The sequence below is a fragment of the Falco biarmicus genome, chromosome Z, assembly GCF_023638135.1.
Source record: "Falco biarmicus isolate bFalBia1 chromosome Z, bFalBia1.pri, whole genome shotgun sequence".
In the NCBI taxonomy this organism is placed as follows: Eukaryota; Metazoa; Chordata; class Aves; order Falconiformes; family Falconidae; genus Falco; species Falco biarmicus.
This window is the reverse complement of record NC_079311.1, coordinates 51,011,043-51,154,676: the sequence shown is the minus strand read 5'-3', so window position 1 is coordinate 51,154,676 and position 143,634 is coordinate 51,011,043. Positions and strand designations below refer to the sequence as shown.

The following is a 143,634-nucleotide window of genomic DNA, read 5'->3' as shown; positions in this document are numbered from 1 at the left end:
CTTGTAAGTAATGGCAAAACAGGTTCGATCTTATTTCAGGGTGGCTGATGAAATTAAAACTAAGTATATTATCAATTTAATAGAAACGCATATTGCCTACTTATAAGTGTGATACTTTTTAAAAGCTGAAATTCTCAGTTAACCGCTGTTCAAAATCTTGTTGCATGTTAAAGTGTCCAAATTAACATATATTCATTTTACTGACCAATTGCAGTTGCAACCAAGGAAAATCCAGTATTCAAACATTATTTTTTTTCCTCCATTCAGAAGAGCAGGAAAGCAGAAGCGCACAGGCCAAATCTCACCAATTATTTAATACCTCATAGAATTCAAGATAGGTCTCCAGCTTTCTGTCACAAGATTCACATAGATTTGCAGGTTTGACTAAGTGATGGAAGTCTAAGGAAAATTTGCTACACACAGTGTCTCGTTGGTGCATCCAGAGGAGTAAAATTGACAGCCCACATTTTCAGAGCACAGAGGCTGTATTGCAAAGTCACCATGCAGGGACAGAATTACCTGGGACACACCACCTTACGCCTGTCTTGGTACGGTGACTAAAAGCACTTCCAAGCATAGAGGGCAAACAGATTTTCAGCCCAGCCACAGGGCATTGTTACAAATGGAATAGGGACTGCATGGGGAAAAGCTACTGAGTTCCCAGTGTAAGCAGGGGCCAAATCCAGCATGACTGTAACTCTGTAGCATGTTGCCTCCCTTTGCCCCTTTTTGAACAAGCAAGCTGACTTTGACCCTCATATGGGAACAAAACTGCACCACGAAAATGCAAAACTGAAGTCAATAGTATGGAAGAAAAGAACGAGCAGATGTTCCTGTGGCATGACTAAAAGGCAGATGAAGAAAACAGATGACTGTTAAAAATTAAAATTAACTCAAAGCTGCACCATGTGTAATGTGATACAATCTGGGCTATATTTCCTTATGGAAAAACACAAGGCAAAAAAAAAATATCCTCGAGGTACAACACTAGTATCAGAGTTGTATTTTGTTTTGGGTTTCAGATCTCTACTAATAGTCAGATTTTGTCAAGTTTCAGAAAAAATATGGAGTGAGAGTTTATCTCCTCTGAGTCATGTAGATGGCTGTGAGATAGCTTGTGTGCTTGTGTTTGTGCTTGCTGGAATGTAGCTTCTAATTCATCATGATTAATGGCCTGTTTGTATTGTACAGTGGTCTGGTTAGGATCAACAACACAACTGTATTTACAGGCTGATTTAAAAAGTGGTGGTTTATTTTAAAGTATAATGTCTCTGATCCATTGATCCATAACATAATTGCAGAAGCTCTTTTCAATTCAGTTTGATTGCCCCAGCAATGAACTTAGCATCTCATTTCTTACTGTACTCCTTAACTAAAATTAATTTTTTTGGTCTATCAAGGTCACATGATCTAAAGAATAGACTAAAATTACCAAAGACTTATTGAGAAATGCCAGAGAACTGAGTAGACATGTCTTTTGTACACATACTCTTTATTTCAACATTTGTCTGCACAGGGAAGAGAATAGTTCAGTTTCCTGTGAATGAAACAAGCATGGTATATATTCCTTCTAAATTACTAGCTAAAATCATGCAGTCCAGACTGTTGGTATGAAGGTAATCAGGCAACTGTTTTCTGTAAGCTTTCTTTAACAAGGTATAGTCATAATCAGTCCCTTTCTTTCTAGGATTTTATTTGGAAAAGAAAAAAGTGTACCTGAGGCACAAAACAGGCAAGAACACACACACACATGCACCCCATCTCTTCTATTTAATTTCAACTTGGATTCATAAGCAATGACTTAAAGCACATGGGATTTGCAGATTCAGTCAAGACTCCTGTAAGGAGGATGTTGTTCTCAGAGTAATGAAAGACTAGCGTTCATCCCAAATCTGAAGGCTGTACACCAGAAGGACCTGTTGAACTGAGGAGGAGGGGGGAAAGATACAATTATTTCCCAGGTATTTAATACATGGCAGGGATCTTATTCTGTGCGCAACTGTACCTGGCTTCAGCAGTCCACTCTTCAGTCTCTAATGCAGGTTAAGGAGAACAGGGTGAAAGGGCATGCCTAAAAGGGGAAGTATCATATCTACCGTCTTTTCCTTCCCCAGCCTATATACACTCTGTCCATAAAGATTCACTGTCCTCCTGGCTAGTGCAAATGTGGGAAGGCGCCTGAGTACACTAAGTTTTATTCTTCCTCAACATAAGCAAGCAAGACCAACAACACAAGGTCAAAGAATGAACAGGAAAATATGGGCAGATACCTTGACAGAGAGCTGATCCTGCACAGGCTCTTAATCCTCTAGGCTTGCATGGAGACTTGCCTAGTGGTTTCTCCAAAAAAGTTTATAAGAACATGATAATCACGTTCATGTCATCAGAAAACCAGCACACTTCCTGAAGAAGAAACAAGGATGATCTGGGACTACTGCATGCTTGTGGCTAGAGTCACTGGCTGGGGCTTCTTTGCAGCACTGTGCACTGCTGACACAACTAGGAGGGTAATGCTGCTGCTCCAGCCTGTCATCTTCAATCCACAATAACTCAGACTTTACAAGGAAGAAGTTACAGATTACTTTCATAATGAAACGGTCTGCTAGTTTCCTCCCTTTATCCAGAAGTACTTGAGCATTATCAAGCAAATACTATACAAGATATTCCTTTGAGTTCTGCCATAGGAGACTCAGGATCTGTTGGTTATCAGGTACGGTCAAGAAACATGCTCAATTTTCACAGTGCAGAGCCATTAGTGTATATAACACAATAGAGAAGGTCCTTGCTGCAGGGAGTACATCCATTTCCCCCTCCACTTCTGAGGCACTGAAAAGCCTCATCTGAGACCAAGACACCAGACAAAGCTCCTCTGCTTGGTTAAACCCTCACTCAGTCACTGAGCAGCAGTGTTGTTTTGGAAAGGTTGCTGCAGCAGCAAACTGAATAGAGGAAGATGCCTACGCAGAGACATTACAGCCTGCAGACTCCTTGTAACATGTCCTACATATCCTTATAGTTTGGAACACGGTCATGGCCAGTTTTGGTGACTTTCACAAAGAACTCTGTGGTTTGTGCTCTGGCAGTCAGGAGATCTGGGTTCAGATGGCACCAACCTCCTTTCAAGCACAGACATGTGATGATGCAGCCCTTTAGATATGGTAGCACAGCTGCATGAGTGAAGAGTGTTGGTTTTGGCTGTATTCCACAAAACCATTCTTGTCCTTGGGAAAGAAGACGACTGGAAATTACATTTTATCAGTGCTATTGAGTTTTATGTGACATAGGTTTAAGTCTCCCTGTAATCAACAATAGGAACCTCAAGTGACACTCCAAACAGCAAAGGTTTCTACACTAATGAGTCCAAAATGATAAAGCATCACACTGTTGACATTTCTTTCCTGATAAGTATCAGAAAACATTCTTTTCAAAGGACCAGTGTCAGAAACTTGCCAGCATATTAAAGAATCTCTCAGAGGCCTAACCTTTAGGGAGATATTTTCAGCTCCAGTGACAAACAATTGACCTCTTAATTTATGAACCATGACATTGCTGTGTTGTCTGAAAAAAAGAAGCTGTGACCTAGAGGGAGTTTTAACCTGCATACGTTTCCACTAAAGTGTTAGAAAGGCAAGCTGTTAATCTTCAGGGAATAAGGGACATTACCCAGATCCAGCCCACTGACAACAGCCAGTTACTGAATACAAGGAAGCCTGTATTTACCTTACCACAAAGCCTTAAACTAGCAGAAAAATCACTGTTATTTACTCCAGATTGCGTTTAGAGGTTTAGTTTGGGTTAAGTAGCAGGGAGAACCTCTCCACAAGCACAGCTGCCCTTCAAATTATTTCTAACAGGTAATGAGCATGACAGAGATGTGCCAGTGTGTCAAAATGCTTGGCAGATTGAGCATAACAACTGAAGCTAGAAATTCTGAATACTGGTTTCAGCTCAAAAGCTTTAGTCAGACTTCCTGGAAAGCTATTTGTTTCTCATTTTTCATATCAAGTGAAAACTCCACTCACTTCAGTCATGTTAAATGACCTGATCCATTGATGACCAAGTTGTATCAAAGCTATTTCAAGGCATGGTTGCTCTTAAGGAGTCGAGGTGTATGCTTATAAACCACACAGATTCTCAACTGGGACATATTACAGAGAGTAACAATGTTGTTTATTTCACATATCATGGAAAATGCTTTATTTACGTTTACTAAGATTGCACTTTAAAATAGTGTAGCCTTTTGATTAAAACAGTGTAGTCTTTTGGCAAAGAACAGAGGAGAGAAAAAGAGCCAAGGTGATATTTTTGTGTATGCCACAGAAAATAAAAGTAGGGGGGTTTATAAGGCTGGAAATTTAGATGAATCATTATTTGGGTAAAGTCAGCATTTATACAAAATCTGTCATACCTGCAAAGCCTTTTTACCCACACAGTCTATAGCTGTGTCCTTAATATCTGAGATTATTGCAGGAACCCTGGTACAGCATGTAATTCATCTTTACAGTAAGCCCTGCGTGATCAAATGGGGACACATCAGTTGCTTTTGTGGAGTTTCTTCCAAAATTATATGCCATATATCATGGCACAACTAACATTTCTCCTCATTTGGTGCAGATAGGCTCATTAGGAGCTCTTTCTGTGTTTGTTTAAAGTCACAGAATGGTTGTCATTGGAAGGGACCTTCAAAGATCATCTAGTCCAACCCAATATTCACTGCAATAATGTAAATGCTCATCAAGAGTGCTAAGTCTCATGGACAGTCACTGTAATAGCGTATACTACAGGTCACATCTCTTTTTTCAAATTCTGAACAATGCAGATCTGAAAACATTGCTGTGTGGTTCCCTTTCCTTCTCCAAAAGAAAAATGGAGCACAGCTCTATAACAGTGTCCTGCAGGCAAGAGGGCTGGGAATTGTGACCACTCATTAGGTATTCAGATACAATAGGAAAGGGCATGAGGAATAAAAACCAAGTGCATGCTGAACCCGTAGTCAGTAACTGACATAATTTTTTGAAATATTCTCTATTTTCAGTAATTGCAACTCAATATATACACTACATGTTTGTGAAAAAAAGTTGTCTGATATTTCAATTAAAAGCAAATAAAGCACTGTGTCACATATAATAAATAAAGGAAATAATTATTAACTGAGCCTCATGTAATGTCAAGCAACGTGTCTGAAAACAATCCACTTCAGGTTTGGATACAGCTTCAGGGAGTAAAGCCATATATTGCAATGCAACAAGTGTTAGCATTATAGTCTTTATTGATCTTACACAAACCTTTTGAAGAAATTACTGTAATGTATTACCGTCTTACGTGGAGCACAGCTGTCATGAGATCAAATGCACTGTGTCACTACCAGCTGCTTCATTGGAAAATACATGCAGAGTATGCATAATAGCAATGCCCTTGATCACAAAGACAAAATATTGAAGTTTTTGACAGCAGAAGAGGCACTAAACAAAGTTAAGAATGGCATTCTGCAAAATTAAACAAATACAAAGTCCTACAACTAGGCAGGCTCAAAAGAACTTCCTTCATCTCGAGCAGATCCAGAAATCAGAACATTGTCTGAAATGGAAGTTTGAGACAAAGGTGAGTAGCATTTTTATTAAAATGAGTAGCTTAATGGAAAAATCTATATTTAACACTATTCTATCTTTAAACAGCTTGGTTTTTCTCAGAATTCTTTGTATCTTTGGATAGACTCTCAGTTGTTGCAGAGGAACTGTGAATGGACATCTTTATGGATTTCAGCATGTTGACAGCCCCTGCAGTCCTTGTCCTGAATACATCTAGAACATATCACCACGTCTAGGGTTTCCTTCAAATTCTACAGCCATACGACAGGCATACATGCTGCAAACCATAAAAATACCTCTTCATAGTCATGGCTTTCTTTTCAGAGATGTGAGAGGGAATAAGCAGAGCTGGCCCCACAGCAGCAGAGCCCTCTCTCTGTGCCTTCCAGGGCAGCCTCACTACAGGGTGCATGGCCAGCAGGGTTGTGGGACCATGTGACCATCAGAGCTGGCCTGTCCCTCATAGGATCAGGATGGTAGAGATACATAACAGTGCAGCAGGAAGAGAAATTATGGCTAACACTATTCTTGCAGAACACTTTCTGCAACGTTAGAAGGCATGCTTGCATGTTTAAGATTCATCACAGAATTTCAATTCTAGAAATTGTAGTTATGAATATTTATACTTGTGCTTCCAGCATCTATAAAGGTATCAGTTCTTCCCATTTGCCTTCCAGGCTGCCGCCATACGCTGTTTATTTAGGGTAAAAAGATAGGGTGTTTCAAATCTTCAGGTAGCATAGTATGAAGTGGTTGGCAGCAGCTAAGATGACCATCAGCATTTTTGATTTTGAGAGCGGGGACAGTCTGGTCTGTCACACAGGTGTCACATGTGAAGCACAGGATGAACCATTTTCCATCCCTTCCTGAGGCAACCAGCATGTTCACAGAGGGCAGAGACAGGTCTTGAGCACCACAAAAGTAATGAATTTGGCACAGTTGGAGACAGGAACTCAATGAAGGCACTGGAAGAGCATCAATGTCCCCGTAATGGAGGAATTAATTAGATTCCAGCTTGTGAAGAGCTGGCCTAATCTTTAATACACCTAACAAGGGATAGAAAAAGCAATTTTTTTCATGTTAAGAAGTACAGGAGAGGAAGGGCAAAGACTACATCGGACACCACAGGTTAAAAAAAGAACAAACTACATGAAGGACTGTTGCATGCTGGCAGTCTACCAACTCCTTGTAACAATGCTCACAACTAGGCTTCAAAATGCATGTTCAAGATGCCCATGGTTTCCTTCCCTTTTTTTGAAGTCTGTTGCTCCTGCTCCAGTCATTCCACTAAAACCCCCAGACCACATGGCCCTGTCTGGCAGATAGGGAATTGTTCTCACAGTGAAGCTACTGCCCAATTTAATGCAAACCAAATGGCTTTTAAGAATATTACTTCCACTAAAATAATATCAGTGCACTCAGGTTCCTTAGTTGTTTTACTTGAGATCAATCAAAGCAAACTTAACAAAGCTCTGAAGATTTCTACCCAGAGTTTTTGAAAACTGGGCCTTTTGGGGGTGGGGCCTTTTTTTTTTTTTTTTTTTGGCTTACATGGATTTAGGCCACAGCTGGCACAACTGGATTTTCATCTCAGTTAACGCTTCTAAAGTTTCACTGACTCTCCTTGTTTAGTTCTCACTGCCACTGGCTATGAAAGATCTGCAAAAACAAGTTTCCAAACACTATCACCCATATCATTTCATTTTCTTCAGAAAGCTGCAAGTTCTGCAAAGGCAGAATGCTTCTTGGAAGCATAATAAGGTAGGACTAACACATAACTGACACCACTCCTGACCAAGTAGCTCTGGTAAACCCATACATTTTAGAATATTGAAATCATCCTGTGCTTATCCTCGCATGTGCTACACACAGCACCCAGACTGAAAACCTTTGATCTTCATAAAGAATTTCACTTCCCTCTGAAGTCTATGTTTTTACTTACAGCAATGCTTTAATAAATTTGACAGCATATTCTGAAACCATTGCAATCCCTAACTGTTCAGAAGGTATGCTGAAGTCTTTAAGCACAGGATGGTGCTTTAATCTGCTATAATCCTCTAAAAAGATTATTTTTTCAAGAATTTTCATACCTTGGCACTCAGCCAAGGTATTATTAAGGTGAGAGTTTAATTAGAGAAAATGGAAGGAGCCTTCTGAGATACAGAAAGAAAAGAAATCCTACTTGGATGCACCTGGAGAGGTCTTGAAAAAATCTATGAAGGTATGTTATTTTTATTATAACAGTACCAGATCTGATCCTTGCTGGCTATGAATGAAATTATCAGCTGGAAAAGCGAAGTTCAGACTTCTCCAGGAAATCCCCACTGTACATGTGGGTATTCCTGCGATCTTTCTGACTTAACACCAAAGCCCAGCTGTGGCCCAAGCAGTATCCACTGATGTCTGGGCAGATAAAGACCTGTGGGTGGAAAGTACACAGGAAAGTAGGAAAAAATGGGCAACCTGGAAGGTTTGTAAGATAAAGCCAAAAAGAAAAGAAGTGCAGAACAAAGACTGCATTAGAAAAGGAGAATCTGAAACCCAGGCAGTAGGTATGGCCTACAGCTCCATCTCATGCAGCCCAAGGCATGCTGTTGTTTTCTGCTTTTCCATTTTTCTGCTGTTCTTACAGAATAACATGCTAGCATTAACCCATCATCTGTTGAGGCCAAAGAAACAATTCCTCAGCCTGACATAGATGTATAGGCAGATAAAACCCTGCTAGAATTTAGTAAGAAATTAGGCAAGTAATGCAGTCAAGTCAGGTCAGTGGAAGCAAGGAATGGTTTTTTCCCTCTTTTTTTATTTTTAGAATAGTTCTTAGCAAGACAGTAGATAATACAAGGAGAAGGAAAAAGTTCTCAAGAAAGAACTTCTGTATGACTGAGAAAGGGTCTGGAATAGCATTTTGAGTTGTCTAGATCTTCCATGTCTAGAAAGGGAAGTTGTAAATCACACATCGCAAAAGACCTGAATAAGTTACCAAGAGCAAAGACTTTTCTAAAAATTCAGCATGTAGTCACATCTGCAGCTGGTAGCTTCTTTTTTTTTTTTTTTTAATAAAGCAAATTCTTCCTTCTCTTCCTCTTTCATTGCTTTTTTCAAGTCTTTAAATGACCAGATGTAGCTCCATTTCCATTTCTCCTGGAAGTGCCTAGGTTTTTATTCTCAGTGTCTCTTTCTTACTTGAGCATTCCTGGATTTTTACTTTGTAAACTGGTTAGATAATATCTTGGTTTCCTAAACCTCTGCACTAAAATATGGATGCTCAGATGTTTTCTCCTTGAATTGGATCAACATTTACTGCTAGTTCTGATTTCTTTTTTAGTTTCTCTTTTTCAAAATTTCAGCTAGACAAGGAAGCAAAGGTCATTCAGCCTCCTCCCTGCATTGGTCAGAGGGTGAACCCAGTAATAAAAAATGAAAGGAAATAAATCTCTTTCCATCTAAGGTTCTTTACAGAGTACTGGTGAATGATAGTGTGAGGTGTCTTTTCACTTGGAAATTTGTCCAAACAGAAACTGAAATTAGCCAGACTACGTCTGAGTAAAAAAGCACAGAGGAAGTACCTTGAGGGATGTGGTGTGCTGGCCAGAAACACTAGTGTTTCCAGACAGAGGTGACTGTTGTGGAAAAACAGAAATATGAATGAGTGAAAAAGAAAATTCTCCCATTTTCTGACCTTTCACAAGCCAAGGTTAGATTCAAACAAGAGCACGAGAGCATAGAAATTGAGCCAGCTGTGAAATTTCGAGGCCACCAACAAATGTCATGGAATCATAGAACCACAGAATGGTTTGGGTTGGAAGGGACCTTTAAAGATAACCTAGCCCACCCCCCCACACCATAGGCAGGGACATCTTTTACCAGATCAGGTTGCTCAGGGTCTCATCCAACCTCATCTTGGTATGGATTTCATAGGATAAGCTGGGCACATCTCAAGTGTCAGTCTTAGACTGAAATATCCTATTACTCTGTTCACCTATCCATCCAACCAGAGAGAAGAGGAAGCATCTCCCCCAAAGACTGGGCAGAGTGACTAGAGACCTATTCAGCCTTAACAGAAGTACAGCATGCAGGAACACAGCTATGAACATAAAGGATGCAGGCACCTAAGTTTTAATTGCCATGAGGGACTGAGACAAAAAGACTGAGAGCTTTTGCAAATGTTACTTTCCAGACTGAGTTTAGATTCAGACTGAATGATCTCAAGAAAATAACCTACCTAAAAAACCCAAGGCTAATCAGTTATTTGGGACCATCTGTGTCCACAAGCCCAAAGAAATCTTCACCTGCAGGGCACCACCATGCTGAGCAAATACTCCGTGGCTAGTGCTGAGTGAGATCACTTAGCACCTGCTGATGTGCAGCCATGTCAACATGGAGCTTTGCCCTGAAGGATATACCCTGCTTTAGGCAAAAATGACAAGCTGAGGCAGTACGCTAACACTCACTGAAAGCTGCAGTGGCATCTGTTTGTTCCCACCACTCAGCGGCTTGTGACCATCTTTGTCCAGAGGTCACGGGCTCTGAAGCAGGGTCAGAAGAGGAGGTGGCCTCAGCACTCCTCAGCAACTTCAGCACAAAAAAAGAGATAGTCACCAGCCTACTTTCAGGATGCAGCCGAAACAGCTAGAGGTTTAGAACTGAAAACTAGCAAGAATTGAGTTTTTATTCAAAGCAGGCAGCTCTACTTTAATCCACAAAAACAAGACACTGCTCTGACATTACTAAAATCTTCTCCCTATCCCCTCCAAAAAAACTTATCTTGTGAGCATATATAGAGTTTTCCAATGTCTGATTGTTGGTTCATTTGCAGAAAGATTTGTTCTTTAGGCATCCAGACCGAAGACAGTGCCTAGTGAGACAGAAGTTCTGCAAAACTGGACTCTTTCTTCATAGGTTTTGAGGAAAGAGCATCCTTTCCTCTGTGAATGTCAGAATTGACAACTCTTACTTCCTAACAGTTTAGCCTGTCATCACCTGTAGCAACATCACTGGATATCTGAGGAAGTTTCAAAAACTGGAAAAGACATTTTGTTAAATACCCTTTTAATTAAAGAAAGTAAGAAATAAAAAAAGGGGGGTTAATATCACAAATGTGTAGGCTGCACTTGAAATTACTTGGGAAGAGCAGAAATTTAAATATGCATCATAGGATCACTATTATAAAGTACACCAAACTCCTCCTCACCAACGTTCAGAGTTTGAACTAAGACAAGCCAAAAGCCTCACCAGTGGAATTTACTGAACTATTCAGTCTTGCAGCCAGTAGCTTTATTAAAACCAACCAATGCAGACAACAACAAAAACCCTATTAAGAGCCTAGCCAAAAACTGTAGTTTGATCCTTTTAAATCACAGGCTCAGGTCACATATGTAATTACACGGAAGGGAATTACACAGGCAGTATCAAAGGCCTCTTACCTGTGGTGATGGATATGATCTTGGCTCATGGTCTTTGTAACATACTGAATTTCACTACTTCGAGGCTCTTGTATTCTGCTAATTGCTCTTTCATCCTAAGAAAAGGTAGAAAGATTGGTTTCTAAAACAGTAATTGAGGTAAATGAGATTGAAAATATAACCCAAGAGAAGTCTGCCCTTTTTTCCTTTTTTTTACTTTTTTTCTTAAAAAACTGTTCTGTATTTCCACGCATGCAGTATAAGAGATTTGAACCTGGCTACTGTGTTGCAGAGGTGGGGAGATACGTTTGCGAGAGAGGAGACTCCCACATTGGAGCCATTTAAGTGGGAGCCAAGTTTCCAGGAAAGGCCATCCAAACATTGCTCAAGTATCCTTCTTTTACTGACTGTTTAGACCAAATGCATGCATCCATAGTGTATGTACCCCTAAAATCAAATTCAGAATGAAGTAGCACTGTTGGAAAACACTTTGTGTATTGCATATATCCTGGGAAAGGCTGAATTATGGCGCTATGGCAGCACTCCACTCACGTAAACAGCTTTGGACAGACCTACTCTCCCTACATGTACTGTGTTGGCCCCCGACCGTGTGGCTATACAACACCACAGTGGGAGGTCCTGGACCTTGACTTGGGTGCATAAGGAGCTAAAGGCCAATGGTAAATATGAACATGGTGGGAGCTGAGTGGGACGTTGCGGGGCTCAAGGCTGAGGAGCAGGCTGCCAACAGGAATCCCAGCCCTAGCAGACGAGGCCCCTGTGAACGTCTGTGAGCAGCACACCTTTCTCAGGCATGACCTGGTCTGGTCCAGCTTCCCAGTAAGAGAGGAAAGCAGTGTCCTGTAAACTGATAGGTCTGACTAGGGCAAGAATGGAGAATAAGGAAACAGCTGACAGTGCGTATTTCTTGCCTTTTATCAAGCCGGCTCCCTTCATTCACAATCCTGCCATAGCACTTTCACAGAGAATTAAGGTGTCAGCTAAACCTCATCCTTCAAACACTTAGCTCAGATGTACAAGTAAGCATGTGATGTTTTGCTGGTGGCTGAGGAAGACAATGACTTAGATATGCTGTTAGCTTGCTTGTGCATCTGGTCTGAAAAAAATAAGGTAAAAGTGTGTGGCATTTAGAACAAAAAAAAAAGAATCCCAAAACTATTGGAAGGAGATGAGGGCATTGGTATACATGAGGGAAACAATAATAGCCTTATATTTACTGTACTTTGGCAAATTTTGGAAGGTTTCAGTATTTTTAACAAAAACACATCCTTTACACCCTTGATGTCTCTCTATTGTATCTCCCCAACATAGCTGAGTTCACCCCCAAAAGGAAGTTTCCAGAAGCAGAGAGCTGCTTAGTCAAACTTTTCTAGCCTTCATGGAAGTACAGCCAATGACATTTATAAGCCTTATCTAAAGTTTAAGGGCAAGTTCTTAACCAGACCTTTGTGTTCAGTGGAAAGTAAATTTCAACTTCAGCATCCGTTATAAGCTAGAGTTGGCAATAAAATCACCCTCACTTACCCCACGTGCCTTTCCCTTTTTTCTCCAGCAGTATGTGGGATACTGACCAACAAGATACCAGACAAAAGAAATTGTCTGTCTGAGTGAAAACACTGATTTCTTTGTCTCTAATACTGTGCCTTTGTTCCCAAAGCTGGCCTGGATTGTGTGCAAGACAGCTGAGACAATTAACAGGAATGTTATTAACAGGCATGCAGGCAAGTTACAAAACCATAAAATTCTGGTGGAAGACCATCTCCACTAAAGCCAGCGAGAGCTGTGATAACAATATCAGTGATTTTACCCTTTAGGACCAGCCTTTATCTCTTAGGATTCACAGATTTCAACTGAATACAGAGGAAATAATCACAGCAAATAGATGAAAGACCCTTTAGCTTAACCCCTGTTTTTTTAAAATCTACGTATAAGCCAACAGTGTCAGCCAAAACACATTTCATACTTCTGTTTCCAGGGTTTATATGTTGAGTCGCCCAAACAGGTTATACTAAGAGCAGCATGTTATGGTGTTTCAAGCAAAAAAGAGAGGTGGAAGGTCTCACTGAAGTTGTAATAAAATATTCCTAACCCAAACTGATATCCTGTCCCTTCTGTGTTACCATGTTCGGCCCACGCTTTCTCATTCCCTGTCTTCACACACGTCACAGATAGAATCCTCTGGAGTGCCATTTTTGTCAGTACTGAACCCACCTCCTGACATTTTTAGCACCTTTCTCTTCACAGGAGTCTCACGCAGTGAGCCCCCCTCAGCCTTCCCGGTGCCGAACAAGGCCCTGAAACTCCCATGTACATGGCAGCTCATGGTCCTGAATTTGGATGTCAACATGAGATACTCTGATCTGCAGAGGTGCTGAGTGTCTAGCACCTCCAGACTGCTGGCACCAGGTGTTAAGGGTTTCAGGTGACAATGTCACACCAACAGAGACTTGACAACAAGGTCAGTCAGTATTTTAACAGACTGTATATTTCAAACTGTTTACTGGCAACGTGCAATAAAACAAAAATATTCTGTTTAGAAAACTCAGGTTACCTTCATTTTGAATGCTAGTCAAACAGCTGCCTATCCTGTGGGCCAAGCATCCAACCTGTAGTCCTGCAATAAATTATTATTGTCCAGTGGATCTTTGCACTTGAATGGAACCGCACCGAAATAAATGTAGTCCTGCCCATTCAGAGTTTATCATGGGATCCAAGCCTCATCATTTTTTGATAATTCAATAGAAATATTAGGAGCACCTTGTTCTGCAAGCAAAGCAGAAATCCTGCCAGTGCCACAACCCCTGCCAAATGGATTGTTAATTGCATTTAAAAATTAGGTGCAAGGGCACAGACTGTCAAACAGAAATGCCTACTTTCATTTTGCACTGCATGTTCAGGGATCCCCCCTACACTATCTTGCATTCAGACAGGACCCAGCAACAGAACAGAGTTTCTAATGCACTCTCATTTTGATAGGCTGAGCTCAGGCAGGCAAGAATTAGAAATCCAGAGGTCATCCCATTCTGAGTCTGTTTTACGACAGATGGTTACAATCAGCTTTTACCGGTAAGCATAAATGAACAGTGATGTTTAAATTCTTAGCATCCTCTGGATAACATCTCATGTAAACACAAGTAAATTGCCTATACTAAATGTCTTTACATGTATTTAAAGGGACCACCTCTATTTCAGCACTCCTCTCTCTAATGGAGAGCATGACTTCTTGAATATCCATAGCTCAAGGGGCCCCAAGTTTGCATCCTGCTGGATTAACCAGATCAGTTCTTGCTAAGAGCACTGCCAAATGCTGGAGATGGCTGGATATGAGCATGTATAATACCCTCCATAAACAAAGTAATTGCCAGAATAAGTATACTTGCTGGCTTTGCACAATGTATTTTCATTCTGTAATGGGAACAATCTCTCTTGACTCCCTGTAGTAAATATGTTCATAAGATCAGGAGGCCTGGGTTACCATTCATATGACTAATTAGCATGTCATTCTCAGCCTTGGTAAGAGTATACTTAAAAGCATATTTCTGAAAGATGGGGGGCGGGATTTAGAGAAGTTCTCTACAAAACCAAAATGCTAATAACTGCAAGTGTCAACAGACTTGGCACCTGTTGTATCATTGACAGTTTAACAGCAAAAGATATTGTTTAGGAAATTAAGAACTTAACACTATTTAGTGCAAAGAAACACTTCTTTTGCTAATGCTGCTCCATAACCATTAGCTGGTTACACTGCTGAAGCATTTGCTTACTTTGGAAGAAATTTACCCCTTCCCCATGAGGAAAGTGTTCCCGTAATTTTTGCCATGAGCAAAGGAAACTTTGGGGTCAGGGGCTAGCCCAGAATATTTTTTTTAGGAATGCCAAAGTATGTTTGTTAGCTTGCAGTCTTTATTTTCCCTGCAATTCGTTCCCATCCTTCCACACCCATTTCCTTTAGGGGGATGTGGAGAAAAGAAAAAAAAAAAAAAAAGAATAGGAAATTCACATTTTTTTATTTCCTTTAAAGAATTCTGAAAAGATGCAAGCGTGCAAGTGAGAGACAAACTGGGAATGAAAGAGGTCTTACTGCAGCAGAAACTTTTCTAGTCAAGAAACAAGAGTGTCAGGTCTTGGCTGCTACAAATTGTTTTAAGGTTTATCAGGAACTAGAAAAATAATTATCCCACTAGCCTCAAGAAACTGAAAACTGAGGCAAAAGAGATGTTAAAAACAGACTTTTGGGGACTTTTCAGCTTATTTTTAAGCTTTTGTGAACAGCTTTTTATCCTGATTTGTAATAATGATTTAGCTAACACTTTGAAATGTCTTCTTGTCAATCAAAGAATTCATGCTGACAACACAGGTGAGTTTTTTTGTGGGCCAGGAAATCCTTCACTAAAACAAGCACAGAGCAGAGCAACTGCTTCTGATGCTTCTTGGGAAAGAAAACAACCAGAGAGACTCTTCTTAAAAACACAGAGGTAGGCTGAGGAGATGAGGTCAGCTCTTTTTAAAAGCCAGGCATGAAAAATAGATTAAAAAGCTGATTTGAAAGCTCTTTTATGGGTTATATTTCAGTCCACCACAAAATAATGGAATAAAGATAGTATCAAAGCTTTTGTTTCCTATGCAAAATAATTAAATGTTTACTACTCATATTTCACTTCATAAACTCCTTTAGTGCATGGCTGCTCATGAACACACAAAACCTCACTTGACTGGAAGATGTTTGTTTTGGAGCAAGAAGAATGTAGGTTGATAAAGTGACATGTTGATAACATGACATGATAAATTAAACATGTTTATAGCCTTCCTTTGTGCTCCTGAACAGTGGATGGATCTTTTCTCCCACGGAATAGGAAAGACAGTTCTGTTAATTCAACACAGATGCATAGTATCCTCTTGCAGAAAAAGAACTTGTTAACAGGATATCCAGTTTAAGGTTTGCATGGACTAATCATCCCAACTATATTCTGCCTTTAAAAAACATTCAGCAAAGTACCTTCATGGGTTTGTCTCTTTTTTCCAAAATCACAAGTAGATTTATTTTTTTTTTCCCCCAATGTTGAAGGAGTCATCAGATTCAGATCATTATTTCTATAGCAGCCCTGGAAGTTAGAGCAAAATAAGCAGGGAGACAAACCTAAACGTGGGCCAAAAAGCACATACATTTCACTTGCAGCAATGCTATTAATCTAATTGTGTTGTATGACTTACCTTGCCAGAAGATCAAACTGTGAAAAGTCACATTATCTAGCCTGAGCTAACGAAACTACTCTGTGATTAGCACAGCGAGACAGCTAGATTTACACAAACTGCACTGAGACCTCCTCTCACCACAGACAGCTAATGAAGTATAATTATAGTGTGTCCCAGACCATTCTGAATTCACAGATAACCATGAAATACCAGACATGTCTTCCTCAGATCATATCTTAATGTACTTTAATTGTTTTACGGAAAACTAGCAGTTTTCTCAGGGTGACCAACCATGCAAGTTCAGAAAGCATCCAGTGTATGATCTTCCTCCACCATTTTCATCACACTGCTCATTCACTATTTTCTTGAGAAGTAGATGCAAAGGCGTGTGTTTGGTAACAGTGACAAAGAAACAGTGTTAAGACCTGTGGTGTAACTCTCAGCATACAATGGCTTAGGAGAGTTCTGATAGATGCTTAAGTCCCCAAAATAGCCAGAAAACGTATCAAGTGAAGGTTCCATTAATCATTTCTGGTGCATTGCACTTTACTAACAAAAGCTTTGCCCTGGACAAGCATTTAAGTGCTGCAAAAAATTTCACTTTCTGTAAGGCTTAACAATGTTTATTCTGAGCTTTGTGTACAGAATAAAATTAAAGTAAGATCCAACAGGTACTACAGTAAACCACATTCTGTGCTCTCAGCTAGTCATTAAGCAGGCAGCGTTAGCTTGATCTTTAATCCTACATTAATGAAATACTGAAAGGAAGAACAAGCCAACAGTGATTGAAATAACTAGAAGTAAATATTTGGCAGACGTACAGAATGCAATTAGGGACACATGTGTGTTAATACAGAACACATACCTATGTAAACTGTTATTTATTAAAAGTAAGCCATGGCTAACAGAGAGACAAAACTACACCCTTAGAGTTGCCAGAAGCTGCTGTTAAATAGGTACTAAATGCCAATGCACGTGCTATTCAATACACAGTGCGATCATATCGGTGCTTAGACAGTCTCAGCAAGAAGATCCTTAGAGTCCATCAGCTTACATGGACAATTGCATCTCTTGCCAAACCTCTCTCACAGTTAAACAGGACTCTGGTATAATGGCTAGTGGGTTTTGTGCTAAATCCACTCCCATTTCACTTCTGAAACTTTAGCATTTTTAGCAGGCAAGCATGAGGACTATTTTTGTAGTCTTAGGACATTGCTTCCAAGGAAATAGCAGTGGCTTCTAGCAATCACAGGTCCAAGCCACTGGATCTAAGTCTGGGCTTGGAGAAATGCAGAGCTCCTTGAGAAATGCAAAGTTCCTGGGGTTCTCTCCCAAGCAGTCTGTGATTTATAGGGCACAGCTTTACAAAGGTGGCAGAACAGGGAATTAATTGTCTGCTCATCTCTCCTTGGGAGCTTCATATCAATTCCAGAAGCAACAGCTGCTTTCCTTGCCCATGGTTAAATCCATTCACATGCAAAGATTTGCTTTTCACCTTCATGCATCTGTCATGATGCATTTTTAGACCACTAAAGCTTACAAGGGGGAGAAAAGAAAGGCAGCAGAAGGTTCTCACTAGTCGCTGGGAAACGTATTAAAGATACTTCAAAATCTGTAAAATCAGAGAATATCAATACCAGAGATGTGTTTTTGAGTAGCTGATATGTTCCTGCCCTGAGAAGGCTACCATTCTGGAGCAAGCACAAAGGCCATGTTCTGCCATCAAAAGCTGCTGAGCTGCTTTGCTCATGTGGGGTTCATTGTTTTCAGTGGGTCTCCTGTCCAAGGGGTTTATGTAGTACCACATATATTTTTTGTCAAAACGGTTAAAGAAAGTTTCTGCTTGCACAGAAATACATTTTTTTCTTGAAACAAAATAGTTGGGATGTTGCCAGAGAGTTTTAGTAGTCCAGTTCATTCTGACCCAGAATTACCTTGTTCTAAAATGGACGATAACAAATACGATCCATTCTAATACTAAAATCCATCACCACTAAAAGAATTTGACACAGACTTCTCATTAATAAAAAAAATCCTGAGTAAGCACCCTACTACATTCTACATTTAATGATTCTGAAGGTCATTAAATAAATCCTGTGAACTGATGCATCTCATTCCTCTTTTTCCCAAACTCAGAATAAACAAAACATTAAGAACACCACAAAGCGAACTCAAACTAGTAACAGTAAATTGTCTTCAAGGGTTGTCTTTTCTTCCCTATTCAGATGAATCCATATACATACTCCAGAGATTTCAAGCATGGGCTGTGCAAGGGCGTATCAGTTTCACATCACTGCCCACAGCTTGCCTGGTGCAGTGGTAAAACAATTTGTTCTGTGTCAGTAACAGTATTCGTGGTGTTGTGCTGATAAGGGGGCCTAGGATGTGATTTATTCCTAGAGCAGCTGAAGATGAAATTCCAGCTGTGTTACACTCTCTTCATTAAACTAGCTGTACATTACAGCCACATGCCTGCAAAACACAGGGAGATACTGAAAAAATGAAAAAGGAAAACATCCACAGAGACACAGCACCTCACAGGCTCCAGGGCACTTGGCAGTCAGCTTGGCTTGGCTAATTGTCTTCTGTGTGACATGGAACATATGGCTTTTACAGGTAAAAAAGTTCTCGAAAAAGCACGTCAGAGAAGGGAACGTTAAACCTCAGACAGCTTCATTTGTTGAAGGGCAAAAGGAGGCAAAGGCAGTATCTTACCTGGGAAGAGCTAAACCAATCTGAAAAGTTCTTATTGGGTCTGGGAACTGAAAATTGCAGCTAATGGAAAAAAATGTTATGGTAGTGGGCCATACATTCCCATCTGTGGCAAAATTCTTCCAGAGTCATACAATTGATAGAAAGAAGAAAAAAACCCCAACAACAACACACACACCCCACCACCCCAGATACCCTTTGGTGGGTTTCCACACTTCTCCAGTTTGTTGAACCTGCCAAAAAAAGACTCCAGGACATACATTGGTGGTCTGTTTAGCAGCAGTCCATGGCCACATTGCCTTTGGGAGCTGCTAGGTATAAGCTTGAATTTGCAGTTGTCAGTTGCCCCTGTACAGCCCGCAGAGTCCAGCAGTGACTCTGTACGTGACCAGTCCCCATCTTCTATCTGATGTTAAAGAGAGAAGCAGCATTAGCAATAAGACAGTTCTAGTTCAAATGCAAATGTCAACCCTAAGAAAACATACACTGAGACATTACTCCATAAGCAGTGTTTGAGCACACTGACAGTTGCCCTGTTTAGCATTTTTTTGCCAAAGAGACTGAGAAACCAGAGCTTCTGAAAGCAAGAGGCATTGCTAAAACAATGTACTTGACCTAAACTCATAACCAGAAATGTCTAAGACATGGTGGATGGAGCTCACCAACCTAATAAAACTTCATTCCAACTTAAGTGACACTTATCGAAAATCTGAAACTCAGCAGCTAAAATCTGTCAAAGTTTTCAGCAAAAGGTAACGGGGGCCTCTTTTGGGCTTTCTCTTCAGTATATATTGCCATCTGTTGTGTCTATCATATATACGCATGTGTCTTCACACAAACACAAAATTCAGTTTGACCAACATTTTACACAGTGAAATGACAATTCACACACCAACACAGATCCTAATAAAACCAGTTTGTTCTAGACATACATCTGAGAACAAAGGTGTCACCTTCAGAAAGAACCAGGCATCAGCAAACAAAGCTGGCAGGTGGGGGTGTTGCAGCAAGCCCAGGTAGTTACACTGTGAAACTGCTTGCCACGGGGTGGAACGGACCACAACTTTTTATATACATTGAAGGGGAGTTGGTGCAGGTTAATGGCGGAGAAATCCACAGAGCTACAAAGTACACAGAAACCACTTCTGGCTCAGCAAGATGTGAATGGGAATGACCAAAGGCTTGTAGAGCACAGAGGGCAGGAAGGGGAACAAAAAGGCTGAAGTGTTGTGTAGCCATGTCCCTGTTTCTAGCCTATTTCCTCAGCACCCACTGTTGGTGCTGTGGGAAGCAGAGCCTGGGATGAAGACCCTGCACATATCCAATATAGTTTCATTACGTTTTTGCAGACCTTTGAAAAATATGATTTTAAGATGAAAATGAGAAGAAAAAGTAGCTCCCAGCTTTAGCCATTAATAACAGGGGTTTAGTTCTATTTTTTATTAGTACTAGTGTTTAGCCTTTTGTAGAAAAAGCAGCTTTAATCAGTGCATTTTCTGAATAAATCTTTTCATTTTTTTGTGGACATTTTACATCTGGAGATAGTTTTTTTTAAAAAAAGGCAAAGTCACATAAACACATCATTGTCAAGTTGCAGTAAATTTCCATCACAGCACTTAGGGACCTTTTCTACTCTCTGAAATCAAAGAATAAAAAAAAAAAAACCAAAACCACCAAAAACAAACAAACAAACAAACAAATAAACAAGAAACCAACAACTTAAATAAATTGCAGCTGGATCACTTAAAACAGGAAATCTAGCTGCTTTTGGCAGTGTTTATCTGATCATCCCCATTTTCAAGTTGCTTTTAAAAAGGAACAACAGTTTCTTTCTCCATTTCTTGTTAATCTGCTTGCCTTCATTCTCCAGGTCGTATTTAGTTTCAAAGGATATCTATTAAAGGTAATCACAGGTAAAACCAAACTGGTAGACAAAAATCACAGGTAAAAAATAACTACATAAATTTATGGTTTTGCATACCAGCCAGAGTACCTTGTCTTTTCTGTGCCCATCATGTGACCTCTCTGAGGACCTGTACATCTGCCAGAGCTATGGACATTGGACCAACGCTTCTCTGAAACATGAAGGATACAGAAAACAACTGTGAGAGAAGATCCCTGGAATGTCAGCCCCACTCCACTCTTGTTCTGTGTTTTGTGGGCAGATCCAGACTTGGCTGTAAATAGAGCTCAGTACTAGTTAAGGGTGATATTTTTCCTATAATAGATTCAAACAACCCTGATTTTTGTAATAAGAAGAGATGTTATTGCCTTAAATATTTCTGAACTTTTCCAGATGGGTATAACAGGCCAAGCTGTGAATAACACATAGTGGGGAAATACCTCCAAAGTCCAATCTCAGGCTTGCTCAGAGACAATCAAGAAACTACCACCGGAAGTCTTGTTCTCCTGAAAATTTCTGGATGAAAACTCCAGTTGTCACATTATCTTCCTGAGTCATCACTGCACAGTGAAAGTGTCTGCCATGTAAAGGGTACCCATTTGTGACAGACCTTGAAACTGACACATTTTACTTGCCTTAAAGGTACTATGAATTTTGACAGGCTCAATAATGATTTTTGCACAAGTATCTCTGCACAAGTCTAAGCTGCACTATACAGCATGGGCTTCATCAGCTGACGAACAAACCCAAACAAAGTTACAGTACAATTGCAGCACTTGCTAGAGGCATGCAATGAACAAAGCGAGGACTCCCACAGAGAGGTTCCCACAGCAGCTCCCACCTAACACTGGAATTGGGGAAATGCGTGAAAGAATAATATTTATATATTCTCATGAAAGTCTCATGAAAGAACAATACCAACAAGAACTCCTCCAGTGTGCAGACCAAAAGGTACCTTACTGCCTAACCAGGAAGAACTTCAGACAGTGGGAGCTGAGAGAGTGAAAGCTGCAACATGATGTTGCCAGTCTTCCTGGATGACTGGGCTGTGACTGCTTAATAGAAAATGCAACTCTGACAAGAAGAAACCAAAGAATGGTAGATGAACAGGACAAACTCTGGCTAAATACAGGGCTTGTAGGCTGTAAATTCTTTCGTACCAGATCCCCAGGAGGCATTAAGGCAACACAACGGCAGGAGGTCAGAAAACAACGAGCAGTCAAACCTTACAAAGTCATTATCCTGCATATTAACCGTGGCAACCGGGTGCATGTTTTCTCTGCATGGCAAATTTAGAGTAGAATATACTGGCCAAAGTCAGGAAGATGAGTAACACTAAAACATTACCTCTCACCAAGGTGTGCGGTTCAAAAGCTGCAACAAAGACCTCATATATCAAATGTTAATTTGTGAAACTGTAATTGTGAAGTTGTTTCTTGCAATAATTTTCCAGAATTGGAAGTGAAGCAAGGTCGATCAAACAAATACCATAATGCACCAACACAAGTTTTGCAATTTCACCTGCAAAAGTATCTGTACAAGTCTGCCTTTAAAGTAGTGAACCCTAATATACCTCTTGTTTTAAATGTTACATTGACTTTGTTCCTTAGGTGTTTCCATTAATAGCTGTATGTATTTTGAAAAGTTACTAATTATAAAATACTTAGATAATCAGCAAATGGTCTAAATAATCCTAAGAAAGGACACAAGAACTGATGAATAGAAGTCCCACAAAGGTGAACACCAAAGAATGTAACTCAGCAGAGAAAAACTGAGGGATTCTTATAGAATGTGTTTGAACAAAGCCATTCCAGAGAAATTAAAAACAGTTGTTCAAACACCTCTTTCTGATGGAGAAATTACTAGCGTTCATGGGAATATAAAACTATTTAATGACATTCCTTCTAAACCTGTATAGGATTCCTGATTCCTCTACAGATTTTCTGCAAAATGACTTTTTCTGTTCTTTGGAAGACAGAATTCAATAATTAAATCCCTCAGGCAGCTAAAAATGCTGTTTGCCAGCCTTACAGCTTATAAATGGCTGGCCAGGTGCCTTGTGAATAGTTTCATTACCTGAAAGATGCATCTCCATTACTAATGGATGAAGAGCAGCCAACTGAGTCATGAATAATAACTACAAAGCACAAGAGAAATTATAACCAGACTAGCAATAAGTTGCCTGCAGTTGTGTTTTACATTCCAACTACATAGCCAGATCAGATATCCAAGGGAGAGAGGAAACAGGATTGTGAAATCCCAGGAATGCCACAGCAGAGGAAAGGAGGCATATGAAATTTTGACAAGGAAATTTGGCAATCAGTTGCTACTCCAAATTTGCAGAGATTGCACAGCTAACAGATAAACTGAGGATGAGGATTATCCATTTAAAGAAATCAAAAAAAAAAAAGCACAGTAAACCAAACAAAATGTATCAGTGCTTCTGAAAGACATCTAAAATAAGAACGTTACTTTAACATATATTCAAACCAACAGCACAGCTGATGAAAGGCAGTCACAGGTGAAAGCTCATGAGAGTATTAATCTCAATTAATTCTCTCAGGCAGTAACACATATTGTAGAAAAGGAGACTCAAATAAGTGGAATATCACTAAGACATACATGAAAATACTCAGTATATGCATCACAGTCTACACTCAGGTAACAGATGCGGTGACACCAGAGCAACTGACCACTGTGCACCCCGTCCACCCTGACTGGGTTTCTGATACTGCTGCTACCCCAGGCCTGTCCTTGATGCTGAAACACACTTGGTGCCACACTTGGGTTGTGCTGGTGCAAAACGATCACAGCACAGTAGTGAGATGAGCTCACCTAGTTTTAAATTTTCCATCTGCAAGCCAAAGGGGAATTAAGCCCAAGTCGAGGTCTCTACCGATTAGAGGCTATCAAGACCTTTTTCCAGCCAACTTTCATTTCTGAGGTCTCACTGGCTTCTACGGTCCCTCAGTCACTAAGAGCTTGCCCTTTAAATTGTACTGCTTAGCTCCCTGTGTGGTCTTCTGCAACATGACTGATTAAAAAAACATGGCCAGAATTAACTGTTAAACAACATGCCTTTGTAAAGCATTTTTTGGTCCAGAAAGCTGTGGAACATACAGGGGGACAAAAAGCATAAGATTTTGCAATGTTTTCTGTAAGATTTACAGTGACAAAGACCACATCTTTAAATATTTTTTAATGAATTTGCACTTACATTGTGCTGGACCAAAACAACTTGCAGGCAGTGGAGAAGTTTTGCTAAGGGTTTTAGCTAAATATGTGGACTGGTGCTCTGCAGTAGGTACTCCATTCTCTCTCACTGCAGCTCTGAGAGATTACAGCAGTGGCTGAGCTCTGGCTGAAGCGGGAAAGCTGTGTTGTTTCTTGGGCATGAATCTGAAAGTTTGCAGAGCGTGTAAATACTACATCGGATGAAGAAGCTAAAAACCCAAGGGCAGCCTAGCTTTGCTACGCTGGTTATGTTTGGTCTGGGCTCCTGAGCCATCTTTCTTTTCACTGTGACTGCCCTGTACTCTGCTGTGTGGTGCAGGCATGACTGGAAAGAAATCCTGTCAAGCTGGCTGGTTAGTCCTAACCAGCTCACCTCATTCCTTCTTGTACCTCAGTTTCTCCACCTGTGAAATGGGAAAACTAATGTTCGCTGCAACAAGCCATGAAAACTAGGACAGGACCTTGCTGTCAGCACAGGTTCTTGTAAAGCTCAGTGGTTATCTTTGTCACTAGTTTTGTATTTTCATTCAAAACTAATTGGAAAACATTTAGTGAAACTGAGGACATGGAAGAAAAGATACTAGATGACTCAGCAACTCATTCTTACTTTGTAAGCAAGTACGCTTGCTTACAAAGCTAAAGCAGTGTTTCGCCACACAGCTTACAAATGATTGGCCAGGTGCCTTGCAAATGGTTTCTGCAAGTTGGTGAGACACAGCAACTGTTAAGGAGGTCACTTTTTAGAAACTGAGATCGTAGCTCATTGCACATATGCTTTCATACGGCCCATTCTTGTCCCTATTGTCTTCCTTTTCAGTCTGAAATATTTATTGGGGAAATAAAAAGGTGAAGTTCGACTCCTATGTCAAGCTTTGAACAGCTGTGTTATCACACCTCAGGACACCAAAGACAATGTTTCCAGGTTTTTACCACTCAGGATTGACAGCAGGTCTTTTTTCTATTGCACTAACATCAAGAATTTAAGACACATTAAAAGTCAGGAAATAAGCTATTGCATATAAATTCGCATATTACAAAAATGAAGGAACATAATCTGGTTTTATAAAAAAAAATTACATTCATTACACACACATACCAAAGGAGAATGATTTAAAGAGGAATGCAGTGATGTAGGTCATTAGTAGTGAAAAGAAAAAGCCATATGCAAGCAGCAAAAAAATATATTTTGAAGAGGAGTCAGAATAATCAGTACCTTGTGGGACTGCAGCTCAAGGAATTAGACAAAGTTAAAATCACATGATGACCCAAAGAATACAGCAAAAGATTTACAAACGTCTGGAGATGGGGAGTGCTGCTCAGACATTCCAGACAAAATGCTCCACAAAATGCTCGCAGACAGTTTTTTATGAGCTCTGCAAAGAGGATATTTGAGCTTTTTTCTGTTCCTGAGACTAGGATTCTCTTACAGAACAGACAGATCACTTCTGTTATCAAATATTTTACAGTCCCCAAAAGCTGAATACAGAATATTCAGGGGGCAAGGATTAGAAGAGGGCCAAACAAAATCTGGAAAAACACGTAGCAATTCAGTAGTTAAAGCAGTGAAAGACAGTGGGGGTTCTCTTAATGTTTTTTACCACATTCCAATTTATTCATTAACTAAGGCAGGCAACGATATCTGATGGTATTCATCAATGAGCTTTTGGAGAATGAAGGGATAACTAAAAATTAAAGCAGGGAGGTGTTCTGTGCATAAGATTGGCATTATTAAGCATGCAGGCAGAATTGCACAACAAAAATGTACAAAAAAGGCACTCAGGCAAGCCTGTAGGCTCTGCTTATGAGCTGATGGCATTGAAAGAAAGCAAATAGCACTGCTGGAGAGCCTTAAAATTGAGGGACATGGTTAAATTCAACGCAGCAAAAAAACAATGAAGATGAGAGATAAAAAGTAAAGCAATGTGGTTTGGGTGAGAGGGGATAAGAAGGCAACATTTGCAGATGCCAGCAGATGGCCAAAGGCAAAGCTAGAGTGATCATGGTGGTGGTGAAGGAGCCAGGAACGATGTTTGAGGTCCAGTCAGTACTTTGATATGCTGTGGAGCAAAAAGGAATGCAAAGGACAAAAAAGTGGGTGAAGTCAGCAACTCTCCCTAGTCTAGCAAGACAAAAGATGGTAAATGTTACATTTCTGAGAGCAAAACTGGTCTGACAGAGTAACAACATATTTACATGTCTCACTTCACTGGCAAGCCCCAGGTATGCTGAGGAGCATCAGAAGGGGCAGAACCGGCGGCTGCTCTTCCTACCTTTGAGCCACTGGCTGGTTTACATGGCCACCAGCTTAGGGGGAGCAAGACAGAGCTATGATTTGTACATACTAGTTCAATTTTAGGGTCAGAAATAAATACCAGAAGATCAAACAGAGCAGAAACTGGCTGCAAGGTAAGCTGTCAAAGGGAGCACTTGGATGGGACGTGGCAGCAGTTTTTCTGGAGTGTGATTCAGCAGTTTAAAGGGGACCTCTTGGCCAAGCAGCGTGAGCTTGCGCTTTCTGCCTCACTGGTGCGGAGAGTCAGAGATGTGATCAGAAGGGATAAAACACCCAGTTATTGTTACCACAAGGATGGATAATTTATGTGGAGGAAAGATGACAGAATCAAGAATAATTTCAGGAACCTGAGGAGGCATCTAAGTACATAAACAATCCAGGTCATTTTTGACAGATTCCCCTTCTCGTGCATTGAAGCACGAAAGAAATTATTAGAAAAAAATATTAATTCTTGAGGTACAACAGGGGAAAATGTGATGAGTTAAAGGGTGGGAGCCCAGAGTCCTAGAAGGATCTTATTAAGGAGATCATTCTTATTGCTCTATTACCATAGAGCAAACTGGAAACTGTTCTGTCCTTGGGCAATTACTTCACAGCACAAGGGCTTTTCTGCATTCCGTATTGGGCAACTTAAAAAGGAATTTTACCGTGAAAACAAGGAGCAGGTTAAGTTTCTCTGAAACAAATCAGTGGCTCTGAATAATGCAGTCGTTCACTCTGATTTGAGTTATGAAAGTATAGACAGTAGATCTCTAGATGTGGGTATGGTTGACCTAACTCAAGAAAATATCTCTTCAGCTCATGTAAAATGTTTCAATGAGTAACACCACAGATGGATTACACTTATCCCCATCTATAGACAATCATGAGTAGGAAGGTGAGCTCTGACTTGCCCAAGTTCAAACAGTGCATATAGAAAGGTGGAAGACTTCTGTCTCTAATCACCTGTTTTCTGACCTCCAGCTTCTTTTATATCTAGAATTCCAGTCCCTAGATTCCCTGCACTTTACTGAACACTAATCTTTGCACTTGTAAAGCAGCAAGATGGAAAAAATCAGCAGGCAAGACCTATGGGTTGGATGGACAGTATCTAAAAATATCAGCACAACGCTTTTGATGCCGCAAAAAAAGCTTCTGTGGCTCTTGCCAGAAGCTGGTTTTCACTGTAGAAACGAGACTGTATGTTCTAGCATCCTCTCTGCCTCACTTCCTGAGGACAGATGTAAAACTATGCAGATTACCCAGGGAAAGAGCTACCACAACTGCTGTTCTACTGATGCACCAGAACAACTAAGAAAAATAATCCAAAAATAGTAAAGATGGGCTGAATACACTGTAACTCTATGAGGAGACAGAGAAGGTGCAGTTACGAAAACAGTTGTCATGGGAATGCCTTAGTGATGGAGTAAGACAAACTGGGATGTGTACCTTCTCATTTTAACCTTTCCTGCATTTCAGGCAAATCAGAACAAAGCTCTTTTTCTGCCTTTTCCCTTGTTTTCACGCAGGATTTGCTGTTTCTGCCATGCTTGCATGTACTGACTGGTGGAACTAATGAGCTAAACACCACAAGAAATTCTTGACAGTTTGCCTTCATCTCATAGACAGGCATTCACTGGCAGTAAAATTCCCTCCATGTCACTGGGATTTCAGAGACTTTCAGGACAAAACTTTATGCAACCTCCATTGCATTTTTCACAGCATGTGTGAGAGGTGCCTTCTCATGGCCACTACAAACTCAAAATTTGCCCACAGTTTTCACATGTATTCCTTGAATGCAGCTCCTGGAAAATTCATTATTCTACACAGGAAAACAACAAAATGTCTCAGCTTCAGCCAAGTTTCAATCTCAGCTGTGCTGTGCAGAAGAACTGCAGGGACCTGACCCATCTACCTAGCAGGGCAGGCTGCTTTTGAGAAAATAAGTCTTAGCAAAAGTGACCTTAGCAAGCTGAGTTTTCTAGGTCCGCAGGAGAAACTAATGTTTTGCCTTCTGTTTTCTTCTTTTCCATTTCATTCCCCTCATGCAACACACCAGGAAGAAGGTGAGAAGATAGCTGGCCTACTACCAGTGCCTCCAAAACAATGCTTTTAAAAAGCCAACAATCAAGTGTTCTTGACAGAAAACTAGAAATGTGAAATGCACTCTCCTTGGCACCTTCATTATTTCTGTTGGTAGCTTGACTCTGTTCTTACTTGATCTAGTTCACTGCTGTTGTGACATATTAATTGCTCCAAAATCACAGTTGATAATTAGACCTTAATATTTGTTTTTTACATTGCCGCAATTAACAATGAATAATCCTTATATGCTAACTGCTACATTTCCCTCTGCCAGGACTGTATATCAACTCACAGGTAATGTCCCCCACAGCAGAGCAACCAGTACTGCAGGCCATCCCAAGAAAAGGCATTAGCTGAAAGTGGGGGCTAGAGGCCAGGGGGATTTTGCACATACTATCAAAAGAGATTCTTGTCAACCCTGCTGAACTGTTGTATCATGCAAAGATCCCAGTCAACAGGGAATTTGTGTGGCCTCTCTAGCAGCAAAGTAGGGTCTTGCTCCAGTTCTTTCAGTTCACACAGATCACTAACCCCTAGGAGGAATTGCAAATCCTGGACATTTTTGAACAATTTGACACCCAACTGGCTGGATAAGTTAAAGAATTTGTCTAAACAATTAGAGAAAATGACAGTTAAAAGAAAAGACAAAGCCTGATTTTGTACTGTATCTGTTTAAGGTCCTTTTTCCTTCTGCAGAGCTATACTGATAAAACCATGTAGCAGACACAAGCATGAGGCCAAGTAGATACTGAAAGGGGGGAAGAAGTGTTACAGGTTTTACAAACACTTTCCCTTTTTGTGCCAAAACACAAATTTGTGAACAATTTTATTCTTCCTGATTCCGCTGAAAAGGTCATCACCTGTAACAGCTTTTGTTTCTAACGTTTCCAAGTATGTAGGCCAGAAAAGGTGGTCGCAGTAAGACTGTAGAGTTGCAGGTGATGAAAATCACAAATGACAGTTTGATATGCAACTTCAGGAAAAGCATGCAGCAGAGTGGGTTTTGGTGGACTTTGCATTCTCCACACAGAGGCTGAGCCACACGTGCCAAACCCAACATACTTTTAACCTGACCAGCCGTTCTGAAAAAACACGTGTGTGCCAAAATCCAGAAAGATCACACAGCCTCCAGTATGGATTAGAGTATTTTACAACTGTGTGTGATTACATACTGCAAACCACATGGCCACAGAGAGGTAGAGAATGTCTCCACTGCATTGCTACTTGCAGTTTTTGTCTTCAGACCCTGTGGAGCCCAGGCTAAGCTTTTCCTTTCTCCAGCAGGGAGCCCATCAGGTTGCACAGGACATGAGTAAACACCCATCTGTTTCTCTCGAACTTTCTTGCATTGGGTAAACAAGCTGGCTTAGACAGGGCGGGATGCAAAGAAAGGAGATCCTGGCCTCTGAGGGCAGTGCAGATTGCTTCAATTTGTTCCACCGACAGGCACAGGCTGGGGAGGTGGCAGAACCAGGCTATTGATGTGATCTGTAAAGGTCAATCCAACGCATGCACAACAGGGGATGGGAGGCCCAGATGAGTCAGCCCCTTGTGAGGTACTGGTTGTTCTGGCCAGCAGAGCAGATCATGGTCTTTCTTCTTTTCCTTTTCATTGGTACCATATATCCCCATGGAAGGTCCCTCAGTGGGACTTTGCACTTTTCTTAAGTATTTACTCATGTTGGTTTTTGAAAAGTTTTTGTTGTATAGTTAAAATGAAACAGGAGGGGAAAGCGATTCTTTTTTTCCTGAGATGTTTTTGGTACCTTGTTGACGCATTAGGAATATTTAGAAGCCTTTTTTCTGAAGCAGCACTCATCAATCAGCTACTTCTTAAAAGCACAGGGTACATGTACTGCTGGGGATCACAGGTGCCCAGCCTGTGTAACCACACAAGGACAACAGAGTTGGATTCAGACAAGCCGTTTGCCTGTTTTGGGGTAACAGATGGAGAAAAATTCATCTTTCTATAGCAAAGGCAAGAAGAAGCTACAACACTTTTAACAAAAGTCATCTTCCAAAAGGATTTTTCCTTTCTCTCCCCTTTTCTAGACTTCTAAGGTTGCTCAAGCAGCTTTAACATGAGAAGAGGCAGACCTAAATGCTTGCAGCCTGCTACTCCCTTACAGCAGGGGATCTGAGACTCGGCACTGGTGCAGCCTGGGTGGGCTGGCGCTAAGGCTGCAGACCCTGCACTGTGAGCCTCCCCAGAAACAAGGACATGCACAGCCCAGTGTAGGCGCACAGGGTGATGGTGGCTGAGCTTGAGTAGCCCTCTGTGCTGCTGGTCAGCATGGTCCTTGGCTCAGCAGTCTCAGAGGGACCCTGGGGCAGGCCTTGGGTTGTGCTAGCAAGGAGTAGAGAGGGAAAGAAACCAAGAACTTTTGCTTGGATATCAATGGCCAGCTATGTCTATTACAGCTAAACCCTGAGGAAAATATTTTAAGCTCTGTTCAGTCTCTCTGCCTCCCACCATCCCCATCATTTCCTTCCACGCTATAAATCATACTCTATTTCCCAAGACACTCACCACAAAGGGACATGGTTCTCTTCAGCATGAGCTCCACAATGGACTTGTCTCCTTACCAGCCTCTTTCCCTGCACTCAGCTCAGCACATGCACTTCAATCTGCTTCCACCTTTCCCTGAATTTCATCCCCAAAGTTTTTGCAACAAGCTTTGATGTCCATTTCCTCATGCTTTTAAGGATCTGCTTCATCTTGCCTGACAACCTGACTAGAGATAGCTCCCCTTCTTTCTTCTTCCACAGTTGACTGCAAGGGATCACCCTGAAATGACAGTCTCTCTGCAGATGCTTACAGACATGACAAACCATGATATCCAGGCACCATCTTTGCTCTCCACTTTCCCCCTAGCTGGTGAATTACAAAATTAAAGCTTTTTCTTTCTTCTTAAAAGGACATTCAGAGGCAGACCTTGAGGACTGCTGTTTCAAAACCTTTCTCCATTGCTGTGCTTTGAGTCCCTCTTATTGATAAGAACAGGCACATTTTCCTCCTAATGCTACACCAGACTTGTCTCCCCACATACAATAATGTTTTTCCTTACTGAAATGAGTCTTCATATCCCATTTAGCCCCAAAGGGGCTAAGATAAAAATGTCTATGCCTACTCAGGAAGGCTACAATCTCCTAATGTTTTGCTTTGCTTTGTTAGGAGCCAGTTTTCCCCCAGGAAAGATGGCTGCCATATCACCAACTGCAGACATAGATGAAAATATGAGGAGGTGTGTGCATGCAGAGAGCACATGGAAAAAAAAGAGGAGGAAACAACAGGGCCAGACTGTGGAGAGGAAATCTCACTTTAAACCTTTTGGGATAACAAGATTAAGAGTAACACAAGTTCAGACAGGTTCAACAGATTATATGAGGAGTATGCAGAGCAAGAGTAGAGGGATAGCAGAAATGAGGAGAATGAAAACAGGGTACTGTATTGGGGATCACACAAGGTGATTATGTTAGCAGATTTGCTGAGGCTGCAGGTGGGAGGATGAAAAATACATGGAGGGTAGGAGTTACAAAGGAGAGTAAAGACCTGATCCAAGGATGAGGCAAGGATTAACAGAGCACTCCCACAGAAAGCCAGTATGCTTTCCTCAGTTTCTATGAACACCACAGGATTGGGCCCTCCAGCTCAAAAAGCAGATGTCAGATTTTGAAACAACTTTTATTATTATTTCAGGATCTCATGGTTGGCAGTGCAAATACACAGAGGCACAGAGGAAAGAAGCAACCTGCCCCTTTATGCACAGCTTGTCATCGTGACCACTCAGAAGAGCAAATTCCAGGTCAGACCGCAGTACCTCACCAGTCCAACTGGTTTCGGTCTTCCCCCTCAGCACACTTCATCCTTGCTAATGAGCAAGAAATCTCTCCTTCACAGACCCAGAAACATTCCCACAGAGGACTTGCTGTGGAATAGAGGGACTTTGTTTCTGTCTAAATTCAGTGTCGTTAAAAGTAAGCCTAACAGCTGCAACAACAGTTTCAACTGAACTGTCCTCCCAACTACTGAAGCTCTCAACTCCTTTTCAAATCTTATGTTAAAATCTCTCTGTTGCTACTTATGTTTATTTCTCCAGTTTTCTTCACTCTCCCTGGTGCGAGAAACATTACAGAACAAGCAACTACACAAAATAATATGCAAATTAAGTGCACAATGTCTTACACTGTAAATGTGATAACAAATACTTCTAAAGAGTCTGACAAGAGCCAGACCAACCTAACACAGCCTTTTTATGTTTAAAATTCTTTACTTAATGCCTTTGTGCATCAGCCATCCATTTGGTTTACTTCTAAATGCCTCCTGAGATACCAGTTCCTCTGTAAAGCCCACCGATACTTAGTAGAAATGCCACTGGTCCATGAAAAGAAAACCCTGCTGGGATCCCAAAGCAGTTCCTGCTCACTGTACCACTCAGCTACGTACTCTGTATCAGTACTTGAAAACAGATTATATGGTTACTGAAACACGAGAGTCATTTTAGTTATGTGTTGGAGGGACCTCTTAAGTTCCTTGAAGGTCACCCTTCCTTCTGTGATATGAAGGATGTCAAGTGCTCTCCCCACAGTTAGTAGTGATACTGAGCAGTAGGACCAGAGGGTATTTATTATACAGAAAGAAACGGCGGTGCTTTTTCTTATTTTAACTAATGATTGTTCTATGGTATCAACATGTAAGGCCTGTGTTGCATGGATAGAGTTTATATGAGGTGTTTCCTTTCTAAAATAGCAAAAAAAAGGGGCATTTTCCCATTGTTTGCTCAACAATCTCAGAGCACTACACAGGGAAAGAAAACACTCCATTGCAGCAGCTATAGGCTTTTCCTAGATCAGCTCAGAAAAGAAAATGATTGAATTAGGAGCGATAAAGGCTCTTTTTTTGCAAGTGAAGGAAAGCAAATATTATTTGGATGAGGTCCAAGCAAAGCTTTCCCAGCACACACTCTTTCATTTGAGGTAGGCAAAGAAAAACCAGCCAGCTACCGCTTGTGGAGTTTGCCACCTACTGAGGAAGGCACAGCACAGCAATGCCAGAAAAAGGTGGGGGTGGGGGGGTGGGAGGGGGGGAGAGGGGTAAAAACCTGTGCTGAAGCTGTTATATATGATACAGCCATACTTACTCTTGGAGCATATGGCCATAAAGGCTTCTGGACACCTCTGGACAGCTGACAATGGATCGATTAAACAACAGAAATACCTCTACTCCTCCTTTATATGCCAAGCCTTAGAGACAGTGTTTTTGTCTCAGATTTTGTCTTAGAGACCTAAAAATGACTGCAAAAAAAGACTCCCAGCTACTGCAGGGAACATATAATTTCCTAGACACCCAGCGTGTTGAAATATCCCAAGTCACAATTTGCTAGGTGGTGAAAAGTCACTCTGTCACCATTTCTAAAATTATATTAGTAAATTTTATTCACCTCCTATAGGGCCTGTAAGAAGTACTATTAAGAAACCAAGAGTATCTTTACAAGAAAAGGCATATGAGAAATACTGCCTGTTAAAGTTTAGAAATGTCTGTTACAATATAGAAAACCTCTCAGTATGTTTTTGTGTGAAATGCATTGCATATATATAGCCCCAGAGCAAAGCATAGTGTCCTTACACAGGTCATGGAGAGAGACATCACTGACCTTGAGAGTTTTACTCTCATTTCAAATTCACATAGGTAAAATATGTATAAAACTGAAAATGCTAGTGAAACCAATGAAGCCACAAAAAACCAAACAAACAAAAAATAAATCAGAATGTAAAAGCTTCAGAAGACTTAGAGCCCAGCCTGGTGTTCCTTTACATCTGGTCATCTGGCTATAAATAAAACCTCATCAAAATAATGCTCCCCATCTGCAGATGAGTCTGCTGCCCAGCACAACAGAGAGTAACAGCTCCACAGCGGAGCTCATCTCCCTCCCTTTGGAGCAGAAATCATCAGCCTTCGCTGCTCCCAGCTAGGCTCCCATTTCAATTTGGAAAGCCTAAGGACCATCAGAGCTACCAGGGACATTTTGTACCAAAAGCAATCGCACTACATCTGTAGCAAATGAGTACCTCTGCCCAAGCATATGGCAGTGACCCTGTGGCCATCTGAGGGGAGGGATGCTCAGACTCGAGAGTCAGCAACAAACCTCTCCGTGTTACTGCCTGTGCTGCAACTACAGAGCAAGCACTAACAGGGGTGAAGTCATGTAGTCTCCATGCGGCTAGAAATTCATAATTCTAAGGCTGACATTTTTATGTCAAATTTATGCCCAAGTGGAATAATCATTCATTTGTTTTAAATAGATTTTTAAACAGTACATATACATACACGCATATATATTGCATACATAATTTGTATGTATGTGTGTATCTGCATGAATGTATGTATATCCACCACAGCAACTGATACCATATAAGTACATGTTAATACAGAGAAGTACATGAAATACATGTAAAACAATGATGCTGAGCCAATGACCCAAATTCTGGTGACTGTGTCATGCCATTCAAAAACATCACTTCTGACAGAGATGGTTCTGCAGACGATCACCCCCATGGGTATATATGTAGATACATTGCATTTCACGCAGACAGAAAGTCTGGGTTTGACCAGCACAACCTAAAAACCAGGTATACTTCCTGGCAATAAATCATGATTATTATTGCAAGGCGCTGAGAATGGCATACACTATCCAAATTACTGCACGCACAGTGTACTTTTAGCTCCGCCCAAAGGCATAATTCACTACACACTGAGCTGGTGTCCACTGCTGTGAACTGCTGTGTCAGCATGTTCAGAGCCCCACACTGGTGCTCATTGAGGCTGGGCAGAGCCTGCAGGGCCAGCAGTGCAAGTTGCCAGGCAGCTGTGACACATGCAAGGTGAGTGTGCTTCCCAGAGCAGCACTGGAAAAGGGCAGTTGCTGCTTTTCCATTATATAGGTTGAGAGAGTGATGGGCTGAGTGACTGGCTTCCTTTTTGAGGAGATAACCTGAATCCCCTGCTGAGATACTCCTCATCAATCAAATTGTAATGCTACAGCAAAGCTAATATGCTCACTTTATGCTGTAAGAGAGCAGTGGTTTCTAGCAAACCTGTCCTGAGAAAATGTTATAATGTTGGCCCCTAATCTAATAGCAATGGCTTTTAAAGTTATCATAGTCAAAGCAAGATAATGAAATAGAGTTGTACACTTTGCACTTCTTTGGCATTCTTCCTGGTGGGTTACATTAAGTTAGGGGAAAACATTTTGTTTCTTAAGTGCATTAACAAACTTCATTTACAATTGGAAGTAATTTGTCTCAGAATGCCCTATTAAATCAGCTGCATACCCATCTAGTCCTGGTGCTTTTTTATCTAATATTTCTTGCAGGTCTTCTTTATTTCTTGCACATCACATGGTTCTGTTAACTCTCTTGGCTCTTGTGCAAGGTAGCAAGCACAGCAAAGCACTGGCAGTCAGAAGATGTAGCCTCTGGGTTCTGCTATGCTGCCCTCCATAGTCACAGCATGCACAGCTATTGTGTCTGTTTCTTCTCTCCTTGTTTACATTGCTTTCTCATGTTGGCACCTACCTGGAAAACCCTGGTAGGAAAATGGCAGATTTTCGAAGCTGTGTGACACTTGCTTTCTCTCCTGTGGGTGGAGTGGGACGTGAATGCACCAGGAACTAAGCCCAGTCCCAGGATCAGGTTCAGTGTCTACACGTCCATCTCAGTTCTGCTCCAAAACGGGCACAGACCTCAAGTGTGAATTGCATGAGTTCTAAACAAGCAATGCACAAGAATGTCTGAGATGTTTGAAAACAATTAATCTCCATCTGTCTCCAATCATCCCCTCCGATGTAACTTCAAATACATCAGTACCCTTCACACCCTGTGTCCAAAGAAGTTTGTTTGGCAGCTCTGTGCTTTGGATGTGCCAGATACTGAGTCTACAGTGCTACATGTGACCTCCATGTCAAAATACACCTCGCAGGTAGTATTTTGGCTTGTCCCCCCTGTCATGTCCTCATGTAGCTGCAGCCAACACCACCAACAAGGACATGACCATTTTACAGCTGTGGAACCATGAACTCACGACACCAGTTTTTAGAGAGATTTTTTTTTATATATCTTGGTGTTACTGATAGGATTTTCGTTATGACTTTAGTCTCTAGGTCTTGCTTCCTGCATTTGAGACTGCCTTTCTCCTCTGTGAATAGCCTTTCTCTAAAACCTGCAGCTGTCTGCCCTCAGTCTTCCAACTGCTTCTCCAATGATCAGAACATTGTCCTCAATAGCATTGCACATAATTTCTCAACTTCAGCTAACCTTGTTAGGGCTACAGCCCTTTCTTTCATGTCCTGAGAAATAACTCCCATGGCATCTTGTATTCCCAATTTAAATTACCTCCTGTAAAGAGATCTGCAATTTCAGACTCCTTTTTTGTTGTTTGTGTTGGTAAGGGTGAGGATAGCTCCTGACAGCCATTGCTCTTCCTGGGGAGCAAAGACTTTCCAGTCTGGAAAGTGCTGATCTGGTCATTTAGGTTGTTTACCTGGGATGAGATAAGGATAGCAGACAGAATAAACTTAGAAGAAGGGAAGAAAAAAAACAAATGTGAGAGGTTGCAAATCATGTGATTGCTGTTGTTCCAGGGTCCCTTCCCAGGATCTTCTGCCTGGCCACTGAGGTTTGGAGCAACACAATAAGCCTGCAGGTCTTGCCCCTGTCGTGGTCAGGGAGACTGGGTTATTTCCCCCAGTACTGGTGCGGAGCCTGGGCAGCAGCCTCCCAGCCCTGGCAGGGGGTGTGCTGGGGTGTCCCACTGGCACCACCTCTCCCCAGCAGCCTGCAGCAGCACCATTGCTGGTGGCTTTTCTGGGAGCTTACTCAGATTCTGTGTGTCTGATGACAAAACTCTACTAAAGCCCCTCTGGATCAAAATTCTTTCTTCCTTTTAGAAAGATGTTCTTCATATGTTTTCTTCTCTCTGTCCAATAATGACATACCACTTTTATAAAACTTAAATTATTTAACTGCTTTTTGAATGTGCCTTCCCAGGCAAGGCCTAACCTTTTGTAACGACATCCGCACCTCCCTGGTAGGAGACAAATCAACTTCCCTCAGCCTTGATTTCTTTCTGGTGAGTGGTTGGAAGACAGCAGTTTCAAGACTCAGACGAAGCCTAATTACTAATGAGCTCAATTTCAACACAGTGCATCTGTCACTGGAAAAGTGCCATATCATCCACAAGTCCTACCAGGAATGCCCTCCCACATGTTAAAAATAGTATTTGCCGTGCAGTTATTTTAAGTGGGAAAAGCAGTAATTTTCTTTACATCATCTACCTGGTTTAATTTCCCTGTTCAATAAGTGTAGGGTGGCATCTATACCATATGTATGAAGAATGTCTGCAGCACATTAAGAGGTCTGGAAATTTATGGAAGAGGCTCAAGGCCGCATTTTTGCACACACACACTGAGCATGCTTATTAATTTCATGGCAGCAGTAAACATCCTGATCACAACCCTGTCCACATGCAAGTCTGGGGTAGGGAACAGTAGGAGGGAACATTGTGTCCTTGCTGGTCCTGGCCACTCTTTGGGACTGGGACACCCCTGGGCTCCGCTGCTGGGTTTCCCTGCCCTGGACACAGAGGTGGGGGATTGTGACCAGCTTATTCTCACTGGTGGTGGCCTGCTCCATATTCAACATAAAAGCAGGCTTTCTTTGCTGGCCACCTGGCTGGTTCTGACCATCCTTTATCTCTCACTCTGGAGCCGAGCAGGCTGACAATGTCATTTTTTGCTACTCCTGTCTCAGCTTAAATGCTCTGAGCACAAGAGACAGTTAACGCAGCGCCTGCTGGCAGAGCACCTCACGTCCAGCCAGGTGCCAATGCTGCAGCTGAAGCCTGGAAAGAGTGCAAACCTGGTGTGCTCTGCTTAGAGGGAAGCCTCACCAGAGAAACCACTTGGGTGGTTCCTCTAGGTCCCCAGTGTGAGCTCCTTGGCCAGCAGACATGCTCATGAATGCCCATCTCTGAGAAGGTTCGCTTCATGCCACCTGTGCGCAGCAACCTACCTGACAGACTAAGCCTGAGGTCTGGTGGGTCTGAGGTGAGGTCTCCTGCAAGTGTGTTGTTGCCAAAACCAGGTCTGTGATAGAGAACATAGGGTTCTTGGATTTTTTTTTCTTTAACAGGGACATGTTGCAGAGTTTGGTACCTTCTTTCTTTTCTCACCTGTCCCTGCTCATGCTCACAATGTGTCCCTGCCAGTAACCAGAGCCACTTTTACACATGTCCACCCTGGAGGGAACATGAACCCACAGCAGGCAAAGCCAGGTGCCCAGGACATGGGCTGCTTTCCATGCTGTACACAGTACCCCGGTGCTTCTGCCTTCAACATAGAGCACTCTTTCCCTTCACTGTGAGTTGCTGGACTGTACACCATCTGCTCCCTCCATTTACCTAGCAGAGGAGAAGGGTTGTGCAGAAACCAGCTGATTGAGGCTTGAGTCTCCCTCAAATTGCAAGAAGAAAGAGAAGGTAACAGAGTCTTGCTGAGGGTGGGCAAAGGGTATAGAGGAGGGGAGCAGGAAATTATCACTGAGCAACACCACCACCCCTCCCAGCATCTCTCTTCTAGGTATGAACTCCCAGACCTACAGAAGGCATCAGTCCAAAAAGGAGGGCAAAATCTACTAATGATGAAAGACCTCTTGTCTCCTACAGAGGCTGGACAAGGTGCCTACAGAATATGGTTGAGGAAACAAAACTTTCTTCTGTAACTATTATTTTCCTGCCAGACACTTCACTCCCCTGTGCTTTCTGCTCAGATGGAATTGCATAGTGCTCAAACCCCTAACTCCAAGCCTCAAAAGAAATTATTTTGTGGCACATGTTCAGGATCAGCTGTCACTAAAGCATCTTCACTCTGTAACAAATAAGCAGCAGTGAACACTCTTTCCCACTGTTGCCTAAACTCCCAGATTAACTATAAATTGAAAAAGTATGTGCACAAAGTTTAGGTCGAGCTGACCCACCCTCTCAAGTCATCAAAACTGATGAATGAAAGGACTTCTAATCAAGGCAGTCAACCTTGGGAAACAAAGAATAGATAACGGTAAGAACACCACTATCTAAATTATGCAGAAAGAAGCCTCCAAGCGATAGAGTCCTGGTGCAAAAGGAGACAAGCTGGTAAGGTGTTGCAACTCACAGGAAATTAGTTGAAAGCAGGAGAAAGGTTATTGTGGTAATGGGAGATGGCAGCTTCCAGCTCAAATAGCCCCCTCAACCCAGAAAAAGGGCAGACCCCGGCTTGGGCAGCATGTGAAGTTGGTAAAAAACTTCAGTAGCACTATCTGAGGATGCGCACTAATTTGCATTAGAAGGAAGAAACTTGTAACCAGTCAGGTACATGAATGAAAATGAATGTGCAATGTACTGTCAATGTGCAAGTACTCTACTGTATATAATGTGTGCTGTCGAGTAAGAACACCACTGCTGAGGGTTTATCCTACTTTGTTTAGAACTAAGCCTTTTCCTGAATCTATGAGAGGTGATTTCAGGGGTTTTGAAGGAACTGAAATGCATATATCTGAGACTGGAATTTGGCCTTTAAAGGCTCAGGCACAGTATTGTGATTGTTAGCAAATAGCTGTTTTCATATCTGCTCTTAAACAAACCATATGATGTAAATTAGAGAAAATATAAATATTAACGAACAAAGGAGATGCAGGGAAAAGAAACAAAAAATGAAATTCTGAAATCCTAAGACCTTGGCTGACAAACAGGTACCATCTTAAACCAGAAACTGAACACAGGCTAATGGAGCTGGAAATCTTGGTTGGAAAACTAAGAGCTAAAACTGAGGTGATGTAAAAAGCTGCACTGTAAGGCTTATGCAGTAGAAGACTGGACACGTGAGATCATTAACAAGAAATGCTTTTTATAGCAATGCTAGGTATTGTTACAGGCCTGAAATCGTATGCAGAATATCTTAGGTGCTTAAAGGACAAATGCTTCCATAAGAGAATCGGTTACAGTTAAAGTCCATGCAAAAATGCATTTCAATAATTTTTTCCCTCTAGGTTCTGTAATCATGTTCTCCTCATCTGACACTTTCTAACCACACTGCAATTTAGTAAAATGTAACTTGTGCAAGCTAGTAACAACATGAGCTGAAAGGAAGTAATATAGCTTAAAATGGCCGAATTTCCAGAACATCAGCACCAAAAAAATCTCATGCTGCAACAGAACAACCCATTCCCTTTCAAACACAGCAAGTAGTTCAATGCCCTTCCATCTGGCTTTCTTCAAAAGCTTATCCTTTAACAAATCATCCACTTTACTGAGTTAAGAGATTGAACAGATCTTTCAAAAAGCCTGGAGTATAAACAAATTTGAGCTCAGATAATCAGTTTCTTGTTTGATTGTCAGCTAGTTTTGTAGCATAAAATGTTTTCCTGATTGTTCTCCAACATCCAGAATTTCAGGCGGTATTTCAGAGTCACTGTGGCTTCATATGTCTTAACTAGAATTGTCCCAAGGGGCCTCCTGAACTTCTTTCTGAGAAGGCAACTTCATCCAGGCTCCGTAGCAGAAATGCGCACAGACCTTTCATGGTTCACAGGAACATTATACAAAGGGAAGACTGATGAGGAAATAGTTGAAACCATTTGAAAATACTTCAGATCCTTGAACCACTAGCTTTTTATGCTTTAAAAATTTCAGCCTTTTCTGGATGAAACTGCCTCTGATGTCACCAGTTGCTGCTAGCTCCCCTGGAAGCCCAGTTCTCCAGAAAGATTTGAGAGATGTCGGGGGCGGGGTGTGTGTGTGTGGGTGTGTGTTTTTAAAAACAATACTGTCACAGATAAACTGATCTGAACAAGCTTTTACTCATGATATATTGTTGTCTAGTACCTGAGGTACATGGTGGTAGCCAACACGAGGTCCCTCAAACATGTCAGCATGGTCCAGGGGTGTGGGGGCAGAAAAAACTGCCCCAAGCAACCCTGCTAAATGGCACAGCAGCACGGTGTGACTCCAGGTGGTCCCACCCCGGCACTGGAAACTCCTGGTTTGGTTTTTTTTTTCCTTTTTCACGAGATGGCACAAGATATTTCTAAAGCTTCTTCAGTAATGTTAATCACCTAGTGTTTTACAGTGGTCCAGTAGTACTGGACTTAGGAGATGAATTAGTGCAACCAGATAGTCAGGTCACACCAAGCACACTGGAATCTGTATGGATGCACTGGGTGGATAATGGTGGATTATCTGGTATTTAAAGCAGGAGTTACAATGCAAAGTCTTTCTTGCAAGATCTAGTGGGGCTGCTGCCCCAGGCTGTCACCATGCGATTTGGCCAGCAGCTGCCAATATTTAGGTAGAACAGGACAGTTTAAGTGTCACTCGGGTGTTCACTCAGAAACAGCTGGAAGACAGAGCCTACAGCTACATTTATCTAAGTAACTTACTTTCTGATAAACGATTTTTAAAATTGTAACAATTAACAGTACAATGGATTCATCAGCAGGAAACTCCTGCATATGCCTACTACAGGGACATGCCAGCTGAGTCCTTGCACTGTTGCAGTCAGCCCATGACTATTTTACCTTGCCTAGCTGTATCGCAGCAGCAAACTGGACTAACAAAAGCTAATACTAACCCTATTAACTTCTCACTCAAAAGTGTATTGAAACATCACCTTTTTCTTTCTTTTTTTGTATTGGTGAAAATTCATTGAACATACCTCTTCACAAAAACACAGAAAGATACATTACTTGACCTGTCCCTACCTAAAAGTACTCCATTCCTCCAGGATGCCTTAACTGCATGCTTATGACAATGACTTACTTAGGCTCAGTAATGCAAGTTACCAAATGCAGAAGTGCATGTGCTGGGGGAAGAAGGTGACAGAATATGATGCTGGAAAGATGCTTGATTTACGGATGAACATACTTCACTCTTCAGGTGGTAGATAGGTCTTTTCAACAGCCTCTTGGCATTGCCTCTGGTACAGCGTACTGGACTCAAAATAGAATAGTCCAATCCTACCAACTCCCTTAATAAAATCATCAGCTCCTTCAATGGTGTCACAGTAACACCTGCCAGCTAAAAATTTGCCCCCAATCTGTTATTTCAGTTTATGATTGGTCTAAACAATGGGTTTCTATTCCAAATGAAAACCAACTACTTCAGACTGAAGGGTTTGCTTGAAGGTCCTGATATCAGGTGATTGATGTGTTGATTGAATGCGTTGTTGGTGGTTTGGCTTTGAGACAGTTGCAGCGAACGAGTTGTTCAGGGCGAATTCATGTTCCAAGGGCTGTGCCTGTCCTGCTGAGCGCATCGTGAAGCACCGGCAAATCCTTCTGTTCAGGAACAGCAGCTCCCCAAGGGGAGCCCCTCCAGTGGGTGGATGGGCTGGCAGGGAGCTCACATGGGCAAGGAGCTCAGCAAAGCCAGGGGAAAGGTAACTCCGGCAGAGACAGATCGCAACCACCCACTCACTGACCACCGACTCGGGAAACCCCCCAGGCCCAAAAGAAGTTGAGACTGAGCATGTGAACTAACTGAGAAGTGAGAGGATTATTTGACAAATGGGAAATGGAGTAATGAAGGAGCTGGGTAACTGGTAACCAGCGAGGGGTGATGTCTTTGTATGCTTTTAAACTGTGCAAACAGTGTGGCGGTTTGACAGGCGGAGACCCGGGCATTTGTGGGTTGGCACCCAGCTCCCCGCTTCGTGCAAGCCAGAATAAGGACGTAAGGAATGTCGCACCTCAGTGTGCGACCTGGTGCTGCACACCGGGTAACGAACCCACCCACAGGGAAATAGTCCCACTGTCCCCCCCAGGAAATAATCCTCTATTAATATAATGTACTTATTCAGGTATTGTGACTGAAAGTTGAGAAGCCCAAGTGTTGAAAACCATGCATGTAAACAGATACTTCATGAAAGTCTAATGGATTTAATTCTTGCTAATAATTTTCACCTATTGGCAGAGCTACCAGATCCATGCTACAACCGGTCTTGTAATTTAAGAACTTTCAGATGAAAGAGCTAAACTTCTTATAAAAATACCACAAGCTACAATTAAAACTTGGAACAGGATGAGATGAATTTGCCTACCACACGTTCTTCACAAAAGACTTCAAATTCACAAGGCAGGCAGTATGTTACTGCAACACATCCAGCTGTCCTCTCGCCAGGATTACTGGCCAATAGTACGGTTCACTCTGGGGACACCTCTCCGGGGATATTTTTTTTACAAATTCATTTCATTTAAAAATACTTCTCAGGAAAGGGCAGGGATTATGCTCCAAAGAGAATTGCATAGAAATTATTTTAATAATAAGATTTTTCGTGTTGCCTATCAAGTGGCTATTATTTCAAATAGCATTTTTACTCTGCTTCTTATCAGTGTTTTCTTTACAGTTTTGTTTGAAGAGATCTCACAATACAAGACTTTCACATAGCCATTGCACTAGTACATCTCATTTTTATAGTAACTGTTGTTACAAAATTTGATCCATTGAATCAATCAAACTCTCTTCCTTGAAAGAGGTATGTACTTTACTATGTAGCTAATTATTTAGTGGAGTAGAAAATGTATTTCAGAAGTTAAAATTCCGTTTCATCATTCCATACTACAAACTGAGTAAAGATACATGAGCTTTTATTAAATCAATAGGAATGAAAACAGAGTTTTCCCAGTTCTGAAGTTGTGCAACATCCCCGCTCATTCTAGGGTCCCTAGTGCAAAGTTACCACTGGGCTGTGTTTTTTTGAGGGGGAGGGGGGGTGTTTGGTTTTAATGTACACCTACAACAGGTAACGTATACGGTACCTTTTCACCCATCATAACAAAGACCAGATTACTGAATGAACAGACAGAACTGGAAAGGAAGACCCCCAACCCGCCACTGCCCCAGCACACAGTTTATAGTCAAAATAGATTATCAGGCAAGGTAGAAAGAAAAATTTGTAGTCTGCCTTCCTCTCCAGCCCCACCTAAAAAAACCAAGCAGGTTGCCCCATGGACACACTCATCCCTCCCAGGTGTTACCTTAGCACAGCAGCACAAGACTTTGGGGCAATTTGATTGCTGAAGAATGCAGTTAGCTTTGTGTAGTAGTTGCACATGTAATATAACCATAATGCCACTTATATTTGTATGATTTTTAGAAGTGCTTAGAGATGTTGTGTGTCATGTCATCCATCTGTCTGTCATTGCTCTGTGCCTGCCCCTCCCCCCCCCCCCCCCCCCCCCAGTTTCAATAATGGTTTAAAAGCAAATAACCTAGTTTGAAAATCACCCAGGTCACAGTGTGTTAGCATTACAAAGTCTCATGAAGTCAGCTGGTAAAGTATAAGCATCTTTATCTTTAAGAGTTCAAGGTCTTTGTCAATGGCTTATGGAAGGTATTCTGGTCTCCCAAAACTTCTAACTACCTTCCTAAGTCAGGAAGCAGCAAGGGAGGAAAACCTCCTTCTTAGCCTGTAAAATGGGCAGTCTCTTTTTGATAATTGTATTGGCAAACCATCCCAAATGGCACACATTTTTGGATAGAAACAATTTATTACATAATGAAAAATGTAATTGCTGTAGTCATATTAGCTTTTCTGTGGCAAAAAGTGCCACAATATACAGGAGAAAAGCTTCAAAATTAAGTGTAAAGGTCCACAAACATTACAAATTCCACAGGACATTCAACAGCAAGAGCTTGTAAGACCATTGACAGAAAATTAACTAAAACAGCTCTTTAAAAATTTGGAAAATACTATTTTACTAGCATTCTGAAAAAAAGCTGTACCTCTCTACTATTAACTCTTTTCTAGCTTTTTCTACTAGGATGATAGGCTCCATCCCCTACATCCTCTACTGGAATTGTTGCTGTTATTAGTTCACCAAGTGATTTATTCAAACGTCAGGCAACATTTGTTTATTTTCTTCTGATGAAACTATTAAAATCTTAGTTTGAAGAAAAACATCCATAGCATATTCTGCAAGTTGCTTCATATTCACTAGATGCTAAAACATATGGATTGTCACTGGCCTCCAGCATGTACCACATCTTAAGCAGCATCCTGTTTAACTGTTCATCTTCTATAGCGACTGTGAACTCCCCACAACACATTCCACTTTCAGCCTTGTTTTCTTTCAACTCACAAGAATCTGATTTAAAAGCAGCTACCTCTTCAAAGATTCATTCTGTAACCAATAGACACAATGATTATGTTATATATGTATTATTGACTAGAATAAGTTAATTACATGCTTCCACAGAATATGGACAGTCTAATAAAATTAATGTAGAATACAGGAGGAGCACTTTCCCTTTGGACTGTGAGAAGAAATTGATCTTGAACTTTATTTGTACTATACACAAAACAAGTTTAAACTTTTCTTTCACATAGTCTTCTATCCAAGTGTAAAAAACACTGAACAGCGGGTGAAAACATCCAACATTTCCCATCACTGTTGACAATGAGAAAGTTTTGAATGTTCCTTTGTAAAAACTAATGCAAACTGATTTGAAGCAATTGTATTAATGCAACTACAGAGTTTGGAATGAGATTTAAGCAAGCATCTTGTCAAAGTAAAGCCTGAGCATGTACATGCTAAACCATATAAAACTTTGAACTGTAGCTGGATTCCTTTGTAGAATATTGTGTAAGTAGGTTCACCAATGCATGTAATACAGAAACAGTCTTAATAGAGAGGTAAATAATCTAATCAAAGTGGGTTGGGGGTTTTGGATAGAAGTTTTATACCTGCACCTCATTATATTTAGACATTGTGTTTTGCTTGGACATAAGCTCTATCCCCTTGAGTAAAACAGTATTAAAAATAAAACCATACTTAAATTCATACTGCCCTCTTTTCTACATCAAGTTTAATTCTGAATATCTCCTAATGCTCTGAAACAAGTTAAGCCTAACATAAGCTATATAAGTAGCATTAACCTAATTTTACATATCCCTCCACCCTGACTTTAGATACTGAAGACTTCATTTAAGCATTTCAAAAATGGTTACCTTAATGTAGTTTACACCTATTTTACAAGGGAAAAAAAGCTCCAAGATCCACATTTATGTGCTTGAGTATATAAAGACATTAACCTCTCTAGCTGGATTTCAGCAAACACTTTCTCACACAGTGGCAAGTCATCAACACTCGAGTACCAAATTTGAGGTACGCATTGAATCTGGCCCACGCAGTTCGGATGCTCCAGCTATGGTTTTGACAGTAGAAAAGCACAGCACAGGCAACAGAACCTTCTTAGTACTAATGCTTTTGAAGAAATTATCTCTTTAAATGCATGACTAAATCTAGGAAGGTATTCCTAACTGTGATTACTAGCTGACATGTGCTTTTCCACAGATTGGAACTGCACACTTACACTTCTATAAAAAGGAGAATATTTTATTTTGCATTCATTAAACATTGAATTTGCTATGTAACCACAGGCTCTAATTTTGGCCAGAGTCTTTTCCTCTACAAACTGTGAAGCTGAGAGCCACAATGCTTGAATTTCTTTATGAAGCTGTCCTACAGGATTTATTAAAAAAAAAAATAGTAAATAACAAGACCAGATTTAAAAAAAGACAAATAAGAAACAAAACCCACAACCAACCAAACCAAGCTAAGGTCACAGCACCACTGACACCCTTCCCCTGGCTGGAAGGCAGGAAGTCCAAGTGTTGAACAGATCAGATGACTATAGCTTAGACTTATAAATGTAACATAACTTCTGTCAAATGATTGCATGAATGCAGATATAGTTCCTACTTTTGTGCTTTTGTCTTTCTTCTGTGGGTCTTCCTTCTCCTTCTTCTATTCAATGTACTTCATTCAATACTCTGGCAAGCACTCAAGCTGCAAAGGTGTTATTCTGGAATATGGTATGTCTAATCATTGAGAGTCAATTAGCATCTTACAGCAACAAATATACAGGACAGTACAAAAGAACCTCTGTTCTTTTGTCTTTCTGTGAGTGCAGTTATCTACTATCTCTGTTCCTATGATAAGCAAAATCGCCACTCTCATCATTCACATCATGGTAATTAAAGTTGACCTATTTGCTGAGAAGCATCAGGTAAAATTACATGCAACTATGGAAACGTTTAACTATGCCACATAAAAAAGTAACTTTGAACATTTACTTTACTAAATGTCGCTAAAATCAAGCCCTACACATATGTAAAAAGATCATTTTCTCCCTGTTTTTAATGTTGGGATTTTAAAAGTGTCCTAGGACTCTAGTTCTCACTGAATTTCATGAAATAAATGATAACAGAATGAGTTTATTAATCACTCCTGTATTTTATGCCATTTAAAGGTGATATTGATATAAAGGTGATATATATATAAAGGTGATATATATATAAAGGTGATATAAAGGTGATATTCTCCGGTGAGAAATTAAGTAAATGTAATATAACTACTTGAGTCTATATTTCAAAAGACCCTTTATTCTCTCCTACTGCTTGACAGTTTTGTACAACCTCTCAGCCTAGATAGGTTTCATACGAATACCTATATGTCCAGGACAGCACGTTTAAACTTGAGATCAGACCTTTTGTGTTGATACTGTTTTGGTCTATCTCAGTTGAAGGTTCTTTTTGCACAACTAGAATGCAATGCCAAATTCAGCACTCAGTAGCACAAGCATAAAATGTGATTTATTCCTCTGAAGTAGAAGCCATTCCAATGCATCTCAATGAACATTTCTGTATGCTCTTAAAACCAGAATATATTTCACCATCCTTCATCCTCCATTATTCTGACCTTGGTTTTACTCAAGTACCAGATATGAACATGTCCAAACCTCAACAGTTTAGAAGTAAATGAACCGCACCACCAGGGCAAATATAAACATTCTCTGTTGAACTACACAGTGTAAGAATATACAGAAACAAAAGGACACTAAACATTAGTATTAGTAATAAAATAATTGCAAAGTCTAAGCTGGATTTGTTACAAGAAAATACTTCTTTTACATGTTAGTTGGCAAGCCGTTTTAGAAACAACAGGATCTGATTATTGTACATTGTCCTGGCTGTAAGGTGCTAACTACAGCTGCTACCCACGCGTATTAGAACAGGCATAAAACAATCTTTAATTAGCTTTCTTTTAATATACATTGTCTTTCAGTTTTTATTAAAAAGTGGTGAGCTAGGACTTAAAAAACATAATACAATGATCTCTCACCAACAGAATAAGCATTTGAATGATATGCATAGACAAGTTTTCTATGATATTTTCTAAGTAGACATTTCTTAATCAATGAGAAATTTTGTCTTATAACCAGGCTTCTTTATTATTCCTCACCTTAAAAAACCCAAACATCTAGTATCAGAAAGATCAGAATGACCTTTTGTCATAACATAAGCAAGCAATGCTAAACTTACATATTTAAATTAAGGACTCAGCTTTGCTATTGCATATATTTCAATTCCTACTATTATCGAGAGAGGTTATAACATCATAGGTGTTAAGTGCTCGGCTCTGCTCAGTTTCAAAGTTTCAGTACGTTACTCAAAATTCCCATGGAACAAGAGCAAATGAGGTGAAGATTATAAAAAGTAGTTAAGACTAAATCAGAGTTGCATTTAAGGCCCAGTACAGTATACAGCAGGATAAAAAAAAATGAAAAATAAAAACACAAAGGCCAGACTTTTCATCTAAACTCTTAGCTACAAATCACTTAACTTGGACATCATATACTAAATAATACTGCATCAACGATGCATTGTGTTGGGGAGACATGCACTTCTGCAGCATTTGGAAGAAAAAGCATCTCTAAAACTCTACTAAGACCTACCTTATGTGAAGGGTTACAAATCACACTCATACATTTATATTTCCACTGTTAGTAAATTGGAGAAAAAGTCCAGAATATAGCTAAGACTCTTGATCAATTAGGCTTTCTAACAAACAAATTTGGAACAGCAGCACAGAAAAGGAGACAAGCTGTAAAAAGGACTTATACTGGGGACCTCAGGGCATTCAAACACTACAGAGGGTATTGCGAATTTGTGTTGATATGTCTGTTCTCTCTATTAGTGCAAAAAGCCTGATCTTAAAAGAGACAGCATAACACACACAGGGCATTAATATTGACCTTGGAAGGCTGAACTGAAGAAAAAAGTATCTTTTACTCTGTGCAGTCAGTATTCTAGTCTGTGAAAAAAAGTACACTGCTACATGACACATTGCTCATTGTTTACTTTTCGTTAATTGTGATTTTCATTTCAAATCACCCGTAAAATACTGACACTCCCCACAAAAACAAGATATCATAGACTACTTCATGCTCCATCCTGAGAGTCTGTAGTCCCAGTTCTAACTCCTCTGTACAGTGAATTACTATTTTAATCAAATTACAGAAGTTTTACTGAAAACTTTTCAACACCTTTCATGAGAAAATCAAGTGGTCCCAGTTGATTACTACAACCCACTAATCCGCTTAAACCAAAATAATCCTAAACTGAACATACAAATAAATACCCAGCAGTATTAAAAGTATTGTCTGAAAATATAACATACATAATTTTATTTTTGCTTCCCACAGCTTATAATCAGATACATATAAATGGGCAAGTAATTAGAGCTAATCTCTGTTGACAAAGAGACAAATATCTTTTGTATTTTAGCTACATTCAATGGAATATATTTTAAAACAAGCATGCTGCATTTTTTCAGCTATTCAGTGTCTCAGGTATCTAAGCTCCAAATCTACATGTGTATAATTTTACACAAATAATTTAGTTATGCATTTACAATAGGCAGAAATCCAAACCAGTGCAGACAACAGACTTTGGATCAGGTTTCTACTTTGAAAGACCCATTATGTTTATTTAGCTCGTATTTTCAAACTCTTACTTCACCTGTAAATATGCCACTGTATTGCAGATTTATATGCAATTAAATGACTCAAGTCATTTATAAAGTCATAGAAGACTCACCTGAGAAGAGTAACTACAGCATTTACATTATATTGATTGCTTAATTAGAAACTTTCAGTTACTCATTTACTGAAGACACATTTTTCACCTATTTATTTTGTTGTATTTTTTCTTGGATGGGAGTTAAGGGCACAGATTCACATACAAGAGCATAGTTACTATGAATTTACTGTGCAGAAGTCAATATACTGGCATTAATAAAATATAGAAATGGGCAAGTTTTGCAATAATTGGTGAAAGAACAAGTCATTGGGTGCATATTTAAATAAAAATCAAGTATATTCTTATTTTTAGGAATAGACAGCTAGCAGAATCTGCATATATAATGAACTGGGAAACTCAATTTCATACTGATGTTCATATACTAATATTAAAAGAAAAATACATGCACTTGTGTCTCAATTTTACTACCCATTTTTGGTAGAAAGTTGTGATTAGAATATGCACATTTTCTTAATGCTAAGTATAAAACTGGATACACAATCAACTTGCATTACTATGAGTTATTTCCATTATTAGGAAAATAAATAGATTATTCAAATTTTTATTTATTTGGTTTGGAATCCAAGAACAAAGAATATCAATAAGGGGGCTAATCTTTTAATATTAAAAGACTGTTTCATAAAAGGAAAAGAACAATCTTTCTCCAGATCCATGACATGGAAGATGGGAAGCAAACTGTTTCAGTTGTGCCAAAAAGTATTTGGAGTAGACAGGAAAAACTTCCCAGTGCTTTCCTACTAGGAAAGGCATCCTGTATAAGTCCAGGATGTCTCTCAGTGCAAAGTTGTTGGGAGTTTTTTTAAGAAAAGCAGGTTAAACAATTCTGTCAGAAACAACGTAAGACTGTTGATTCTGCTTTAGGGCAAGAATGCAGAATACGTGATATCTTAATGTCTCTAGAAGACCTTCATTTTTATGGCTGAAAAATATCCCCTGTAACCACTTAATTTGAGTGAAACAGACCTGCAAAGACATTATATTATACCTGTAGCCCTGCTTAACGTTATCTGACAGTGTAAAAATATTGCACTTCAGACAGGTTCATTTTGTTCCCAAAATGAAATTAAAGCTGATGAATTTTTTCCTCTGGAACACAAATTTCAGAATATGGTATGCCAAATGTGTGTAAGGTTATCTGCAGACATTGCATTTTTGTTCCAGAGGCAAAGGTCTGAAGTGTACTACAGAATATCAGACCTTCAAAAAAATGAGAAATTATCACCAGTTCTACTGTCTAACCAGCATCTGCTTTCATATAAAAAAATAAAGTGTTTGCATTAAATTTTATTGCACCATCAACTTTTTTAAATATCCCCCATTCAAGTCAAATACTAAATTATTTTTATCAAATAAAATATAAGTTTTTCTTTAAAGTATCAAGTAGCTACAGTATATGTACTATACAGAAAAAGAACAGTCTAATGGAATGACACACATCAAAGCAGAGATGACAGAATACAATCATCAGTTGTTTCTTTTCCATGATTAAAAAAAGATTGCAAAAAGATTGCGTAGGCTATGCATTAAAAGCTTCCCTCCTCATTCAAGGTGTTGAAGCAGGTGACACTTTCAAGCTGTCAAGTGCTGCATGAATTCTGAAGTGCAACCTGGACTCCATAGAGTATTCTTTGTAGTTGTTCCTGCAAACAATAAAGTTATGTTAAGAAAAATGGTTTTGGCCTGGATTGTTTCTACTCCATACATGCACTGAAGCACCAAAGGTAACAGCCTTCATTCCTTCAACAGGAAAGGGAGGTTGATACACAGAGGAGTTATGGGACATTTAAAGCCACATCCACAAACTGAGCAGAAAGTTACACAGTACTAACAATTAAATGTCCTGATAAACTGAGTCCATGTCTTACTACTTCTTTCACTTACATTGATTCTTACAGCAGCCCTCCCAATTACTTATTTGCTGTGGAAAGACAATCTAGAAGTCTACAATAAAGAAAGGCTAGTAGCCAACAGTGTGTGTTCAGCTTCGAAACACAATTCAGGCAGAACAATAAAACACAGGGAAATCGCATTATGCAAACCAAACAAACAAAAAGAAAAAAAACTACTATGTTTCTAAAAAAGGGTTTAGGAGATTGTTTTTAACTCACACTTACCACACCACTGCACAACTGGTACACTTTTCTGTACACACAAGGGGCAAATTCTACCCCATACTACAATCTACAGATACTGCTGTACAGTGAATTTAGCTCCCTACTGCTCCTCTGTGACAGGATGTAAAAGCAAAAAGGAAGGTGGTCAGAAGCGTACTGGCTTTCAACCTACTCCCACTAACACCTTTAGCACAGCAGATGTAAGCCCCACAGCTGCTCTCTGGGACACAGGTGGTATAGATCCTTACTCTGGACTCTCCTGCTCCATTCCATGCATGCAGTGGAGCCTCAGCATCTCTGAAGCCTAAATGAAAAGGAGACATTTTCCCTTTATACTGCATCTTGTGTGATACTGTCTACTCCACTGGGTCTGAAGGACAGTTTCCTGAAACTGTAAAATTCAACTATATCAGACAACTCAAGTGACAAACACAGACTTGTAACTACTTGTATTTTGCAAAGGGGCTGGCAGAAAGAAAAGGCACATGCCTTCACTGCTAAAGTTACCCAGTTATTCTTCATCTACAGGCTGATACAAATAAAAATTTCCACTTACTTTGCAGCTTCTATGTATCTTACTGCTTTTTCTCTCTCATCCTGTTGTTTGTACAGAAGACCCAACTCATACAAGGTGAATGGCACCAAATAACTATCATATTTTATTTGCTTCTCACTAGAAAACCAGAAAAATACAGAAATGATTAACTGCAGCCTTTCCTCAAGCAACCACTCAATTTTAAAATGCAATCACTGCCTGTAAAAGCACATGGCCAGAGAAAACACTCTGGAACCTTCCCTACTGGTTAACTCTGTGCACATTAATTACACCTGTAAAGAGCGGATATAAAATACTGCCAACATGACCTTTTAGGAGCAAAAATCTATTCTTTCCTACTTTCCTTTTGTATTGTGGTATGTTACCCAAGCCACCACGAACACAATTCCAAGACTGGGACCCTATTGTGTGACTTACAGTTAAAACAAAAAACAAACAAACAAACAAAAAAAAAACACAACACCAAAAAAGATAACTTGAGATAAAACCAACATTCATTAGGTTAGGCAGTATAATACAAATACTATTTCCCACACACCTAGCTTGCCTGAACAAATCAGCAGAGAATTAAGAAAATTCAATGTTTCCTCAACACAAGAAATTCTCAGAATCACTGTGGCTGGAACACGCCCCTCTGGAGATCATCTAGTCCAGTCCTCTGCTCAAAGCATGGTCAATGGCAGCAACCTGTCCAGGACTGTGTCCACCTAGGTCTCAAATATCTCCAACAATGGAGACTCTACAGTCTCTCTGGGTAACTCGTGCCAGTGTTTGACCAACTTGACAATAAAAAAAAAATCCTTATGTTTGTGCCGTATTTCCTGCATTTGTTTGTGCCGTATTTCCTGCATTTGTTTGTGCCGTTACCTCTCATTTTGTCACTTGTTTTTTAAAAAAAAAAAAAAAAACACAACAAAATCCCTTCATTCAGGCAACCCTTTCAGGTCTTCTCTTGTCCAGGCTTCACACTCCCTGCTTTCTCAGCTTCTTATATGACAAATGCATCAATCCTTTAACCATCTTTGTGGTCCTGTTAGACCCACGTCTCTCATACCAGTGAGTCCAAGACTGGATGCAGTACTCCAGATGGTGCCTCACCGGTGTTGAGGGGGTGGAAGGATCGCCATTCTTGACTTGCTGCTGATGCTGCTCTTAATGCAATTCAGGATGCTGTTGGCTGCCTTTGTTGCAAAGGCACATTGCTCCTTCACAGTCAACTTGGGGTTGACTGTGATGCCCAGGATACCCAGGGCATATTCTGACAAGCTGCTCTCCAGCCAGTCAGCCCCGAGCCTGTACTGGTGCATGGGTTAATTCCTTCCCAGGGGTACAGACTGGCACTTCCCTTTGTGGAACTTCTGAGGTTGCTGTCAGCCCGTTGCTGCAGCCCGTCTAGGTTGCTCTGAATGGCAGCACACCCATCTGGTTTATCACACACTTCTCCCACTTTGTATCATCTGCACATTTGCTGAGGTTGCATTCTGTACCATAATCTTAATGAAGACGTTACAAACTACCGGCCCCAGTATCAAACTCAGCTGGTGACTGACCTCCAGCTGACTTCATGCCACTGATCACAGCCTTGTGAACCCAGCAGTTCAGCCAGTTTTCAACCCACCTTACCACCCATTTACCTATTTGAGACTTCATCAGTTTGCCTGTGATGATATCGTGAGAGACAGTGTCAAAAACCTTTCTAAACTCAAGATGAAGAACATCCACTGCTGTCCCCTCATCTACTGAGCCAGTCATCTCATTGTAGAATATAAGGATGGTTAAGCATGATGTCCCCTTCATAAATCCCTGCTGACTACTCCTGATGATGTTCATGATTTTGGAAATGGTTTCCAGAATTATTTACTCCACCTTCCCAGGGACTGATGAGAAGCTGACATGCTTACAGTCTCACAGAACTTCCTTCTTGTCCTTATTGAAGACAGAGGTGACATTTGTTTTATCTGGTCCTCAGAAACTTCCCTAATTGCTATGACCCTTCAAAGATAATGGAGTGTCACAATGACATTGGCCAGCTTCCTCAGCACTCATGGATATATGACAATTTCATTTGGTATGTCCAGTTGCCATGGATGTATGTATGTCTAGTTCGTCCACATTTTTCCTAACCTGACCCTCCTCCACAAGATTAATTCTTTCTTGTTCTAAACTTTACCATAGGTTTCCTGGATCTGAACTCTTGAAAGCTGATTTTGCCACTACAGAATGGGGTAAAGAAGGCATCACACATCTTGGCCTTTCCTGTGTCTTTTAGTCACCTCTTTGATTCTTATCCAGATAGAGTAACATCAACCAATATTGCAGAAAACATTGTGGAAAAGTTCACAACAAACACTGGAAAAGCTCTCAACATTTTGACAGAAACACTTCTAAAGAGGAAGTTCATCCACCAAGACAAGCCTTGATGCACAGAAAGTGTGTTGTAATGCAGGCAGAGTGCTTATGGCTTAATGCACTGCTGCAGCCCAAGAAACAGAGAGAGTAAAGCTGACCAGAATGTACATATTTAATTTACCAGAAAACCTCTCCTCCTCCCCATGCAAAACATCCACTTTATGAAGAAGTGTTGTCTGAAAATTTTTGAGATGTCTCATCTCTAAAAGCCTGCACTGTGTCAACTACCTTTGGAGCAAGATTTTCAGAAACATTTCTTTGACTTGTAAGCAATCAAACCCCACTGCCCTGTAACTTGCAAAGTGCTTGACTAAACTCACTTGAAATCTTAGAAACTGCAAGAGAAGGGAAGATGGCAAGAAAATAATAGTAAGCAATAGAATTACATGTTACAAATTCTCCTTAAATACTTTTTTTTCTGAATTACTTATTAGAAAAATTGCACATGTAAAAACTGCTTTTGCAGCCTAATTACTCTAAAAATTCTAAAAAGTTTACAGCTACAATCAGTACATAGCTCAGTGTTATATAAAAAAGTTATTACAGAAGATATGGATTTGACACCTGAAGTATTTGATAAATCTGTAACACAGGAAACTCAAGTTTTCATTTGAAACAAGTAACAGCAGCGAGCAGCAACAAAACCAACTTCTCACCTACACAGAGAAACATTAACTACTGAAGTACTAAAATCCTAAAAAAAACCCCAAGAAATCCATGTGAATTATCTTTACTTGTATTTATAGTTCTGCAAATACAACAATACTAATTCCAAATGTATTTAGATAAATGTGTTACCCATCAGTTTGATGTATTTAGTCTAAATCAGACTTATATGAAGATATATAGTGTTAAATTGCTGTAGAAAAATCTTAGCAGAGTTCTGTGGTTGTGCAACTACTTTCAGAGGTATTTTAATTTTAGCTCCTTAACAGGATGTTGAAGTTTTATTATTCAAAATTTAACACGATGGCTTCTACAAAAGTATCAGAAATTTTAGCCGAAATGACAAAACAGAGGTTAAAAGTCTATTTATGTCGTTTTACCTTTGAATTACTTTACTGAAACACAGTTCAGCTTGCATGAGTCTTCCCAAGTGTTTCAGGCAGAGGCCCTTCAGTAACTGCAACATGCACACATCATCCATATAATATTCATTGCAATCTAAAAGTAAGAGCAAGATAAATCAAACAATTTGAAGATATCTCATGAAGAGGAAAAATAGATTTTCAGTAGGGAATATATATGCAGACTCAGAACCTTGCTTCTCAGATTTTATACCTCAAAAAACACATAACCTTCAAGCACAATTTTAAATACTGTCTACTAATGAAGCTGTGTGCATAACATCTGTATCTTTTGTTTTAAAGATACAGGCTAAGACATCTAAATATCCAGATATTCCCCAGTCCTCTGTATCTGGAAGTCAGCACAAAGCATGCATAAACTGAAAACAGGTAAAGATTTCTGTACTTGTAGCATCCAAAACAGGAAGCAAAACCTACAATGAGACCAAAACCTCCACACTACATTGTCTTAATAGCCTCCCTTGTTGCAGAGCACTGGCAGACATCCAGTAGCAGCAGCAGCAATGTGAAAAGCACAAGAACACACTAGAACTCTGTCCTGCAGAACTTTTCAGACGCATTATTCAGCAGTAAATGCAAGAAACCATGTTTATTAGTATTCCCATCATCTCTTAACGATGAAGAAGCTTCATTAGTAGTGTATAATATTTGGAAAATTCAAGAAAGTTTTATGTTAGATAGGACTAAAAATGTCAGAGGAAATAGCTTTTGTGAAGCAATTCAGAAACAGAACCTTAACATGCGTGGTCCTGTTTTATTGCCTTGGTTTAAAGCATTTGCTGGGTGCAGGGAAGGAAAAGAAAGGAAAGAAAACACATATGGACAGACAGATGGTGGCACATACATTAACAATTCAAGAAGCAAAACACACTCCCTTCAGATCATGTTGTTTACAATTAATTACCAGCTCTCTAAGGTCACATTAATTTTTTACTTAATAGTCTGCCAAAAAAATCCTACATAAACAGTTCTGAAACGTGCAAGGCTAAAGCATCTTAGGAATCAGTGAAGTGCTTTGCCAGTACATTCAGGCTTATTTCTGTCTGGGTTTAAACCCAGACAGTATCGACAGTTAATAACTGACAAGACTGCGCTTTTAGTGACAGGTAGAAGCACAGTGGGTGAGTATTTTGCATTTCCTCCAGCCTGTTTTGCTAGGCTAAGGTGTTGGTTTCACGTGACTCCTAAAGGACTCATTCATTGAAATTACTGGGGGTGAGCACTGATGTCAGTAAAAGCTTGCCAGCCTTTAACAACTAGTATCTCCCTGGTATTTCCCTCGGGAAGAAAAGCTATTATGCCAAAACACTGACAGTAAAAGACAGTAATTGCTCAGCCCATTTTAATACAGACAACCTTGCAATAAATGTGGGAGAACCACCTTCCTGCAGTTCTCTATACCAGAGGAAATATCATTATCAGGATTATAAAACACAAAAGAAATTAATTTTTCTTGAAATGATAAATTCCTTTTTTGCATCTTTGAGATGACAACTGTGGAAAAATAAGACTTCCGGAAATGCTGAGGAAAACAAAATAATTTCTAATATCTTCCATCTGTTTGCTCTACCATCTCTATTTTCAGCTCTGTCTTGACAGATTCCTTGCTGTGCCTGTTCACTTGAAGCGAATGAAGTATCAACAGCTCTCTAAGTAGTTTCAATCCCTAAATGACCTTTGTATATAATTAACACTTTTTTACATCACCTTAGCAGTTCTTTAAAGCTACCTAGTGCTGACAGCTGTCTCAAAATAATATTTTATCTTCGCCACACTCTGCTAATAGCCTTAATCACTTTCTTTGGGTCTCAGTTCAGCACCAATTCTGGTAATCAGAGCCTTTATCTTGTCTGAGTCCCTATCTTTAAAAGCACATCAGGCTCACAGATACAAAGTCCAGAACAAAACTATATTTGACTACAGTTATTACTAAACAAGATACAGAAAGCATAAAACCCAAATATGCTTCCAGATTACATCTTACTTGTAAACTCCATATTTCCATAAGAAAAACATACTGGGGTTATTTCTGTTCCTTTTATTTTGGCACATTGTACATCTCTGCTTAGGAATTTAACAGGAAATACAATTCACTGTTACAACTGATCTGTGCTTACAGTCCGAGCCTCTGCATGATACAGCACTGGGCTCCCAAAAACTTACGACAGAACCCTCTGCACAGAAATCATGGGAACATTATTTGCAGGTGTCTTGCATATTCATACTTTTTGGTTTTAATACAACAACAAAAAGAGGGAAAACGCTTCAGATTTAGAAGGCATACTATCGATTCTGCAGAAAAGTGAGTAACAGCATAAAAAAATTAAGGGGCCCAATTTAGTCTTGGCCTTGCAAGTTACTCATTTAGTTTGCTATACTATCCAGGTTTTACCACTATGCATTTCTTGTATGTCCTTGCATAACTTCTGATGCATCACCTCAGTTTATATGTAAATCATAATTAGGCATATTTTTACATTCCATAATTAATGTTTTAATACGTGACAAAACAAACCTTGCTAAATTAAGTGTGATTCAAATCTGGGTTCAAGAGAAATTATTTTTAGTGAATTACCATTAAAAAAAGTCTCATGTGCAAAAAAGATAGTATTTATTCATTCTGGAAGAATTCAGAAATATACCAAGAAGCTCACATGATACATAACAGCACCCACCTGATAAAGCCAGGTACTTCTGCACTAAACCTGTTGTAATAACGGAACCTAAGTTCATTTAAGTTATGGACTGATTCTCTAAACATTATCCTGAACATCTATGCTTCAAATACAGCAAGATCTAAAACCATGGTCAAATTTAATTTGTTAAACATGGTGTATTTCGCAGCTAGCGAACATGTTTTAATTTGCCAGAAAGTAAAGACCAGACTCATGCATAGTAATTTTTTGTTTCCTTTATACTTAGTCATACTCTGCTCAGTATGTGTCCTCTGTATTAAAGTGTGGTATAAATTGGTTTAGAAAAAAGTACTTTTCAGACATTTAAAAAATTAGCATATTATGCTCCAAGAATGCTCTGAGACTGCAAAGTCACAGTAAGAATCAGTAAAGTTCTGTAATTCATAACCTCACATCCTCGAGTTTTCTGTATTCTGCAGCACCAATCAAGCCAGATAAAGAACATACTGAAGAACGACTGCTAACTTTCACGTGGCTCCAAAATCTCCATGCTCAGATTTAACAGCACACTGTCCAAGTGTGTCCAACTCTTACCTCACAGAACACTAGCAGACAGAAGCAAAGAAAAAATGTCAGTATTTCTTACCAGCTTGTTAATTTCATTGTAACTGATCACTTACTAGTTTCATTTTGTAGAGCAGCTTCTTCTTTTTCAATTGTTACCAGTAAGTTTTCAGTGAGGTCTGCTCTTTTGCCCACAACTGCAAAGCCATTCCAGACATACATCATTTCCTGACAAAAACACCCAAAACAAGACAGTCACAGAATTTCATAAATATTTAACTAAAGAGTGTCCTTTGGAAGGCTGTTATGGAATATTTTGAGTACATAAAAATGCTGCCTACAAAAACTTGTTTTAAACAATATGACAGGTTTCAAAGCCACAACACTCACTGTTGAGAAGACCATGAATGAGAGTATTCGTATGACTCCAAATCACCACCCACAATGAGCACAAGTAATTCTGTCAGTTACATGCAACTTTACAAAAAGACAGTGACATTTGCCTTAATAATCATTTAATCAAAGTTGCACGACAGTATCTACGCACAGGGGAGGCAAAATGGCATTGAATGTGTGTGGGCAAAGTTAACCTGGGTTTACTTTGTAAAGGTGTTTTGACACCTTTTCAACGGATTCAGTCATGGATTTTCATAAATCTTTAAAAACCAAAACTGAGCAGGTTTTATCTTGTGATTAGTTTACCAGCACCCACGTAACACATCTGCAAAAATGGGTATTTTAGGTTCAGCTTGAGGCCTCTGCCATATAAGCTATAGCAGCAGATGAAAGTAGCTACTTTCTACAGTATAACAGATAAATTTGTGTGTGTATCTGTGGGCACACGCATGTAGATACAGTGTATATATATATATGTGTGCACCCAAACACACACTTGTGCATGTGTTTGTATATTGATGCTATAATCTACAGGCAGTTACCTTCCATATGGAGCAACGCTGGAAGCAGATAAAACTTTCTAGATAACAATGTGGTTCCAGAATACACATCCAACATACACTTCCAATATAATTCCCGCAAAATTTAATTAAAAAAAAAATCCTTCCCAGATGCTTCAGTACAATAGTAAGCAATATGCTTGTTTCAATGCATTAAGTATCACATTGTAACACATGAAAAGTATGAGAATACACAGAGAGAATTCATGCTAACCAGTACAAAACTTTGCCAATATCTTTAGTCATCACAAACACAAAGAGTATAATTTGTTCTACTGTACTTTAATTGTTATCACACCTCAAATGTGAAGCCTGATGTCATTCTGAAGCTGATACAAGCAGAAATATTCCAACAATGTCTTGTATTTGTGATGTAACTATGTGGGCTTTCAGAGGGAGAAATGGTTCTGTCAAAGTCTGAAGTAGTGTTCTTGACACTTATCAACTACATTATGCTATTTCATTCATATATCATTTCAACTCTGTAGTCCTGTCTAATTTATGCTTACTGCAGTAATACCATACACTATGTTTATTCTTGCTTAACCATGATGGACAAATTCTTAAATTATGCTGGGATTTGGCAGCAAGATACATACTCACAACTGAATAGTACTGTGTCTTTAACATGTAATTGAATACACAATAAATTCTAAAACTGATGGATTAGTTTTCTTTGGACTCCTCTTTCTATATCAGTGAGCTTTAACATAATAAATTCATTCTCAAATGATGGTTTTTGTCTTCCAAAAGTTGTTGCTAAATTATCCATGTACAAATATTTTAGTATACACATATGCAAAGTATCATTGCTGTGCACACATAAACAGACTGTGCACTACTAATGCCTCTGCAGTTAAAAGCATGGGAAACTACAATAGCATTAGTCAAGTATCATTAACTTCTGCACATTCTATTCAGACTCAATATAAGAAAAAAAAAACAACACAACCCACCCCACACCCACAAGTCTTCATTTTCACTAGAGGAACAGAAAGTGGTGAAGTACTCCTTAACTTCCTATTGAGTTTAGAAGACAAGGACTGAAGTCCCGATGAACTAAGTAACATGTACACATAGACTAGAAACCCATGCAGGTTTCTAGCTGAAAGCTGACTTCCAGCCTCAACATCAATCATTCTCTGTATGTTTCAGCTTTCACATCAAAAATCTGGCTCTGGTTTTGGTAGTTGGTAGCGTGATCCAGCCCCGAGCACACTTCACAAAAATTCCATTGCATGAATGCAATAATTCTTTAAACAAATTATTTTAAAAATGCAGACACATACTACCTGATAATATTATTCTTTCCCTGTATAATGACCTATACTTATTTCTTTTTTGTTTGAAAATGATGAAAAGAAAGCAAGCATAAATACCAAGGCAGGTAATATCAGCTTCACTGGTTGAGGACTTGCATAGCGTCGAGCTTTCCTTACTGCAAACTTCTCAGTCGGGATAGATTTTCCTGCAATTCTCTGTTTTAGACCATCCACTTGTCTACAAGGAAGGAAAATGGAAAACAGTAGTTGCTTTATGTAACTTCTATTTCATCTTAACTTCAGTTAGTAAAATTTGCCTTTCACCTCTGAAGTATAACATCTTAAATGGTTTCACACCACTTAGACTGCAGTTGTAGGATGTAAGTTTGCTGAGAAAAGCAGCACTTTAAAGATTTTAATGCTAAAAAGCAAAGAGAAAAACTGAAAAGTTGATTGTTGCAAGTAGACAGTTTGTCACACAAGACAATGATACTCATGTCAAAAAAATTTATATGGGGGAAAGACTGCGTATCTCGTTGCTTTATAAATATTTACCTGAATAAAGATACAATGTCCTCACCAGTCCTTTGCAAATCATCCTCTGGAAGCATACACAGAATTGCTGCCTTCTGGAATACATATATTGCCTATTTCGAAAAGAAATGGCAACATATTACCACATCTAATTTGCTGTGTTCAGTCAATACACTAAGGACTCAAATCTCTCATACCACTTGCTGCAGTGACGTGTTTCCAGTAATTCTCAGGCAGGTGGAAATATGTAAGTCTAGCATTCTCTCTGTCACATAATTTATGCTCTATTTTAATTATTTATTATTCTTATAATTTATTAATATTCTAAAAAAGCTAGTCAGAATGCTGAAGGTGTCTCCCACAAAGAACAGGACAAATTATGATGCAAATCACTGAAAGAGATGAGGCTAAATGACATAACTATTCCAAAAACTTGTTACTGTTAGTATATGATCTGTTAAGTGTAGAGACATGCCCAAAAAACCAGAAGAAAATATCTGAGTACTGATTCAAAGAAAGTTCAATAACTGGACTTTGCAGAGAAAAAGAAACATCCACAATTCTATTCAAAACATTTGCACTTCACGTTGAACATACTGTTCTCTTCCCCTTTTGTCAAGAACTGGCTATATCCCCTTTTCCACCAAGCATAATAAAACAGTAATGTAGAAAGGAACAAACAACAGACAAAACAATGTATCACAAATTATTTGCACATTGTCATTGGCTCATGCTTTGAGAAACATTTTTACAAGGAAAAGGTAGAGACCCCAACATTTCTCATGAGTCCTGCCTCCAGCAGCCTTTTCATTTCATGTCACAAAGCATCTGCTGAGTAGGCATGCTCTCATCTGTTTATACTTAACGAACACACACAGTTTTTTCAGCCAAGTTTTATTAGTGAGTGTTAGAACTTGACTAGAGATGCAAGTTAACAGTTTTCCTCTCCCTCTTTCTCACAACTGTGAGAAGTACCTCTGTTTTCAGAAGGGCTGAAGCGTTGGTTCTGGTGCTTCAGAATGTGACATAAAAACTCCTCCTTAACCACCCAGTTAAACCTACCATTTTGGTGCCTTTGTGTCTTTGCTTATTGGTTTCAGAAGAAAAGAAACATTACGCTTACTGTGTGAATTAACATAAATTCAACTGCAGAGAGGCTACTGGTATATCATAACAATGTCCACCTGCCCATTTACCTTTGACCACCTGCTCTCTTTGCTGAGCAGATCTGCATACCGATATGCTTGAAGCCAGTTCTGCTGAAAGGTGTAGCACCACATCAGTTCCCAGTAACAGAGATGATGGATCTGCTTCCACTCTTGCTGGGCTGCTATGCATTCTTGGAACCTCAGCTGCGCCTACAATGTAGTGAAGTAAGAAGGATGAAAATTGCAACTCCACGTGAGAGCCATGTCTAATTACAGAGCAAATTCTTACCTAACACCCAAGTGGAAAACACCTGACTAGTAAAATGAGATAAATTGCCCTTTCAGTCTCACTTCGAGAGCTGGAATCAGTATTGACACTGAACACAAACAGGGATAAGAGCATAACTATCAATCCAACTAAAATAAATTACTTAGATGAATTGGGCATTTTTCCCAAGTTGAACACTGAACAAATAAAAACAAAAAAATCACTTACCTTTTCAAAATTTCCTTTCAGTATATCTATTCTGGCAGCATAAAATAGAATAATGGAACCCTTGAAAGGAGATGAGAAAAATACCCAGTTACTATTTTAAGCTCAGGGAAGTACACTGCTGTTACAAAACTCATTGAAAATACATACATTTGGAAATTTCTGGAGGTAGGGTTCAAGGAGACTGTCTGCTTCCTGAAGGTTGGCTTCCCCTGTACCTAGAAAACATAACAAACCAACCTCAATGTACTTAAAACACATGAGTTTCCTAGATTAAGATTTTGGTTTCCAAATCATATTATTGGATGAATAGATTAACAGAAGACTGACTGCTTTTACACAAAAGCAGAATTATTTCATCATGTTGTGTTTCTATAAAAATGAATTGTCCTGAAAGTATTAAGTGCCTTTTTTTTTTTTTTTTTTTTTTTTTTAGGATAGTAAATGTCTAAGTAGAAACAGAACAGAATACATGAATAATCTTTAAACTGTTCCATTATATATTCTAATTATATTTTTAGGTGCCTTTAATTGCTTTAGCAAGTTAAGAAAACATTCCTCAGCTGCCTCCTTTCCTAATTTTGAGCTCAGTAATGAAGTACAGGTAATACTAAAAGAAATCGAAGTTCTCCTTAATTTCCTGATGAGCCTGAGGGACAAGGGCTAAAATACTTCCAAACTAAAGAATGTGAAAATATATGTCAAAGATACATATGGATTAAAGGTGATTTTTACCCTCATGTGGCAAAAGCAATTAATTATCTACATGTTTGACATTCCAAGTAAATTGTTTGGGAGTACAGACTTCTTTCTGGAGGCAACTTTTCACAACATCTGACATTAGTTTATGGATAAGGACTTATCTGAATTTGGAAGTGTTTTGTGATATTTTGCTGTTGCATGTTGACACAGCCCTGCAAATGGAACGAGATGTTGATACAACAGTATCTACCCTCACTATTTCTGCAGACAGCTTTGTCAGAGATATTAGTTTCATATCATAAGCATACAGTAATCTCCTATTACAAAGCTAATTGGCCACAGTTTTGAAACTGAGTTCAAAAAAATCCAAATATTTATCAATGCATAGCATGACCGAACAGCTCACAGCGGGTCTCACCAAGGATTAAGGAGACGTAAGTATGATAAACCAACAGGGTGAAAGTACACAGAATGGCCCTCAAACTGCTGCCAGATGCGCCTTCCCGTAGTTGGCAGAGGCCCAGCTCCTAAGAAGCATCACAAAGACATGCAGAATTAACTATGAGTATACAGAGTTACCATTAATAGTTTCTGGCTCCCCCAAATTCAGTTTTCCTTTCAGATATAAGTATTTTGTAAAACAGCACTTTTATCTCAGATCCAACACAGCCTTCTACCAAAACAGTTCTGCCACAGCTGATAGCACTCGGCAAAGAGAAGATTAAGCTACATAAAATTACCCATGCATTTCAGTTCTCTGGTAAAACAGGAACACCGCACTGACCATGCAGACACACAGATCTACATCCCCTCCCTATGATTTTCTGGCTATGAGCCTTTTAGAATAATGTCTTTAAATCTAGGTTCAGTGAGAACCTCTCTCAGCTGTTCCAGTGCTACCTGTCAGCAAGACTTCCTTCATGGAAACACCTGGTTATCCTTAATTCTCTTCCATCAAGTCAGCCACTGTTTTGAGGTTCTGATCAAAGTATTAGACATACCAACACACCAACTTCTAGATACTGGTTCCAGAAACTACAATGGAATCTGTGTGTGTGCTGAAAAAAGGAATCCAGATTCAAGGAAACTTACTCAGCTCAACATATCAAACTTCTTCCCACCCTTTCCAGTTTATGCCCCTTGCATGACAGCTTTGACAAGCTGTTGTTGACGTGCTGAGATGAGCTCAGATCCTCCCTGCTCAAGAGCAGTGGCTCTACAGAAACATAACAGATTTTAACAGTTTTGCCTCAAAACAAGCATTAACTTAACAGAAGTTTTACCGCACAGCAATTTGATGAGTTACAGGAGAATTCAAGCACCATAAAAAAATGTGGTGATACTCTAAAGTTCTTTGTTCTTTCCTTTCAGCTTTTATTGCCTTTTCAGTCAAGGCAAAGAAGTGCACTATGGAAAAGCTTCAGCCTGAACCAGGTCTTTCACAGGAAGAAAGAGAATGAACAGGTCCCTACTGAAATCTAATTTTAAATTAGCAGAACCGTATTTGTGGACAAACAGCGATAAAACCATATGATGACATGTAACTAATAACTTGAACTTCAGTTACATATAATTCTGTGGATTGCTTTGGTTGGGTTGTTGGGGTTTTTGTATTATTTTTCTTATCTATTTTGGGTACCAGAAAGAGTTTTAAAGGGCTGTAAGATACTTAAAAAACAAGGCTAGGTTTATAAAAACAAGGCTATGATTATAAATACTTTTTCATGGATGAGAAAATATGCGCTCAGATTCCACAGTGACACATGCTATTCAGAAATTCCTACTCCCAAAGAAATGGGCTGCAATTGTGGGCAGAAAAGTGTAAAACTGTGAGACTCCCCTTGGTTACTGGTATGAAGAACATTAATTTCTGACTGTACAGGCTAGGAAAGAAAGCTGATATCCTCTCCTTTCCTCTCCTTAAGGATCAGTGAAAGGAAAGGAAATCACAATTTGAAACCCCCCCTCTGAAGCAGACTGGTCATTTCCCATGGTTATTGAAGATCAGAACATCACCATACATGCTTTTATGCCTGCATCATATACCCCACTTCTCATCTTTTAATAGAACTAAAAAACCAATTAAAAATATAGATCATTATACTTTTAGTGTGAAATATAGAGACTGAATGGTTTTAAAGTCATATCTGAGAAAAGACTACTTTGAAAAAACAAGCATCAGATCCAATACCCTATTGCCAGAAAATCCAATAAATTCTAAAAGTCGGAGGATCCTTCCAGGTAAAAGTGACAGCATCTGAAATACATTTCAAGCAAGAGTAAGATAAATATTTATATACATTTTTAAAAAAGGTAAAACTACCATAAACTAAAACCAAAAATGCCAGCTACTATATCAAATGCCATTAAACATTAATGAAAGAGTAAAACACAAAAGAACTTGAAAATAGATATGCATGATCAACAATATACAATCAGCCTACACCTTCAGGGAAACCCAGACTTTTCATCATCCAGCATGGAAACAGCAAGACAGTCCAGCTGTGCTTCTTCAGATTGTGACAGATTCTTCTGTATTCATCTGATCAGAGTTGTTAGAAAATTGTAGGTAAATTGCAATTAAAGTATTATCTATTTTAGTAGTACTCAATCTACAGTTGTCATATTCCTTTACTCCCAACCAAATGGCAATAGTATCACAAAAATTCTACTTGTTCGTACTGTGGGAGCACTGAATTAGCAGATCAGCAAGAATACTTGTTCTAGAAATACTAACTTACTGTTCCTATACTTTAGCCCTCTATGACATCCACTTGCTGTTCCCTTTGTAACTGCATTCTCTACATCCTACACAGCAGAAAACTTCTGAAGGTCACAACCACCTTTCCAACAAGCATTACAAGAAGGTAATTGACCCTAATACATCCTGCCCAGCAAAGACTTTTTCTGTTAAGCTTCCTACTGAGGAGACTTCATGAAGAACAGGAAAGGTGAGAGCACTTATGAACACAGACATCTACCAGTTGTCTGGGTTTTAAAGACAGACAGGTGCAGACCGAGTTCTTCTGACCATACTTGGAACTGGCCAGCTCTAGTCTGGAATGATTGTAATTAATATACCAGCAAAAAACAACTCTCACCATTGCCATGACATTCATTCTCCTCATTCTTCTGAATTTTTAATTATCTATGCCAACCTACAGTATGCCACTGAAGCAAAAGAATGGTATACGTGGGGGTGTGAGGATAAAAGCAGTCAATCCAGGTATCCTGTAACTAACAGCATCAGCATTTTAAATGTTCCTGCTACACACAGGTAGATGTAGCTGCTTTTCCTCTCAAGAAATACATACATAAATTAGTCCAAGAGAATTAAACACAACTATGAATGAGTTAGTAGAAAGATCCTAGAAGCATGCACACAAAAAGCCACTGCTGTTTTCATACTGTATAAAATCTTCAGAGTCTGTATCTCCATTTTGCAAATGTGTAATTTTTAAAGCAGGATTACAGTACTGTATCTGCAAAAAAAATCCTACAGAATTATCCCAAGGGCCTTTCTGTAGTCTTAAAAAGTCATACCAAGTTGAATGCTCCGATTCCAAGTTTTACTCCTCCTTCAAACTGGTAATGAGTTTCATTTTTGCTTTTGTTCCCCTGAGTCATCTGTAGCACTTGATGACATTCTCTTTTGATACAGGAAAAAAAGGAGAGAAGGGAAAACTTAGAAATTATATGAAGTATAATTTTTATGATTGCTATAAAAATATTTATTTTGGAGGCATTAATGCAACTGTACCTGCTTATACCAACACTGAAACTGTTTTCTAATGGCTTACTTGTATATTTGGTAACTCGTCCTAATTTTGAGGCCACCTTTGATAAAGTTGATCATATTTTCATCCTGGAAGAAAAAAGTGTAATTGTACAAAAATGTGCTTTGAGCTGTAACATATAACACATACATAAAAATCTTCCAGCTACATTTACATTTATCTCTAAATTAACAATAATCAAAATATTAAAAATATTTTCCAGTTATCAGACTCATCTCTAAGACTGAACATTACACTTGCTTTAAGTAGTCAAGGAAACATTTCCGTGGTGCATGTTAAAAATTCTAAGAAGGGGGTAAAAAAGAAGTGACGAGTTACTTCTAATGGAATTTCCAATGCATATAAATGAAACAAGAAAGCTGTCCACCAGATGGTGCTGCAGGATCTTTTTAGAAAGTTGTGACATGCCGATATGACACACAAGTGAGCCCAGAACCTGGCAGAAAACAAACCGAAGAATCCCCTGAACAGATGAATTCCCATTGCTGATCAATAGTAACCACATTTACTACCCGACATATATCCTTATTAATCTCTAGGAAAATGAAAGTAAAGCCACAATGTACTAGCCATCAAAAATAAAATGCCAGGAAGGCCTGGCATTCCACTAATAATATTTCCTCACATTTCTGGTGAAAGTACTGTATTAAGTGGTTTATAAAGCTTTGCCAGATTAACATTTTAGGTCCATTTGATCTTAGTATCTTTGTGCCTTGCCTCTTTCTCGTAATTTTTATCTGAAGCATATCTGTTAGAAATGTTTAATGAATGTATTTTACATTTCTAACACACACATACATAAAAGAAGTATGTCTAACACCTCCTGTTTTCAGGAATCAAATTGCAAATCGAATTTGAAAACACTGTAGCATGAAGTCCCTGAACCAGAAGTTAAACGAGAAGCACAAGACTTAAACACCAGATCTTTCTGTGCACTATTACCTCAGCAACGCTAAGGCATGCTCATTTTACACTCATTCATTAGTGTATTGTTCCTGACACCATGTCAAAAGTGCATAGAGAGTGATACTGAATTGGAGATAAGTGTGCATCAGTTGAAGTTTTGTTAGATGAGAAACATACTGTCCTCACGTGAAAAAAACGACTTTCACTTTCAAGCAAGACATTTCCTCATACTTGAAAATCTTTCTAAACAAGTGCTGAACATCATCAGATGTGATGCAAGTCATTCAAACATACCATCTGTGCAAGACTGCAACACACCTTAGGTTTTTGGTTCCTGGGTATCAATAACATCTTTGATTATTCATACAAACAAAGAGAAGGATTTCTGGGTAGCACAGTATTTACTGTATTTTCTATCACTGCCGTGAAATAACATGCATTCACTAGGAAAAAGTTTGGGTTTTAAATACAGTTATCTACTGTAGGAGCAATGTTTTACAAGTACTAACATCTTCCCATTAAACTGCTAGAGATACAAAATAATTTACTTTACCTGTACAAAGGTGAGAGCTGCTTTCTGTAGTAAGCATTCAGCATAGCAGATTTCAGCATGCATTTCCTCTATATAAGAGAGAAAAGTTATTTAGTCAGCAAAGTTAGTGTCAAGTTCTCTTCTTGAGGTCAATGGAACAAATAAAATGCTGCCAAGAAAAGAAAGCAGGATTCTGCTGTTGCTGTTTTGATAACTGCTAAATAGCAGCTGTAGCAGAAATCCCAGCAGAATTCTTCTGTTTCACTTCTCCTCAGACAAAAGCTTTGATCTCCAGAGCTGACTTCAGCCTAGGGCAAAAGCTACTTGTCATTCTGGCTGGCTGATCTCCTGTACTTTCCATTGATCCCAAGCAACTACACCTTCCAACCCTCCCCCCATGTCTTAGAAAAAACTTTTAGTGATGAATGGTAAACTCACTGTGGCTCAGGCTTTTCCTAAGTCCTGGTTTTGACCAAGTCATGCTTAATAGACTAAAAGACCCAGGCAGACTTTGTGTCCTCATGCAGCACTAAATTATACTTGACTTAACACACATGACACAAATTACTCCACACTCATGCTGCAAGGCCAGCCGCGTGCACAAGGCTGCTCTATGTACAGTGCACTCTTTGTGAGTTTGATGTGCCTGGTGTTAAACAGGATTCTTTTGTGTCAGGTTAGAAAAAAATACATACTTGATTCTGCCCAAATCAGAAATAGGAGATCAGCATTTTCACAGCCATGAACAATATACTGATAGCATTTCCCAAAACACCTTAAGGCAAAACTACAAGCACAAAACTCAATATATTCAGATTTCAATATAATTAATGATAGGGATGTATTCTGCAGCATTAGTGGTTCTTAATCTTTTCGAAGTTGTCTTAAGTATTAAAAAAAAAAAAAAAGGAAAGGAAATCCCTTTTCATTCCTACAATGTGTTGTGAAAGGTATTCCTTTAACTCATACACACTCAGAGCCAAACAAAAAATAAATTTGGCTGAATCCCCCATTTTCACAAGCTCTGCATTCAAATTCAAAAAAAATATCATACAGGTGATTTCTTTATTTTTTATTGTAAGACACTGGTCAAGTTACAGAGTTAAGCATATTACTACAAATTAGTATGGTGTTTTTAAGCTTTTTTCATTTTGCTATTTTAATAGTACTATAAACCACTTGCCTTCACTCAGCTGTTCCGCTGACTGTTTAGAAACTAGATTGGACAAGGATTCCACCACTGTGCTCCTTTTCCTGAACCTAAATCAGTCATGCATGGAAGAAAAAGCCACACAGCACAAACAACATTTCAGTGCAAACTTGAACTTGATTATTTCTAATTCATAACAATTTCCAACCACAATTTATAGACATTCTCAGTAAAGTGATGATTTGCCAATAGTTGCAATTCTTTGAGTAGTCTAATCATGGCCGCTTGTACGTATCTAGGCAATCCAACCTTAACTGATAGTCCAAGCATGCATTTAGTCTACTTTAAGTGTACAACAGCTTCCACTTCACTTCCACTGACCAGCTGCAGTGGTCATCAGCTGTGTCACTGATGCCAGGCCAGTCATTTGAACTGGACTTCAAAGTTTTATGAATTATTTTCTTACGTTCCCTAAGCTTGAACTCTGAATTAGAAATAAAAAAAAATAACCAAAAGGAGCTCTGTTTTCAACATAAATGAAAACATACATTCTTCAGTATTTTACAGCATTTTATGCCAGATATGATGCCAAAACTGTCACATTTTGCTTTCAACAGATCTCAACTGTCCACGTTATAAATTGCTAGTTTTGTTTGTAAATAGTAACAAATACATTTTTGGAATGCTGTACTAAAATACTCAGCTTTATGAAGAAGCTAAAGAAACACTTCTGCATTCAGAAAAAGAATGTACTTTGTAAGCCAGGAAGTCATTAATTATAAATACTTCTGCACATTGAAAAGCTCAGGATCCTGACAATAGGATGTTAATGTAATGCATACCAAAAAATGGTCAATTAAGGCACATTTAGTTCTGACAATTCTTCACCTTTGAGTGTCTGATCACCCTTATCTTGCATTTTTATTACTTTTGTGACAAACTAGACCAGAGCACTTATGCGTAAAAAGTCTGTATCCTGCAGAGATGGAGGCCCTTATGGAAACTATCTGAAGTACAAGGGTGCACCTAATTTTCAGACATACTAAACAGTTCAGATGAAATTGACAGCACACCTGAAAGAGGCAGGAACTGGTGACCATTTATTTTCTTCAGGTAGTATCTGATAATGTTGTCCCATCTCCTTTTTTTATTTGTCACTGCTAAGGAGGTGATGTTAAATGTCTAAACTAACAACATTTGGAGGTAATATCTTTGGAGACTATTCATGATAAATTATGGCCTAACCAGTGTATGAAGAACCGGTATAGTAGAATAAAGCAGTCACTTCTGGTTTTGTCAGAGGCATATTAAGCACTTTAGCTTCAACAACTAATTTTCTATTTTTTAAAATAATCTAAAACAAAAAGAAAAAAGGTCACTAATAACTTTTATTTTCTACCCTATTTCATTTCTACCCAAGCAAGACCAGAAGCAAAAGGTTCAGACCATTCTTGATGACAATAGTAGCCCTTTATTTTTAAGGTAAGCTGAACACTTAACATGTGTAACTAATTCAAAAATTGCTCTGGTTTTAGAAAAAAACTCAAAGTACAAGCTTTTTTCTGTTAGACTGTTGGGCCCATCTTTGAAAACTGCTTTTTAAAAAAGTATTTTCATGATGAAAGAGAAAATTTAAAATATGGAGTTTTTAAATCGTTGATCACTATGGAAAATAAAACCTCACAGGTTGAAATAGCTCAGGCAGCTCAATCATGTATAGTGTCAGCTTCCATGTAGGTCCACATAGCCAATCAACCACTTAATTGACTTTAGAGGCCATACATGCCTAGACCCAACAAGTCAGTTGTTTCTGCAACACTAGGAAATATATCCTCACCCATAATAACTGGATAGTGAGACTTACTCCACTTTTCCAAATTTAGATCACTATCATACTGACAGTAGCCTGCTTTGAAAGCTTATAGACAGCTGGACACCTTACAAAGAACACTTGGTGGATTAAGTACCTTACAAAAGTTCATTGCTTGGGCTTACCTTTGGCAGGTTTGCAAAGCTTCCTTCATTGTAGAAATTCCTGTTTGTATATCCTGCTGTTCGAAGGTCATAGCAGCCTGCATAACTAAAATAGTGCTGTACCCGAGGGCATGGTACATACTATCTTTAGACCTAGGGCAAACATACAAATCTTGTGCATTTAAGCAAAATTTTAAATTACAATACAAATTTTAATGCTGAGACACTTGCATTAGTTTGTAAAAAGACAGAAGAATAAAGTAGGAAAGTAATGAGAACTTAACCTATCAAGTATCATCTTCCCCTGGGCGCTACACCTCTGCCTCCACAGGATACTGTCGCAGCAAGTTCCAGAAAATATTCAAACCGGGTTACACAAACATTTACACTTAATTATATCCCATTTATAGTCTGTGGGTGGTATCTATTCAATCTAGCTAATTAAGCCTTGACATAAATACTCATTCCTCTGCTTTCCTTTAACATAAGAATTAAGGACGTTCTTCTAACATTACTACTTAATCCAAAGACACAAAAATCAGTTTTGTGTCATATAACAGTACACACGTGTTCAGTCCTGCATAAAAGGCTACACTGAACCAGCCTGGCTTTCACAACATAATTACACAATCAAAAAAAAACCAACCTCAAAACCCCCTGTTGCTGGAAAGTGGCTATGGGAGGTCATTCATATACTCAAACCAGTAGTTGCAGCAGCACTATTGGCAACATTATGTCAAACAAACTCAGGTTTTGTCTAAACAAGTTTCGAGAAGTTCAAGAAAATGAAGCCTGCATACCCCTGTGGCAGCTGTTCTGGTACTGTACTATCAATGTACTTTTTTCTATGGTCCAGTTTGAACCTCTTAAACCTCAACTTGTAGTGACTGCTTCTTGTTTTATCACCTGCCACTATGCAGAAGGATGTCTGTCTGTGCAACTTTCCCTCAATAGCTCCAGGCCACTATTAGATTAACGTCTAAGCCTTCTTTTTGCCAAACTAAAACAAACCCAGCTCTCTCAATCAGTCATGTGTCTCTCATATGCCTCCTAGCCACGCTGCTAGCCCTCTGTTGGATCTTCTCCAGTTCCCTCAACTTTTTCTTCTTCCCATTAAATCAAGGAGCCACCTGTCAAATGTAGTTCTGAAGACATGAAACTTCGGCAGAGTCAAGGAAGATACAGCCTTGGGCTGTGTTTATTTCTTAAATATATCAACACTTCCCCTGTTTTTTTTACATTATTTAATGACTTAAGTTTAACTTCCATTAAAAGGTTATTTTTCAGTAAAACAATCGGGCTTTTTCTTTTTTAGAGGCAGGTTTTTGTTTCCTTGCTAGGCTAGGTCCTCCTTCGCAGACTAGCTGAATACGCTATATAAGAAGCTCAAAGTCTTAGCTGCCAGGGACCCAAAGCATCAAAATATTTTTTTTTCTTCGTAGCAAACATTAACTAAAACACTGTACATAAAAACACTATTATATGAAACAAGGGGGGGTGTCTTTTACAACACAAAATGAAATATATATACAAACCATACAAAAAAATTTGGGTAATATGTGTGCACATGTATTTAGTAATACAGGTACGCATAATTCTTGCGTGTTGAACATAGTATGTTATACTACTCAAATATTTTTAGCATATAGAAGTGCAGGCCTTTCTCAAAGCATTGCTTTATTACAAATAACACTCACAGTGCTCAGAGAGGACAGCTTGGGTCTAAGTATAGCTAATTTGAAAAGCTGTTACTCCTGCCTACCTCCCCTATGCTTGAGCTCTCCACAGCGCTAAAAGCGAACACATCGTAGATGTGCCATCCTCCCAAGGTTTCATTTAATGGTATTCTTCTACTTGTCCATACTACTGACCTAACACCACCAACCCACCATTCTTAATCCTGTCTTACTATCACCAAAATGCAGAGCAAGAACTCCACCTCACTCTACTAACAAAAGCTACAGATACCTCTCACTGACACATCCCTCAACCTCATCTTTGAGACAGACAGGAGAAGAGCAGCGGACAGGATTCAGATCCCAGTCCTAAAGAACAGCCACTCACATTGCCTCACCACACAGTCACAGGTAACACAGGTTTACGCTATGAACCCTTCCGTATTCTTTATTTCCCTACATCTGCACTGCCATGCTTTTCTTCTCAGTGGAGCAAAGACAACAGGGGAACAGGCTGAACTAGTCAGAAGATCAAAAGGTGGGTTTCAGTGATAGACACTACTGTGACTCCAACATAACATAAAAAGCAACAGAGTATTCCGGAGTTTTGTTCCAGTTTTGTTGTTTTGTCAAAACTAGTTCCATTGTACAAATTCTCTGACCAAAGATACATTGGATAAGGTCTTGCTCCGCTGTTTTCCCCCCTGCACAAGGGAAGACAGCTTGAATGATAAACACCAAGAGAACAATCCAGTGCTTCATTAACAGGTTTTGCAACAGTCTTAAGGAGAAACAAGTGCACTGCTAAAACCTAATGATACTAAGAAATGCTTTTGGACAGAAGGGAATAAATTAAAACTACTATCTTCAGAGGCCTTAAATTAATCTGCAGCTACCAGACAGCATACTTTACCCTATCGCTTCATAGTAACTTCAGCAAGTAACAGGACCTCACCATGGACGAAGCAGTTCCAGGGCTTCAGAGAACTTATTGTTTAGAAATAAGTTCAGTGCCATTGAACATTCTTCCAGAGCACACTTGAGATCCATCTTGGATGCCCTAGAAAAAGATTCTTAGTTTAGTCAAACTGTAAATGTAAATACAAAATTGAAAGATTTTTTTCCCCCTTATAAAAAGGCCTTCTGTATTATATAGCAATTTTATTACTATCTTTAAAATCTAGCTTTACAAAAGCAAGTCACGTGCTTAATTTATCCATGCTACATGGGCATGCCCTCTTTGCTTATTTAAGTGACATTTATGGCTTTGAGTTTTTGTTGTTTGTTGGGGTTTTTTGTTTGTTTTACAAATCAGTATGCAATGGAGTAATTTTTACTATTGCTTATATAGCACAAATACTCAAAACTTACCACTGTGCCCAAGCTCTAAATTCTCAATATTAATACAAATGCTGTTTCAGACTCTGTATTCAGATCTAAATCTCAAGAGAGATGACAAAACACTATTTTTGCCCAAGAAAGCAGTAAACAGACAACTCATTCTGCAAACAGCTATGCCAAAAATAGCTGTCAAAAGCCTGAAGCTATGCCAAAAGCTTTTGTTTTTCCTAATTCACTTCAAGAAAAAAAAAAAATCACTTGAACCTGCTTAAAAGGAAGCCATCAAACAAAACCAGTACCTTGGCCAGTTTTGTCTGAAAGACTTGGGAGCACTGAAATTGCTCCATGGACAGAACTGGTGAGAAATCAGACATTCATGGTAACAGCAAATAGACAGAAACTACACATCCTTCAATGTGAACAGCTGGATCTGGAAAAGAGCGTCTGTCTACAGCTTTAAAACAACAGGTTTAGGCTCTACAATGTGCATTTATCCAAGTAAAGTTAAGGAGTGGTAAGCAACAATCACGTCAATGAGACGAATATTTAAGTGCTGACCAGAACAGAAGAACCCTGAAGGAGGAATTTGAGAAACAACAGTGGAGTGCTGCTGCTCTAAATCTGACAGTCACACATGCAAACACGCACAAATAAAACAAGAAAAAGGGGGACATGAAATAGGACTGGAGAGGTTTTTACACAGAATCATCAATGCTCCTACCCTCCTCCTCTCTCCATTACCCGAAAGCTTTAAAAACATTAGCTCTGGTTTTTGCATCCATTTTGGGGCAGAAAATTGGGATAAAGCTAGATGAGATCCCAAAATCTTTCCTCAGCTTCATATTCTGTCATTTTTGGGTGGGGGTTCTCGAAGAAAATCACCTTCTGTAGAAAACTAAAATCTCTTAACTCAATACTTGGCAATTACTAGATATTTATTGTTGAACACACCAAGAGGCAAATGCTGCCCTTCATTATGAAGTAGTGAACTGCCTAGCAGTCAAAATCCAGCAGTTTTACCACTACACTGTTACCAGCAATTTTAAATAACATTTACATACCTTTATTTTCTCCCATTCTGGGATCCAACTTGATTATTATGTACACAATTTTAAGATTCATGTATTTTTATGAAGCTAAAATGTACAGTTCTCAAAAGCTGAAGCGTTTGCAGCTCTGCTTCAACTGTAACCATCAGCCACTCAGCTAAGCTTTCACATTCACACTGCAGGAAAGGTCATATTCTCAATGCAGCCTACGGCCCTGATCTCTGGTTGTCCAACAAAAGTACCACTGTCACACCAGCAGAGAAGAGGCACTGTTTTATTCCTGCTGTATTATTTCACTTACTATTCTATTGCCTTAAATGTAACTAAAGATAAACCCACTTCTTTAACTAGAGGTCTGTGTCCTTTTTCACTGACTGCCAAAACAGTGTTACAATTAAACTGTATAAAAAATTAGAGGTTTGGATTTCTGCTTTTGTTTAAATTTATTTTCAAAGTCCTAAATCTTTTGGTATATAGGCCTGTGTGGTTGGTCTTTTCAAGACAGTTGATAATCCAGGCTACTCAGTGACAGACGTATATATGAGTAAATCTATACATTTATTTTTCAAATTTTCCCTACAATACATACATCAAAAGTTTCTGAAACACACCTCACAATGAAAAATGGTGGTGGTGGGCAAGTAGTAGCATTGTTCCAAGATGGTTATAAAATGAGACACCATTTTCACTATGAAATCAACAGGATCATGCACAATTGTTGGCTTCCCCTTTTAATCTGGTTTGCTTAATTTCTCTGATTTTTTTACTTATTCCTTTGTCTCCCAAACACCTTATTAATGCTTTCCATTTGGCTTCTCCTTGATGAGGGGAAAAGGAAAGCAGTATACCAAGCATATGAATTTTTATCAGAAAGCAGCAATTTGCTGTAGGTCATATAGGGTTAAGAACTTTCTTCATGTTTCAGTGGACACAGCTTTTTATCTTTAAGATGCTTCTTGCACTGAAATTGACAGACTTCTCAGATGTCACTTGAAAAAAATTTAAAACCTTAGAACATCAGAGATTGAATTGTAAATGCAAATCATCACCTCATGTTCACATCTCATCTGACTTACAGGCCAAAATGCAAACTGCCTTCCAATTCTAACACAGAGACACCTTCCACCATTTCTTCGTGAAAAATGAACCTATAGACCAAGAAAGCCACACAGGAGGGAAAGAGAGTATCTCGATCTCCTCACATCTCCCACATTAGTTTAGGGAAAAAACTCCAACAGATGTAGGCCAACTGCAAACTCATTTTGTATTTTGCACATTCTAGCTTATAAATCCAGAAAACAAAATAACCTGACTGAGCATTTAGTTTGGATGCCTGACAAAGCCTCAGCTTCGGCACCTTTTCATACTCCCAAAGTATAATTCTTTCCAGAGTCTGGATCAAGGGAGCCAGACTTGAGATTACAAAGCATCCCACCTATTTGGCAAAAGAATGGATTTAGCACTTCACGCTGAATCTGCTCAACTGGTTAAAGGCTTCCCATTAAAACAACGATCAGAAATAAGTATATTTAAGGTCTTACACTTCCTACTCTGTAAAGTAGAATTAAAATGTTTATCAAAATGATTATGAAGAAAGCAATTGTATTTTGGTGCATTCAGACTCCAAATATGTAAACAAATCTGTTCAAATTAAAATATTTATACACATTTACATTATACAAGCAGTAGAGAAATGTATGTCTACATGTCCTCTTCAAATGTCTTAAATAGCATGCCCTCTAAGGAACTGTTAATTAAAAAATGTAAATTAAAAAACTCAAACTCATTTATACTGACTGAAAGTTTTTTAAAACACTAGGTTTTATTAGCCAATTCCATGAATACCATCTGCTACCATTTTCAAATAACTAATTTACTAATTTTTAGCTAGATTTAGAGACTGGAGATTTTTTTGGTACACAAGCAAGGACCTGCGTTAGTCCCTCAATAACACACCATCACCCTCACTGTGTGTTCCCATGCTTCTATATCCTCTTTTCACATTTCTTTTTCAGGAAACCATGTTTCTCTCAGTCCAGGCCTGGTTAGATTACACTTTCTATTTGCTCTGCTTTCCCAGCTAGGAAAAACAGCTAGCTGCTTGCAAATAATTTCTCAAGTAGTTAAAAAAAGGGGGGGGATTTTCTTTTTTAAATACCAAATTTGCAGTGATATTCTTAAAAAAAAACAAAAAACAAAAAACAACAGTAATCAGAGCTAAGATCTACTAGACATCAAGAATGAGGTTTTACTATTTCAAACTGGCGCACCACAACTATGACTGTGTGACCATCACTGAAGCAGTGCCCTGTTCCCAACGCCTTCCAATACAAATCCCAGTTGCTGTATTAAGTGGGCAGCAGGGGGGAAAATCTTTAAAACTGCAAAGGACAGATGAACCTTCTGGTCCTCTCTCATCACAGCACGCTTGCTAACTTTGAGGTGGGCCAAGAACTCTGTGAACTATTGGAACAGAAAAAACCCAATGGGAGGCAATGACCTGCTACACAGAGTATGGAGGGATCACGGACAGTCATCTGAAGTAAGACAGGGAAGAGAACCACAAGCAAGAGATGTATAATCACATAGTTCATAGAAGAATCTGAGGGAAGGCAAGTCATTCATAACAACAGGTAATTTAACAACTGATGACTACTTTATTCACTTAGTTGTACAATATTTGGGTTCAGCTTACAGAGTAAAAGAGTAAAAAAGTTTCCTACCACTTCATGTGAAAAGTAACAGCAGATAAACATTACAGTATTACAGTATCCCACCGCTGTACCATTCTTCCGAATGTAAGGATCAAGATGTAAGGGCAATGTTCTTTTTCCCACTGCTTCAGTACGCCTCATCTTAGTGGAAATAAACACAACTTCTGTATTTGTATGCTGTAAAACTGCACATTTCCTTACCCTGCAATCAGCAACTGCTGGAACTTCATTTGGAAGGAAAAATCTAATCTTTATTTTGTATAACACAGCTACAGGCATGCTGACTTTTCAGCTGTTATCACAGAGGACTGTTACCCACCCGGCTCCCAAATGCCATCATACCACCAACTCCAGCATCACCAGGGTATGTATGGATATTCAGAAAACTTAAATAAGGTTCCTTAAAACACAGCCCTAGCACCCTGCCAAAACTACTTTTCCTACTAGATGGGTAAGCAGCAGATCTCTCCAACATGGTGCTGTCATGTTCTCTTCCAGTGTTTCAGACTAGTTCCTGTGCTGCTGCCTTTATGTGTGATCAAAGCCTGCAGACAATGCAAAGTGTTCTTTACATTAATACATTTACTGTTCCTTACATCAAGCAAGCTTGTAAGAGTATTCTGCCACTTCAGATACAAAACTTGGGAAGCCAGTTTTCTGAGACTTTTATTTCCAGTTAGCGAATCATAGCCTCTTCCAAAGAGTCTCACTCCTGTTTACTCACTCTTTGCATGTATTTTCTCCTATTTTCCTGCATCCTGCAGCAGAGGTACACAATCAGAAGCATTCACTCCAACTCAGATTCATAACCTGATACCAGAACAGTCAGAAGAAAGGAGCACACTGACTCAGAAGCAACTTGGCTATCTTCACTGGCAGACAACGCATATTTCTATGCAGAGGCTCAGAAAAAGCACATTTTTATTTCTCCTCCCAAAACATCACAAACCAATTTCTACGGCAAGTTAACAAACTGATGAACAGTTCAGTCAGCAATGCTGACTCACACTTTCTGACTCATGTTCTCCTTCTGTCTCAGTCCTACTTTTGCAATCTCTTTTTTTTTCCTCCCTACCTCCACACAGTTTCCTAGAATCGAAAGGAAGTTCACACATTTTATCACCTCAGATGAGCATATGCATCAATTTATCCTGGAGTAGACTAAATTACTACTACTCCAGTGAAACTGCTACATGTTTTAGACCCAGTGAATACAGTTAGCTTCTAAATGAAAAAAAGGAAAAGAAAAATGTGCTATATTGGGTGTTACACAAAGATAACGTCACATTATAAGGAGAATAAAACATCATCGTGTTACTGTATGTACTTTAAGGATAACTGGAAAAAATGCTGTGTGTTGGGAAGAGGTTATCTTCTCACTACTATTTCAAACTTCTTTTATGAAAAAAGAATAATCTTTTGAATTCCAGCAATAGCTTATGTATCTTGGGCTTGGTGCTGAGCTACTCATGAAGCTGTTCCAATACAGTGCAGACACAATGCTCATAAAAGAAGTTATTAGTAGCCTTAAGTAGGCTGTTCTAATCAGCTACTTGGAGCTGCAGTGGAAACAAAGAGTAAGAATACTGACTTGAAAACCCTGAGATGTAATGGAATATTCACTATTAGGATGACAATCCTCAGGGTGTACACAAAGCAAGCGCAGTAGTAACCCAAGACATCAAAGCTGTTTACAGCTTAAGCCACTTTCCTTTTCCCCCCTAAAGATTAATTAAAAAGGGAGCATAACTGCTCATCTGAAACAAGGGGGGGAAGTCACTTCTCTAGTACTTAAAATACAGTAATTTAAGTATGTATTGAGTAAGGCAATAACACCTATCTGTTCACACCAGGGCTCTGTTCACACCAGGGTCGGAGTAAGAGAATTCCTGAAAGGCAGTTATATAGCTAAAGTTAACTGGGTGCTTGCTACTGTCTTTGTATCTGCAGGAGGTTTAGTCAGCTTTTAATACAATCACCCCTGGCACAAAGATCTACCAACTCTTGAAAGAGGATTCAGGAGCTCAGAAAAGAAGAATTGCAGAGAAGTTTACCTTTAACCTAACTATATTTTCAACATTTTAAATTATATATTTAGGGCTGAGTTCCACATTGCTTTATTAACATTAGGTAGACCTAAACGTGCAAGCAGCACTTTGCATAAATAGGGACTACAGAATTTAGGTTTTGAACTTCTAAAACCATTTGTTTCTCTTTTACAACACAGCCAAAATAATCAGCCTCATCTGATAAACAACATTTAATTGCCTGCTACTTGGTTTTGTACAGCTACTGTACTTACTACCAGCAGTCTCACTGGGCTACAGTTAGAAATTATCTGCAGTTATTAGTGAGAGCAAAGCAAAACTTACAGGAGAGAAAACCCACAGAAATGCAAAACTAGCAATAAAAGTTTAGTTTTTAAGATACCCACATTAAGATGCACATCTGACAAACAAATGGAGTGAATGCAAGGTCTTCTGAAAAGTGGGGCTATACAAAGAGGATGCTATGTTGATGATAAGGATGAAGAAAAGAAGATGCATTATATCTAAAAAAACACTTTCATGGGAAATAAACTCAAGCCTTCAACAGAGTCCTGCGAGAGCTGGAACCCACTGTCTCCCTGGAAGACCTTCTCCCAGCCAAGATCAAAAGTTGTACTCAGACTACAGTATCAAAGGTCACAGTTTACAGCTCACAGAGATACCATTAAATCATCACTTCATGTTCACGTCTTGCATGGCTTTACGTGCCATACTTGATGTCCTCTTGGCTGGTCTTACTATTTAGCAGAGATCCAAAACATTTTAAAAATGCCACCAACACACCACCAATCACTTGTTAAACTCAAATGACCCAGATGCTTTGTGTCACTGCAGCATGAAGACTTTCTGTCCCTGGCATCCTTCTTGCTGTGTTTTTAACTTTGAACTAAGCCTCAGATTAGCAGTGTGTCACTAGAACAAGGATACTTCCATTCTTAATTCTGCAATATTCAAGCATCATCCTTTAAGAACAAGGAAACTGGTAGTGAACAGGTTCTTAGCTCTTAATCCCTGCCAGTCATTTTCTATTCAAGTATAGGAAGTCCCATAGTAGTCTACTACTACTTCTTTCTTGTCAGCCTTTGTGAAGGGAAAGGACAGTCATCCTTTACTATGACAGAGACACTTTCCTTCTGCCTAGACCCATAAAATAACAATGAAAAGCCCAGAATCATTGTTTTCTTCAATTATTTTATCCTTCACCGATATTCCTCTTGTGATTCAACTGCTTGCCTTTGCACACTGTCAGATTCTTCCAGTAAGCGTCAAGCAGAAAACGCAACTAGTGTCCCTGTCCATGGTAACATGTAAGGAACACCACTACCTTGTGTGTTTAAGGAAACATCACTGAACTACAATCCTTAGTACCTATTTAATGTTAAACAGATAGTGGCCTGCTACCTCTGCGAAATGGTTATGTCCTTGAAAAATCTATTATAGGACTGTATTTGGCCTTCTTTCTATTTGCACAGCAAGCAACTGCAAAGATTTGTAATTTCCAATAGGAATTACTTTCACATTAATGGTAACATACATCCATGTGTATCCATCATATCTAAGCCAGCCTACAGAAAATTCAGCTATTGGTTCTGCTATCTGGAAATACCTCTGCAAATAATTTTCTTCATATTTTGAAAGCACAGTACTCCTCACCATTAGAGTTAGCCATTTGAGAAGAAGTCTTTTTCATCTTATCCCTCAACTCATATATGAGCCAGCATTAATACTTCACTTTTCCACTTCGTCATGCACCAAAATCTGGTTTGGATCACTTGCTAAGGGACAGCGTTATTTGCTGTCACTTTTATCAATCCTTTGCACAGGCACCAAGTTGCAGGACAAGTAGAAATCTCATCAAATAAACACTGAGACACTTTTTAGGAGTACTACCAACCAACCACAGAGCAGCAGGTGGCACCACTCCACATTACAAATACTCATCACCACCAGTGGTGTGACATGAAGCGAAGGCTAACATGAAATAAGCTTATTGCTAAATCCTACTGACATGTTCTGTTAGGTCTACATTTTATGTTCAGGAGAGTTCAGCGAAGGATGGCTGACAGCTTGGTACTAAGATCCACAGACTTACCTCCAGTGAACATTAGGAAGCATTCATAAAAGTAAAGAGAGTGGCTTTCTAGTTATGTTAGATTTTCTTCCTATTACAAGGGACTACTTCTAAAACTCACAAGTCAGGGACTTCTGTTAGGTTTGGTTTTGCTTTAAAACAAATATAAGCAGAGATGCCCCACTTTCAGGAAAAAATTCTGTATCAAGTTTGAATCTAACGAACCCTCATGAAAGCAGAGCATGTATCATTTTCTCTGAGGACTACTGACCCAAGTAAGTAATGGCACACACTCCTCAATCCCAAACTATGCTAGTGCTGGCACACATCTTTCAGTATCTTGCTGGCCAGGTACAGAACTCAGGCTCTAAAAAAGCAAGGGGCACCAGGCAATCCTCCATGAGGCTGGATTTTCTTCTTCTGTCTGTATGAATGCTATGTATTCCTTCCACCTGGAAAGCAATTCAGAAAGGTGGAACCGAACTGAGTAACCTTTCTCATATTTACACGTTTCTTGCAGCTAACAAGCGTGTTAAATCCTTTACATGAAAGGGCTGGGATCATGGTATTTTTAAATTGCCAATCACTTCCAGTTTATGAACAAAACTGATTATTAACCCAATGTACTAGTTTAAAGATAATCAGGGAAAGATATAAGACCATGTGACCAACAATTTTTTCTACCATGAACAGAAAACTTTTTGCAAACTCTTTTTGCCATTTAATCTAAAACCAAGACTTCAACAACACTTATAATCACACAACAGAAAAAAATCTTAAGCCGTACAGTTAGAAGTTTGAAATTATTTCCAACTTAGATAAATTACTTCCTATCCTAGTCTATCATCATTAATATAGAAAGCGTACAAACTACAGCTGATCAGCATAGCAAATGCTGACTTTTTACCCATATGGTAAACCTATTAGTCATAGTTTACCTCCACAGCAAATTATGCATTCATTATGCACACATCCCTTTTTATAAGAAGCATGAATTTCAGATAAATAAAATTGCGTGGTTTACATACTCTTGGAAATACCAGCTTTGGGAAGCACTGAAAAAAAATTCCATGCTGATGCAAGACAGACTTTATTCCTTTGAAGGCGTAGTGTCTTCGCTGTTTCAGAACTTCACCAACACATGCTGTATGTAGTCTGTGTGCTAAACACTCATTTAAGGAAATCCAACTGGCAGCAAAACTATCCAGTGCTGTGCTAGCCAAATTTGCTAACAGGCAGAAATTACTCTACAAGCTTACTATATTTTGACCCATTCAACAACAAGCAGGTTTTTTAAGAACATACATAATAAAAAAAAACACTCCAAACCACACAACAGCTACACACCCCCTTAAAATAGCCATTCAGTTTAAACTATAGTAGTTTACACTGACTGGTATTTTGGCAAAACTGCTAGGGTAACACACATTTTCATCTTTTTCCTCTCCCTTTGGACTTTCTTGCATGCTGTATATAAAATCACATTCTACAGCTGAGGCAGGCAAACTGCTTTGGTCCTACCCCAAGCCCTTCCTGGGTACTAGCTTTTACTTGAACTGGGAGACACCTATCCGCCCACAGAACTGATAGCTGCACAGGATGGAAACACCAGGCTCCAAGGCAATTCAGTTCAGTGAGGCTGCACCTTCCTTGTCAACATTACCTGACTCTGAGATAGCACCATTTAGTCAGTTACCTGTAAATCTGTATCAGTGTATTCCTGGATTATTGTTGCAATACCAAGGGATCTGCCTATACTATCCTTTGCATGATCAAGTAATTGCACCACTAGGGCATTTTCCTTTTATTTTAATAGTGTTGGGTCTTCTGTTTCATTGTTTTTGGGGGTTTTGTTTATTGTTGCTTTTCATGGCAGTGGGTTTTCTTTGGGGGTTTGGGGGGTAATTGAGTTCTTTCTTGTCCCTCATCTTACAGCTGTGGCAGAAATGCTGATACAGAGCGGAAAAGTGTAGAAAAGGAGTAGGAGCTCTCAGAAAAATGGACACAAGAAGGGAAGAGGTAGCTGAGTGAGTGGAGGGGAAAAAAGGCAGTTGCTGCTGTTGAAAACCAACAATTATTAAAATTACATGCATGAAAATGAGCTGATAACTTTCCAGTTTTTATCTCTACCTCAGCATTGCCAAAAAAGGTTCAAACTGACAGCTTTTCATAGACTACTGGAATTTCACAAGGAAAGTATTTTAATTGATCAATCATTAAACATTAACAAACACATATAACCTAATGACAAGGAGACAGAAGACCAATAGCTTCTGATCTGTGAGGAACAGAGCTTTGAGGGCTGGGGGAAGGGGGACAAGCTGCTGGCATTTTAGGAGGGGTGTTTGCCCTCTCTTCCTTTTTAGGAAATGAAGCTCTAATTTTAGCTTTTATAAACTTCACAGATATATATTTAGATACAGGAGACAACTTTGTCTTGTTTTTTATTACTGCTCACAGCTGTAGAAGTATTTGTAATACTGTCTCATGAATGAAATGCATTAAAACACCCTCAAACACACAAAAACCCCTTTATATACAAATAAAAATTCCTTCCAATAAGTCTCATCTGACCTTAAACTTTAAATGTCAGACCACCACCTGTCAGGAGATTGATAATGTTTCTTTGCTTTGCATTCGGCATGCGAGTCTTACTTGTGATCCCAGACTTCAGGGGCATGCACAGAACTATCTGTCTTCTACTTAGAAAGCAGTCCAGAGCTGCTTCATGAGAATCTAGTAATGGAATACAAGAAAGTAATCAAAAGGTTTTGCTTCCATTTACTCTGTGTCCATGACTGAAGGGGTAGGCAGAGGTGATGAAAGGAACTTTTCCTGATGGTCTTTCTTATTGAACAAGTGGCATTTGCTTACCTATATATTTATTACCAATGCAATATCTGAGCACCAAAAGAAAATACTGATTGCTGTATCCTCGCTGATTATGTGAGGTCAGAGCTCTCTACAGATGCCACAAAGCAACCGAATAGACACAGTGGAGGAAAACCAGGGCAAAGTTAATAATGTTTGAGGTTCCAAGTGCCACAGGAAATAACATCAGAAGTAACTCACTGTACTGGCTAACCAGGCCCTCTGAAAAAAACACAAAAACACAGGCTACATTTCTAGCCATTTTTGTTTTGTTTAAAGGAAAGAAACACGAGCATTCATGAATGTTTCAGTTTTGGACTGACAATCAGATTCAGTAAGCCAATAATCAATTTATTGCAAGTCAGATGTTTTCATAGCCTCATGGAAAAAAGAAACAGCAGCAGCTTCATCTGACACCAAGTTCTTTAAGTTCAACAGCAAACTGCATTGCACATGCACAGGAAGCAAGATACAAATTTTCCGTAATGAATCAGCCATATTGTGGGACCAAAATGCATGACAAGTACCTGTGTTACTATTTACCGATGTGAATATGCAAGTACAGTTATCTGATCATTAAAATGATTGTGAAATAATCCTATTCAGGCGTATCAAGCTACTTCAATTTGACACAGCATTGCAAGACACGTGTAATCCTAAAAACAGTCAGCAAAACAATCAGATCACAGGTATTTAGAAGTGACCACAGTTTGACAGAGGGGCAAGAAAAAACAAAGCAGTGTCAATGTTGGTTTGCAGGTAGAAGAAAAGTCTGCTTTACACTGTTCTGCTGGATACTAATGGAAATGCACAGCCCCGTCTCAGGTTTATTAATAGAACTCAGTGGTTCAACAGTATTTCTAGACTTTATGTTTTAACATTAGATCTCTTCAAGTAAACTGAGTTTACCAAGTTTGAGTACCTCTTATCAGACTGATAGTTTATATCAAATAATATAGGTAAGGTCAAGACAGGCAATACTGTGTAAAAAAATGAGCACCTGAATATGTCAGAGAACAATTCTGCCCAAACTTAATATACAATATGCAGCCATAAAGAGCCTCACGAAAAAAAAATAATCTGTTCAACATTTCCCTTAGAAAGTAGGTCTAAATAAGAAATGCTGACAAGAAAATAGGTTGAAAGAACTCCTCCTGAAAGAGCTAGCACATATAAATAGTAATGACAGCTTACTGACAGTTTTACACAAAATGAATAAAAAATTCCACTTATCTTGCTATGGAAAAAACAAGAACTAAATCATGCATCAAGTAGGACACCAGATCAGGCCAGATGTTTGTGGGACTAACACTGCGTCAAACAAATATTGGCTCTGATCCAAAGAGACAATTAGGACAGTGTGATCCTAGTAAGACACTTCCTAAACTTCAAACCCAATTACTGGAATTTATTACACTGTGAACTTATACTTGATGTTGGAGACCTTAAATTACAAAAATCTCTAAAAGCACACTGTATTATACTTAATATTTAGTACTTAGAGAGCACAGAACTGCATCCATAAAATGAATTATTTAAGTTTAAAAAATTATATAACCTCAAATGGTTAAATCGGCACAGCTACCAGGAGTAGAAGACATACTAAATGGAGAAAATAACTACAAGTCCAACACTGTCCTTAAATAACCACATTTTAAAGAATGGCATCCCAAAATACACACCTTGCAGTATTCTACAACCTACAGCATCCGAGCTGATAAAGCACTGACATCAGCACAGAAGCTTCTGCTCTCTGCAAGCATTGTTCACCACTGCAAAGTGCAGGGAAAAAAACAATTATTTCATAAATCCATTGTGAATATACAGCTTTCTCCTCCTCTTCAAGGAAGTCAATCTAAAATTATTTTTTTTTTGTCATTTAAGTGTTCAACATACCTGCCAAAGTAAATTTTCACAGATAAAACCCCATAAATCTACCACATTCATGATTTCAGGGACTAGTAGGCAGAGATCATATACTTACAGGATTAATTCAGTTAACTTCAGGTATGTAAATACAGTCCTTATGCAAGTATAACTGCTGCTGCTTTCACTCTGTTCTTTTCTACCGCACATACACACACACAAAAAAAAAAAAAAAAACCCACAGTAGAAAAGCATAAAGAGAAAACTGATTCTGTTTTTATTTCTCAATATCCATGAGGTTTCATTAATGAGTGATCAAGCAAAAAGGATAAAAGGATAAAAGTTCGCAAGCCAGCAGCTGGCATCACAGGCACTCTCCATAGCCGAATTCAAAAGAAATGTCAGTTAGAGTGGCAGCAGCTACAGTCAATGCTGGAAGCTGATGCCTCTGCAGGAAGAGGATGCTGGGAGATTTTCCCAATCTGTGCTGCAGCCTAATTCTAATCCATCACTCCTAACTGCAAGGAGAAAATGGAGACATGAGGAATGCAAAGTAATTTATATTTAAAAGGGAGTTACCTCAGCATTTCCTGAATATCAAAAAAAAAAAAAAAGTAAATGCTACCATTAAGTCAGAAAAGCATACCAATGCAACTGCAGTAAAAATAGATCAAACATACAAGAGTTGGTAGCAAGCTGCACTGAAAAAACTAGCTCATATTTGATTTTCATTATCTGACACTACTCAATTCAACATATTTTTTTATTAACCCTTTGACATTTTTTCCCCAGAAATCCAAGGTTTTAGCTAGACTCCCATGACCAAAATAAATCAATAGCACAAAGGCAGCTAACAAACAGGTTCATGAGTATCAGCAGCAGTAGGAAAAATGGAGTCAGAAGCAAAACAGCTGCAACAGAGATAGTTTCATCCCCTTGGTCTAATCTCTTCAGATGAGATGTGGGAAAGCTCAGCACATGGTAGCTAAGCTGCAGAAAATTAAACTATATCCTCCACCATTACCTTCAAAAAGTATTCTTTAAAGCTGTACCACCTGGGCTAACAGTACCTACCCCTAGCTATGTTTATTGTCATGAACTGAGATTTACTTTAAAAAAATCCTTTAAAACACAATGCAGGAAATTACACATTTGCATTTGCTCATTACAGATGGGTGTTAAGCTATAAAAGCAGCAATACTTCAAACTAAGCCATTTAAATGATTTATTTTTGAAAAATGCAAGCAACATACTAGGAAAGAGTTGCACAGTGCTTTCTAAAACACCCAGGGAAACCAAGGGCTGTGATCAGGTAAGACAGGGTTTGCAGGACAGAGGTGAGATGGATAGTGGCAACTTAGGGACAACAGCAACTTTAAAATCAGGATGTTCCTACCTCCCCCCCTGACAGTGGTAAAGACCAAGGAGTTCAGATACCAGTATTCTCCACCATGCGACGTGGAAGCAGTGCTTATGTGTATTGTCACTTATTAACAAAATTTTGGCCAGGGAGAGAGTCAGAGGGTCAGGATCTCTCTCATCTCTTTTGCAATGAAAGGTAAACCATGTTTTAATCAAGGTTGAGCAGTCACATAAAAGTTGACCCAGTTCACACACAAAACATACAATGTTCTGTAATTGACTCAGCATAAATTGCAGATAGTCCACAACTGAGGCCTCAGAAAGTATTCCCCAGTAAAAACTGAGAAAGTGTCAGGAGCACATTTCCAGTAAACTGACAAAAGCAAGCTTTCTTTTGAATGTGTATTGGTGTTTGCCGACAGATTTTCCCTAGATTGTCTTAAAGAAAAACCCACTGATACACACTCAGGCCACCTTCCACTCATATTGTTTCCCAAAATGCTCTCAGACAGTTTTCAACCACTGGGGACAGGGTGGTGGGGTGGGACAAAAAGAAAACAACTACTCAAACACAACATTATTAAAGACCAGAGAGGTTTTTGTTCATTTGGTAGTTTAAAATAAAGAATGTGGCAAACTTGGTTTTCAATCCTTTCTCCCAAAAAACAACCTTCCTTCACAGTATCTGAGCAAGTCATAACCTACAAGTTTTTGGTTTTTTAATCTATGAGTTAGCGCTCATCTTTTTCTTAACTAAAGCACTAATGACTTTAAGGTTGTACCACCAATCCAAAACATTAAGAGTCTACATCCCTTTCAAAGTCTCTGAAGTCACTCAGAAAAGGCAGTTCTCAAGTTAAAGACTGTGTAACACTATTTGCAGTCATACATTAAAGCACAGGATAAACATTAATTTCCTGAAAGAAACATGAAGAAAACAGATATGATCAGCAGATTATGTATTCCAGCACAACATCGAAATTCCACAATGATAATTGACAGGCTCCAGCAGTCCCCAGGAATCCCCGCCCCAAAAATATTATTATTATAGGAGTTTACAGCCACAGCGTTAGTTTATTTTTTATGAAAAAGCAAGCCACAAGCAGCAACCCAAATACTTGAACTCAATTAAGACAAACTTGTTTTGGTGAACACTGGATCACAGAAAACCAGGCTGTGGCACCTTTCTGTGCACTAGCCTTTCACTAACAGCTTGCATGTATGCCTATGTGGAAGAGATGCAGTGTTTCAGGTAGTTTTGTGTAGAATGCCCCCAAGATCTTCTGTTTGGGTTTGGGTTGGGTTTTGGTTTATTTCTTTCCCTCCCCCCTCTCCTGTTTTTTGCCCTCCTTGCTTTCTAAGCAGCTATGGACACAGGTAGAATTGCACATTTCAAAGTCAACAGAAGATACCAATATAGAAATATGCACAATGTGGCCTGAAGGCTTCTACTCAAATACAAACACACACAGAAATCTTACACCAGAGGCAAACAGTGTAGTTGCAATAAATATGGAAGAGTTTAGGACTGACATAATTATTGCCCACTTAAAACCCCTTAAATTCAAACAATTTATAATCCAGGAACAATTTGGAGTAGAGAAGGATTAGTGAGATTAGGCTGTTGTCTCACTACTGCAGTTCCAAATCTTAAGACTAGCAATATAAAGTAGCGACTGTGCCATATTTATGTAGTTACTGCATTGTATTTACGTAGGTATGAAAATACTATTTACTGGATACAAAAATCATCTTTACTGGATTTTTTCCTTTGACCTTGAGGACCAAACATAAGAAAATAAAATTATGATCATTTAAACTGTCACAACTGTTTCTCACCATCTTAAGACAATGTCAGAATTTGAGTTCAAACTTATGGAGACAAGCACTTCTTTTCTCTCCAAATTCAAATTTGAATTTAGGACCATTTCCTCAGCTGTTCAATTTCATTCACCAGCAAAACACACACGTGTGCAGGTAAAACTGAAATCTTAACTACACTTCTGAGATTACAAGGATAACCTGCTCTAACTTTCTTAAACACTTCGGGCCCTTAATCTGTCACCCTAGTAATACCACACAGAGCTGCTTTGGTAGGATCAAGGATTAACCGTATCCAGCTATGGGTAGGGAAAGGAAATGCAAAAGAGTAATGATAATATAGCAATGAAATATGTCTCTTTCTTTTGAAATTCATAAAGATGGAAAATCTCAAGAATTCCATTATTCATCAAAAATCACCTGTTTGCTTTTTCTACAGAATTCTAGCTTCCACCTTTTCACTAATTCATTTTTTTTATGTGTTTAAATGACATCTCACTCTGTTTCCACTGATGCTATAACTCAGGATCTGGTGTCAGAAATTTCTATACAGAGAGCACAATAGGAAGACTTCCTCTGCACATGAACCGCCTGCAGCAGTCAAGCAGACTACTATGTTTCTTCCCAAAGACAACTAAGAAACATTTGCTATAAACATGTCCAGGCAGCTACTGTATGATTGGTACATAATACAGTTACTCTAAATGTTGCTATTCATTTACACAAGCCTCTGATAATGGGGCAGTAATTGAAAACACCATCTTGCCTTTATCTCAAAGACAAAGACCGTGTGACAAACAGTACCATGGAAAAGCATAACAACTTGGTAACTTATTCATGTCACCTAAAGATGATATTTTAAAGAACAGTAAGTCAAATGAGGTGGGAGGAAATCCAAATTTCATACAAGTTCCTAACAAATTAAGAACTTCAGAGGATAAAATACAGAGAAATCAAAACAGCAGTGACAAGGTCAGTAAGTTGTGGTGATTAAAAATTTTTTGAGAACTCAAACCTCTTTTAATCTTCTTGTAAAACCAAAGAAGATATAACTTACAAAAATCATTCTTTGGCAACAGAAAACCTGGATCCCTGCATTCCACAAAAAGAATTTCTGAATAATTTGGGAGGAAATTAAGGTAGCAAAAATACACAGGAAAAAAGTCATAGAAGTTGAGAATTAGCTTGTTCAGTAAAACTGAAGTTAAAGTTCATAGTTTTTCCACATTAGAATTCAGGTATGGATGAAGCATTTTTAGCAAAAATTAAATAAAAGAACAATACACACATAAATCTGTTCCATCCATGTATGTCTTTGAACCTGTAGATGCTTGGCAGTTAACAGCATTAGGTTACTTTGTGAAACAGATTTCCTTTTAAATGTAAAGCAAGCAGACACTCCAGTGGAAACATAGGGAAGTATCTGGTAAAAAGTAGCTGATCATCACAAAACCTCCTGGCAGACACCTGAATTTCCAAAACAGAACAAACCATTTGTCTCCAGTTATTTGGTTCCTTTTACAACACAATACGCCAATCCGAAACCAATTCTCAGTTAACACAACCATGTAATGGCAAATCTGTTTTCACATATATCCCACCTATCCTCTCTGTAAGGTTGAAGATGCTGTATCAAAAGTTACTACCAAGCCCACACTTCAAAAACTTAGTAACTCCCTGACAGAGAGGATAGTGGGTGAAATACTACTGCTTGCTTAATTAAGCAAAATGGCAGACTAATCTACCTTTCTTTGGCTTTAGAGCCAGTGAGTAAAGAACTTCATTTACAGGTGGAACTCCATTTAATGGTCTTTCCACATTTCTACAAAGCAAGTATTTTAGGCTTATTACAAAAATTGTTTCAAAGCTGATGTGTATACCTACAGTTTCCACCATGAGTAGATGATCACAAGAGTCTAGATAAAGAATCTAATCCATTTAGACAATCGGAGCAAAGACTTATTTCCTCCTGGACCTGTCCTCATATACAACAGCCAGCACTAGAGATTTAGGGCACGATTTTACCCTATTAAGGTAACTAGTTACCCTTTTAACATCTAACCTGCACAACCTGGTATCTACAGTTAAGTGATAATATTTAAGGAACAAAGCCAGTTAAAGCCAAGCTAGATTAGCAAACCCATTTGCTAGCATTTACTGGAGCAATACACAGAGCAGTGTTACTCTATACATGTTTTACATGAAGAATTAGAATGATGTACGAAATACTATCAAGACATGGTTCCCACACATTCTTTCCAAATTCTCTAAACCAACAAGTTATCTGACAAAATCTGAACCAGCTATGATCTCATAAGTAAACATCAACAGTCTTTGTAGACACAATTCTCTATAAAAAGGTCCATTTTAATTAAATTCAATTGGGTATAAGCAAACTGCAATAAGCCACTCAAACCTATGCTATGTATATCATCACAGAGCTGTAATGATGCGACTTTCTTATCCAAAATAAAAGAGATTGAAACATTGATACATTGGAGAATTTTAAAAGAAACTTTTTGATTTTGCTGTTGATAATGTTCAAGATCATTGTTTGTTTCAATGTCACCATTGAATAATATGACTACTATACTACTCTGTTATTAACAGAAAAGCTACCATTATTCCTGACCTTTCCCTGTCTAGAATTAACCACGTGGCACTAGATTTGGGAAAGGCTTTCCCTCAGGCAAACTACCACTGTCATTCGAAAACTACACTCAAAAGAGTTTGAAGGAAGATAAGACTTCCACAAAAAGACCCAAGGGGGGTGAGGCAGGTTCAGTTCCTTCCATACTTTTTAAAAACAGCTGTACCTTCAAAAGAATAGAGTCTAATCAAGTGAAGAATCCTGCACAGATACAAAAGAATACACACATTTCTATATAATTTCTGTAACTGCAGAGCTGCTAATTGTCTAAACATAGAGCAAGTTATCAGCATCAAGTATTCCAGCTGAGATTATCCTGCTCTTACTGCTCAAATACACAAACAGAACTGCCTCTCTATGAACCTCATTTTCAAAGGAAACAACATACATAATTATGTCCACTGTCCAATCACACTCTTAATATTTTAACCTATTGGCCTGTTTCAATCAGCCAGATTTGGTACAGACACAGTGGTCTCAAAAAACAATTAAAATTAATATTTAGAGAGTGCAAAAATACCTGAAGGATACCCACTGAGGGAAAGGCTACAGTGTAATACTGAATATTCTGTTTTGTTGGCCTGCTGAAAAATCAAGCCATCTGTTGCCCATCCAGGAGCAAGGAGGGCACAGGTACAGCTGGGTGACAGGAGAGGTAAGCAGGTCGTGAGGACATCTGCAAGGATGAGCAAGAGCTTAGCCAATGTAGTTACTCACGTCGTACTATCTCTTCCGCTTGTGTAGGACCATCTGAACAAGAACTGTGGGTGGTCCTATGTTACTGAAACAGGCTGAACTAAAGGCTGTCAAACCCGAACAAATGGAAGTTAGTTTTAGAATATGCATATACCAGAATCAGGCAACAATGTAACAGCACATGCATTGCATTTTTGGCCAGCGGGCGAGGACGTCAACCACAGTTAGAGACGTTCAGCTAGAGACAAGTAAACTACACTATTTCTGTCCCACTAATATTCTCTCCATCATCCTGCATTTACTCTTCTGTATAATGATTATTACAGACAGAAGCAATACCAGGCAGAATAAACTACCACCAGTCTAACTTCTACACTATAAAAAGTCTCTATATGACAGCTATGAGCACAGAAGAGAGATTCAGGAAGAACAACTCAAATCTCTGCATGCCAATAATAAACGTTCATGCCCAGCTCAGCTATCAATAAAAACAACAAAACACCACCCTCACAGGAGTGAGTGTTGGATAAATATTCTCATAAAGTAAATATTAGAGTCACTTTCTTCCCTGTCCTGAGAGAAACAAGTGCCAGAAAGAGAAGTTAACTGATCATACAGCAGAGATCATACATGCTAGAGTCAAAGAAAGAAAAAGTAATCAACATAAGAATCTGATATACTCATGTTGAAAACTTCTCATTTCCTTCCTTCTGAGCCTCAGGAAGTGCTAAGTTTAATTTTTCAACTAAAGTTTTACATGGAGAACAGACCTTACTACTCTAGGTAAGATACAAATACAGGGTCTATCAAACCTGTAATGTATAATTTGCCAAGGCCATGGATATTTTGGCAATTAAATTCAGTCTAAAGCTACTGCTCTTGGGTCTAGAACTGTTTTAGAAAGCTTTTCCTCTAATGCTGTGCTGTCTTTTTTTTTTTTTTTTTTTTTACCATGCAGGATGTTCAGAGCTATCACTATGTGACCAGAAGTTACTAAATATGCTATTTTTAATCCTTTACAACTTTCACATTTGTTGACAAATACTTCATCACATGTATCAACCTAATTACACTTCCATTTCCCAGCTCCTGGGGATCTTAAATGTGCTGGAAAATGCAAATGTAGTCAGCGCATATAAAATTATGCTTCCCTGGAATGGTGTGCATATGGTATTTCATTGCTGTATAAGTAGTTTTAATAAAAGCATACACATTTTAAACAACTCTACTTACACAGGGATGTTTTCAAAAGCATCTTCAAAATTTTCCTGCAAAAGAAAAGAAAACTGAATCAAATGTGCATGTGATTTGAAACTCTGTAACACAGCAGAATGTTATCATTACCAGATAGCACTTAATTCTGCAACTTACAGTAATAAATTAATAGTATTATATAATAATAAAATATATAATAGCATATTAGTATAGATAACACATTATATTATAATACAGAATAATGTGGTAGTAGTAATATTATACAGTAATAATATAGTACAGTAATAATCAGAACATTCACAGTCTACTGGCTTATTGTTACGCTTTCAGTGCAAAGCATTACCCAGACACACACATTTCCTGTAGGCCCAGTACATCTGACTACAGCTAACTTAAACCAAAGACCTCTTCCTTTTCAGACTCCAAAAATTCCACCATGTAAATCACAGAGAGCAATGCAGACTTATACCTCAGGAGTTCGTGCAGCCCATCTGATGCATCCAGGATGGACTAGCTGACCAGTGTATCTACACATTAAAAAAAATAAAAAATGAAGTGTTTTAAGTGTATAGCTGATATGCAGGTTGGCTAGAGTATATATACTAGGTCCAGGATGCATTATAGATGACATGCATATACAGCCAGCTCATGCATTAGCAGGAGTTATGTGACCAGTTTGGTCAACATCTGGAAGATATATCTTTCCACCTAGATTCAAACCTAGGTTCAAATTTCAAATTAGAGATACACAGACATAAGAGTGGTTCAATTCAAGGATCATCTTTTTTTCTATCCAGTTTCCAAAACTGGTCTGTAGAAGTGCATAGCAGAGGCAACAGGGCAAACAGCCCTCCCTCCTGCATCTTTCCCTTGACCCCACACTTTGCAGCCTTATGGCAACTCAGGGGATTCCAGGCCTTAAAGTGGTTTGTCCATCTAGTGATTTTCAGTAGATCTCTGTTGCAAGTACGGGTCCAGTCTCCCTGTGATCCCATGTACACTTCTTATTTAAGAGGTAATGACCTCAGCAAGGAATTTCACAAGTCTGCCAGCCATTTTGTGCAAATAATAATTTCTACTTGAACCTGGCTCCTACTACCTTTGTTTAACATTCTCTAGCTTTTCAACTGAAACACAGTGAAGAATCTATTCACACTTGCTCTTTCCTTGACACTTAAGACACTGAAAAAATCTTTGGTTTATTATCCAGATCATCCATTTTCCAAGCCAAAGACTGCTACCTTAGTTTCTGTTCAAGGACTTAGTTGTTTCCCATTTATGGCTACTCTTTCCATCATAAAAACTGGAAGCATGATGGAACAAATTGTTCCAAATTGTAACATATCCCAGGAATAACACTGACTTGGTGTGCAAAGGATAATACAAATCTCACAGAGCATCCTCAAGGTATGTAACCACCAATACAAGCACTACAGCGCTTGCATCAAAGCTTCCAAAAAGAAGTTTTCAAACCAAAACCAACACTAACAGAAGAAACAACTTTAAGTGCCTTCTCAAAACACCAACTGCAGCTTACTTCAAGACTGTCCACTCAGCTAAGACAACCCACACACTTGGAATATTGTTAGACTCACTGGCAGTAAGGTGGAGGATTAGTGTTTTGGTGGTAATTACCTCAAGCATGATAACACGAGATTGAAGCTAACATTCAAGCAACACTTCAGAAGACAGACCTTCGCTTCATTCATTTTGCATTTCTCAGCAAACTCACCAGAAAATGCAGCTGATAAATATCAAGCATTATAATGATGCATTAGATACTGTTTCTCTGGGACAAGAAAAATTCAGCAGTACACTATGGGACCGTGATCCACCCTCCAGAAAACATTACTTTACTTGTATTTTTAACTGAGGAAAAAAATTTATTCTGAAGAAAAAAACCTAACTATTGCAAAAGGACAAACTTCATCCTTCACAGATAGAATATACTATTATGTCAGTTTTAAACCACTGCAATTGCATGTTCTTTATTGCCTCCAGCTGCCACTACCAAGGAGTAACATGAATATATTTAAATAAATGTTATTAACAGACTGCCCAAATGCTCTCTTTCAAGCTAAATTTGCTGGCTGACGATACTATAGGGGGCAGAACAAGACCTACCATGAAGAACACAGTAATCAACTTCAGAGGCCAATAAAATGAAGCCTGATCTCAGTAGAGCTGAACTGAGTTTTGAAAAGCTGAACAGAAACCAACAGGAACAAACACCCTGGACAGAAACCTTGTTACTCATGTCTCCCCCAGACACTGACAGAAATCATCAGTCTTCTAGAAGAGTGCTTCTCTGAAAACTGTTTGCCTCCTGGAGCCACTTCTAGAGACAAGAGGAGATATTCAGAAAAACAAACAAACAAAACACACTGACAGCTTTTTGAGCACACCTCCATTTTTCCTAAGAGAACAAACTTGACAAGCAAAAGTCACAGTACGTTTAACTGTCAGGAACTTACAAAGAACAGTAACAATAAAGTTGTAAAAATATCTGTGACATGAACCTCTTTCAAACCCAAGAGCAGCAGCTACATACAAGAAGAAAGGGAGAGGTAACTCACAGCCTGTTTAGGTAAGGGCCACCTCTGCCTGGCTGCTACTGAATTTTGCTCCCTGCTATTCACACTGGTGAAACACGTCTAAACATTAGAAGATTAACTATAAACTTAGTATTCTTGGGAATAATCACAGCCTCTGAAGAGACTGTCAATAGAGCTAAAAACATTGCTGAAGGTGACTTCTTCCAGGCTAAAAAAAAGCAGTTTTTCTGAAGTTCTCCATGCTTTACCATTCCCATCACATGCAAAATGGGTATGTATTAGAAGGCAATCAACTTGATAAGCTTGTTTTCATGTCCTTAACTGTCTCACACAAGTTTGTAGTTGGCTCTACACACTCACAGATTCCCTATATATAGAAGAAAGTTGAAGGCACTAAAAGAGAAGCAGTCATCCTCTACTCCATTCCATGCCTATTACAGCAAAAAAAGTTCTCTAATCCTAAAATGTAAGGGAAGAGACTGAATTGAAGTACTCAGAACAGCTCCTCCTAGATGAAGTTCTGGGATTCACCACATCCATACCGAAATATGAAAGGTTTCAGAAATACTCAGAACATATTCACTTTTCCCCAGCAGTCTGTTAAAATTTACTTCCAAATCAAGACTGTTCAAGAAGGGGGGGGGGGGAAGAGGGAAAAAAAAAAAAGTGAAGTGTTACACAAAATACAGAGAGCACCCTGAAGACTTCAAGCTGTATATAATATACAAATGTGTATAGGTATGCATAATGTGTTATATCAATAAAAAAAATGATCAAGTCATTGATAAAGTTTATCCATTCTTCACAGTTCAGAAGCAGCCCAAAAACATGGATAGACACATTCTTGCACATTTGGTTAAAGCCTAGTAAAGTTCCCATCCTAAACTGCTCATCCCAACACTGCAACTTCCAGCTGCTACAGCTGAAATGTCATAAATTTCTAGAGGCGCTTGTTCATTTCAGTCTACAGAAAAGCAGGTTACTTAATTTAAATAAATAACTGATGATAGGCCGTACAAAAACTCTTTCAAGCCTAAAGTCATGTGCAACTATATCAGCCATATTTGTGACCTCTACACTTCAGCAGTATTAGCATAGGAATACAATTTCCTTTATTTACATGGCTGGGGAGACTTGACAGAGACTGAGGTTTTAACAGTCCTTCATTCATTTCCTTCACCTGACTCTGGTCCATCCTGCAGCAAGTCCCAGAGGTCCTGCTCCAGGATGTCCTTGTTTCATCAGAAATCTTCAGAAAATACAAACTGCAATTAAATCCACAAAAAGGGTAACACAGCTTTTTTTTCCAGGCATTCTACTCAAAAGAAATATATTAACATTAACATCGGTACCAAAAGTATCACTTAAACAACAGTCTCTTAGTATACAATGCTGGCTAATGCTGCAGTTCCAGAGAACATCCATCCAAGAATTTCACACAAATGTAAGTAAAACTTCCATTAGATGGCATGACAAACTGATTCAGACTTTTCCGCAAATTTAAGGAAAAAAATGGTACAAGATTTGACAAAGTAAAAATGTCTCCAAATTACTGTTTTCTTGAATTAGATCATCTTCATTTTTTCTGGTAGATCACTATAGTGTTTCACATCTTTACGATGCATCATTTTCAAGATGTGAGCAGGTGTGAAAAGAATTAAGTTTACACAACTTGGAGACAATTCATGTATTGCAAATCCAAGAAAGTCAGACAGCGACATAAATGGGCACTGTATTACTGCAGAAAAACTGACCACAGTTTCTTTAGCAATAAAAGCGGAAACCACTCACAGCCAACCACAATTCACCTGCAAAGCCTCATGAAAAACAACATGCAAGTGAGACCTTTAAACTACTATAGCATGTTCATCAGTGACTATACTGCTGTAATACAGTGGTGGAAAGTGGAACAACTGCTTGCCTTGATTATTACCAATTTATTAACGATCTAGATTCTCCCCACTGATAACAACATAACTTCAGAAAACTAAGTCAAATAGTATCTAGAAACACTAGCCATGATTTGAAGTCCATACTGGATTGGGCAGGCTGGGGGGAGGCGCAGCCTTATCTCAGAAGTATCAACATAAGATTAGTAAGGCTGCACATTGAATCAACAGACAAACGAGACCACACATGATGGTGAAATAATACTAACCAAAATTAAATACTGTTGCTATACCACATTTACACCTGCCTAGCCACAACTTTGTTTTGCAGGTACTAAATAGAGCACAGTTTAAAAAAAAAAAAAAAGATTTGAAGAACCATAAATTTAACAGTAACTCCCTTCCCTGGAAAGCCCACATACTAAGATATTGCAAAGCACGGGGATCTATGAAGACAGTTACATATCTATCAAGTACACATACACCGAGACGTTTTTATCCTGATACTTTTATCCAAATTTCTGTTCAAATATGAGTACATGTAATTATTTTTGTCTTCTGTAATTCAGCCCCATACCATCCTTCCCCTCAAAAAATGAATGCTAGGTGAAGGTGATAGACAGCAAACACAGCCTCTATCAACAGCCATGCCACCCTGCACACTTTCTGCCTACACCTGTCTGTGGGAAGCACCACAGCCCATTTGGAAGTCAGTGGCTGGATTCTACATAAAGGCTCCACTAAGAGATCAAAATTTCTCAAACCAACAGGAAGTAAAACACATCCTTCACTGTGTTCACATGAAAATTACCGTATAATCATGGAATTGTTTAGGTTGCAAAAGACCTTTAGGATCATCAAGTCCAGCCACTGACCCAGGACTTCCAAGTCCACCTCTAAACCATGTCCCTAAGCCCCACATCTATGTGTTTTCTAAACACCTCCAAGGATAGTGATTCCACCACCTCCCTGGGCAGCCTGTTCCAATGCTTGACCACCCTTTCAATGAAGAAACTGTTCCAAAGACCCAATCTGAACTTCCCCCTGGCCCAAGTGGAGGCCATTCCCTCTTGTCCAGATGCGGCGAATGAAGAGACGGGACGCAGCTTGATGCAAGCAAATGTCGGTTTATTGTACAGGAGCACAACTTTATATACACTTTCAAAGGCTGCGCGTTTTAAACTAATTGGTTCTTGAAGCTAAGCCTTGCATACTAGGCAATCCCTGATTGGTGGTTAACTACCAGCAATTAACCACAAGGTGTTACCTTTCCTTGGTGCCATCCGTCTCCCACTACCCTGCGCTCTGCAAACACGCCTCATCATGTTGATTGCTGTCTAGACAAGCTCGAGCACACTCCCCTCAGCTGATTGCCATGCATGGTCCTAGTTTCCTGACCGCTCCTGCATCTCCCCCTTCCTGTTGCACAAAAGAACCCCTGAAACCGAGCAAAAACAAGGCACAAGTAATAGAACAAATAAAAAACCAACTAAGACATATTATCAATGTCAAAATAACCCACTGTCTTTGTTCCGTACAATTTTACAATTTCCCCTTTTTGTTTTTGAACAGCTAGTACCAGGTTTGCCACGTTCTGCAGGGCCCTTGCAAACATGACAACCAAGGTAATAGCAAACAAACAATACTGCCAATTGAGTGAATGAATGCTAAAAAGGCTGAAATTTTCTCAGATTTTGATAACATGTTGCTGCAATGGGGCGCCTAAAATCCACGCAGCACATACCATCAAAATCCTCACAGCCATGTCCTTGAACCAACAACAAAAAGCAGTGGCAATTTTGACTCACATTCTTAACTGCCTACCAAACAAGGTGATTTAACTCTTTAATGCTTTCCCTGCTGTTACTCTGGATAAGAGAAGAACCGCTGCGACACGTTCCCATCATAGCCTCCTACTACATTAGCATCTACAGAAAGACAATTATCGACAAAGTGTAAACAATATCAGCTTCTTTTGGATTAACATTATACATAGATGGAAGGGCACACCAAACAAGAACTGGTTCACTCAAAAAGTTCGAAACATCGCATGCCTTCTCTGAACATACCTCTGGGGTCATTCCCTTCATTCCCTCTCTTTTTTATGCAAAGAGAGACACTTTTACCATAACAGAGAAGCCCCTGTTTACATCTCTGAGCCCGGACACAAACCGCAGCTGTATGCTCCACCAGGCTCAGGGCAGAAACCGTTCATGTAGTTACATGGCTATATATCACTACAAGCGTGCAGACACCTATTAAACACTAGATAACCATGTTTATCTTTCCTATTCTCCTTCACAATACCCAGCTGTTCTCTCATCTCTTGTTAGGTCAAATATTCTCCAGCTTCTTCTCCTATATCTCTCTTCAGACATTCTCTATCCTCCTCTTTTTTGCTTGTTAATTGCGACAAGGCAAAAGGTGTGTGTAGCTGGGTGACCATGACCTGATTTATGTTACAATCAACTAAACACTGAATACAGGAAAAAAAGGTATGGGAGACATAAGGCAAACATCAATAAGGTGGTTAAAGATAATTATAATAAAACCTGTAATACTTTTGAGTCATGGGCCAAAGTTTCCCAGCCGTGAGAAGAGACCAAAGGCATCCCGCCCCTGGCTCTGTTGCAGATCTTTGTTTTAAGGCTTTTGAGTTTTGTATACTTTTGTAAATTAATTCACAGTGGTCACTCAGATTCATGTAACATCCTATCAAAGTCTTCACACTTGTGTCCCTGTGCCAATAATAAAAATCAATAGCAACTCGGTTCTGTAGCAACATATGATGGACAGAATCAACATCTATTAATAAGCCAGAAAAAAAAAATAGTATTTGTAGTATTACTTTGTTTAGCAAGCTAGCAGCCTAATTTACTAAGCAAGTTAAGAGCGTGTACTATTCTTACAGAAGAGATCAGAGAAGCAAAAATGTGTTATGCTGCATTCCAGAACTCAGCCTGAGAATTACAGTCTGCTGTGAGTTCTGCGTTACAATCATTTGACACATGTTGGGGTTGCGATTGTGAAAGTTGCCCATTTACAATTTTCATTGACATTATCACAACTAGTTGTTTTAAAAGCAACCCTTGAGCTTCCTGATGTTCGACTTGTTGCAAAATATTCTGAAGCCAATCAATCAAGTTAGTATTAAAGTTAGTGACTCTCTAGGACCCTGCAAGACTGTGGCAAGACTCCTGCATCCTGCTTTAATAGCCATCTCATTCATTTGCAAACAGTTGTCCCTGGGATACCTTGCCTGAGTCACAGAATAGGCACAGGTAATTGCTCCAGCTAACTGCTCATAGTTAACAGCAATTCCCCGATTAAGGTTTTCAGTCAAGGCCACTACACATAGCTCACAAAAATCAGATAACCACATCATATACTGTATCAGTTAGTACCATACAAAGCAGTAACTTCCAATCATGCAGTGTGAGTGTATAAGGCTCTGCCATCACTTCAAGAAGAGACATAGCAAATGTATTATGAATCCTCCCTTCCCGCACTGCTTTGCCTAACCCTTTAACAGCCTCGTATTGCACAGGCTGCCACTCTGCAGGTTGATTTGTCTGACAAAATACCGAACATGCCATAGCGACTCCCAAAACCTATCACTGAAGTGTTTCCCACTTGCATTCCTGCCACCAATCCCTCAGACCCCCTTTCACCCTCCCCCAAAATACAATCAATGCATCAGGAGAGACAAGGGGGTGGGGGAAAGGTCTAGCTCCTTTTCCAGATCTATAGGACCTGGATCAAAAGGTTTATCAGAGTCAATGAAACCATTGTCCGAGTTGTCCTGTTCCCGTGCTTGCTCCTGTGTTGTGAAGGTCGCTGCAATCAGTGATAGAAGCTTTGGGGGCAGAGGAGGTGTGGACAGAATCGCCGTCGCTGACGGTGTCTTGAGAAGAGTCGCGCTGTCGGTGGAATTTACAGCTTCCTCTGGTTTAGCACCGTTAGTAGAATTAGTCCACACTTGGCAAAGAGTAGTCAGAATTTGCCACCAAGATGTTAAATGCATTCCCGACACGGAGTTCCCCTCCGCGGCAGCATCTTACAATTGGCTGCTGTATGTACACACTTTCATTCTTTCAAAGTCTCTAAGGTTTCTTGGCTGCTCACCTGTCTCGATGCATACAGGCGTTATCCTCGGGGTTTAGGTTGTCCACCTGGTCCAGACAGTAAGACGATCGTTCAGCCAAGCCGTCTCCTCCGGAACGCAGCCCTCTTCCACGAGCTGTCTTTTTTCCGTCCTTATTCTTCCAAGGCTTCGGAACACCACCATAGGGGTCACCATTTGAGGAGACTGAGGCACGGACTCTCTGATCTGACTAGAAGACCCTTTATGAGTCCATATACGTCTCTTTCTGGGGACGAAGCCTGATTCCCCATTACGGATTTCCCACAGCTCACCTCTCACCTCCGGAGGGATTTCTGGCCGGCTCCTGCTTCCTTTCAGCAGATCATTCAAAGTTCTGTGGGATTCGCTGCATGTCGCTCAGATAGGCGATTCGAGAGCCCTTCACGTTAGATCCTTAAACGCATCACGTCGGGGTCACCAATTTGCGGCGAATGAAGAGACGGGACGCAGCTTGATGCAAGCAAATGTCGGTTTATTGTACAGGAGCACAACTTTATATACACTTTCAAAGGCTGCGCGTTTTAAACTAATTGGTTCTTGAAGCTAAGCCTTGCATACTAGGCAATCCCTGATTGGTGGTTAACTACCAGCAATTAACCACAAGGTGTTACCTTTCCTTGGTGCCATCCGTCTCCCACTACCCTGCGCTCTGCAAACACGCCTCATCATGTTGATTGCTGTCTAGACAAGCTCGAGCACACTCCCCTCAGCTGATTGCCATGCATGGTCCTAGTTTCCTGACCGCTCCTGCATCCAGACACTTCTTACCTGGGAGAAGAGACTGACACCCCCCTGTCTACAGCATCCTGTCAGGTAGTTGCAGAGAGCACTAAGGTCCCCCCTGAGCCTCCTCTTCTCCAGACTAAACAGCTTCAGTTCCCTCAGCCACTGCTCATAAGCCTTGTTCTCTTGACCCTTGCACAGCTCCGTTGCCCTTCTCTGGCCACGCTCCAGCACCTCCATGGCCCTCTTGCAGTGAGGGGCCCAAACCTGAACACAGCGTTCGAGGTGTGGCCTCACCAGTGCCCGGTACAGGGGGACCATCGCTGCCCTGGTCCTGCTGGCCACACTGTGTCTGGTACCAGCCAGGGTGCTGCTGGCCGCCTTGGCCACCTGGGCACACTGCTGGCTCACGCCCAGCCGGCTGTGGACCAGCACCCCCAGGCCCTTTCCCACCAGGCCCTTTCCAGCCGCTCTGCCCCAGCCTGTAGCGCCGTGTGGGGCTGCTGTGACCCAAGGGCAGGACCCGGCACTGAGCCCTGCTGAACCTCACAGGAATGGCCTCGGCCCATCGCTCCAGCCTGCCCAGATCCCTCTGCAGAGCCTGCCCGCCCTAAGGACAGCAACACTCCCCCCAGCCTGGTGTCACCTGCAAACTTACTGAGGGTGCACTCAGTCCCCCCATCCAGATCACTGACGAAGACATTAAACAGGACTGGCCCCAGGACTGAGCCCTGAGGAGCACCACTTGTGACCAGTCACCAAGAGTTAACTTCATTCTGTACAGGGATTAATTTTACAAGAATTAAGGGATTTTTAATTAAACTTGGTTGACAAGCTCAGAAGCAGTTTCCTAATGCCAGGGAGATGCGCTCTACTACCTCTGGCTAAAACTGCCCAGACCTAGCTGAAACGGCAACAGTCTACACAGTGCGTGGGGGCATATGGACTAAATCTCTTTCCTTGATAATACTGAATACAGGGAAAAAAGTTTGACCATGGGGAGAGAATGGGGGAGGTGTAAGGAGGAACTGATTTACAACACTCATACTAGACTCATACCAAGACTATGGAAGAGGGGCCTTCCATATGAACTTTGTTTGTACAATGGAACCAGCTTCCAGACAGTTTCTGCAAGTCAGTAGCCACCATACAGTTCTATTACCAAAATGGGACAGAATTTTTTTTTAAAAATATATATTTTTTGAACAAAGTCGAGGTACATACTCTTTTTTTTTTTGTTCTAGCAACATAAATATTTATTAGCCTTAGCCAGGAATACATTAAAAATTAAATCAAAGAAACTGGTGGCTAAGAGTTTTAAACTCCAGGCCCACAGAAGCAACAACTTAAAATCACTGGGCATTTAAAACTTCAGAGGATTTTATAGCAGTATGCAAGATCCTAAGAATATTACTCAAGGATACAAGAGGACAATATACCATCTCTTCCCTTAGTTGACTTAATTGAGAACTGCTAACAGAGGCTGGAAAATCTCCCCAATAAACAGCAACAAAATTAGCAAATCCCCCAGACTTGCAAGCTGACTCCCAGTACACACTTCTTGTCAGCATTTTCCATTTGCATTATAAAAATACTGGGATTTTCTTAGTCTTTCAAGTAGAATCTGAAACTTTAGCAAAAGAATTGCTAGAACAGCCCAGTGCTACCATCACAACAAGCAACAAGCAACTGCAAGACCTCAGTTACTGTGAACTGGTTAACATCACAACAATCTCAGGAAAAAAGCAAAACACAAGACAAAAAACCCCACCAAAATAAAAAGCCACAAAAATGGTATTTAATTAAGAAATAATTGCAGCAGAGTTGACACAGTTGGAACAAAAAATTATGATCTGAGAATATTAAAAACCTCTCTTCATGGAAGGAACTGTAAAGACAAACTCTTCAGACTTGACAAGCCCTTTTTTTACATGCTATGCTGATCTAGCTTCTAAGAGATATCTGATAAAACATATAGTATGTTAAGAGTTAGCTGAGTAACCAAGAGGAAAAGCAGTTATCAGTGGAAGACAGCAATTGTTTCTAACAGAATTTCTCCAAGGCTTCTTTCTGTTCAATGCAATTTTTAATCAATACTCTCAGAATGAACATAACGCCAATGAAATGTTCACCCATAAGAATCAGTGGAACACACATCAGAATAAGAAAAATTACACTCCCTTTAAGAGATTGGTATGGTTAAGTCAGTCTCAAATAAGGAGATGCCCATGTAAAAATCAAAGAAATCAAACACACAGGTTAAGGTTGTATTATGGAAAGCAACAATCCTAAGACAGACAGAAAGGTCATTTTGACAATAAATTCAATATGAACTCCTGTTGTTAACTTGTTGCGGTTTAACCCTGGCTGGCAACTAAGCAGCACGCAACCACTTGCTCACTCCCCCCACAGTGGCATGGGGGAGAGGATCGGAAGGATAAAAGTAAAAAATCTTGTGGGCTGAGATAAAGGCAGTTTAATAGAGGAAGCAAAAGTCGCACATGCAGGCAAAGCAAAGCAAGGAATTAATTCACCATTTCCCATCAGCAGGCAGGTGCTCAGCCATCTCCAAGAAAGCAGGGCTCCATCACACATAACTGTTACTTGGGAAGACAAATGCCGTAATGCCAAATGTCCCCCCTTCCTTCTTCTTGCCCCAGCTTATATATATTCAGCATGATGTCATACCATATGGAATATCCCTTTGGCTGGTTCAGGTCAGCTGTCCCGGCTGTGTCGCCTTCCAATTTCTTGTGCCCCTTCAGCCCTCCGGCTGGCAGGGCCTGAGAAATTGAAAAGCCCTTGATTTAATATAAACATTACTTAGCAATAACTAAAAACATCTGTGTTTTATCAACATTGTTATCACACCAAATCCAAAACACAGCAAGCACCACCTACTGAGAAGAAAATTAACTCCATCTCAGCTGAAACCAGGACAGCACATAATCCCTAAATTAATCTGCAACCAGCAGAAAACAAGTTTTAGTGTTCAACTGTAAAATTTTGTACTTTCCTATAATTCAGCCTTCTTAAATATCAATAAACATGTAAGATAAACTATTTCATGGGATCTTTTCTGTTAAGAACTATAACACATGATTTACTTTAAAAGCTACTTAAAATTCCAATCTTTGATTCACCAAAAGCAGGACAGCAGAAGTACTTACTATCTCTGGCTCATACAAACAAACTCACAGAAACAAAATCAGTACCAGGCAAAACCTCTTTGGATTCTTGTAAACTTTAGTTTTCATCATGCCTGTTTTCTGCTATCTCAAATTCACATCTTTCAGGCAGAGTGCTAACTACTGGAGCACACCAGCAAGAACAACCACAGACACTGTCTTTCATGTCTCCAAATTAAGAGTCTGAAAAGCACACAGCGTAACAGTTCAGCTAAGCACAAACTACTAGGTTTGACACCAGCCAAGTTTCATGAAAGACCGTTTTTGTTACACAAGGAGCATTTCTCTGTAGTTCTGACATTACTGTATGTGCTATAACTTGAGCCACCAATGCTTTTACACTACCGAATTTACTGTCAGAATCCCCTTCATAGAATCAAAACAGTAATGCACATATATATTCCTTTCCAAGTAGTTTCCAAATGCTGCTTTCCCAGCAAAAGTATGCTCATTCTCCTTGTAACAAAGTATCTTTTTCACATACCTGGATTTGACCTTGTTGCTTTAACCAACACCCACTCCCCAACCACTCCACTGAAGCACGAAATATCGGAAATGACTTCTTCACAAAAAGAATGATGGAGGTGAACAGTGCAAGCTCACTCATCTAGAAGTTGTGAAAGCTCAGCTTGAGATACTGCTCAGTTAAAAATAAATACATTCAGCTAAGAAAAATTGTTTTTATTACTCATCTGCAGTAAGAGAAGGTAACATGTCTACACACATCTACAAACTTCAGGTACAACAAGCACAAACAAAACCAAAAAGTAATTCTAAGAACTTGAGCTATGAAGCATAATCTGTAATGGACACCTTTCCTATGTCCTAACCATCAGATCAATGTCCTTATGTGTCACATAAGGACAGAATTCAACTGTTGCCTAAATCGACAATGGCATGAGAAAACATCACCTAGGACCGCGTATTTTTCCAGGTGTTAAGAGTGAATGTAATTCTCAGCAGTACAGCAGAACCCTGAAACTAATATGCCACTTATCTTGAGCTAATTAATGAAGTATTCATGTAAAGAATTAGCACTGATGAGCAAAATAACATTCAGATTTCTTTTCATTTCACAAACATAGATGCTTTTCACTTCCTAATACTTATTCAGAATACCGAGTACTTTCTACTATGAAGAGCTTAAAAATTGCAACTTTTAGTTACCAATTCATTAGACTTGACATAGCCATTTCTTGCAGAAAAGATTAGTCCACTTTATAAACTAGCAGAACAGAAAAGTAACCTGGGAATTAAACTATGTCTTAACACTTATTGTCAAAAATCCCCAAACATATGACAGAAAAGGTGTTTCAATGTTGTCTTGGCAGCAAAACAACATGGGAGAGTAGAGGAAGAAGGCACTCCCAAACCCTTCTTCTCCATCACCTACACACATTTTATTTGCCTCTGTGACACTGGATCCTGGTCTTAATGATTTGTATCCTAGAAACACATGAAAAACACAGAGTTCAAAAGGGGAAGGAGACAATGTAGCTGTTACAAAAGAGGAAAACCATTTCCTCTTCCCAGAGACAGAAACAGCCTTGAGGCAGCAAGAACCGAATTGAAATGCACAACTTCCGTTCTCAGTATAACCAATTCTTACATAAAAGCTAAAATACAAGATTAATTTATCTAAAAGAAAAAAATGCACATATTTTTGTGCTTATGTATTATTTCAAACTCATTGGTTTGAACTGCAAATATAACCCATTGGCTTTTTAAAAATCATTCTCAAGAATATTTGCATAAATTATCAGTGGTTTTCCAGAGAGCTGAGTAGGCTGATTGGTGGCTGTTTTGGAGGAGCTGTGTTTTGCTAGATGTTTTCCATGGCAGATGAAGAACCTTAGCTGTCAAAAGCCAAAGATCAAGCTCAGTAGTTCACACTTAGTTACTCAAATCTTACCCACGTAGCCACATTCAAGAACTTTACTAATGTCAGTGACCTGGTCAGATAAACCCCTCCATATCCCAAAAAGAAAACAGGAGTTGGGAAAGTAGAATCCAGCTTTGCTAGAAATTTGGTTAAGTAACGAGTTGCTGATCAGTTAGTAATCCAACTTCAGTGTCACTTAGCTAAAAAATCAGATGTCAATACCCACAAAACAAGGGTTTCTCCATCACAGTCTGGAAAGCAGTGGCCTTTCAATGCAGCGGGTCACCTCAGAATTATCAGAAGACATAGGAAAACATAGTCTTTAAAGAAAATCCACCTTTTTTTTTTAACAGAGAACAGATGTTTGTAATGGAACTACCTGCCATAACGAAATGCAACTAATCAAATTGCCCACTTGATAAAGTGGACAATTCCTACTTGGCTTTCAGCTGTGTGCAAGCTGGACAAGTCTTAAACAGCATAGTAGCCACACTGTATAAACCAGGTCAGGACTGAGAATGAACATCAACTGAAGGAATTGCATTCAGCAATGTCAGTCATTGTGGGTCAGATTGGATACACAGAGGGAGCAACAAGATGAATGCTTTTCTGAAACTACTTTTAAAGATGGGGCACAAGGCAGCCACACTTTAGTAAACTGACATCAGTCTCACTTGTTCTGAACACAACTGGCTGAGCTTGTGCTGTTTTAAATGATACCTCTCCCTCATGACTGAAATATCCAACATTTTGCACATAAAAAGCAAGAGTACAGTTTCAGTTAAAGTTGGCTGAACACCAAGGTGGTTTCTCTTACTGTTTACACTGGCACCTTCCTGCTATTTGACCTGCAGTCATTTTTGCACAAAGAGCACTTCTAAGAGGCAGAGGAATCGGGTAGCAGCATAGAACTTCATTGCTGTAATAAAGCTTTTTTTCTTAATTTTTAAACTAGTTGACCATCTTTTCTCTCCATCTCACACACACACCCTCAGACACCCCTGAGGCCAAAGGAGTGTCACTCAGGTTTGTATTTGTTTGAGCGGCATCAGGAAAACAAACAAATCCCAACACAGAAAACAAATAAATCACATGCTCATTCAGGAGTTCAAAGTCCCGTACAAATGCACCAAAGTACACTCCTCATGGAAAAATCTCTGAGGAGATGGCATATGTTGCTATTCTTGATCAACTTCATTGGACAAAACCAATTGTGAAGCAATTCTAAACTGAAAAATAGATACAAACAGATGCAACTTGGCTGGATACATCTTCCTTTTCATACTGTATCAAGAATGATTGAGAATAATGTGAAGGTGACTAAGAAGACTGAGAAGGTAGCAACAATACACAACCACTCTTCTCAAAATAGACACCATGTAAGGGAAGACACTGTAAGCTGGTCCTCTCTAGCCATAAGAAAGATTACTCAACCAAATTAATTCTTCTTGCAGCAGACATGTCTTATAAGAACTTTGTGTCCAGCTAGTTAAACTTTTTACAAAAACTTCATCACTGAATTGTTTCACTGGAATTACATAAAACCTCATTAAAATAAAAAAGAACTTTAGTATGCTATTTATTATAAAGTCTTATGAAGTTGGTAAGACAATTGTTACATTCTTCTAGACTTAATTCTTCTGACAGATAACCATAGCGCATAAGTACTAGGTACATCTGTAATTTCCAGGACACTGGACATGGGTAAGATACCACTGTTGAAACACAAAGCTGGTAAAGACTTTCCTACTTCCAGTCATATGGATTAGCAACAAACATTTAGCAAACTCCTATCAGCTTCCAAATAGACTCTTCAGTTAATTTTTTCATTCAATAGAAGAGGTAAAGACACGAGAGGTTTCAGAGACACAAGCTGGGGGTTCTTTCAGACAGTAACAGTGCTCAGAAACAGAACAAATGTTTACTCTCTCAACTTGCTTGCATGCAGCCAAGGCCCGAGCAACTTTAAAGTCACTAGCCTCCCTACGACTCAAATACAAAAAACTTGGTCTTATCAATTCTGGCAAAGTTAATATTTCACAGCTAGTGACATTTCACCCATTCTAGCTCAGAAGTAGCCATCTCTCACGAAGTTTAACTTTCCACGACTGGCTAACCTTCACAGAAGCTTCAGTTCAGTCTAGACTAAAGATCACTATAGTTTGCTGCTAACAAATATGGTATCTCTTTAAGAGATACAATCCTACTGCACAAGGAGGTAGGAGGCTCACTTGGACTCATTTGAGTCAACACAACCTACCAAAAAAAACCCCATTACCTTTAGGAAGCAAGAAGAACATTGTTGTAAGATCAGAAGATCCATTTCACAAACACCAGGTAACACATCTGTGCTCTTTTTGGAGCTGGGAGGATCCCAATTCTTCCCCTTTCACAAGGGTAGATCTATTCAACAGTCTCATCTAATCTTCCACCTTCAGTCCCATGTCAGGTTCCTGATGTAAATGATGAGGCAAAACCTGACAGTTTTCATTTATGTTACCTTATGCATTATGATATTGTGGGATACTAAAAAAACCAAACACAACACAACAAACAAACCCACCTATAGTAGACCTGAAAGCAACAACAGCCGAACTCTCTAATTTTTTGTTTGCTGGCTGAGAATGATTCTCCTGGAAAACCAGCTAGAAGCCAATGAGAAAGAAAAGAAGTTCCTTAAATCACTTGTTCCATGCAAACGGCCTTGGATGGAAAGAACAGTTAATTTCACCTGCTTCCTGCTTCCATATTAGATATGCTACCACCATGACCACTGATAAGTCAGGCAAAAGTGGTTATTTCATGGCAAGTAAAAACACTTTCCATTTGTGTTTCTTTCATTATTTCAGTGCTACAACTTCTATTTTTGCCCTGATAAACTTCATTAGTAAGCCTAAGTATTTGCTACTAAACTAAGTCTTAAAAAAACTGAAATCCTTAGATGTCAAGAACAGGTTTATTCAGAACAGAAGGCAAAGAAATAACCCATCCCCCAATCAAATATGTACTTTTTAGTGGGAGCACCGTTAGCTGCAACTTAACTGAGCTGTTGACCCCGCTGATCAACATTAGAGACAGCGAAAAACTATAACCAACCAGTGCTCAAAAATAGGGAGCTAAAGAACCAGGAGGTTAAAAAAAAAAAGGTAGCAAACACAAATTTCTAATGCTAAAATGGATCATAAATCTAGACCATTTCAAAGGTTTTAAGCCATCAGACAAAACGTAAAAAAGAGAAGTAACAGCAATTACCCTTCAAGCAATGTGGAAATGTGCTTATCTCTTGACAGGCCAGACACAATCTCATAATAAACAAGTGTGGGAAATTCAAAAGAATCTATAAATTGTGGGGAAAAAACTAATAATAAAAAATAAAACAAAAACACAAACCATCTTGTCTCTGGTTTTGTAAAAGTCATGAAACTTTAAGAGTTATCCTGAACTGAATCCAGTCTTTCCAAAATACCTGGCCGTTTTATAACAAAGGGTCAGTCACTGATTTTTTTCCCCAATTCCAGTGCTAAGAAACAAATGCCATCACTTTCACTAGATGAAAGGGTATCAGCTATACTTTGATGGCATAATGATTGATACCATGGCTGTAGGCTTTGGAATTCTTCTGGTGTAATTTTTTTCAGGACAACAGGTGTCTTACCTACCATGGAGAATTGCATGGCTTATACAAGGAGGCTATCTAAAGATCTTACTTAAATGCAACTTCAGTTGTCATACTTCCACAGACTTCCTTGATCTCATTCACACAACAATGTGCTTTATGGGTTTTAAAAAAAAACACCAGGAAAATAAGAATTGCTCAAGTCAGATAGACTGCAATCCACGGTAAAAAAACAACTGCATAATCAAAGTAAGGGGTGCTGTTGCTAGAGCATTCATGTACTTCAGGGACAGGTTCTATTATTGTTGCTTGGTACCTACCAAGACCAGAATTCAAATAATTTATTTTTAAATAGTAATAATAAACTTGGAGTTTTATCTTAGTGTTGTGACATACCAATAGCACATCTGAACAGAACGTGAGGTCTCTGAAGTGTATCATCAGCTGTACTTGTACCATGAAGAGAAACAGTCATCTATGAAAGTGCAAGCAAGTAGAGCAGCAGTGCTTTCTATAAGTTTGTCATCAGATAAAATTTTAAAGGTGTATCAGAATTACTAGTATGTTTTCATCATTACAAGAGTTATGCCCAGGACTGACAGAAGTGGTTACTAAGAGATTTGTCAGTGTTTGGTGGTGGTTTTCTAGAAAAAAAAACTGTGCTGAGGTATTTGCAGTTGAGATTAAAATACATTTACTGAATTTCCCAAGCCCTTCTCCAAAGATCTGTTAGCATACAACAGTTTCCAAGCTTTGATGAGGTCTTTAGTACCACAATCAAGTTAATGTTACGCATGGGTAGCTTTTAGCAGGAAGCAGCAAAACTTCAGTTCTAGTCTCTCTGTCCTCACCCCACAACATACCTGACTTGGTAATGCAATGTACTATGTTGAAAACAAAATAAATCAATCACATAATTTTGTAATTTTTTAAAAAAGAAGAATCTTGCACATATCAGGATGGATCAAACAAAGTCTGTAAAGTGTAAGTCAAGCTGCAATTACAAATTGAGAGTCAGTCTTGACTCAACATAAGAAAGAAGCAGACAGTGGAAACCACCGCCCTGTAAAAGAAAAAGGGTAAAATATAAACAGCTAAGAAGAAGAGCACATTGTGTTGTCCTGAACTCTTCCAGGCATTTTCAAATACAGATGCTCAATGCTTACTTGTTTCCACAGATTCCTAAAGCTGCTAAAAAAAAATATGCTGATTATGCAACAGGTTCACCATGCACTTACTACACACGGATCCAGACAAAAGCATCAAAACTCTTACAAATTACAGTTTCCTAAAGGGCTATTTTGTCAGCGTTCCAGATTGCTTACCAATTACAATGTAATCAATAATCCTAAATAAATCTCATTACAGAGACACCACCTTGGAACTGCTGATACCAATACTTTTCAGAGATGACCTCAAGCTGGGGAACAAAACATGTTGACCACATATTAAAGATGATTCAGGGCCAGTTATGTTTGCTGGTTTGCCTATAACTAATCAATAAAAGGGAAAATATGAAAGGGACATTAATATGATCATCTTGGGTATTAACCTCCCTCAGATTAAAAGATCCTCTTGACTACACAGCTGGTTACTCATCTGTACAGAATGCAACAGCAGTTGTTACACATTTAGCACCACAAAGTTCTATTTTATAGTGAAAAGCAACTTAAGTGATTTTTATTAACTGGTTCATTTCCTTTAAAAGAAGGCCTTGTTGCAGTAACAGCAATTCCCACAACCCTATTTACGATAACGTTGATCTCATTACAGAATTTGAAAGTCTCTATGGGTATCTTCTGCTCCTTGTACTAACTGCAGTAACAGAGCAGCAGAGCTTTAGAAGCCAACATTATCTACAGTTAGAAGTGTATGTAATACAGGATTGAAGTAATAACTTTTGTCCAGAGAAAAACAGACACAGGTCATCTTCCATCTCTCCTAGAAACAATCAGATTTTTTTCATTAATAGAAAAGCATCATCTTAAGGCTACTGAAACTTAACTTTATACTAGTAATGAAGCTAACTAATTCCTAGCCAATTTGTAAATGTGTTCTAGAGAGTTTGTGGTCTTTCCACCAGAATGCAAGTCAGACAGACAAAGACCTAACACAGAAATATAGCGTCACATTCAGACCAAGTGTCATATTAAATTACACTAAGCACAGTCGGGTCTTGACTTAACCAGGCAGTAAGCTAGAGTGTTAGTTCTTCCTAGGCTACTTACAGGCAAGCATAAACAGAAAACACTCATCTGAAGTTATGAGGATAACCCTTACATTAAAAAAAAAAACCAAACAAACAACAAAGATTCACAAGTAACAGCTGCCTTCAAATTTCATTAACATAAAGTTACACTTAACCTATTAATGTCCCCCCGAAGTTTTGTTAATGCGTGATGTGTCTATAGCTTTCCTTCTTCAGTCAAGGCTCCCCCTGCTTTAATTCTTCATCCAGTCTATCCGCAAGCAGGGCATGGTATTTCTTCAGGCAGTGCAAGACAGCTGCAGGATCCAGAAGAGAGACACTGAATAGACTACACAGGTGCACTGAAAGCAGCATGTGTTTCCCCATATATAAGCTGTAACATTTACCTACACATTAAAGCTTGACAGAAAGGTGCAGTTACCCCCCGCCACATCCCCTACACTCCTTGTACAGCTTTCTGATGTCATGAGGAATTTATAACCTTTGGAAGTTCTAGCTGGAGTGTAACAACAAGGACAGAATAAATATACAGTTGTTACCAGATTTGTCACTTCTGCCCAAAGGGTCACTTTACCCCAAATGCAAGGTTACAGAATGTCAATGCCTCTAGGAAACTGCTCAGGCACACACACTCCCTCCTCCTCTTCCCGAAAGGTTATAGCCCTCTTTTGGCACTTTGCATTGTGTACTCACAGGCAACCAGAGCATTGCTTCCTTTACAACAAGCCCACACTGCAGCAAGTGTCCCGTGAACTGGCTGTCATGACTCACGCTGCGCAAAAGGAAAGCCCACATGACCACAGGGTCCAATCTAAAGCACAGAACCTCTGCACACCACTTCCTCCCGTCAGCACCCACAGACACAAAAACAGAAAAGCCAAACTCGTCACACAAGGCATAGACTACTTCTTTTAAACTATGAAAAGAGAAGTATCAGCCAGACAACTATTCTAGGCTGCCAGGGAACTATTTATGTCACAAGTGATCTCTGCCCGTTCCTGGTATCCATATCCATTTTCACTATAGCCCACAGTCATCATATACTAGAAAGTTTTCTAATTTGTGGTGGCTGTTGCAAAGTTTTCTGAAATCTCACATAATTTCTTAATTACTTCTTCAGACTGTGCAAAAAACACTGACCAAAGGGTAAAATTTCTATGTAAGAAAGATACAATTTAGACCACTTTCTGCAACTATTAAAATGTAAGTTTAGTAGTTTCCAGAACTCACCTATGTCATCCAAAGAAACCAACTGCTACTGTAAGGTATGATCTACACAGATACAAAACTCATACAAAGTTTACCTTCCCAGTGTAAAACCACATGCTCTACTACCCCTAACACTGACCAAAGCTAAAATAAACACAACAGACCAAACAAAACTTCTGTGCTCAGCTTCAGTCAAGGACAAGAGGAACACGCTTCAGAGACAACTAAGAAACCAAGCCCTGTATCCTGGGCTGCCATCAAAAATCTTAACTTCAGCTGCCCCTTCTCGCACTCCACCTGTCCTTGTAACAGCAGAGGATTTCCACAAACAAAAAGCAACACACACCAGGGAAGTTATGTGGGTTTAACAAAAAATAAAAATCATGACTCAAACGAACCCAAAATGTTAACAACACTGGAAAAGTGAGGTCTTTGAGGGATGTCAGGAGAGTTCCCTTCTCTGCTGCACCACACGGACATGCACTCACTGACAGAATTAAAGGCAACTGCTCAAATCCCATTAGCCAAGGGAGACTGCTTTTTGCAGAGAAACTAGTTTAAAAGTACCATAAACTACATCCCGCACTTGCAACTCTTAAAACCATTCAGAGAAAGCATACAAGCACCTTCCTACCACCCAGTCTCTAGTCCTTGTCCCCACACTTTTCTTCCCCTACTCCTTCAGTTGTGCCAGTGCAGTTACCTTTGACGACACATCTGTAAGCTGAACAACTTAGTTGATTCAGCATGAAATCCCAAAAGCAAGGCACCATGGACACAGAGCTATAAAAGCTCTCCAGTAACTACTTGCCTACTTTCCCTTAGAGGCAAGAATATCCCTTCTCTTCACTCAGGCACATCACTACTTAAATCTGCAAGCTCACTTTTCAACTACTCCAGTGTACAAAATCACAAGTGCCAATTCAGAAAGCAGTTACAAGGAGTTCTCCATGGTAGAACTCTGAACTGCAGAACAAGAGAATAAATATAGAGCATGACTTGCAGAAGGTCCGTTGGGACCTGATTTGTGACACTGGCATGAGACTGTGCTTCTGTTTCCAGTTCACAAAAAAAGTACAAAGCCAGGACAACTTTCATTTACTTTACAATTCCACTCCAAACATATCAGTTAACTCAAATGAAAGATCAAAATCCCACCATTCAAACAAGCAAAATGGACTTGTAAACAGCCCACCATAATTTATTTCACTTGGGCCTTAACAGTCCTTTGGTGTTCACTTACTGAGAAATACATTCACTCTGAAACTTAACCACACAACTTGTGTGATCCCTTCTACTCAGCATGACTTGAATTTACATAGTTCACATTTAGCTGAAGTCGCAGCTCTTTGCCAGACTAACCATTGCATCTTCCAGAAGTGACTGGCCATGAGCTACCACTTATTTTCCACTGATAGAGGGAGCTATAGCCATATATAGCTCTTTAATCCAAATTACATTAAAAGACACAGACACTCAGCTGCTGCTGAATCTCTCTTTCTCAAGGTTTTAAAGAGACTTTTCTTAAGCTCAGTAAAACGCAGCTTAACAGAGCCAGCTACTTCAGTGGTGTCAAGTAGCAGTACACAGGGAGATACATTTAACTGGATTTTCCAGAGCTGCGCGTGTTTTTCATGCTAAGATTTCTCCATCTGGACAAGGCACAGATTTAGATACTCCTTAATACTACGTTTAAGCCACTGAGTCTTACCTTAAAGTTCTTCTTTTGGTCCAAGTCACACACTTAAATTTATCTAAACTGCTTTGTCTCCAATGTTTAGTTGCCATGCTTTTCACATTTCCCTTGACAAAGAACATTATAATCAACATGACTAACATGTGATAAAGATTTAAGGATATAATAATCTAGTGTTTAGATAAAAATGGATCAAACACACTCACTCCAGCTCCCCCTCAATGCAGTTAATAGGATTCCTTTTCAAAACATTTTCCTTGCCGGGAAGGCCCTAACAAACTGTGTATCACAAAGCCTTCAGTTATGCTACAGTTTATTAAAAAATAAGTCAAGAAGCACTGAAGCTTCACCTCACATACTATGACTCTTTTCAGTCATTATTTGTAACTGTTCCCATGAAAAATTATCTCCTCAAATTCAAGTGGGAAAGTTTTGTACAGAATGTGGAATATTTCAGTTTTTGACACGTTTCTTCAGCAGCAACTAGCCAGGTAAGCTATAAAATCCCTAAAGATCTGCACAAATTTGCTTCACCTTAAAAAAAAATTAAAAAAAAAAAGGACTCTTTAATAAAGCCACAACTGGTAATTCTGTATGTCTGCCGTATTTTCAACGGCAAGCTCAGGTTTTGCCTCAGGACATTAGAGTAGCCATTTAACAGTGAATTACTATTCATACTTCTTTAAAAAAAAGAAAATATTAAATGAAAAAAAGTAATTTGTTCCAGCCCTGGAAGCTTCCTAAGCTTGCAGAAAAGGAGAAAAAAAAAAACAAACACACACCACAAAAACACAGAGAACAAGTTTAGCTAGCTGCCCCACTGCATTGCGTTATCAACAGTGCTAAGGTAGAGAACCCAGATAAAACATCTTCCTAGTCCATAATTTCTTGGTCAAAATAAAGGACAGTGGACATATTCTACCTTTACAATCACACTTTCCTCAACTAAAGCTAATGTGAATATTTCTTCTTTCTTCTGGCCACCTACTACTAGGTACAGCCAAGTATTACTACTCAGCTACTATACACCACACTTCCTAGAAAAACCAGTACGGCCAGCTGGTGCCAAACACAGAAATTACTGTCTTCAGAAACAGGGTTCTTCCAGACCCTCTGTTTTTATGACAGACTGTCATTGTACATCCTCCAACAAAAGGATTTCTGGATAGCAAGAGTGCGCTCGATGCTGACTCCTGTAGACAAGAAGAAATCAAAGCAATGCTGCACACCCGAACACTGGCTTGCAAAGTTTATTTACTAATCTATTGCACAGTAAATGCATGAGAAGTGGAATAAAGACATGACACACTCACTGCATCATAACAAAAAGTATCACTGCTAACAAGATCCGAGGTATTGACTATCCTGCGTTACTATGTGGTAGCAGCATTGCTTCCTTACTCTAGACAGAATAAGATGACAGGCAGGTTTTCACCGGCTTGATAAGAAAAACTTACTTTTAGCACCTGCTGTTTGGGAATAAGTACACAGGTCCATGATATTTATTTGCTACTGACTCACCTGAAACATTTTTTTGAGCCTCAGAGAACTTAGAAAAGCAGAAGAAGTTTTTAGCACTCACACACAAATTCTCACATTTCTGACCGCCTATAGCACAAAGGTCTTGGACATGCCCAGGCTCTAATCAGAACACACATCAACAGCAGCAGAGATCCACCTCTGAAAGCCAGTTCTCAGGTCTTCAGTTGCATGATTTTGCTCTCTTTTCAAAATGAGAGCAGTGATCCACCATGTCTGCTCCTACAAGTATAATATTGTTTCTATTAATCCAGAGGAAACAGCATGTGTGAAAACCACTGCCCACCAGATCGATGTGGTCTATCAGGCTGTACTCCTGCCAGCCTGCCCCCAGCAACTATGATCTTACCTCCACCTTGTCTGCCGGTGCCACGCAAGAAGAGAAAGCCCTATTACTTATTTGAAATTTCCCTTGTCATTGCAAGTCCTTTTGGTTAGGTAAGCTATAGGAGACTTACTTAACAAAACAGGAGGCATAAGACTATGCATGCTTATCACCTACTCATACGTTGAGTCATCCTGGGCTATGCTGCTATATAACCCATGGTCTGCCAAGAAGCAATTGTGTTCCTTTTCTCTTTCAACATGCAACTTCTTTGCCGTGAGAACAGGAACCCTTACCCAAGACAAGTCATTGACCTCCAGCAGTTCCAACAAGCCCATCAGGTCTAGAGTTTTGTTGCAAACACACTGGCACCAAGATATCAACAAGGGAAGAATATACATTTGCAGAACTAAACATGCTTCCACTAAGTCAGAATTCTCACACAGATCTACCGTAACTACAAGAAGAATCTATACCCCTTTAAGTTTACACATGAAATAGAGTTGTCTTTCCATATAGTGCATGGCAAGCTTTCAGCTACAGTTACCAAGACAGCTATAACCATAAGGACAGTAAATTCCACTGCTCAGTGCAAAGACTTCACAAAAGATATTAGATGCTGCTTTCCACAACAGAATAGAAGCTTCTCCATATGCAAAGAAAAACCAAAGCCTTAAGGAAAAAAACAAAAAAATTGACTCTTAGTTTTTGTTCTACTTTTTTTCCATCTATATACAAAATAAATATCACCACCTCACACAACCCCACACATAAAAAAACCAAACATCGAAAAGAGAAGTAAAAGCAAATCATAACAGACAAATTCACAAGTTTATCGGTCAGCCCTGCCTCCCTAGGAGGCATCTGGTGCTTTCCACAGTAACTCCACCTTTCTTCATATCCCCTGTACCTTTTATCCCTTAGTGTGAGGAGGAACAGCACACTAACTAACTAAAGTGAATTAGTTTCATCATTGTAATGAAATAAGAAAATAAGAAAGTTTAATTGGAACAGTTACATATACTTCCTTTTCCCTTCCAGGAAACCAACAAAGACTTAAGCCGCATTTTCTTTTCTCAGTCTACCTGGCTTTCAAATTTGGTCACAGACAACCAAGGGGCTCAAACAGATGTATGAAGCAAGCTCTAGAAAGGCAAATAAAAAATAGAAAAAAGTGAACAATAAAAATTAGGTATCTCAGAAAATAAGGTAATATAAAATTGAGAATACACATCTTACCTTGAATAGGTGGTTGCATGGAAAAATAATACCTCAACAAGTACACCCATGGGTAAAACAAAGTTTTATTCAAAATAAAGAACCTCAGAAGCAGAAACAGCAACAAAGTGTTACTTAATAAAGAAGAAATTAGTAGTCACACTCAGTTTTCCCATGGTCCTTTTCTCATCTGTGCTGCTGGAATAGCATGCCCATCATCTTAGAGGCAGATGTACTTTGACAGTAGGATGGGGCCAAAACAGGAACAGGAAACACAGATGAGCTAAATGCCAAAGCACAAGCCTTCGGAATAAGCCAATAAAAGTTCAAATATTACATTCTCCAGTTGGGCAAGATCTACTTCTCTAGAGAGACAAAACCAAACAAATTAGATTAGGATGTTTTAAAACAATCATCCTTCATGACAGGAATTGCCCTTACTACCCCTTCCCAACTCAGTATTCCCACATATTCTTCACTTTTTCAGGTGAAAAATGCATCATAGTGGCCCGTTTCCAGCTTGCCAAAGTCTCCAGGGCAGTGCAGCTACCACCATTTCTCACCACTGAAACTCTTCTTCCAGGCTGGAATTACCAAACAAAACTGGTGAAGAATCCTCCTAAACAAGAGAGCAAGAACAGCCAGTGCTGCACACTTCTGTAATTTATTCTAAAGTACATTATTATATTAAACTACTGGTGGGAAGAAGCATACCAGCAGCAAGTTCTTTGATTACAAGTGCAGCAGCTGTTGCAGCAGTGGATGAAAAGCTTGAGTACTTGGAGTACTAACCAGTACTAAACAGCTTTTGAGTTAAAGACAGTGCTGGTTTCATTTTGGAATTAGTTCTGGAGATAAACTGTCCAGGCTGATAAAGCCAGCCTGTACAGTGTTTGTCCCCGCTTGGGCGGTTCAAGAGAATACAGCACACATTATCGGGTCTTCATTACCTAAATTTTCCTTAATGTTACTTTAGAGCTGAGGCACAGATTAGCTGAATTGACCAAGCTGTCCTTAATACAAGCCCTGAAGTCAACCACAGCAAGGGCACCAAATCACTTTCAGATCTGTGTATAATCCTTAGTCTGGCTCAGTGTGGCCAAACAAGGCATTTTTTTTTAGCATCTAGATACTTCTTTACCATGATCCTTTGTCTGGCCAAAACACTCGCATGCACAAAAGCCAAGGTTGGGTTCGCTGGGGTTTTTTTAATGGATAGGGAATCCCCAAGTAACCAATTAAGCTGGCTTTAAGACTTTGAAAAACCAGGGCAGCACAGAGTGAACTTAATGTGAAGCAGATCTGGCCCACTATTTTAAGTAATCTTTAGACCGGGGTGGGGGGGAGGGCAGCAGGGAGTGGGGGCTTAAAGTTTTGCTTGAAGACTCTGCAATTGCTGGAAGTGCTCCTTTGCCATTAAAGTTAAGCATACCTGTCCTAGATTTGCAACCTGTTCCTACTAATACGAGTACTTTTAGCAGGTCAATTCAGTGTCATATAGTGGTTTAAGTGCCAATGGCACCTCACATTTTGAGTTCACAACTGGACACACCACAGATGGCCACTTTCACTCTGATCACATAGCACCTAGGAAACTGCTTCCTAGTAGAGGATGACCACACACACTAACACCCAGGAAGCAACACTGCTCAGGAAAATCCCAAGTTTAATAACCACTTGTTTTCCCAGATGAGCATACCCCTAACACCATCTCAATAATAGAGCCTCTTAGGCTTAGGTTTCCAACTTCTGTTGGTGTTTGGTTTTGTTGTTGTTTTTTTTAAAAAAAAAAAAGAACAAAACACCATGCCTAAACACTGGACTACCACGCTGTATTAGCTGAGGGGAAAAACCCAAACACTTATTTAGACTTCACACCACTTCCTCACCATGCCCACTGGAAAGCCAAGCTGGAGGACAATGAGGCATAAATCAGTAAAAAAATTAAATATAAACAAACAAACTATCTGACACTTCCTTGAGCTGAAAGAAGTATAAGGAAAACCAGAAATTTTACTCATCAGGGACTACAGCAGGGGCCAGCTACCTGCTACCTTAACCTTGGACTTTGGAAGCAGGGTTCTTCCTGGTCAATATCCTGTTAAGCAGGAAACAACTTCAAGGTTTAGCTTAGCATGTCCTTCAAAGCTTCAGGGATAAGTATTCCCAAGTCCCTGCAAAGCAAAATTATGTGCTGAAAGCTATGTTCATATAGTACTATGCATGTACACTTTTAAAATCAGGAAGCAGAGTTCCCATCTGCCATACTTCATGTAAACGTTATTTAGATGCACACAGCTCTTTAAGAGCAAAGCTAGTAGTAACATTCCCCAGCTTCAGTTCCCCAACACCATAACCGCCGCTAACACTTACAAAAACCCCACCTAAAACACTTAAAACCAACTACCTCATGCATGAAGTGCTGAAATCACATCCAGCTTGAGTAAACAGATGTGGTAAACCCATAGGCAAACCCAGCTTACAGTGGTCTAGACTTCTGTTACAGAAGCAGTGACTCACCCCAATATCAAGCCACTGTTCACCCTCCCCTCCTGCACTCTGGGATCTCACCAGGAAAAATCCAAGCACTCATTCCATTAATAATTCTGGTCTGTTTCAGACTCCAGCAAATCAAGCACAGGTCTCTGCAAGGATCACGAAGTCTTTCGAGCTCATTGGAGAAAGCTTTGCACTTTTTGCAGTCTATTGCTTAAATTAAGCCTTTTTCAGGTACTTTTATGCCTACCTTTCAAATTGTTTGCATGGCAGCTTCTTTTTTTCTAACAAAGCACTGACACTCAATAGCAAACTCAGTGAAGAATATTCTTCCATATTGTTCACACAGGGCAGCTGGGCTGTAAGTTGCTAAATACCTGTTGTAACAACTGTGAATTCCAACTACTTGCTTCCTGAAAACAGCAAGCTTCTTAGTACCTTGTTCTCACTGGTACTACTCTTTATATCTGAACAAAAAAACTCAGCTCTGCAGAGATCACACTATGATTTTGCACTGATTCACTTCAGTATACAGCAAAATTCAAGCATTTCACATCCTCTTCCCCTTGTGCCTCCACACCATAACCTCAGGAAGCAGCAATTTCTATAGCACGCTCCGAAATAAAACTTCTCAATATAACCCAACCTTCCAACCATGAAAAAGAACAAGCTGGTTTTTATCATCTCTTCCAGAAACATCTTCTGCAACTGCCAAATACAAAACATGAGGACTCAAATGAACTACACCTCATACCAAGTCCCACACGTGTATTTGTCTGTTGCCCTGTTGTATAAAACACTGCCTTACTTCAGAAACGGGGCACTTACTACATCCCTGTTTTCAAAAATCATCCCAACATGGTTTAAAAAAAGAAAACAAAACAACAAAAAACAAAAACCCAACTATGATGTAACCATATGATTCATAAGCCTTCAGCAAAGTTTGGCTGCAGGCGTGCCTTACAAATCTTTTGAAGAAGCTGCTGAATGTACACAAAGCTAAATTCGTTCATTTTAGATTACACAGCCAGAAATCAAGTCAATATTCCCACATGTGCATGCCAGGACTGCAATCTACTGTGTTCAAAAGCACCATCCAGTTAAAACTGCCTCCAGTTTTGCAGTAGTACCTTTTTCCAAAGCTAGTCTAGGAGACCCCTTACTATCACCAGCCTTCCCAGGGGTGCTGTCAACGAGTTCTGCCACCGCGTCTTTCGGTACCAATAGGATACAAAGGAAACGTAAAAGTTCAGGTGATCACTTTAAGGAATTCGTGCTTGGGCCGTTTAAGAGACCTTTAACAAAGCAACAGCGAAATTACGGACTCCAGCCTATAACGCACCTCACATCAAGTGCGGTTCTGCCCGATTCCACTTCCCGGGCACACGGACTGCCCAGCCCTCCCGCGGCAGGACGGCGCACACTGCGCCCACGACGAGGCGCCGCAGCCCCCCCGGCCACCCCGGCAGTAACGCCTGCCGGCCGACCGGCCCGGGCCACGCAGCGAATCCCGCGGCCGCAGCCGCGCCGAACCACCCGCGCAGCAGGCAGCGGTGCTGCCCGCACACCTGCGCTGCGCTGCCCCTGCGCTGCCACTGCCCTGCGCGGGGGATGCGCCGCCCGCCGCCGGGCAGGAACGCGCACCGGAGAGGCGGCGCGGCGAACTCGCACGGAGCAGCGCGGCGCTGACGCGGAGCTGGGGTGAAAGAAAAAATGGGAAGAGGACGAGGCGGATGAGGGGAGAAAAATCACAGCGGGGGCCTGGAAAGGGGCTGCCCGCGACCCCGTCGCCGGGAAAACTTTCCCCAAGTCCCGGCGGCCCCTTGCCCCACCGGCGGCCGGGCCTGACCCGCGGGGAGGGGGCTGCCCGCCCGCCCGCCCGGCCCCGGCGCGGCGGCAGGTGGCGATGGGGATGCCGGCGGAGCAGGGTCCCCGCCCGCACCTCCCCCCGCCGCCGCGCCGGCAGGGCATGACCGACCGCTGCCCGCCCGCCCGGAGCCCTCCCGCCGGCTGTCCACCGGTTACCTCCTCGCCGCCGCCGCTCTCCTCCGTGCCGTTTCCTACGCTCGCCATGTTCCCGCTCCGTTGCCTTGTGCGCCGGGATGACTGCTGCTGCCGCCGCGCCGCGCCCCGTCCCGCTCCCTACCGCCCGGCGACGGTCCCCGCCCCCCGCACTTCCCGGCCGCCCCCGCTCGGCCCGGCCCGACCCGACCCGGCCCGGCCCCGGCGCCTCCCGCCTCGTCCGTGCGGGGCCGCGCTCAGCACCTCCTCCCCGCCCCGGCCGCCCCACCGCTCCGCTGGCCGCGCCCCCTCGTTTGCATCGCGGGCCCCGCCCCGCCGGTCGCGCCCTGTCGCTCGCGCGGCACCCCGGCCGCCCCTGGGCGCTTAGCGCCGGCCGGCCGGCCCACAGCGCCGACCCGGGGCCGGGGCGGGGAGGGGTGCCCCTGGCGCTCCCCCAGCCCCCCGGGTCGGCCGGAAGGTGAGGCCGGCCGGCTCGGCCTGCGGGGCGAGCGGAGCATCGTCCCGAACTCCCGCAGAGGCCTCCTTCCTCAGTGCGGCCGCGCTCCTTCCCGCCGCCCCGCGTCCGGCCGCCCGCGGCCGCCCGCCGCGCCGGCCCGAGAGCAGCGCAGCTTCCCTCAGGCACTGCTGCGGTCCCTTAGCGTCCCTGCGGCCCCCCCGGCACCCGAGGGCCGGATCGGTGCTGCCGAGGCGGTGCGCTACGCTCCCAGCCTGCTCGCTGACCCACCGGCTGCCGCAGGGCCCGGGGGCGCTGGCTGTGCCCTGCGCCCGCCGCGGAGCTCGTCCGGGGGCTCGGCGGCAGCCCTGCGCGGGGACCCGCCGCGCCCGCTGCTGTCGGCCCGCTCCGGGCACTCGCTACACGAAGTCCAGGAGAAACCTGGCACCTCCAGCCAGTCCTTCAGCGCCCTGCGGTGCTGCTGCACCAGCGCGCTGACGACCGCTCGGGGAGAAAGTTTGCAAAGCAGCCAGCTCTGAGTACTGTTAGATTCCGCCACCGTGCCTCATCCTCCTGTTAGTTCACAGTATCATCATGCTTTTTGCTAAAAATCACCGATTTCCACTCCTTCCTATCCTGCCAGCTGAGGTCAAGTTCCGCTAAAAAGTAGGGGGCATAGTGCCCATCTCCACTTCCTACAGGTTACTTGTCCATTACAGCCTCTCTTAAAAAATACATGTAGTTTTGATATACTAGCTTTGATTAGAACCAGAGGGATGAAAGAAAGACCTGAACAGATTCAGCTAACCAGGAGGCAAATACAGACTAAGAGCTCTTTTGCGAGATTCGGGATTGCAGTCTAGATGTGAGAAAGAAAGGTCCTTCAGTCTCAGAAGAGGCAGAGGTACAGCCTCTCAGTGTAGGCTAGGAACTTCAGTGTGTCCCCATTAGTCTTACACAGACTGTACTGCTGTATTTGATCTGCTATTTTTACCCTGCCAAGCTAAGTAAAAGGGGGAGGGGAAACTAACTTTAACATCTTCATCTGTCCTGCAATATTGCACTCTTATCAGTTAAGGCATCACAGACACACTGTTCTTCCATACTCCCATTGCATTTGAGTATGTTTCTTCACCAACAGCTTGTTGGAAGATAGTCCAGTGATACTAATATGCTTCTCTGGGACTGATCTGAAGCACGTGAAACACACCAGTAGGGCAAATGCAGTAGACAGGCACATACATGCTTTGTATTTGACTCACAGCACAGTCACATCTGCCCACACAGCTCCACCTGAAACTGACATTACCACTACATCAGAATTTTATACTGCTCACGAGGATTACACAAGTTATCATGCTCTGTTGAAGACATGACTCCCTTTCTGTTTTTCAGGTCCAAAGGCAATCCGTTTGAGATGTTCTTTTGCTTAGAGCAGCAGACTAACTGCATTTCAAGAAGTTTTAACCAGTGTTATTCTGTAACAGAATACTATAAGGCACATACTGTATGAGTAGGATAGCTAACCCATAAAGTTTCCAAGTTCTAGAAATATAGTCCTAAAAGATGAGAGCAAATTACACCATTCTGTAGCAGCCACACATCTAGGCAGTTCCACACTGCCAGTTCTAGCTGGAAAGAATAAAAAATTAGCCTGATCCCGTATGTTCTTGCAGAAACTGTTAATGGAGTATAGCACCAGCGCTTTTAGAGTTATGCTGAGGAAATCACACCAATGTGCAGAGTTTGTAGTCACAAGTACTTACTCTAATCAGTAGGAGACATAACTGCATGAGTCAGAGTTTCAGTTAATATATTTAGCAAATTCAAGACCAAGGTCTAGCACAACACCACTTTGTCATGATTAGCTCTTGATAGATTTCGTTTATATTGTTGTATAATCTTTCCTCCCCACCAAGTTCTTTAGCTTATTTATATTCTTTTGGGCAGATTTAAGGATATAACAATCACTGACCTTTCTCTGGTTAGAAAAAAGATACATGCTAAAATAATGATTGTAGAGATAAGTACATCATACCATTCCTGGCCCAGGTAGCTAAGGCTTGAAAATTGCTACTGAAGTCTGAATAAAAGCCCTGTGAATAGCAGAGCCATCACTGAGTTTTGCATGGTCTTTGACAGGCTGCCACAGGGCATGCTCCCATTTAAGCCATTATAATAATAGTCAAAAAGGCATCTCAAAGCCACCCCACCCTACCACTTGCCCCGATTTTCTTTAATCAGTTTAATCATTCTTCCCCCTCTCCCTTGAAATGTAAGCATTAAAGATTTGCAAATTCCTCTTCCTCTTACCATTTTCCATTTGTTTAAAAACCCAAACAAGACAGAAAACACAGATTCTGAAGGAACATGGACAAGAATCTATAGGTCTTAATCCTGTGAGAAGAGGAGCATGCTGCTGTTCCCATGCAGCTCTAGTTCCTATCCATTTGAATGCAGGTATCTTTGCAGTAAGAATTAGGAAGATTATGAGCCGATTACTAATCTTCCAGAGAGCATTCCAGTGGATGTGTTGAAAGGATGATATTTTTTTTCCTTTTTTTTTTTTTTTTTTTTTTACTGATATCTGACAGAGGAGGCAAGACCTTGAGAGTCCATTCCCCTCTGGCTGGCATAGCTATGTAGAATTCCCACCCAGGAATGGCCTGCCTACATTTCCCTTCCCCCCCACCCCCACCCCCTGTCTGCAAAGCCATTACTTGTTATGTTAACACTACCTGGATATTTGATAGCTCTGCTAGTGTTTCCTTTTGCAGTATAGCTGCTACTCACTTGGAATTTGCTTCACTGTAAGAATGCATGGGACCATGAGGAAAAAGAAACAATTTTTAATTTGAGCTTCTGTAATCAAATACAGATTGACAAGGATGAAAAGTCCTATACTGCCCCTCATGATCAGATAATATAGAGGAATAAAATCAACTTCAGTATAAACACTTGTTACTGATTCAGTTTCCCTGAGGACTAGAAAACAGTCCTTGAGAACAGGCCCACTGTAAAGGAAGCCTAGCAAGTTGCCTTAGCACTCCTGCAGCTACTTTTCAGTAGGGTTATACTGTCTCAGACTCACCCAAACAGAACTGTAGATAACAATCATTAAACAATTAACAGATTCCCTGATGGGAGGTAAGGCAAGTGAGCAAGACAGAAACCAAGTCCCAACTAGTTCCAGAAGTACCGTTTCATAAACTACCTATTAGAACAATGAGTACTCTGAGCAGCACAAACTGCATGTGAATCTGCCCACATAAATGCACTGTGAAAGATTTCCTGAGGAAGAATCACCATGTCTGAGGAATATATTTCAAGACCAAGAGACTGAAATTTCTTGCAGCTTCGCTAGTTAGAAGACAGCTAAGAAAAAAAATTACAGTAACTTAGCAGAGGTACTAATTCACAAAAAACCTACAACAAAAGCAAGGTGTACAGCCAAGAGAGAAAACCTGATGAGGGTGTATTTCCATATAGGTTATAACAGCCGTACTGTAACCTCCAGGCAATTAATTTTTTTAGCCAACACTAATTTTGCCAATTAAGATGAAGCAACACCTCTTCTTGACCAGTATCAAAATATTGTTTCTTCCCACAAGCTGAGCCAGCCTGTGGCTCACAAACATTATTTCAGAGATTACTATAGCAACAATAGTAACCCCTTTAGAGTTAAAACACATGAGAGTGCATTGATGCATACATGTAGTTGTATGAGAAGGCCAAGATTGATTATAAGATCTTTTTCTTGTTGGCTGTCCCATTCCTGCATGTGTGCACACACATATGTGCACTTGCGGTCCTTTGCCACTGCCCAGCCCTGTAACATGTCATCTCAGATGTTACCTTATTCTCTAAAAGGAATATTAACTCTCAGTCCCAGCATATGCAGCTATGAGGAAAGGTTTGCAAGCCACAGAGCAGCCCACCTACCCACACAAATGCAACAGTTAAAGTCACTAAAAAAAGGAGAATCAGTGTCCTCAAAATATGTTCTCTGGCCTCAGGCTCCAACAAAAGGGCATACATAGCTGAACCAAACACACCAACGTACACTTTTTATGTAAGATACAAAAGAAAGCAGCCTCTCCAAGACACGTCTTGGCATGCATGGAGGCAGTATTATGGCATAGAATATTGATGTACTGCAAAGGCTACAGATATGGACATCAAATAAAGCTTAAAGTACTGAGCTATCACAGTTAGGAGTGAATGTTTTCTACCCTCAATAAGCTGCTTCATCTAAATCGTGTTTGTCAGACCTCTCAAGAACTTTATTTGGAAGTGAAGTGCAATATTTTTGTTTAAATACTTAGACTTTCACCTTCTGTTAGGCACTTTTAGAGAGCTGCAGTGGTTTCAAACTCCCAGATCATGTTTCCATACTTAAAAGCTGTAACCACCTTGAAGTAGAGCCACCATTTCTTTCAGTCAGCCATCCATATTTACCTTCACTCACCATACCAGCATGCAGCAAATACTGTAGTGGTGAAAAGACATACAGAACTGCTAGTTCACGTGCCCAAGACTAGAAGAGGCATGATTAGGCAGTTACCAGACTTTTCAGCATAAACAGGACCATGGATAATATCCATAAAAAAAGCTTCCTCTTCTCAGGTAAGCCCTGCCTCTTTCCCAAAGTCAGGGGAAGGACAATAATGAACTTTGGACAAGGTGAGGTGGTTTACCTCAATTGCCATGTGACTGGTTTCTGAGTACCTAAGACAGGTTGTATAAGTGATCCTCGGTGAAAGCATAATGCAATTAATGCATCTAGCTTTCAGTAAGCCTCTAGTGCTTTTACCAATGTATCTACGCAGATGTTATTTGCATACTAGTTTCCAGCAACGCTTCTGCAGGTGCCACCTCTAATTTATGGGATATATTTGGATTATTTTCTGTGCGCCTTTATCACCTTCTTAAGGGAGAACTCTAAAAGGTGTCACTCAGAACAACTAGTTAATTTTTTTTAGCCCTAGAAGCAGGCATACCCCCCAACACTTACATACCACATCTTTCCTGCTCCAGGGGGAGTCAAGCTATTCTTAGGCTGACACAATTTAAACTGGATGTATCCACAGCCAGCGCCCAACTTTTCACTGCAGTGTAATAAGGTAAGTCACAGAATACTTCAGGTTTGAAGTGACCTCAGGAGGTCACCTGATCCACCTACTGCTGAAAGTACAGCCAGGCTCAAGGTCAGAGCAGGTTGCTTACACTGCGTTATACACATGCCTTAACAGAGAACACCTAATATACCACATAAATACAGACCTTGAAGCAAAACATCAGAGTATTGGGTCAGACTCAATAGCATCAGGAAATCAGTAAGCCATGCAGAGTAAAGAACAACAGTAAACAAAAACAACAAAAAAGCAAACAAAAAAAACTAACAGCAAAACACAACAACATTTATTATCTCTCAGGAATTTTAAAAGTAATGAAGTTTCCCATGATTCTAGACAGCAAAGCCAAAGACCCAATGGATACTTCATTACATTTGGAAGTACAGGTAGGCATTCCATCACCTAAACTCCTCTTTCTCATGGTATCTTTATTGATCTGTATTCTGTCTTCCTAACATGCATATCCCATCCCATCCTATCCCATCCCACCCTACTCTCTGACATTCCATTCCATTCCATTTCATTCTATTCCATGGAAAAATTCCCTTTGTTTTTTTTTCCGTTCATACCCTTCTTTGCTCATTCATTCAACCAAGAGCATCTTCTAGCAGGTGCTTAAGGGGCCCCAGCTATTACTCCTTCCATCAGGCCAGATGATTAATACTTTTCTGTCTTACAGCAGATGGTACGTTTATTTATCCTGGTATATTATGTCTCGTTTCTTTTCAGTTTTCTTTCCTTCTCTCCTCTCCTTTACTGCCAAGGGGTTTGCTGCTATTTCAGCAAGATATTCTCTGCACTTATCCCAGCCTTATCTCTAAGCTTCTTCCTGTTTATCATTACATTTCATCTCATTTATTTTCAGTGGAAGCATTTTGATGTTCCTTCTCCGATCCTGTTGTGAAAGCACATGTTTCAGAGAATTCCAAAGTCACAAAAGTCAGAAATGACCTCCAATTCTTCTTATCAAACCCTCAATTTTTTTTAAGATACAAAAAGCCACATGAAGTTATAGTATTTGTTTAGAAAATAAAATACATTCATGTGCCATCACACTCCCCCACCCCCCCGATACTAACAGGATGCTTGATGCTTCTGTGGTATATTGGGAAGGACTGATCACCTCTTCTTGTAGAATGTCTTGTTAAATAAACCCTTAAGGATGTTGGTGCATTCCTGCCATTTAATAGGGTTGATTTTTAATTGGCTCTTTTTTCCCTTTGAAGCCTTTGGTCCTATTAACAGTTGTCATGTGGTTCTTTTATTAGCTTCAAGTAATGGAGCGGTTTACCTGTAAATCCTCTAGTAACTAGAGCTAACAGCATCTTCAACATATTATTTATGTAGTGAATCCTTTCCTTGTGCTTTTTCTTCATATACTGTTCTGCTTGTACCAGAAAAAGCAAAGGAAAAAGGTCTAACTCCACCTTACAGAAAATTTCTTTGCCCTACTAACAAAAGTTTTCAAAGTTATGCTTCCCAGAAAATATGTTAGATTTTTTGTCTATTCATTTTGTTATTCTTTCATTGCTCTGAAAACAACATGTTCTGGATTGAACCATCTGAACAGATGGTTGTTATATGTCCAAGTCATCAGGGAATGAAAATGCCTGAATGCAACCCATTCCTCCTCCCCACCAAAAAAAAAACCAACCACAAAACAAAACCTGAAATGTCACATATACATAACAATGTTTGTTCACACAAGGAAACAGGAATGGTATATCTGAGTGAGGATTCTATTACTTAATGATAGGGCAGCAATTTATAATCACTGAATTATATCCAAGGGCCTTCCCTTCTCACTGTAGGAAAATACGTATTTTTATTTATTTATTTATTTATTTACTTGCATTTTCACTCCTTTTAGTTGATGTAATAGCCACGTTAAAGGTATTTTTTCTAAAAAAACAAAGACCTGCAGAACAGACATGTGTGTGTTTCCTTCCTCTTGTCACGTAGCCACCATGTTCAGAAGCTCCTCCTGTAATGGCAGGTTTGGGTCCCGCTGTTCAGTGACGAGATTTTGCTGCAGGTTGGGTAGGGACTGCCTCTGTGCTCTGCAGCTAAATGTGTGCATTTCTCTGAGAAAACATTAAGATGTCTCATCTGGGGACATACGCCTTGTTCAGTACATCATGGCATTTGGCCTGAGCTCTTGAAGCCTGAATATAACTCTTCTGTCTCCAAAATTCCACACTAGCCAATGCAGAGAATGACATGTGTTAAGAGTAATGTGAGATGTTGTACTCTCCTACTAAAATTTATTAGAGTGAACAGTATTTGTTAATAACTTAAGTGCAAGTAGGTTTCAAATACTCTGTTTCTAGAGTTTACTTTAGAATTTCAACAGTATTGATTTAATTAGTTCATTCAAGCCACCTGTTACTTAAGAAGTCCTAAATGCAAGAATTGGTTAACAAATTTCTTTAACACATTTTTATTTACTTTATCACTTAAAGTTTAATAAACAGATTTAGAGCATGGACAGTTATAGATAAACCCAAACTTGCCTTGTCCACACTTTATGGTGATTGTATCTGATCTGGCTCTTAATCAAAAGCCCAGTAGACATGTTAGTATGATGCTGTACCCAAACTAACATGCTTTCACACCAGGTTGGTTTGCAGCAGTTTTCAAATGTTTCTCCACTAGAGTTGAAAGTTCTGTACCAAAGCCTTTACATAGTCCTTTGTAGCAGCTCACATGGCCAGTGATTTGGCAGACCATTTGAAAGAACTGAGAAACTAAGAAAACTACTTCAAAAAGGGATCTGAGGTTGACTGGATACATGGAGTATTATGCAGAAAAACATCCGGTGAATTTATAGTCTTTTTGTAGCTTATTTTGGGCTTCCTAGAGAAATTTGTTGATACATCCTGTGGAAAGATCACCTGCAGCTGTGATCTTTGTCAAAATACTTGTTTTAGCTTTATGTTGCCTGTAGGCCACAGGCAGACCCTGATGGGGAAATCAGTGTATTAAGGGTGTGCATTCAGTTAATTCTGGTGTGATCAATAGCCTCAGCACTGTGTGGCACAAGTCCAGGAGGTGCTAAAACATCAAATAAAGGGTAGATACTTCCCAAGAAATAATTTCCTTTAATGGCCAGCTATAATCAGAAGAAAATTTCTGTTGTGCACAAGCGAAATACCAAACATGTTGAAGAGCATATAGTCAGGGATTGTTAGACTATATACAAGCTATGAAGAAAATACTTTCTGAATGCTCTGCATTTGATTTGCAGAAAGGCACAAAGAGAAGCTTTTATCTAAGAAACAGATGGACTGTGGCACATGGGTATTATGACGAAAAAACTCACAACTATGTCCTTGTCCAAGTGGAAATCCTTTGGGGGTCCATATCAAATCCTTTGGGGGACAGGGGGATTTAGTATTTCTATCAGTTATGCAGTGAACAAATCCTTTGTAAGAAAATTAAGGCTCATAGCATTCAAGAGGCAGCTCAGAATTTTCATAGTATTTACAGTTTCCGTACAAAACTGTTTTAATTGAACAAGGACATTTTCTATGAGGACAGACCACATTTGTTTTTCAGATGCAGCAGCGTGTAACTAGTGAATAGATAATATTTTACCTGTTTCTAGCTTCTATATTGGTTGGCTAAAAATGCTTTAAAAATATTTTTTATTGAAGAACATAATATCCATTAATAGAAGAAACAATTTCACTTTCTGCTCTCAAAAGTTTTAGAAAGGTCAAATTGAGAATATTTTCCAGTTTTGTATGAGCTCTTCCAGTCTCATTTCTCACTTTTGGAAGCCCTGATTTTACTTTTGGATTTTAAAAAATCAATACATCTTCAGTGTGCTCATTCAGAGAAACACTTCAGCATCATGCGACTAAACCAGGTTTGGCCTTTTCAGCTCCAGCACATGAAGCGCTGATTCCATTCTCATGATGTGGGTGCATGAACCAGATAAGATGGGAAGGCCCAGTGAGCGCATGCATTTCCAAACACTTGTCCAGAGCTGTGTTTCATTCAGGCTCCTCAGCACCAGATGCCTTGGCTTCTTCCATGGCATCAGTGATTCACATTCTTGCCCTTCTGGCAGTGGGAGTGGTTATGCCGTAACTAGGGGTACAGGACAACCCCAAGACTGCTTCAGAAGCTGCAAGCTGCCTTCAGTTCTACAGTGCAAGGATATGCTGGGGTGTCTTCGTCTTTGTAACAACCATACAACTTCCTTCCATGTTGGGCTAGTTTACCTTTATTAGGTGCAGGCCCCATGTATTTTGTCAACAGATACACACATGAGGGTTTTGTTGTCCTGGAGATCATAAAGTGGTAAGAACAGCTGTGCTTTATGTGTTCCACAAATGTGTTCCTGTTTGCTACCTGAAATGTAACTGTGCTATTTAATGGCATCTTGTAAAAAGTATCAAGTCCTAATTTGATCTGATTTCCATCCTTTGCCAATGACGTTTATGGGAAATATTGGGGTTTAAGTCTTTTTGCATAATCACAGTCACAAACATATATGTAGTCTAGCAGAAACATAATTGGGTTGCAAAATAAGTTTTGTGGCTATTCCTGGCTCCAGTGTGGTTCAGAAAGACAGCTGACAGTCTGAAGTCAGCTAACATGGAGAAATGGAGAGTTCCCAAATGCCAGACTGAGGTACCCCCAACACTACACACACACACACATTGGGGAAATCTATGCATTTGGCTTGTTCTTATTTACATTTTGACTGTTTATTTAGTATGCACTGGTTATCTGAATATGCAGCCACTGCTAGAGGACCATGAAGGGTTTGAGGGAGCTAAGAAATACTCCCTTACTGCTGACATCAATAATCTAATAATCTTTTCAACTACCAATAATGCAAAGGCATTTTTGAAACACTAGCTCAGAGAACTGCTAGATTGCTTAGACCTCAAAAACAAAAAACAAAAAAAAAAACCCATGCAGATTCTGGAGACTCCCTGAGACTGCAATAGATGGAGAGTGAAAGAGAAAAAAAATAAAAGCTTTGGGTTTTGATACTGCCTACAGACTAATGGATGTGGGCGATCTCTTACTGTAAACACAGATGGCTGTGAGCCACAATGGGTCATTCTGAGAAGCCAAGTATTTATTTGTGGGCTTCCTATTTCCCACTGAAGCACCAATTACTCAGCAGAAAGGCATATATTTGTAGTCATTAAAATAAAACCTTTTGGATTAGACAGTTTTGAATTAAAATACATTGCAGATGCATTAAGTGAAGTTTAAGAATGGTGTGTCTGATGTTTCCTCTACCAAGTGCAAATCAGGGCTGCAGATTTAGGTTTCAAAATTTTCTTGTAGAAACATTTCAAAATATTCTTACAGGAAATTCAATGTCATGGCATGTGTCATCACAAGATTTTATGCCCTCTTGAGCCAGGGTGCAAGGTAACCAATCATGGAAAATAGAGCACTTGGGATGCAGCCACATGCAAAGACATAGATGAACAGGAAGAACAAAACAGAAGTTATAAAACTAGTCCGGATCTTGAGTAACTAGTTCCACTGTCTGTGGATTCATTCAGTAGATACTGACTGGATGACCCTGTGCTGGCTACCTGATCTTTCCATGCCACAGTCCTATAATATGGGATAACAAGACTGGCTTGCATCAGCAGAATGTCATGAGGATTGGTACTCTCACAGGTATCTGCATTAACCCTGTGAGACCATATAATTACCTGGAATATATACACACTACCTGCCTATAACAGGTCTGTGTACAGACAGCCCAGCCTACAAAGGTCAGTGGGCTTATCTTCAGATTAGCCTTGGCTTATAATTACACATCCCTCTCACTGGGAGCTGTGGGGTGTGAGGTGAGGAGAACCACACCGACTGCCTTCTGCTCCCAGTCTCTCCCTGAGTCAGTCAAACCACAGCAGTAGCATTAGCAGCTAATAGTAATGAAAAGGATTCTTACCTCCTAGGGAGCAGCAGTAATACTTAAACCTGCATCCCTATACCATAAAATCCTTGGGAGAGCTGAGGTGGTATCAATTAATTTACATTGTAGGAGTCATCCCATGCACTGGCACACAAGATATGGAGCCATCACCTGAGGTTTCTGCAGAGCAAAGCTGTTCTGTTCCATAATGGGAAACAAAGGAGCCTACAGGGAAGCAATTAACTGGAGAGTAGTGATTTAGTTGTTCCTTCCCCCTGTATCACTGGATTGGTCCATGGCTCAGAGGAGGATGTGGAGAGCATCCTCAGCTAAGAAGTCCCATGTCACACAGAGCCAGGCTCAGCCAGCTGCTATACAGGCCAGTACAACTTCTTAAATTGTATTAGCTGTAGAAAATCTCATTAATTTAAGCATCACACAAGTTTGCAAAACGCCATTTGTAAGAAATTGAAACAACTCTTCAACCCCAGTATTTAAATATTCAAAATTTTCTCTCACACCTGAAAAGCTAATCTGCTTGATCAGTAAAAAGAGGGGCACAGAGGATGCTCTCCTTGGATTCGTTGCTATGCTCTTGAGGCCTAATACTGATCTAAAACTGCAGTGCTCCTCCTCATGCATTCCTCTTCTCTTCCTTTCATTGACACAAATCCTGATCTGGTCACACAGTAAGATCAGCTCTTTGTTCCAGATGAAAAAAGTGCAACAACAACAGCAACAAAACCTACAAGAAAAAAAATCAGTTTTCAAACAGTTCATATGAACTACCATTTCAGGTTCCCAGTAAATGCTTATTTCTTTCAGTACTGGCAACTTGATTTATAAGATTTAAATGAGTGCCTTTGCCCCCCAAAAAGAGGACTATAGAAGTGAGGATTAAGCAGTCTTTTTCAAAAATGTTTGAGAACTGTTTATCAGCGCATGCAGTATTCTGTAGTTAGCTGTGAGTTTCCTACATGTGTTATCAGTTAATGAATGTTCTGTGTGCTTGAAAGCTTGTCATCTTTTTCCAGCTGTGCCATCTGGTCTCACGAAAGATCTGATTTCTTCCAACAAATCTCATGCAACATAGCTTCCAGGGTAAAAAGGAATTATAGAAATTTCCCTTTTTCCTTTTACCTAGTCTCAATCTCTTCTACCAGGAAGATGATTTCATCTTTTGTCTGACATCCTTTATTTTAACAGGCTTTAGGCAACACTTCCTCCCTGCGTCCTAGAGTTCAATTTATTTTCAAGTTGAAATACTGCATGCCTTAAGTCTAAAGCTGTATGAAGCTTAGGCAGTACAGATTTCAGCTACTGAATACTAGCTTATTCCTTACCGAGAGTTATTGTTAGAGGCTAAAAATTAAAAATTTAGACTGAATATGAACCCATGTGAAAAACTGCCAGGCTGTCCCTATTTTGGAATATCTAAATCTAGAGCGCATTAATAATCACTGAATAATCACTAGTAATTATCATCACTGGCATTCAACAGATTTGTTTAGAGAAATAGCTTCCAGTTTCTGATGGTAGCGTACCTCCCTGAATTATGCCCACGTGATAAGAAATGTGTGTGATTATTGTCAGTCTTGTCACTAACAGCTGGGCTTTATTTAGTAGATGAAAGATTATTCTGTTGGTGATGGAGTGGGAAGCCTATGCTGAAGGAGGTTACCATATATTTTGTTCTGAAGACATCAAGGTTTGCTTTTGTGCTGTTCTGGAAAGGCAAGTTGCAAATTAATTTGTTTGGCAGCATGAACAGTCTATCTACCTCAGCTGATATTTTTACTAATGAAGTGGGACGTAGCTTTCATGGCATATCATAAGGAGATGAAATGAGGTAATCTCTCTAGTAACTTGGACTTTAGTGAGATACGAAGGTGATGATGGAATGTGGATTTCACCTAGAATTCCAGAGGAAGCCATAGATGAGGCTATACACATTGGTGGCTGAATAAAATCACAGAGTTTTTCAAAACTTGTTTTTATACTTGTGGTTTTTCAACCACAAAGTGTAAAAATACATTTTGGGTTTTTTTAAACCAGTTTCTGTAAAGAGGGTAGAATAATCAGCGTGGGAAATCACATGCTCTTTGTTCTATGCAATGACACTAGAACTTACAGCAAGCTATGTGGATCCATTGGGAATCATCACTCACATTTGAGATTTTTCTGTCCATGATTGCGTGCATTACTACAATATACTGAAAAGGCCCAATGAGCAGTCCAGTTGTCTATACTTGGGATGACAGGTCAGCAGTACATGTGATGGAGATTGGTGTGATCCCTGCCCCATCAACATCATTTCACTCTTTGTGGCATTCACCTTTAACCTAAAGGTCTTTTCAGAAACCTCAAAAGATTATGGTTACTCTGTGCCAGATGAAAAGGCAGTATACAGTAGAATGTTATTTGCCAATTGCAATCCATGCTATCCCTGCCTCTTCAGATAACTTATTAATTTATTTGTTTGTTTGTTTACTTATAAGCACTCTGTTTTTATGCACCATTTGCTAGTGAGACAGAAAATAGTTGACTTGCAGGCAGCACTGCTATGTTAGAGTTTTGGATGTTACATAAGATAGAAGACTCCATCATACCTAGTAAGTTATAAATTGTATCAACAGAATAAATTGTTGTAAGATTTGCCCAACAGACAAATCAGCCAGTGTTAAAAATAAACTTCCAAAACCTCAGACAAAATATCTGCTATTTTTATTTATCTATCTTTATTATCTTTATTTTATTATCTATTTTTATTTATCTATTTATTGTATTTATCTAAAGGATATATCACCGTTTAGACACTCCAGGAAACTTTTCTTGAAAAGATTCATTGGCCAATTAATGCACTCTGGCCTGGGGATTACTAATGATGATGGAATGTGTTTGGCGAGGGTGGGACTTTTCTGCACCTTCTTTAAAAAAAAAAAAATGTCAGTGAGATAAGTGCAATAAGAACAAAAAATTGGTCACAATATCCATCTAGCCTTGTATTCTGGCTCTGCCACTGTCAAAAAACACAGGCTTGCAAAGAACGTAAGAACGTTGCAAGTATATGTAATCCTTTCCACAGTTCCATTATTTTGCAGCTCAAGAATTTCTTGAGCATGTATGTAAGAATCCTCACCAGATTACGCTTCCATCAGTTGTATGGACTTCTCTTTAATCAGTGTAAAACCTTCAGCATCCACAACATTTTGTACAAGAAATTCCACAGCTTAACTGAGGAAGGAGGTTCTTCCAAAGCAGAGCATAGGCTTTAGCCCTTCGGATTCAGCTCTCACAAACTACTCATTGAGCTGCTCAAGACAAATCAAACTTACTGGTCTAGATATAAGGGACAAAGTCAATAAGTACTGCAACACAGAAAACAGCCTAAAAGGCCCAAGCCACCTTTCTCTTGATATCCCTTCAGGACCCAAGGTGATCGACCTGTGCACAGACAAACTGGCTCGCCCTCAGATCGACAGCTGGGAAGCTTGTTACTGATATAACCGGAGAGACTGACAGCCTCAGTAGAGTTTACTAAGCAAGAGTCTAGCTATGCACAAAAGGTGCTCTTACCTGAACCCAGTTCTTCCAGTCAGCTTTGTTATCTAAGCAGTGCTATGTTACTTCATAGTCTCCTCACTCCTGATGCCTCAATGAGTGATGCTCATGGAAGGAAACCACAGCATTTATCCACTTCAGAAACAATTTTGCTGTACGAGACCACTAGGCACACAGCAGGAATCAAAAGTGCTCCTCTGCAAAGCAAAATGAAAAATTACCACTCTGCTTTTTTGCCAGACATAGGCACTTGTGACCAAAAGGCTGTCCAGTAAGTACTCCGTCCCCTGGCAGCTGGTGGGATGAGAATGAATGTACATGGACACTATCTGGCACTCCCCCTGGTGAAAGCGAACAGACATAATTTATTTTCTTTGGATATGGCAACAGCCAGCTTTCAACAAAGACAACATACCATCGCCTGGTATAACAGAAAGCCCTTAAAGTAGCACAAAAATTGTTGCTAGGGACAATTCATGGAGATAGTACAAAGGATAAAATGGGGCAAGACCCTCAAGTGCTGTCAAGAACAATCATAGTCAGGCTGGAATAGGAGAGAGGGACTTTTCGATAGCACATCACCGCAGGCACCCTGAGCAGAACACTGTGTTACAGCTGTCTGCTCAACAAAACAACTGTGACCATGTTAATCCTGTGCTCTTTCCTGTCTTTGCTTTGTTTACATGGAAAAAAGAGGTCCTTGCTCATGACTAAGGCCCTTGGGGAAAAAAAATATTAAAAAATAAAGAAATCATAGCTCGTTATCTGTCAGATGAAGAACATACCCTAAAATACCAACAAGGTCTTCTATAGGTAGATTTGATAGTCAAAAAAGCAATAATCACAATATAGTCCATAGGCTACATCTATCTCTTTGAATGGACACCCTGACCCTAGAGAAAGTAACAAATTTATCATGTTACAACGTATCTGGAGTGGTGAGTGTGTGTCCTTCAGTTCATCCTCTTTTCACTTTAAAAGGCAGCTGACAATCACTCATGTCTGTTTTCAAGTCAGCCTCTGTTCAGAACCACTTCTTTCTTTTTCTCCACGACCCCCCCCCCCCCCTCTTTTTTTTTTTTTTATCCCAGTGTGTACAGATTAAAAGCTGGTGATGATAGCATAAAATGACTGTAGCAATTACCCAATTTGCAACATTGTAATACCTTTCTGAAGTATAAACCTTTCGTAAGTATAAACAAAAGAACTTTGTTTACTAATTCAAATTTCAAGGGAAGTTAGCTGAACTCTGGCTCCTTCGCTTCAGGTTTCACAACTAAGCTACAGCTTTTAACTGGTTTTTTGAT

At 39.8% G+C, this 143,634-nt stretch overlaps 1 protein-coding gene across 9 annotated transcripts; it reads right to left on the bottom strand.

Annotated features, from left to right (window-relative positions):
• Positions 1–48,081: 48,081 nt before the first annotated feature.
• On the bottom strand, positions 48,082–127,459 carry TTC39B (tetratricopeptide repeat domain 39B). 9 transcript variants are annotated; one of them, XM_056324292.1, is made up of 21 exons: positions 117,185–117,284; positions 116,950–117,090; positions 97,058–97,115; positions 96,607–96,641; positions 75,840–75,944; positions 73,230–73,361; positions 71,268–71,344; positions 70,106–70,173; positions 68,650–68,714; positions 68,393–68,498; positions 67,041–67,106; positions 65,268–65,376; positions 64,298–64,365; positions 64,151–64,210; positions 63,703–63,864; positions 62,528–62,619; positions 62,090–62,210; positions 59,871–59,982; positions 56,513–56,630; positions 53,058–53,174; positions 48,082–52,027 (listed from the first exon to the last, which is right to left on the bottom strand). In XM_056324292.1, the coding sequence occupies exons 5-21, from the start codon at positions 75,932–75,934 to the stop codon at positions 51,931–51,933; spliced, it is 1,665 nt and encodes a 554-aa protein (XP_056180267.1). In that variant the 5' UTR covers positions 75,935–75,944; positions 96,607–96,641; positions 97,058–97,115; positions 116,950–117,090; positions 117,185–117,284; the 3' UTR covers positions 48,082–51,930. The 9 variants fall into 9 exon arrangements, with proteins under 9 accessions (XP_056180267.1, XP_056180265.1, XP_056180263.1 ...); XM_056324290.1 differs by lacking the exons at positions 97,058–97,115; positions 117,185–117,284 and adding an exon at positions 117,488–117,577; XM_056324288.1 differs by lacking the exon at positions 97,058–97,115.
• Positions 127,460–143,634: the final 16,175 nt, after the last annotated feature.

Excerpts from the sequence above, each read along its gene's own strand:
- TTC39B (XM_056324287.1), bottom strand. The coding sequence starts at position 127,350 with ATGGCGAGCGTAGGAAACGGCACGGAGGAGAGCGGCGGCGGCGAGGAG. Across the intron at positions 96,642-127,302 it reads AGAGCGGCGGCGGCGAGGAG|GAAAATTTTGAAGATGCTTT; the intron begins GTAACCGGTGGA and ends TTTCTTTTGCAG. Across the intron at positions 52,028-53,057 it reads AGATACATAGAAGCTGCAAA|GAACAACTACAAAGAATACT; the intron begins GTAAGTGGAAAT and ends TATTGTTTGCAG.